General features: G+C 39.4%; 2 protein-coding genes across 4 annotated transcripts; one reads left to right on the top strand and one right to left on the bottom strand.

Moving 5' to 3' along the window:
• The first annotated feature begins 40974 nt into the window (after window positions 1–40974).
• brd7 (bromodomain containing 7) lies at window positions 40975–81996 on the top strand. Of its 2 annotated transcripts, XM_051932066.1 has the most exons (18): window positions 40975–41117; window positions 59706–59929; window positions 70221–70350; window positions 70427–70484; window positions 73443–73587; window positions 73749–73859; window positions 74280–74473; window positions 74698–74821; window positions 78800–78875; window positions 79021–79128; window positions 79299–79434; window positions 79535–79646; window positions 79849–79887; window positions 80003–80059; window positions 80884–80977; window positions 81251–81394; window positions 81504–81647; window positions 81865–81996. In XM_051932066.1, exons 1-18 carry the CDS (start codon window positions 41060–41062, stop codon window positions 81897–81899), a joined length of 1989 nt encoding a protein of 662 aa, XP_051788026.1. In that variant the 5' UTR covers window positions 40975–41059; the 3' UTR covers window positions 81900–81996. The 2 variants fall into 2 exon arrangements, with proteins under 2 accessions (XP_051788026.1, XP_051788027.1); XM_051932067.1 differs by lacking the exon at window positions 79849–79887.
• A 190-nt stretch (window positions 81997–82186) lies between these two features.
• Window positions 82187–132529, bottom strand: adcy7 (adenylate cyclase 7). 2 transcript variants are annotated; one of them, XM_051932064.1, is made up of 28 exons: window positions 132178–132529; window positions 121704–121842; window positions 121444–121627; window positions 120942–121139; window positions 120515–120670; window positions 119782–119931; window positions 119188–119342; window positions 118558–118669; window positions 117264–117391; window positions 107198–107356; window positions 99063–99195; window positions 93479–93667; window positions 92588–92631; window positions 92421–92480; window positions 91139–91219; window positions 90993–91062; window positions 90732–90829; window positions 90545–90629; window positions 90254–90394; window positions 90069–90140; window positions 89611–89798; window positions 89441–89528; window positions 89028–89186; window positions 88392–88538; window positions 83883–83990; window positions 83560–83674; window positions 83314–83438; window positions 82187–83234 (listed from the first exon to the last, which is right to left on the bottom strand). In XM_051932064.1, exons 3-28 carry the CDS (start codon window positions 121606–121608, stop codon window positions 83088–83090), a joined length of 3273 nt encoding a protein of 1090 aa, XP_051788024.1. In that variant the 5' UTR covers window positions 121609–121627; window positions 121704–121842; window positions 132178–132529; the 3' UTR covers window positions 82187–83087. The 2 variants fall into 2 exon arrangements, with proteins under 2 accessions (XP_051788024.1, XP_028665103.1); XM_028809270.2 differs by lacking the exon at window positions 92421–92480 and having other exon boundaries at window positions 121444–121842; window positions 132178–132525.
• Between the last annotated feature and the right edge of the window lie 11650 nt (window positions 132530–144179).

Genomic DNA, 144179 nt, shown 5'->3' with positions numbered 1-144179 from the left:
ACTCTTTTTCTTCTTGTTCTTCCTATTATGGTCTTCTTTGTCATGTTATCAGCCTCTGAAATTTGCTGGACTCTTAGCAGAGGTCACTGGTCTTCTTTCTCTTTCTGCAATGTCATTTTGTTTGTCAATCGTTTTGCTGTAATAAACCCATGACCGCAAGTTAGTTTGCAAATGTTGATGCTACCTAAAAATTTTGAATTTCCAGAATGTATCAGGTCATAATCTTTCGATCAGGGCTCTATCTCCAGTAGTTACCCATGACTCTCAGTCACATATATTTCTCTGTCTTTGTCGTTCTTGCACTCTGTATCCCACATTTGATGCTCAGCAGGTGTCACCACTCTTTTTTTCTTATTCTGACTGTTGATGTTTATGATGATTATGATGTTTGTCATCAGTTTATTGGCCCATGCATCTTGCTTGACGTTCAGCAGATGTTTGCTGATGTTCTTTTATTCTTGGCAATCAGTTTTCCTGTAAGAAACCCACAAATGCAGCACAGTTTGCAGAGGTTGGTCTATATCAATTTTTTGGAATTTCCTAAACTTGTCTGGTCATAAGCTTTCCCCAGTAGTTTGTGAATAATTACGTGACAGACAGACAGACCTTAGAATTTTATATACTGTAGATAGGTAATACATTCCTCTGTGGACTTGTCTTATTGAGCCAGAGGTTTTAATGGTTCCTGTCTCTCATAAGGTATTTTTGAGTATTATGAACTTTAAAGCCAGCTCCCCATTTTGGGGCATGTGTAGGCCCCAGCCTGCAGGTAGCAGTTAGGAGCTGACTGACTTGCAGTGAGAATTTTCTGGACAGGTTAGGGGGGTTCCTGGCCTGCTTAGTGGAGCTTAATGTGGGCTTCGCACCATTTGGCCATTTCTGTGTCCTCATTCTTGTGCATCATGGTGCTGGAGAATGTCAACGGGTTACATGTTAGAAAGTTAGTCAGACTTACATGTAACAATTTCACTGTCCTCCATGCACATACCAGTACCATTAGAGTTTAACGACAACTTGCATGATGCATCGATATCATGTCTGTCATTAGGGGACAGTAGTAGACCAAATCCTAAACATAAACAATGTCTTTCCTCATCACTAGAAAAGGTGTCATGAGCTCGGTCAGGGTGAGTGGCTTTTTGGAGACAGGGACTGAAGGATGTTTCCACTGACATCTGAAAGGAACCAGCACCCATATCCCAATAATTAATCTAAAAGATGGACGTTTCTAACTAATGTCAGTCACCAGGAGGCGGTAGCCCCTATTCTAAATGAGAATGCTGTCTTGTAGGAATCATGCAACGAATACACTGATGTTGGGTATCAGAGCTAAAAATGTGTTTCTTCACACAGAGAACTGTAAACATGTGGAATAAATGATCAAGTAGTTTGGTGGAGAGAAGGACTTTAGGGGCCCTTCAAAACATGAAATTTATGTTATTTTGGAGAAATTAGGTGGACAGAATTGGTAAGCCTCTTGGGCTGAATGGCTCATACTCATCAAAATTGTTCCAAAGCCCTAATGAAACGCCAGTGTAGGGTTCTGCCAGAGAATGACAGTCAACCACTGCCTCTCATCTCCCAAACATGGGATGGGCAGAGTGGCAAAGGCATCTCTGGAGCGAGGGTTTGATCAAGTGGCTTTTAAGGAGTTTTAACTCTGGGCCCAAAGAAAGATGAATAAAGTAACAAACAGAGAGTTCCTCTTTAGCTACCGAGAATTGAAAGCCACAACCCAACAAAAAGGGATCACTAGAACTTAAGGAAATAGAATTGGTGAGCTGTGTTGGGCTGAATGGCCTGTTCTTATCCATTTTTTTTAATGTGTTAATGTTGTAAATCTTCCTGGTTCATAGTGCACTGCTGTAGTGTGTCCACCAGGTGGCAGTAGCTAGTATGGGACATCTGAATGGTGACTACTCTGAATTGAGTTATGAAGGAACTTTCTCAGAGAGATGAGCTCCATCATATAGTGATGAGCAATAGCACAGGGGTCTCTGGGGAGGTGGGTTGAGTGGGGGGGGGGAATTGCTGAAGTTGCTTTTAAAGAGTGCTGCCAATATCACCCCCCCCCCCCCTCACAAGACCATCAGCAGCCAACTCCACATGAGAGGGTTCAATAGAAACCTGCATGTCGGATGCATTCTTGTACAGCTGGCCACCAGGAGGCAGTAGTCCTTATCCTAAGGAGAGATGCTTGTCTCTTTTAAAGATTCCACGAAGCGCACAGTGCAGGAGTTTCCATCAGGGGTTAACGTCGGCCCTCTTCTCCTTGTGCAAAACAACCTGCCCCTCTCGGCTCTGTCACATGTGGGGTGGAGTATTTCTTCACAGCATTCATATGCAGAAACAGTGGGGCAAACCATCAAAGCGTATGTGTCCAGTCAATGAGCACTGGGGGAGGAGGAGGTGGGGGGGTGGGGATGTTGAACAAAAAGAAAGGAAGATCCATTAAAGAGGAATTTCACTTCAATCAGCCTTCAAAGGAGCTCATTATTTCAGGCGCGATTTGGCCAAAAAGAGAACTTCGTCACGCCAACTTATCCGCTAAGGTCCTGCACACAGGATTAGCAGATCAAAGGAGGCTTTGGGTTCGAATCCCTGCGAGTGGAGGAGGTTTAGAGAGGCACTTCAGACTGGGGGTCCGCTGCCTCTTTGTTTCATGCACCATGATCCCGAGAGAAATTAACAAGGGGGCCCCAGACTCTGACTTTCAAGCGTGGCATGGGACTTCAGGAAGAGAGGGTGCAGAGAACAAATTAAAACCAAGCAGCTAGTCAAGTATTTGCTCTCTTGGCCGGCTCCTCCAGCTCATCTACCCTCACCTGCCTTTGTTTTGGGGAAGGGAAGACGTGAACCCCCCCAAGTGCCTGAAATACTTATACTGTAGCTTTGGACATGCCAGACTGCATGCATATGTCACTAAACCTGGAAAGAGTCTGCTCAGGTCCCTACCTGTTTGTGGCCCAGCAGGATATGTCACTCAAGCACAGGTACAAATGTCCTGCAAATCAAGGCCACCAGGCCCATGTGATAAAGATGTGTGCCAGGGTGCCCGGGAACAGCTTTGCTTGATTTTAGAGAAAGAATCGGGAATCGTACTTCTTGAAGGAAGCAACCCCCAAAGCATACTTGTGTGATGAGGAGTGTGCCTTGGGTCAAATGTCAGCACTAGTATGAAAATGGGGGGGGGGATTTTTGGGAAGAAATAACGTGCTGTGAGGGTCAAGAGTTCTGTCCTAAAAGAGAGCAGAGCTAATAGGGCCACTTAGAGGGGCCATTTAGAAATCATGCTGGAGTGATGCTTGTTGGGTGGGGGGGGGGGGGGGGTTCAGTGTCTGGAGATGTCCTTAAATGGAACGTCAGTGATCACTCCTGCCCAGCCGTCACCACCCAAACTTGTTTCTGAACACTTTGATCCACACAAGAGTCAGGTTGATGAATTTACACTGGAACAACAGTCAGGAGCCAAGAGATTTAAATGAGGTGCACTGAGCTTGACCCAGGATTAGTGCCGCTGATCCATGAGGAACCAGCATCTTGGATTGAGGTCCCATGTTCGAACGTTGATTGTGTGGAGTTTGCATGTTCTCCCCAGGTCTGTGTGTGTTTTCCTCCCACATCCCCAAAGACCTATTTGTTAGGTTCAATGCATGTGTGTGTGGAGTCTGTGACGACCTGAATTAAGTGGGTCCAAGAATGTTGCGTATTATGAGTGTACCCTTAAACACCTGGGAATGAAAACCCAGAGGCCCCAATATTCTTTCATCTCCAAGAGTTGTCCAACTTGATCAGACCCAAAAACAACACGAAGAACTCCACCAGCCTCATGTCTTGATTTTTTCTCCACCTCAGCCTGAGCCAACATCGCAGCTTACTGCCTGTCTCCAGACTAAGGCAACAGACCACCTTTAGGATTCATTAACTTGGTTTAGGGGGCTCCACCACACCTGCAGTGATACCAGACTACTGCCCTCCCTGGAGGACACTGATGGCTTAGTTGTTATAAATTTTATTTTGCTTTTTGTTAACATTATTACTATTGATTACCATTTATGTATTTAGCAGATGTCATTATTCAAGGTGACTTACTATTTGTGATACAATTGGTTCCATTTCTTTTGCTTTTCCAATTGGAGCCCAGGTGGGCGACGTGACTTGCTCAGGGTCACACAGTGTCAGTAGTGGGATTTGAACCCACAGCCTCAGGGTTTGAAGTCCAAAGCCTTAACCACAATGCCATATATTTTGTTTTTCTAGTTTTGTATGTTAGTACCTTTTTGTTTTATTAAATACTAGCCGTCCCCCGCGGCTCCACCCGCATAGCAGTGAAACAGGACAGTGAGGAGGGTGCTGCCCGGCTCCCCACTCCTGACATCATGCTTCCCCCTCCCCTCGGCCCGCAACCTCTGTCTTGGATTAGCGTGAATATATTGCTCCTGCAAGCAAACTGTGATACTCAAAGTCGCAAAATCAACCGGAATGTTCATGCAAATTATAGAAAAAGACCCGACTTAAATCCGTGAAGTAGTTCTCTCGTGAAAAGCAGACAGACAGACGTTTAATTTTATATATATATATATATATATATAGATATAGATAGATAGATAGATACAGTGGTGTGAAAAACTATTTGCCCCCTTCCTGATTTCTGTTTGTCACACAAAATGTTTCTGATCATCAAACACATTTAACCATTAGTCAAATATAACACAAGTAAACACAAAATGCAGTTTGTAAATGGTGGTTTTTATTATTTAGGGAGAAAAAAAAATCCAAACCTACATGGCCCTGTGTGAAAAAGTAATTGCCCCCTGAACCTAATAACTGGTTGGGCCACCCTTAGCAGCAATAACTGCAATCAAGCGTTTGCGATAACTTGCAATGAGTCTTTTACAGCGCTCTGGAGGAATTTTGGCCCACTCATCTTTGCAAAATTGTTGTAATTCAGCTTTATTTGAGGGTTTTCTAGCATGAACCGCCTTTTTAAGGTCATGCCATAGCATCTCAATTGGATTCAGGTCAGGACTTTGACTAGGCCACTCCAAAGTCTTCATTTTGTTTTTCTTCAGCCATTCAGAGGTGGATTTGCTGGTGTGTTTTGGGTCATTGTCCTGTTGCAGCACCCAAGATCGCTTCAGCTTGAGTTGACGAACAGATGGCCGGACATTCTCCTTCAGGATTTTTTGGTAGACAGTAGAATTCATGGTTCCATCTATCACAGCAAGCCTTCCAGGTCCTGAAGCAGCAAAACAACCCCAGACCATCACACTACCACCACCATATTTTACTGTTGGTATGATGTTCTTTTTCTGAAATGCTGTGTTCCTTTTACGCCAGATGTAACGGGACATTTGCCTTCCAAAAAGTTCAATTTTTGTCTCATCAGTCCACAAGGTATTTTCCCAAAAGTCTTGGCAATCATTGAGATGTTTCTTAGCAAAATTGAGACGAGCCCTAATGTTCTTTTTGCTTAATAGTGGTTTGCGTCTTGGACATCTGCCATGCAGGCCGTTTTTGCCCAGTCTCTTTCTTATGGTGGAGTCGTGAACACTGACCTTAATTGAGGCAAGTGAGGCCTGCAGTTCTTTAGACGTTGTCCTGGGGTCTTTTGTGACCTCTCAGATGAGTCGTCTCTGCGCTCTTGGGGTAATTTTGGTCGGCCGGCCACTCCTGGGAAGGTTCACCACTGTTCCATGTTTTTGCCATTTGTGGATAATGGCTCTCACTGTGGTTCGCTGGAGTCCCAAAGCTTTAGAAATGGCTTTATAACCTTTACCAGACTGATAGATCTCAATTACTTCTGTTCTCATTTGTTCCTGAATTTCTTTGGATCTTGGCATGATGTCCAGTTTTTGAGGTGCTTTTGGTCTACTTCTCTGTGTCAGGCAGCTCCTATTTAAGTGATTTCTTGATTGAAACAGGTGTGGCAGTAATCAGGCCTGGGGGTGGCTACGGAAATTGAACTCAGGTGTGATACACCACAGTTAGGTTATTTTTTAACAAGGGGGCAATTACTTTTTCACACAGGGCCATGTAGGTTTGGATTTTTTTTCTCCCTAAATAATAAAAACCATCATTTAAAAACTGCATTTTGTGTTTATTTGTGTTATATTTGACTAATGGTTAAATGTGTTTGATGATCAGAAACATTTTGTGTGACAAACATGCAAAAGAATAAGAAATCAGGAAGGGGGCAAATAGTTTTTCACACCACTGTAGATAGATAGATAGATAGATAGATAGATAGATAGATAGATAGATAGATAGATAGATAGATAGATAGATAGATAGATAGATAGATTATTTTTTTCTGTGTTGCAGTTGTGTTTGTGTGTTTTAATGGCTGTGGTCAGTTGCTCTTGTTTCTTCTCTTATGATTTATTTATTTTGTTGTCTTTTTGGGTTGTTGTTTTCTTTTATTTTGCATTACATCATTCTTTATTTAATAGTGTAGCACTCCCTGGGTCCAAACCTGGTCTTCTTTTTCAGAAGACCACCGACTGTCAGAGGGGACAGGAATAGCTGGAGGAACTGTCTATAAAAGTAAACCTGCAAGCAATGCAGCTGACGCAGCACTTAGAGAGCACTTGGTATGCATCTCCCAGCTGACAAAATCCAATGGGCTGTGATGCATGGCTACTGGCAAGCCTCTGATGTGGGGACAACCCACAAAGCCAGGTCAAAGAGTGGCATACAGGTTGCCTCTGACCTCGGGTGAGCTAAGTGAGGTAGAGCTGGGTGGCGTCTTTGAGCAAACAAAGGCATAAAGTGGTGGGGAGTGCGTGCAGCCAATGAAGGCATAAGTGGCCACTGAGGATGCCAATAGTCCTTTTTTAGGGCCACTTACCCCAAGTGTGGCGTGAAGTGGCTGATTCCATTTCTCTGCCCTTCTCCCTTTTGTTTTGTAATCATTTGAAAGTTTATGTTCATTCTGTCAGTTATTGTACCTTTGAGATTCCGTGACCCTTGTATGTTGAACCTAAGGGTGCAGGGCCCCTGGCAGGGCTGTTCTTAGGTTTTTGGGGGCCCTAGGCATGGAGTGTAGGTAGGGGGCCCTGGAAGGGAGGGGTCCACCCAAACCCCCCCCCCCCCCAACCAACACCAGTGTTATGGTTAAAACCTTCATCTTTGCGAGCGACAAAGTTCAACAGAGCTCCTCTTTGCGAAGCAATAAAAGCCTGTTCAGCGGCTTTTTTCTTATGTTTAGCAGCACCAGACTGATGAGCCCGCTTCATTTTCAAACAGGGAGGACAAAATCAAGTTGCGTTATTAGCTAATGATTAATCACTTGGACATACATAAATACTGATGGTACAGTAGACCATAGACCAGTGTTCTTGATTATATTAGTGCCAGATAGAACTCGTGAACATGTATACACAGACTAATGATAATGCGACTAGTCGATGGAAAAGATGTATAATTATAGCAGAGCAGACGGAGGGACGGAGCAAACCACCCACTGTCGAGTCGCTTTGTGGAATGGTTTTTATCTTACCAGCTTCCGCTATTTATAGCGTGATCGATTTGTTGTGCAGACACTTGGAGGCCGGCGAGGTGGATGATCAGTGCCCTCCCACTGGGGCCCCACCCACCACTCCATCACCTCGATTCTGCCTGTCGTTGTCACCATGTCCTCTTTGCTCGCGCGTAACCATATTGATAATTCCACCACCAGAGAAAATTTGTACTTCTGAAATATATGGAATTGTAAGTTGTAGGCTATTTGGTTAAAAAAAAGCACCTGGCGGGGATCCCTTGGCAGTGGGGGCCCTAGGCGGTCGCCTAGTTTGCCTATGCCTAAGAATGGTCCTGCCCCTGGATGCTGCAGCTCTACAAGTAGAACCCCTACATATAAGCTTGTAGAAAACTTAATGCCAGTGTCTAGGCCATTCACATTTGCTCATATTTGCTCAGCTCTGGCAGCATGGTGGTGAAGTGGTAGTGCTGCTGCGTCACAATAAGGAGTTCAGGGTTTGTACCCAGGGTCCTGCCAGCGTGGAATTTGCATGTTCTCCACTTGTGTAAATGGATTTCCTCCCACAGTCCAAAGAAATGCAGGTTAGGTGGATTTGTGGCACTACATTGGCCCTTGTGTGTGTGTGTGTGTGTGTGTGTTCACCATCAGATGGACTGGTGCCTTGTCCAGTGTTTGTTTCTGTCTTGCAACCTATGCTGACTGGGACAGGCTTCAGCACATCCCCCGTGACCTTGTTAAGGACTGAGTGGGTTAGAAAATAACTGACTGTTCACCTCTGTTCTGATTTGGGATTTTGTCTTTGAATTTAGTTTGGCCCTGTTTATGGTTTATAAACTTGGCTCTGGACTTTGTCTTCTAATTGCAAACCTGCTTTTGTTAATTGTTATCTTACCCTGGAAGCAAACCTTTCTAACAATTTTTATTTTCAATTGGTTCTTCCCAAATTTGTGATAAAATGTTTTAAATCTATTTAGGCAGGAGTCTGCATTCCTTTAATGTGGGTAGTGACATTCATGTTCTGTAACTCTGGATTTGCCAGCATGATTTTCTACACTGTGGTGTGCTGGGTCAGTAACATCATTCTAAGAGAGATGATGAAGAAGGATTCTGTTATGGAGCTGCTGGAGGCTGTGGCGGAGATGAGAATGACAAAACTGATGGCCACTATGAACAAGCTGCACATCCTCTCTCTGACACACTGGCAGTGATGACTTTCAAACCTCAAATTATTAAATTGATATTATAGGGGCCTATGGGGAATGATTTCTTATCTTTAGCAAAGTCAGATGTTTTCTTCTTTTTTGTAATACTTGTGTATGTTTGGGGGGGGGGTGTTGTTTTTTACATCCCCCCCTTGGACAAATAATATGCTATCTATCTATCTATCTATCTATCTATCTATCTATCTATCTATCTATCTATCTATCTATCTATCTATCTATCTATCTATCTATCTATCTATCTATATCTATATAGTACCTTAACTAAATATCTAGTATATAGTGCCTTAACTAACTATCTATCTATCTAGTATATAGTGCCCTAACTATCTATCTATATAGTACCTTAACTAACTATCTAGTATATAGTGCCTTAACTAACTAACTATCTATCTATCTATCTATCTATCTATCTATCTATCTATCTATCTATCTATCTATCTATCTATCTATCTATCTATCTATCGTGCCTTAACTAACTATCTATCTATCTAGTATATAGTCCCTTAACTAACTACCTATCTGTCTATCTATCTAGTATATAGTGCCTTATCTATCTATCTATCTATCTATCTATCTAGTATATAGTGCCTTAACTAACTATCTAGCTAGCTATCAATCTAGTATATAGTGCCTTAACTAACTATCTATCTAGCTATCAATCTAGTATATAGTGCCTTAACTAACTATCCATCTATCTATGTTTCTCTTTTCATTATAGAGTGCCTTTCCTGTCTATCTGTCTATATAATAAGAATTCAGTTTTGGTTCCTTTTGGCCTGTGCAGGCCTCAAAGCCTGCATCTCAAGTTTGGGGCCATGCTGATTCTGTACTGACTGCTCGAGGCAGCAGCAGTAAGAAGAGAGACATGGAATCAGAAGATGGTGATGACAAAATAAACTAGCTAAGTTCAAAACTAGGAGAGCATGAACTAAGCAAGAAAGCCCAGAATGTGCAACATAAATCATAGTAAAAAATCAGTCAGTCAGTCAGTCATTTTCCAACCCGCTATATCCTAACACAGGGTCACGGGGGTCTGCTGGAGCCAATCGCAGCCAGCACAGGGCAGGAACAAATCCCAGGCAGGGCGCCAGCCCACAGCAGGTAAAAAATCAAAAACCAAGAATTTACATAAACTGAATCAAAACATAAGTCGAAGATTGTGACCAAGGGAACAGAAAAATGTATTTTATCAATATTCAAACTAAGATTTAAAGAAAATAATGCTAGGCTTTTTTTGGGGTGAGGACTGCTGGTTTCCTGCCAGGGTGCCATAACTGGATTAAGGATTCTCTTCTAGCACACTGGTGATTATCATTCTTTGGCCATCTTGCAAAAGTGCTAGCATGTGGTTGTATCTCCTTTGGTGGATTCTTTTTGGGATTTTCCTCTGCCACCTGTCACCATTGTTCCTGACAACCCTTTGCCAATCAGGTGGTCTTCCACCACAAGCTGCATGTGGTCACAGGTGGTGTTCTCCTCTAAACTATTTCGGACTGATGCAAGGAAGCGGATAAGCATAAGAGGTGCAGGAAATGAACAGGAGGTCCTGTGCCAGGAAAGTGAGCCAGAAGAGATCACGCCTGGTGCAATTGTGGGGCACCCTTGGCTCTTTATTTAAATTGTTTTTATGTTGTGCTTCTTTTGAAGTTACTTCCTCTCTTTCCTTAAAGGGAAACCAGGTCATCAGGTGAGTGCTAGAGTTCCGCAACAATGTGTGTAGTGCGATTATCAGTGCCAGAGCACTTCCTTGGTAGTTTTAGGACTTTCTTTGTGTCACGTATGCATTGAAATAACTCCTCATAACAGGAAGGGTGTAAAGCAAGCCCCCCACTGAGGACCTGATGCTGAAGGACATCTATCAGGTTATAAACAATAATATTATGAACATAAGATGTGCACAAATAAAACGTACAGTCTCTGTTTTATATAGTGTCTTTCCATGGTGGACACAATGCCAAGTAACTTTACATTATAGAATTGTTTAATTGTTTAATCACTTCAGGTCAGTCAGAAAGTCAGGGTTGGCGGCTGAACTGGTGACCACATCCCATGGCTATCTCAGACACTTTGGCATGCCATAAGTTTATTACACAACAAATGTTATCATCATGCAGCACCTTTCTGTGACATTTTCCAGGTGTAATAAAATTGTTCCCATGCCCGTACACTCAGAGCACTGGCTGACAAATTGCATCTCTGTGGTTCCACAGTGAGTCAGGGTCAGTGACTGAACCAGTGGTCATCAAGCACCTAACTAAGATACCCTAGCTAGATACAGATGATTTATACATCAAACTTTATGACTAACTAGCAACCTTGTGTGTCACTTTACATTTGTAATACAATTACCACCACATATCTACAACTGCAGCACTGCCAGATGAAGGAGGTTGTTGAGGCCTGAACGGTGTGAGCTAATCCTGCACATTATCCACTAGGAGACCCAGGCTCTCCATAACTGTAACAAACCTTATGATCATTAAGCCCAGTTAGGTGGTTCTTTACATAAGCAGTACTATTGTGCAAATGAGGAATTGGTATGTGGCTTGTGTTGAGAAGAGCAGCACACAAAATAGTGAAAAGAGTGTGAAGCCTCTAAAAGACCCACAAACCAGGACACACACCAGGCCAGGACCCTCACTGATCTGCCTAATGTTAAAAGGCTGACATCATACTCCACAACTGGCTTCGACCTGAGTGAGCCAAAATGGACAGCTGACTTTCAAAGTCCAAAAAATATTAAATGTACCAAAATGTATTAAAAATGCCCCTCACAGGACACAAAAAACATAAAACATTTAAACTGAGAAACAAGTCCAACACAGAATCCTTACAAAAGAAGAAATGTATTTGATTTTAACAAAGGAACAACAAAAAAAAATAAAAGGCATAACTAGTCCAAATCTGTAAAATGAGATAGACAAAAAGGTAAAGGCAGAAGCAATGAATCCAGAGTCTAGAAAAAATCAATACTTACAATACAATGCACCCTTCAAACCCCAATGAACCCCTGAAGGACCTGCTCTGTAGCAGGAAGACTATAAAGGTGGAGGGCGGTCCTTTAGCAGTGATGTCAGGGTGACTCCGCCCACACAATACAACTCAATACAAACAAAAATCAGGACATTGCATATACTAAAAAAAAAAACCAAAGGAAACTATGAACATAATTCAGCAAGATATTTGAAAAATAACAAAACCATTAAACTTGAGCCAAGACTACAAACATGGCTAAATCACAACACATTGTCACAATTTGAGGTCATACAGAGAGTAAGGGTCAGTGATTCAACCAGTGACTTCATCCGACATGTTAACCTCCAAGACACCCTTGCTACTTACAGCCATTTTACATAACTTTATGAGTAATAATGTCTTTCCTACTTGTACAACCAGAGTATTCACCCCTTCAGGGTCGCACAGCAAGTCAGGAGTGTCAAAAATCACAAGCAACATTTGGGCAGCTCCACTATGGTGTTAGATTGGCCACCAGAGCCACCTACACTATGTTTATTGTTTCTCCTCAAGTTAGCACTAAACTCACAGATCCAGTGCCCTGGGTTCAAAACCAACTTAAGATCTCAGTTTGTATGAAGTTTGAAGCATCTTCCTGTATCTATGTGTTTTTCTCTTGATGCTCCAGCTTCCTCCTTCACCAAGATTAACCTGTGATTAGAAACTGGCCAATTTCAAGTGTGTGCATGAGTGTGCCCATGAGTGTGCCCTGCAATGAACTGGGGTCACATACCATATTAGTTCCTGCCTTGCATCAAATGCTGCCATGATAGCTCCAGCTCTCCAGGACCCTGAACAGGAATAAGCTGCTTGAGAATGTCAGATTACTTCTCCCAAAACTCCCTGTTTGGCGCTCCAGCAGGCTGCTGGTTCCTATGCATGAAAGGGGTCCTAAAAGGGCACGGCAACCGAGAGGGAGATTCCAGTCTCATTGGAAGAATGGCAACTTGGGCAAGACATACATTTCAACAACAAGGCTAATCCTATTTTAAGATGTATTCGATGAATGCCAGAGAAAGTGCAAGAGAAAATAAGATCTTCTCATTTTAGACTAGAGGAAAAAAAAAATCAGAGAAAACAGAAGCGGACAGCCTGCCTGGTTCACCAGCCCGCTAGATCAAAGTTAGCGATTTTTGTTTTGAAATGTGCCCAAGGAAGCCGCACAAACATTTTTAATGGGTGCTGTGTAGTTCTCTTTAAAAAGGAAGCAGCTTCAGTTCACCAAATCACGGTGACAGAGAGGAGTTTAAGCCATTCATGTTAGATAGATAGATAGATAGATAGATAGATAGATAGATAGATAGATAGATAGATAGATAGATAGATAGATAGATAGATAGATAGATAGATAGATTTAGCTTAATACAGAAGCTGAAGGAACATTCTAACAAACAACCAACAACAACTTCCCTCAAACTCTTACAAGAATTAGAAAAAAGAAGAAAACTTCTGACTTGATTGGGTATGAACACTACTTAATTCCATCAAAAAGAATTTAAGCAGCCCCCACATTACCCCAAATGCTGATTACCCTCCACATGATGAAGCTAAGATGCAGTGAGTGGCTATAAACCTTTTATTGAGGCCTGCACAGTTTACTTCAAAATGTCACCCCTTTGCCATTATATACTGTCGATGCATCATACAATTCACCATGTTGCCATGTTACTTGTCCAGCTTTCACTGTCCCTGCTAAAATGTCTTTAAAGCGACTTCAGCAGTTTCCCTCCACATCTGTTCCTCCTGTGCCAGTCTTTCACCTCTGGGCCATGATGGAGCTTAGAGGCAGGAGACAATCCTTGGGTCCTACGCTGTGCACTTCATGACGTGATTCCTAGTGATGAGCAATGACCACTGTTCTGTTCACGCTTAGCATGCAAGCTACTGCCCTCTGGTGGCTTATATTATGTTGATGTCTTCAGAAAATGGAAGGATGGGCCACACAGTTTGCCACTGTATCCTCTGAGTTAGGGAATGACTGCTTGACCCATTCAGTTCTCGTCCCCTTAGCTTCACCAAAGCCCTTAAGAATTTCTGAACATCACCCCTGAGCCTGAGATCCCAAATAATAATAATAATAATACATTTTATTTATATAGCGCCTTTCCCATGCTCAAGGCACTTACAGAATATAATAAAGAACGGCAGAATATACAGTATATAGCATTGTACAAACCAGATAAATAAATAAAGAAGATTAAGACAGTAAATTCTGAAAAAAAAAACAGACAACATAATTGATGGTCTAGCACACACATACAGGTTACATTGGCATCTTGACAGAGAAGTAAACTGAGAGAAGGGTAATAAAGTCAAGTAGAGCTAAAAGCCTTCCTAAACAGATGAGTTTTGAGTTGTTTTTTAAAAGAATTCATGGAGTCAGCTGACCTGATTAATTTTGGTAGGTCATTCCAGAGTCTGGGCGCTATACAGACTCTGTCCACCTCATCTGATGAAGGTGCCCTTCACGCACCCCTGTGTGTCTGCTTTTGACAGTAATTGATGACCACGGCCCAGGAGTAGGTAGCTGCAGCACTAACTCATGGACATACATCACTTCCTTCTGCTGTGCGCTTTTTTGGGTGGCATTTTGAGAATCAAGCGTATTTGCATGTTAATCCTGGTCACTTGGCTGCAATCACATTTGGCTCTTTGTCCAATGAAAGGCATCAATAAGATAGATAGATAGATAGATAGATAGATAGATAGATAGATAGATAGATAGATAGATAGATAGATAGATAGATAGATAGATAGATAGATAGATAGATAGATAGATAGATAGATAGATAAGGCACTATATAGACAGATTATCTATAAAAATGTTTTCCCTTACAAGTTTTAACATTTTATTGTTATCCATCCATTTTCTACACCCACTTCGTCCTGAGCAGGGTCACGGGGAAGCTGGATCCTATCCTGGCAAGCATAGGGGGCTAAAGAATCCCTGGAAAGGGCATATCTAAGAACTTTGCAGACCTGTTTACTGCTCAATCGCATGTGTCACTCATGTGTGAAAGGCCTCTCAGAATTTCGTTTTCTGAAGCACATGGCTGTAAATACAATCCCCTGATGTCTATCCACACCCCATCCTGTGGCCCACAGCAAGGACCTTATCCACAAATAGATGCAATTAGACCATGGGTGTTACAAAAATAGTTACATTTTTATAACAGCGGATAAGCAAATCCGCGGGAATGGAATTTGTGGATAGCGAAGATTTACTGTATATTAAAATCCCCTACAAGAGAAGAGATGGCATGTGGAGGAAAGGGAACAAAGAATCTTTATTAATTGATTTATTTATTCAAATAGAAAAATATAATGAGAATGTTCAAAAGAAAAAAGGAAGTTGCCTAAAAGGCAATCTTAAACAAACAAGTCCCAAAAAGCAATCCAAGAGCAAAATCCAAGAACGGGGCAAAATAATCAGAAAAAAAAGTAAATGCAAAGAAAAGAACATTACTTACAATACAAAACCAAGCAATTATAACACTCGATTACTGGGTCTCATTTCTGACTGGAAATAAAAAGCAAGAAGAAGGACCCAGCAGCTGTGATGTCAGGGTGGCTCCGCCTCCTGGGGCTCCACCCATAAAAGTCAAGGAATGGAAGCACATTTAAGGAGACACAAATAAGCAATGATAGTTGAAACTACTCAAAGTAACATAAAAACATGAAAAATAATAACTCAAAATTAACAACAACAATAATAAAACATCCATCCATTTTCCAACCCGCTGAATCCGAACACAGGGTCACGGGGGTCTGCTGGAGCCAATCCCAGCCAACACAGGGCACAAGCCAATCCTGGGCAGGGTGCCAACCCACCGCAGGACACACACAAACACACACTAGGGCCAATTTAGAATCGCCAATCCACCTAACCTGCATGTCTTTGGACTTTGGGAGGAAACCGGAGCGCCCAGAGGAAACCCACGCAGACACGGGGAGAACATGCAAACCCCACGCAGGGAGAACCCGGGAAGCGAACCCATGTCCCCAGGTCTCCCAACTGCGAGGCAGCAGCGCTACCCACTGCGCCACCGTGCCACCCATAACAAAACATAAAATACATATGAATTCAAACTGATACATAACATTCTGAAGGAGTTACGAGCGGATGGATAAGAGTCGCAGCTTTACTGGAGAGCAGTCACTATTAGAAAAAACCAGCCATGTCATCTCTGGAGAGGCACTTTGAAGACAGCCTAAATAAGGCTCTATGGTCTGACGAGACGCAAATTGAGTTTTTTGCCCATCAGACTACAGTAAATGCCATGTTATACCACAATGAGTATAAAATGGTGGTGACAGCATGACAATGTGGGGATGCCTTTCTGCAGCCAACCCTGGGAGGCTTGTGTGGGTAGAATGTAAAATGAATGCAGCAAAGTAAGGGAAATCCTGGAGGAAAACCTGATTCTGTCTGCAAGAAACCTGCACCTTGGGTGAAGATTTGCTTTCCAGCAAGACAACAACCCCAAGCATAAAGACAAAGCTACATAGGAATAGCGTCAAAAAAACAACATTAATGTCATGAAGTGGCCATTTCAGAGTTCAGATCTCAATTCAACTGAGAATTTGTGGCTGGACATGAAAAAGGCTGCTGACTCACAATCTCCATGACCTCTGACAGAGCTTGAGAAGCTTTGCAAAGAAGAATGAGGAAAAATGGCAGATGTGCAAAGCTAATAGAGACCTGTCAACACAGACTCAAGGCTGTCATGACTGCCAAAGGTGCATCTATTAATTAGTGAGCTGAAGGGGTAAACACTTATGTAATCAATTATCCTATGTTTTATCATTGTAATTCATTTAGACCACTTTGCAGAGTTCTGTTTTCACTTTGATATTAAAGAGTCTTTTTCTGTTAATCGGTGTCAAAAATTCAGATTAAATCCACTGTAATTCAATGTTGTATGATAATAAAATGTGAAAACTTCCAAAGGGTGAATACTTTTTATAGGCTCTATATCATCAGATGTCTGTAAGTGAATCCAGAGTCAGGCCCGTAACACAGATGGCCTACCTGACCTGATTATTCAGCCTAGACGGCCCTGTAAAGTCACTAATAACAGATACCAATGAGCTTATCAATTCAGCATTCTAATTACTTTAAGACCCCAAACTTCTAACATTTTGGCTTTGCACAGGCATTCCCCTGACTATGAGAGCTGAGAACATTAAAATGTCAGTCCTGCAGGTCCAGTTATGCTCATAGCAGTAGCTAAAGAGGCCAACATGCCAGGCCTGCATGACTGCTACTTGCACTACAACAACCTGAAATCTCAATTTCTCCATCCTACAGGTATAGCCGCTCACCCAGAGGAAGTTATGTCGTTTAACAGGCCTGAATCTAAGGTCCAGTTACCTATGCAACAAAAAGCATCAGGCTTAATATCTAAGAACTGAACAGAGTCTTTCCTAGACTGTAGAACATAAGGAGATCAACATCTCAAACCAGTATTACTGTCACTGAGACACAAGGACCTAGCACCTCAAACTTGGGATTGAAGGGGATTTCAAATATACCAAATTCTATAGGCCTTACATAGACTATATGAACTTATAACTGTAATAAACCTGCAAAAACATCACCCCAAACACAGCAGCATCTGTAGGTAAAACCATCTTACACTACGGACGTCAAGGGTCTTGATATGTTGCACTTTGGTGAACATTATCTACACTGTATGTACAAAGGATATTGATATTTCAGACCTATAAGGATGTTACCTTAACATTTTTGGCTTGTATTATCACTAACCACATTATATAGGAATCTAAGATCTTCACATTTGAGATCTGTAGGCACACTACAGGAACCAAGGGCTTACAGGTCCAGACTGTCAGATACGTTGTCCAGCAGTAATCTCAAGTCTTGCAAAACCTGTAAGGACATTACTTGGATTACAGGAGGCAAAGGGTTTATAAATGAGACCTACAAATGCAATCAACCAGACTCATGGGACCAGAGCTACAAGTTCTCACTGTAGGAGCGCTAAGCTGCTTAACATTGTTGTTGTAAATGAAAATCGTGTAAAGTACAAGAACCTTGAATCTTAATGACCCAGGACTCACACTGCTAGAGCCAATGAGCTTAATATCTCAGCCTTACCGTCGCCCACACAACAGGTACCAAGAAGCTTAACATTTCAAACTCATGTTCAGAGTCCAGTGAAGGTCTTACCTGAACTTCAGCAACTCACTCCCTTCTCAGACACCATGATCAGCAAGCAGATGAATATTGCCTGGTCTACAAGTCTCCTACATCACACTGTTTCACACCTGCAAGCGCAGGCATCCACATTACAGGAGCAGGAGATCATAACATCTCAGACCTAAGCAGACATTAGAAAGACTACAGGGACCAACAGCTCTGGAGGTTGACATCTCAGTCTCCAAAAATGCAAAGTCAGCGAAGCTTGGAGCTTAATTTATAATTAATGCATTAAACTTGAGCACACACCACAACCCATGTCACAAAATTCAAATGATCTCAAACTGGTTTCCTGAACATGACAATGAGTTCATTGGACTCAAATGGCCTCCACAGTAACCAGATCTCAATCCAATAGAGCACCTTTGGGTTGTGGTGGAACAGGACATTCACATCATGGATTGGCAGCTGACAAATCTGCAGCAACTGTGTGATGCTTTCATCTCAATATGGACCACAATCCCTGAGGAATGTTTCCAGCACCTTGTTGAATCTGTGCCATGAAGAATTACAGCATTTTGAAGGAAAAAGGGGGTCCAACCTGGTACTAGCAAGGTGTACCTAATAAAGTGGCTGGTGAGTGTGTGTGTGTGTGTGTGTGTGTGTGTGTATAGATAGATAGATAGATAGATAGATAGATAGATAGATAGATAGATAGATAGATAGATAGATAGATAGATAGATCAACCACAAGGGGGCGCCTTAAAGACACAAGTCTTCAGTTCAAATAAAGGATTTATTATAATCAAATATCTTTAAAAGAGGCTTCTTTCAAAGTAACACAAGCACAAGTGTTCTTTCTCCTCTCTTTTCTTTTCTCCACTCCTTCTAGGAGAGCTTTGTCCTCTTCCACATGACTCCAGCTCATCTGGGTGAGGCAGAGAGGTTCCTTTTATCTAAGGCCCAGGAGCAGTTCTGGTGGTAAAATGTGGTTCGTAGGAAGTACTTCTGGGTCATGCAGAAGTCCCACAAAGTAGGGATTGCTAATCCCTGGAGACACCCTGGTGGCACCAACAGAACCCAACAGGACTACAGTTCCCAGTATGCCATGCAGGTATCTCTACAGGTTCCAAGGACCACGATGCTGCCATCTAGCATCTTGAGGGTGTAAGTAGTCCAGACAGGTTGTCTACCTCATCTCTCTGTTATGCTGGCCTCCTGACTGGATAAGGTTCTTTGATCTATTCCTGTTGGAATGCCATTGTTCTCAGTTTTGAATTGGCATCTTCTTCCAACCTTGTCTACAGCAGTGAACATCCTGCCTTTTTACCTGCCCCCTCATTACTATGGCCTCCTGGCGCTGTAATGGACATGAACCCATTCCAAGGAGGATGCCAGCCCACGCGTGCTGTCCATCACGATAAATATTATAATAAACAAAAAACAACCCTTCCAAACTCACAGAAGAACTTCTGGCTTGGATAATTATGAGCTACTGCTATCAGTAACAGGCTTGTAGGTGGCACTAAGATGGTGAAACCTGTGCAGAGGTACCACAGGTTTACATTTAGACGCATTAACATTTGAATACAGCAGGTTAAGCATGCCATGTCTACAAAAGAAACATGTTGTTAGATGTCTGTTCCATCTAAAGTTGCCAGGTTGAAGACACCAGTGTTCATAATGACTCATCCTTAGAGTGTTCACAATGACACAAATCATTACTGTTGCCCAAGTTTTAAAATAAGAATCAACAGGATGATGCAGACTCTTCCTGGTAAGTAACATGGACACATTCAGACTGCATTTCAAAGTCTGGATCTCACATTTCATCTTCAATTGTAATGTGCTTGTTTTTATATTATATCACATACATAAGTATATAAGTCTCCAGACCCCCTCCTGCTTTTTCCACTCTGTCTGATCAGAACAAATGTAACTCATCCAGCATTAAACAGTATTTGAAATAGAAGGTTTAAGCTGTTTGCCCATAATACCCAAAATGCTTCCCATACAGCACTGTTACGCAAATTCAGTTGTCTATAACGATGACTCTCAATCTGTGTTCAATGACCATTTTGCTGACAACCTGTGCTCAGGGCACTGCCACTTAGTAGACTGCTGTAACTGGGTGTTCTGCTGAAGAGAAATAAAAGACGCATTGAACAAGCTTCCTCCTGCCTGGTTCCTGACTCAAAGAGGGCCTAGTTGAGGACAAGACTTCTTTCTTGATTATATTTCCAATTTAATTTTCTACCACAATAAGAAAGGCACTATATTAAATAGACAAACAAACAGAAAGTTATAAAAGATTCTACATTAGCCAGAGAAACACAGATAAGAAAGGCACTATATTACATGGACAGACAAACAGAAGGTTATAAAAGGTTCTGTAAGAGGCAGATATGGAAGACACTTTATTAAATAGGCAGGAAGACAGACAAAAAAGAGGTCAGAAAAACGCTGCATTAGGTAGACAGACATAAATGAAAGGCACTCTATTAAAAAGAGAAAGACTGACTTGAAAATAATTGAATTAGAGTAATATTTTTAGATAGTCCAACAGATATGAAAGGAACAATAGCAGTTAGTTAGCGGGTCACGGTGTCTCTTTGATAGACTGACACATGAGCAGTTATGAAAGGCACCACATTAGAAAGACAGAAAGATGGATATGAAAGTCACTGTAAAAGACAGTCGGACAGACAGATATGAAAAGCATTCTATTAAATGGACAGGCAGACAAAATGTTACAAAAGGCACTACATTAGATAATAAGAGGCAGATATGAAAGACTATATTTGACAGGCAAGAAGAAAGAGAAGAAAAATACTACTGGACATATATCTACTCTCTATATATAAAATCCTAAGCCTAAAAGTGCAACGATTTTATGTGACTTTTTATGTCATGTTTTCTGTCACACTTTAAATCGGGCTTATTTTAAAAACCTACATATATATGTTTAGTATCATTCTTTTCAGAATTTATCAAACTTTAATGTGATGTTGTTAGATTTTCAAATTCTTATTCCGTTTTTAAATTCTAAACTAAAATATCAAGAAAGTCGCGAGTTATTATGACCCATTGCATACCACTTTAGTTTTCACATGACTTTTCCTGTTATTTAAATGAATCATTTTTTTATCTATAAGAATGTCAGTTAAAACGAATGGATCATTTATTTAGTCTCTTATAAATACTCATCAAGCATAGTGGACCTCAGTTTAACGGAAATACTCCAATCGGTAAAAGAGTAAATATTTTATTCTCATATCTATCATTTCATAATTTTTATTCAGTTAAATAATAATTAATTTTTCTTTTACATATTTATAGAATTTTGTGATTTTGGCCGCTACCAGACCGCAACTGGGGGTTGGGAGCCGAAGGCTTGGCCCCCTAGTATGAAATAATAATAATAATAATTCATTACATTTATATAGCGCTTTCTCAGTACTCAAAGCGCTATCCACACAGGGAGGAACCGGGAAGCGAACCCACGATCTTCCACAGTCTCCTTACTGCAAAGCAGCAGTGTATAAAAGGCACTATATCAAACAGAAAGATACACTGTATTAGACTGATGCATGGCAGACAGAAATGAAAGACACTACATTAGACAGGCAGGCAGAAGGATATGAAAGTCAATGAGACAGACAGATATGAAAGGCACTATGTCACATAGTCATCAGACAGACAGACAGGTATTAGAGACACTTTATTTAATATATGGACAGATGTATATTTATGAAAGGCACTACATTAAGAAGATAGGCAAATGGATGTGCAAGTCACTCTAATACAGGGGTGCCCAACTCCGGTCCTGGAGGGCTGCAGTGGCTGCAGGTTTTCATTCTAACCCTTTTCTTAATTAGTGACCTGTTTTTGCTGCTAATGAACTTCTTTTGAATTCATTTTAATTGACCTGCTCTTGAAGACTCAGACCCCTCAATTGTTTCTTTTTCCTTAATTAGCAGCCAAACAATAACGAGATACAAAATGAGCCAAAACCTGACCAGCAAACCGTGACCATCATACAATATCTGAAAATAAAGAAAGGTGAAGGTCTCAGGAATGCTGATCTGCTCTTAGAAAAGAGAAAATCCACAATTTCGGAAATGTCTGCTATTGCACAATGAGAGCAGCAACAAGCCAAGGAATTAAAGAACGAGTTTAATTAACGACGAGACTCAGTGCCTCATTAAGCAGCTGGTTGGAGTGAAATTGGTTGGAGTTTGAGGCCCTGACTTAGTTGGTCTTCTGTTGGCTCACTCACTTCACATTTCAGTTCTGTTTGGGTGCCATTTAAGGAAAGAAATGAAGCAATTCAGAGGAACGATGAAGAAATTCAGGGAAACATTTATTAAAAAGCAATTCAATTAAAATGAATTCAAAAGAAGTTAATTAGCAGCAAAAACAGATCACTAATTAGGTAAAGGGTTAGAATGAAAACCTGCAGCCACTGCAGCCCTCCAGGACCGGACTTGGGCACCCTGCTCTAATAGACAGTGAGACTGACAGATATGAAATCAGTGTCTGTGTAACAGACAGGCATGAAGGACACTACTGTATATATGACAGACAGACAGACAGACAGACAGACAGACAGACAGACAGACAGACAGACAGACAGACAGAGAGAGAGAGAGAGAGCTGGAAGCCATTAGCCCTGGGATACCTTAAAGGTGCACAGTGTCATACGTTTTCAGTGTCACACCCCTGTGTGTCACATTGTGGTGGTCACAGCTCAGTATGCCAGGCTCCTATGCTCAGTGCTCCTGTTTTGAGTGCTGCTCCCCTGCATTGAATGCCAGTCCACTGTGCATTATACTCATCTCGCAGCTGCTCTTGGCATTGGCACATACTGAATCTCTGAGGTGTCTCTTTTAAGTAGTACACTTTTTTTTAGGTACCATATGGGCCCCATCCCTGGACTGAATGGCAGTTTCCTAAGCGTTAGACAGGATGTAAGGCAAATGGCCACTCTGAGTATTTCTATGGACTGAGTGCCACATCCCCAGTAGCTAAGTGCCCATCCTTTATGTGCCTGTATTGCCATTGGCATTGTCTATGTGCCACAGTGTGGCAAGCAAACACTTTTGTCAGCTTTTTTCCAAGTGCAAGATGCCCGTCTTGTGTCCTACACCACTGTACATTACATGAGTAGCCATTCTGACGGCCATGGTGGGTGTCACAAACATGATGGAATGAGATGGCTTTTTGCAGCGCTCTGGAAAGCAGTGCTCTCTGAGAAGTGTGCATTTCATTTCCTTGTCTGATGCATACATCAAAGAGTACGACACGCAGCGTTTCTAATCTCACCTAGGGGGTCCGAGCGGTGCCATCCAGCTGGTGTAAAACAGCACCACCTGCTGATCAAGCTGCCTACTTGAGATTTACAGCTTGCAGCATAAATTACACTTAGAATCGCCTCGTCTGTCGGTGTTTTTTCCTTTATATTTTATAAAATATACAAGTAATGATAATTATAATAAAAACATAGCATTCTTAAATCTGCTAAAATTAATTCAGGATCACAGTGCAGTGGAGTCAAACCTAGCAGCACTGGGCAGGGATGGGACACTAGCCAAATGCAAGGCACACTCACACTGGAACAATCAACAATTAACTTAACACACACACATCTTTGGGAAGAAAAGTGGAAAAATCCATGAAGACCCAGGAAGAACATGCAGACTGCACAGAGACAACAACCACGCTCAGGGTCCAAGCCTAGGACACCAAATCAATGAGGCAACCTTGTGCTAAACTGAATATTAAGTACTACTGATGAATTAACAGGAGTCATTAACCTTCACAGCCACGACATTAAGGGCTTATAATTTGAGAATTTAGACCTCCTTCAGGGTCTGATGCTGAAATCTTTGCTTTCCTCTTTATGTGATGTCATTAAAGAGATGTAATGCAGAACAGCAATCTTTAAGCTGATGGTCCTCAGTGGCATTTACTGTATTCAATAAAAAACAAACGCCAGCTCTTCAGTTCAGTTCTGTCTTTAACTGCTTTAGTGAATGAGTCGCTGATACATATCTGAAAAGTATTTTTTCTTTAATTCAAACAAAGCAGAGGACCCTTTAGTGGGAGTGGGCTCTGCAAATGCTGAGGCGATCCTGATGACTCCTAATGTTCATGGCCTCAGTTTTTTTTTTTAATTGTATTCACCTGATACTTAGCTGTTGTCTTTCACACTTATTTAAACTTTAATCCTGCTCTTGGGCTGTCCTGGAGACCGGAGAAACTCCAAAGAGACCCTATATACTGTAGGAGAACAAACTCTTTATGAATACAAAGTAAAGGACATAGGGCAGCGTTTCTTAACCTTTAAGTATTTGCGACCCGGGTTTTCATAACAGTTTTAATCGCGCCCCCCTAACGTTTTTTTGAAAGGAGCCCACTAATACCAATTTGTTCTTTTTTAATTAATGATATATCATAGATGCATATTTTATTATACTACTTAACTTTTGTCGACATTTATCTAACTCTATATTTATTTTTCTAGTATCAGAATGTAGTTTAAGTTAATTTGTTTTGGTTTCAATAGATGTATTTTTCATATTTTTGATTCTTGTTTTCTTTTTTTCACATCTTTGTGCCCCCTTTTTTTGTTACTTCGCGGGCGCGCCCCAAAGTTTGAGAACCGCTGACATAGGGGTAGGTAAGCATAGAAGGAGTCTTATGACACCAAATCTTTTTCTTCTTCGTGTATAGATTACAGATTATTATGATACAAATAAGAGATAATAAATCCTAGGGCCTCTAATGTAGTAAGATCCCCTTACTAACTCATAGGGTGGCTGCTCCACTTTCCCAAGACACTCTTTGCCTTCATTTTCCTGACTCCAAGTACAATGGCATCCTGTCCCAGTAGCCATTTCAAGCCTTATGTTCATCCTGTTTGAGTGCACTGCAAAGAGTGAAAACGCGTGAGCCGTTGAAAAAAACACCCATAAACCAGGCTAAGGCTTATCCAAAAATGATTCTGAATAAATTTAAAAAATTTTCAGAAAACATGTTTTCACTTTGTCGTTATGTGTAGATTGATGGGCAAAAATGGCCAATGTATCCATTTAAAATAAAATCTACAACACAATAAATTGTGCAGAAAGTAAAGGGTCTGAATGCTTTCTGAATCCACTGTATATTTTGTTAATCGTGATTTTTATCCATCCATCCATCCATTATCCAACCCACTGTATCCTAACTACAGGGTCACGGGGGTCTGCTGGAGCCAATCCCAGCCAACACAGGCGCAAGGCAGGAAACAAACCCCGGGCAGGGTGCCAGCCCACTGCAGGACACACACACACACACTCCCACACACCAAGGACAATTTAGAATCACCAATGCACCTAACCTGCATGTCTGTGGACTGTGGGAGGAAACCGGAGCACCCGAAGGAAACCCACGCAGACACGGGGAGAACATGCAAACTCCAAGCAAAGAAGGACAAGGGAAGCGAACCCAGGTCTCCTAACTGCGAGACAGCAGCACTACCACTGCGCCACTGTGCCGCCCTGTGATTTTTATTTTCTTCTTTATTTGTTTTGTTGATTTAATGTTCTGTTGTTTATTCGATTTTACATTACGTTAGGATCTTTTAGTTTTCTTTATTTATTGCCCTGTACGCCACCATTAAGGCGAATTAGGCATTCATCTAGTGAGCAGATCATAATAGTGTTAGCTACCACACTCTACTGGCACACTAATAAGCTTGGCCTAGGGCACAAAATAACCTAGCACTGGCAGTGGCCTCAAGGGGTGGGTCCTCCTAATAGATGTTGCAGCTGTGTGACCACCTCCAGCAGTACTAAGGACTTTGAAGCTGTAGATGGAGTAGCGGCTCCTGCACTGTGTTTTTGATCTTCATTTTTGCTCTGGTGATTTTTCTGCTTATCTGGATTTACTGCCTTTGCCCCTTTCTTTATTTAAGGTACTGTGTGAGAGAATAAAGGGAACCATCAAGGGAAAGAGAGTGAGGTTGGAAGCCTGTGCTGATAGCATGCTGCCGCACCCACCATACAACAAACCACATGGATTGGGACTCGAATGCAGTGGGTGACATCTCAACACCATAGTGTGAGGTTTTTTATGGTGGCTGGACTGCCAATCAGCAACCCCCAAGTTTTCCCTGTAAGTTGGAGGACCTGCTTGCAGAGCTGGATGCAGATTAACATCATACCCAGGACAGAGTAATTGAAGGTTAAGGGTCTTGCTCAAGGGCCCAATGGAATAGAGTCACTTCTGGCGTTTATGGGATTCTAAATTTCTGATTGCTGGCGCAGATCCCTAGCCTTAGAGCCACCACTCCGTGCAACCATCAAGGGGTAACAAAGATAATGTAAATGAAGTGTTTTGAATGCAGTACACTTTAAAAAGAAATATATAGCATTTGTCTTAGAAATAGCATGAAGGGACTGTTGAAAGGGTTAAGTAAAGAGACAGAGTGTTCTAGCCTGGTGGCTTAAGAAACTGGCCAATGACATGTGCCCAGTTCAGACCTGACAGTTGTCACGTACACAGTTTTTGTAAAAGAATAACAGCTGAACTTAAGAGATATTAAAGGACAGTGTAGTAGAATGAGACTTTTATTTTGGGTATGTAAGCTGGCTTTGCTCTCGGCAGAGAATACCTCATGTCTTTTAACCAATCAGAGTAACTATTCAGATGGTGTAAACAAATGAACCAATCAGAATAAATGTCAGGATTAATTCAGCACTGTTATGTAAATTCAGTTATCAATAACTATGAGCTTGTGTCTTTTTTCTGTGACCATCTGCTGACACCTCTGCTCAAGGCACTGTCCCTTAGAAGATCATTGTAATGGGGTCCTCCCTCTTCATGAGGAGAAATTAAAGAAACATTACTTCACACAAGTTTCCCCTTGCCTGGTTCTTGACTCAAAGAGGTCCTAGTTGAGGACTTTATTTCTTTAATATATTTCCAAATGAATTTCTTCCCCAGCTGTTTGTGGTTTAGTGATTTGTTTGGATTTATTTGCATTAGATTTTGCCTTTTCATGCAAAACCTATTTTTTCCTCCCTTTTTTTTTCTTGCCTTTTCGTGATTCCTTTCAGGAATTCTGTAATAAATATTAGGCATATATAAGCAAAATGCCTGTGTACGTATGGAGCAGTCTGCTCGGTTCACACTCAACCACAGCCACTAGATGGCGCACGCATGCACTTTTCAATTTTTTCGGCCCTGCATGCACCTCACTTCTCATTATGAAAGACCTGTGTGCAGCAAACACTGCTGCACAACTACAACATCGTGCGAATGACACAGATGAACAGACACAACATCGAAAGAAAGCAACCGCCGTGGCTCAACAACATGCAAGTGAAAAACCTCAGCACTGGGGGGCAAGGCTCGAAGTTTTCACTAAAAACATTGTCTATCTGTAGGAATTTCCTCTAGATAAAGATTAATAGGACTCATATGCCAGCGATACGGCTACGATATGGTGTCGTCAGTGTCTTCTTACGAGAGTCAATGGGGTAGCAAGCACAGGTGGCTCCACATCCTCTGCCCTGGGCCTTCAAGTTCACGAATATAGTAAAACTATAAGGCAGGCTTTGAGCTGTTATTTGTCTCGAAGACCACATAAAGGAACTTTGTCTTTGTCCAAAACCAAAGGGTTTTTGATATTTTGCTGTTTAAAAGTTCTATTTTTGAGCCGGTGCAGGCCAGAAGCCTGCCTTTGAGTTTGGGGCTAAGCTGCCTCATGTGAGACCTTCAAAGAAGACAAGTCTTGCCTTTTGTAACCTTTTGAAGCCTGTATTAGTCCTTTTACTATATTTGTGTGGCAGGAATCACAACAAAAGAAAAACAAGCAGCAACAAAGGGCCAATGAATAAATACAAAAATTGACTACAAGTGAAAAAAACAGCAAGACAGTACTGTGGAATAGTAGACCAGGGGCCTCATGTATAAATGGTGCGTACGCACAGAAATGTTGCGCAAGAACGTTTCCACGTTCAAAACGCGATGTATAAAACCTACACTTGGCGTAAAGCCACACACTTTTCCAAGGTACCTCATACCCTGTCGTACACAAGTTCTCCGTTAGGTTTTGCAGACTGGCGGCACCCAGCGTCAAAGCAGTGCTACTGTTCCTGTGTGGTTACCCTTTCTTAGATCCACATCCACGACGGCGGCAAGTGCTCCTTGTAGAACTGTTTGTACTTGCAAGTTACCGTGAGGTAATTGTACCTATGATACAGTTATAATATTGCACAACCTGAGACACTTTATAAAGCGCGTATTTACATATGATGACGATATCATTTTTAAGATGAAATGCAGCAAACTATGTTGATTATATTATACAGATAAAACTTTAACTGCACGGTGCCGCAGCGCTAGCGGTTTGTTCCTGCCTCGCGCTGTTTTCATGCTGTGGCTGGCGCGACACTGGAAGGATAGATGGATAGAATAATTAAACATTACGAAGATATTTCAATGTTCCTTAAAAGTTTTGAAGAATCGGCATTCTAAGCTTACAGATGGCTTAACGTCTATTACAGAGCTGATTGTGTGGCGATTGGGTATTTGGAGAAAGAAAAGTAAGGACAGGAATTGGGGTTAGTACGTTTGAAAAAGACAGTACTTCTGTAATAAAGCATTTCATTGAAGGTCGCGCATGGCGCAGTAAGCATCTTGCTGTAAGACATGAACAATCACTGCGCCACCGTGTTTCCATGTTTAATAACATGCTTTAACTCATATCATCATGAAAATGATATCACGTATACTTCTCAGTATTTTAATTACTCAGAGAGCTGTAATATTATGAACATAATGGATTCTGTATCCTGTTAGAGGAAGAGCACGTAGTGATTCAGGCACATAGAGCACATATAAGATCAAATACAAAACAAAGCATTTAACGTGCTACTTTAGTTACGATGGGATTTGAGAAACTAGTAAATTAAATGATTTTAAGATGAAGTTTATGATGTTCTACTTTAATGACAAAATAAACTACGTGATTAAAGTGGAAATTTCGAGATTAAAGTTGACATTTCGTGCTTTTTTCCCCCCACTGTGTGCCTATTTTTTTCTGTCTGTACCCTAATAAGCTTTCATATGACACTCAGACATTGGGCTACGACTTTCCTTTTCACGCCGACTTTGATATGTGACAACTTTTTTATTTCGGGCACTGTGCGACTTTGTGAACTTGAGCTTTCGAGTTTCTCCGACACGCTATGTTACTCGATCAACTTCCTTTTGTTGCTTATATAACTGTTTAAAACAACAAATAGTACGCTTTTCTTTGCCTCCATTTGGTATTCGCTGAAATTCTTCTATTTTTCCTCGTACTTTTGCCATTGCCTTTTCATAGAACGCTGGGCTTAAGGGCCATTTATATTGATTTGCATATTCAAAGAGGCGTAATTCTGGGAGGAGTTGGGGCGGGACAGCAAGCGCGTGCACGTGCGTTTATTTCCACGCTGAGCGGGATTCATGTAGCGGAAGAACGCAGAAGTTGGCGAATGCACAGATTCCTGCATCTGGATTTTTCTGTGCGTAAGCACATTTCGGCTTTTGTGCTTACGTCATGTTACAGTGCGAATTCTACGCACGGCGTTATGAATGAGGCCCCAGGAGATTGAAATTAAACGTAAAAAAGTGTGCACAGATTAACCAGAAATATAAAAGTGGGGTTCAGAGCCAGAAAGCGAGAATCAATCATCAAATCTTAATGTCTACATAAAAAGAGAGTCAAAAATAAAAGGCCCAAATATTGAACTGTTATTAAAATAACCTTTCCCTAACTAAACTACAGTACTGAAGATTTGTTGTGAGAGGTTTTAGTTAAGACTCTAAAATCTTGGATGCTAAACGTTGTACACCACTATCTTTTAGAAGCAAAGTGAGATGACACATGTCATGTTAGAAATAAGGAAATATTATCCATTTATTCTGCTCTGAACATATTCTTTTTTGGACAATTAAGGATTTTTTTGGATGTTTTGAATATGAGCCATTCTAGCTTTACAGTAATACTGGTAAATATATGTCTCTTGATCTGTTTAGAATTTTGTTAACGATGGGATTTGATGTTACCGTCTCACCATTTTGTTTTCTGTCAGCGCTGCCATCTTGTGGACTTGCTGTCACAATGCGATACATCGAGGCTAGAGCCATGGTTTCCAAAAGTCGCAACTTATGACATCACCTGTGTGTCACCATCCAATACTGTTGTTACCACTCCAATCTTCCACACTTCCTTCCATGGGGGTCCAATGATCTTCTTCCACTGCCTGAACATTCACACCTCCAACTTTGCCACACACCGTTCATTTGAGGCATCACAATCTGGACTCACATTTCATAACTCTGTGAGCCAATCCAAGCCAAGATCCTTCCTGAGATCACTGGCAGCCATGTACCCGAGTCAATGGATTTGGGTAGAGAAGTGGGTCTCACTATATACTATACTAAACTATAAATATTTGTTATTGTGTTACAAGTGGACATTGGCATTCACCTCTGATTTAGTATCACGGTCACTCTGCCACCTCACGTGCATGTATGTCTACGGATCTCACGCACTACATAACGTAAAAGCATAGATGTTAGCGTCATTTCAACTCAATTCTCTGCAAAGAAATTTTGCAAATGTTTGTGTTGAACACTTGATTAATAATAAATAATTCATAGTCATTTCATACTGTGCCATCTGTATGGTTTACCAATCAAGTATCATTTATATGTTGAAATTTGTGTGTTTTCAAGGCTCATGTTATATTATTCAAATGTTTGTGTTGATTAATCTTTGCTATACAGCATGTTTTTAATGTTTAAACACAGTGGAAGTACCAATACAATAAATATATGTTTAATTTTATCGACCATTTACATTTTTATTCCTGTGAGTGGTTGTGTAGGTAGGGACCCCAGTGTACTGCTTTGCCCGGGAGGGCCTGTAATGCTGTTAAGAAGTCCCTGATCATCTCTCTCTCTCTCTTCTCTTACTCACTCAAATACACACACGTGCACCCTCTGCATGGCTCTCAGGTTGTCTCCATCCCTCCTTACACTGTCTTTCTTCTATCATGATTTTGAAGCATCACTGAATGTCTGCTATTTACCATCTTTTCTTTCTGTACAGATGTCTTTTATATGTAAAACAAAAATCCTCAAAGTGAGCACAATAACCTTATGGTTACATCACATAGCTTCAGACACTAGAGATCAGGACAATGACCTGAAAATGATTGTTTTTTATTGCAAAATCCCATATTCAAAGATTAAAAAACTAAAGCCTTTCAAAGAAGACTTTGAAGATTTTAAATTGAAGAACTCCTGCCCCCTGGTGGTACTTTTATTCAGTACACTTACAATAATTTAAACTCCCTCTGACTTTACTGCAGCTATGCAGATTGTACAATTGCACATGAGAGGAGAATTTGGCATCTTCAGTCAACTTCTAAATTTAAAAAATTGCCATTACTTGCAAAACCTCTAATGTACATATCGGAGGCAACAGTGGTTTCTGGAAATCCCCATCTTATGGGGCAAACTGCATACTGGAGAGATAAGACTGTTGGGCCTAACATGAGAATATTCCAAGTTATTATTTTAAACAATTATTGTAAGACATTCTGATGCAGAGTGGAGAAAGGAGAAGTACTGATATCTCAAAAGACACTTGCCAGGTGTGCTACATTTGTGGGGTACTCAGGCTGGGGAACTTGCATGCTTATGAGGGCATAAACTAGGACCATCTGAATCCTCCCTCAGTCCTTCATTATGCTTTTTATGTTGAATGGTACCTGGAGAACTGGCCTCATGATAGCTTGTGTGTGTGTGACTGGTGTCAAACATCAGTCTGTACGTGCCAAACTACTGATAATCCTGGAGTGTAAGAAAGAGCTGAACGGAGAAGGAGATTTTTTGTAGTCTAATTAAAGTAAGATTGTAAGAGCCAGTCTTAGAAAGTAATGTTAATGTTAAATTCACATCTAATTTCAACAGAATATCAGTTTCTCATAGTTGCTTAGAATATGGTATAGTCCAGGGGTGGCAAACTCCAGTCCTGGAATGCCTCAGTGGCTGCAGGTTTTCATTCTAACCATCTTCTTCATTAGTTTTTGCTGCTAATTAACTTCTTTTGCCTTCATTTTAATTAACTTGATTCAGGCCCCTTAGTTGTTTCTTTTTCTTTAATTAGTCGAGACACAAAACAAGGTGCCACATGACCAGCTCACCTGTGCTCATCACACAATCTCTGAAAATAAAGAAAGGTGAAGGTCTCAGTAAGGTTGATCTCTCAGGTCCCCAAAACATTTTGACAATGTTCTTAGAAAAAACAGAAAATCAACAGTTATGGAAATGTTTGCTGTGTCAGAATGAGAGCAGCAACAAGCCATGGAATTAAATAACGAGTTTAATTAACAGCAAGAAATGGCTTCTCATTAAGAAACTGGTTGGAGTGAAATTAGTTGGAGTTTGAAGCCTCAATTTAGCTGGTCAACTGTTGACTTGTTTCACATTTGATTTCTGTTTGGCTATCATTTAATTAATACAGAGCACTGAATCCTTAAAAACAGGGTTATTAAAAGGAAGGGAAAAAGAAGATAATTAGCAGTGAAAACTGGTCGCTGATTAGGAAAAAGGGTTAGAATGAAAACCTGCAGCCACTGCGGCCCTCCAGGACTGGAGTTTGCCACCCCTGGTATAGTCCTTTAGCCCCTGTAAGTTATCATGAAGTAGAACTTACTTAGCTATATCTGTATAACAGAGTGTTAATCAAGCCAGTTTGGAAATAGTCTCATTGCTAACGTGAACTGTTAAAAAGGTTTGCAAATGGGAGATTGGCATACTGTTTTCGGACCGTTTCTAAAATGAACATTGTACAAGTAATATGACTGAATAATCAAACTTAGAAAGAAATGAAACAAGATAAGTGATTCTAATTCTAATCAACTAGGGGGCTCCGCCCCCTGCTCGCTTCGCTCGCCAACCCCTGGTGTTGGGAATGACAAAGAGCGTGATGTATGAATGAGATATAGAATAGTGTGACGGTGTAGATGATGCAAATAGAAAGCAAACAATAAAGTGTGTGGCACAGTGTAAAGGTTTATTTGAAAATTTCTTTGTACACGCCGTTTAAGTGTAAAAGGTAATTCCAGCTCAGAACTTGTAAGGTCATTTAAGATGGTTATTGTTGTGATCAGAGTCAAGTTTGTCAGAGCTTAGAAAGAGTTGTGTCTTTCCAGGAAGTAATGGAATGACTTGGGTATTTATGTTTTCCACATTAATATTTTTTGGACATAATATAGTGCATTGTGTTAAAAGGGGCATTTGGTCTAATGAGATTGCTGTTCCAAATCTCTCTGTAACTAAGTCGTCGCAGATAAAGGCTTGAGGAATTGTAATAATATGTGGGTGAAGTCCATCTGTATTCGTGAGTGTACCATCTCTCAGTTGTAATAAGCAATTGTTATGATCTGGTTCTGGACATCGTATCTTTTTTACTAACTGTATCTTTTGAAAGCAATGCCAATTGTCTGCGTATTTTAAGGTGCACTGAACAATAGCTGAGTGCATGGTATCTGGAAGAATAGCTAATCACTGTCTAAAATCTCCTCCTCATAAAAGTACCTTTCCTCCAAATCGAATATTATTATTCATAAACGTTTGTTCATGCCATTGAACATTCATCAATAAACATTTTTTCAAGACGGATGTCACGTGCAGTGCCACTGTTAATGTTCATAGTGGATTCCGATTTGTAGGATCTAATGTAGTTGATAAAGATTTCACTTTCAGGTACATCATCAGTTATAAGCCTCTGTAGATATTCAGTATATGAATGTAAAGAAGGCAGTCTAATTTGACCCTTTTGACAACAACGTGTAAATGTATTACTTGTATTGCCAGTTGTTTCTTCAGGGAAGTGAACTGAATGACAATGATTGCAAATGACATTCATTAATCCGAATGAATTTTCCTGGTGTATGTTTTGCTTGTGCTGTTTGAGAGGCGCGTTGTTGCATGTGTAGTATTTGGGACGTGTTGTTTTGGAGCTGTAATCGATTTGCCTGTGCTGTGTGAGAAGCCCGTTGTAGCCTTCACTGCCATCAACGTATGTCTGAGACGGGAGGTGTTTCGTTTTGAATCCGTGCCTGTTGCGATGCAGCACTTTGATTGATAGTTTGCGTCATGTGGATCTAGGATGTAGATTTGTGCATATTAAATGAAGTATTGTAGGATCTAATGCAGTTCATAAAGTTTTTACTTTTAGGTACATCGTTAGTTAGAAGCTTTAGTTGAGCTTTGCGTTTTTGGAGTCGAGTCATTTTTTCTTTTAGAAATATGGATAAGTAATAAGGAGTATTGCACTCACTGTTAATATGGAGCCTTTTCTGCGGTTGAACGGTTAATAGTGCCTTATTGTAATGAGATCCACCTATGCTGCATAGCCGTCTATTTTGTTGTTTCTTTCGTGTTTGTGTGTTTGTTCCTGTTATCCTTTCCTTTTCGTTTTGTACCCGTGACTGTGTATTCATGACTTGTTTCTTTCTCAGCATGCGAAATATGGATAAGTAATAAGGAGGATCGCAGTCACTGTTAATATGTTTCCTTTTCTGCAGTTGAACGGTTAATAGTGCTTTATTGTAAGGAGATCCACCAATGCTGACACCTATGCTGTCTAGTGTGAAGGTGTTGATGTTCACTTTAGAATATGTGGCTTTGGGTGTCACTTCTTATGGATGTGTGTGTGTGTGTTTGGGGGGGTTGAGGATTGTTGTCGCGCGAGCGTCTTCTTTCTTTTTGTGTTCCTGTGTCTTGTTGAATCCCCCTGTTTGTGTGTGTCCCGTCCCTTGCTTGTAGGGTCTGTGGGGTGGTTTTGTGTTCTTTTTTTTGTGTTCCATGGGCTTGTTGAATCCCCCTCTTGGTGTGTGTCCCGTCCGGTGCCTGTGGGGGGGGGGGGGGTGCCTTGCTGTTGTGCGCGAGCCTCTTTTTTTTTTTTTTTTTTTTTTTTGGGTCTAGTTTCGTGTGCAATGTGTTTCGTACTTTGCCTGCGTTTCCTCATTTCTCCATTTTTCCTGTGCTCACTCCTTTTTTCTGTGGTCTTGTCCGCCTCTCGCGGCCCCTCATCCGCCTCTCTCGCCCTCTTTTGTCCGCCTTTCTCGGCTCCTCAGCCGACTCTCGCGGACTCTTTTTGCGCCTGCGCAGTACGTCTTTTTGCAGCTACGGCCCATTGCCGGATGTGCCTGCGTCCATCATCCGGTTTAGCATTCTCGGTTAGTAATATGGTGCTGCCAAGAGTGGCAGCCTTTTCAGCAGCTCTGTGTATGACTGTATGTGTATGTGTACTTTTCTACTTTTATTTTTCTATTTTTATTTATTGATCACTCCTATTACTTTATTTTATGTGGATTTGTGAATTTCCCCTTGGGATTAATAAAGTATCTATCTATCTAAATAGAACTTTTCTTAAACAAGAATTTTTCTCTTGTATCAATTTTTTCTCTATATTTATGTGAACTGTTTTGTTTGAATTTTACTAAAACATTTAAAAAAGAAGATATTTGGTCTGTGGAATGATTTAATAATGCATCATACTATTGCCAGAAGTGTCCTATGGAGCAATCTCAAAGCTGCAGAACTTTGGTAATTCTGAACAAACGTAACTACAAAGATATTTTTAATTCACAGCACAATCAAGAAGGGCATTTAATGGTTAGTGCTCACCATGTGTTAGTGTCCTCATGGTGAGGACATGGTAGTGGATAAGAGAATTGACAGCCAACAGGGTCATTTTTAAGGAATTAATTTATATTAACTAGGGGGCTTTGCCCCCTGCTCGCTTCGCTCGGCAACCCCCCAGGCCTGCGCTACACACCAGCCACTTCACATCTCTGCCACTCGCATATGTGGATTTAATAATAATAATAATAATAATATTATTATTATTAAATCCACATATGCACATTATTATTAATAACAATACATTTTATTTATTTGTAGGCGCCTTTCTAAACACTCAAAGACACCAAACAATAGATGAAACACACATTATAAACAAAACTAAAATACAAAATTTCATTTTCATCAAACAACAAATTTTTAATTCTCGCAGATAGGCTTCTTCATTGGGAAGAAACACTACTTTTCCCTGATGGCAACACAAATTAGACGATCTACAAGTCTTCCACTTAAAGTTTAAAGCCAAACAATATCTACATACTTCTGTCATATCACCTATGTCCATATATTCTCTCTCTTTTTGCTTTTACCTTTTCATTAATATCGAACTGAATTTTGATTGTGTTTGGACTTACATCGTAAAACACATCGTATAACTGCCTGTGAGTGAATATCATTTCTTTCTCTCTACAAGAAATGTGTCTGACAATAGCATTCACACAAATGAGAAATGACTGAACTGTGTGCGTGGTTGTAAATGTTTTAGATGTGGACAGGATTTTTCCAAATCTCTTTGAATAAGCTCTTGTCTCGCGGGGTTTGAAATGTTCTCTCGTGGGATTTCACTTTCACCAAACAATATTTTAATTCTTGCAAATATGCCTCTTCATTGGGAAGAAGCATTACTTTTCCCTGATGGCAACACGAAGTCTCCGACTTAAAGTTTAAATCCGAACAATATATTCAGTCTCTTTTCGCTGTTCCATTATTTCACCAAGTAATAATTTCCGTTTGTTAGCACTAATGCAATCTTTACTATCATTTTTTTGAGACTTTCGAATTTTAGTACTTTCGTTATCCCTAACCTGCTCTGCATGTGTACCATGGCAACGTTTTTGAATTCTTTACGACGTTCTACTTGGTCATCTACTCTTTGTCTTTTATTTCCGGCCGCCGGGCGTAGTTAAATCTCTTAGCACAAAGTCTTGACTTGTGGGACGTTACAGTACTGTATCTTTCTGAAAAAGTCACGTCTCGTCCCAGGATTTTTTTATTATAATAGAGAGATGAGATTAAAGGTCAGAGGATGCACAGACATCACCAAAAACTGAAATAAAACATCAGTAAAAATGAACACAAGTAGCAGGTGCGGATGTAGTTGAAAATATGCACACTGTGGTGAGCATTCAAACATCAAATAACCAGTCCATTTTATAAAACCACTATATCCTGATCTAAGGAGGGTCATGTGGAAGCTGCAGCCTACTCCATCAAAGCACAGGGAACAAGGCAGGCGCCAGTCCATCACAGGGTGGGCACACAGACACACCAACGTATGCGTCTTTAACAAAAAGAAAACTGCTAGGCAAATAGTAGATGAAGAATGCAGAGAAGGTCAAAACACAAAGAAATAAGCACTAGAGGAAAGAGGCTCCCAGTGGGCGTGGCTGGAGGCACGGGCCAATGGCATGACACCACAGTAAACGTGCATACATCACACTACACTCCCAATATACAGTACAATGATTACTGAGTTTTTTGGGGTTTTTTTCATGAAGCACTCTGTCGCTAGTTGTGTCCTAAACCTTATGATGTACTGCTGCTACCTGTTCCATTACTGGACCCTGATTTACACATGATAACAGCAGGTTAGGATTTGGCACCACATAACCCTAAAACCGGATTAAATAGCTTCTGGAAATAGAGTGATGATGCTCTGTTATATTCATAGGACCTGTGGTAAAATGCATTTGGGGTCCATAGCACTTCAGGAGTTTTTTTTTTTTTATAAAAGCAGTGTGTTCAGGCTATGGGTGGCACGGTGGCGCAGTGAGTAGCACTGCTGCCTCGCAGTTATGAGACCTGGGTTCGCTTCCCGGGTCCTCCCTGCGTGGAGTTTGCATGTTCTCCCTGTGTCTGCGTGGGTTTCCTCCGGGTGCTCCGGTTTCCTCCCACAGTCCAAAGACATACAGGTTAGGTGCATTGCCGATTTTAAATTGTCCTTAGTGTGTGCTTGGTGTGTGTGTGCACACCCTACAGTGGGCTGTTTGTTTCCTGCCTTGCTCCTCCTGTGTTGGCTGAGATTGGCTCCAGCAGACCCCCATGACCCTGTAGTTAGGATATAGTGGGTAGGATAATGGATGGATGGATGTGTTCAGGCTCCAGAGAGACATATGTGCATGCAGTTACATGGACAAGTGACCCCGGGGTGTTGATGAAGGAATTGGCGGGGCCTACATTCGCACGTGGATGTGCACAGTTCAGCCAATTTCCTCATTGGCACTCCGGGGAGCGTAATTAATACAATTTATTTTTGTATAGCTCAAAATCACACAAAACGTACCGCAATGGGCTCTAACAGGCCCTGCATTTTGACAGCCCCCCAACCTTGACTCTCTAAGAAGACAAGAAAAAACTCCCAAAAAACCTAGTAGGGAAAAATGGAAGAAACCTTGGGAAAGGCAGTTCAAAAAGAGAGACCCCTTTCCAGGTAGGTTGGGCGTGCAGTGGGTGGGTCAAAGAGAAGGGGGTCAATACAATACACAGAACAAAACCCAATTAATCCTCAATACAGTATAACAGTAAAATAAAAATATTACAAGTACAGAGCAGATTAGGCATCTATGAGCACTGATTTATAAAAGAGTCTGAGTAGGACAAAGAACAGAAGGGATGAAGAGAAGAACAAAAGAGACCAGGGGGTTAAAAGAAGAGAAAAATAAAGAAAAGAAACAAGTCAGGAGAATCATGGGAGGTCTGGTGCAATAGTGTGGAGACAAGCAACCGGAAAGTGGTCCTAAGAGGAGCAAGCAGACGGCGCTCATGAAGCAGGGTCCCTCCTGCTGAGCACGCATTCTGTCTGAGTGGGCTTCCACTGAAGGCCAAGGGATTTCGGTTAGAGAAAGGAGCAGGGCTTGTGGTGTTTCCCACTGAAGGCCAGGGGATGATGGAGGAAGCACAAGTTTAATCTGAAGGATGACTGTGCCTGCTGGTGGATGCCTTCTCTTGCTGAGGAGACTTTAAAAGGGTGGGCACTTGTATGAGTCTAATAACATTTTAACCTTGAATTTTAACTTATTTATAGTTGATTTTAACCTCCAGAAAAAGACGCAGTTTATATTGAGAATTCTTTATTTATGAACATTTTGGAACTGCACCTTATTTATAGATTGAACATTGCTTGGAAAATAAAAGCATTTTGCAATTTTGAACCTTCCCTTGTTGTTGTAATGTGTCCTCACTTCCTGTAGCCCATCACAGTCTATGACTATTAATTTCCCAGGTTTGAGGATGTTATGCCATCTTCAGGCAACCCGGGCATCACAGGACCCAGTCAGGGGGCCGCACAACCCTCCTTTGAATGTTTAGCTATATGGAGAGACAAAAGATTTTCTGTGTGGCACTGGGTTGACACTAGAAAAGGGCAGCACTCACCTATCACCGAGGAGAGTATTTTAGTGAGATGGAACAGGGGAAGAGACATCAACAAAAACGAGCAAAGAGCATAGCCCAAATATCCATACACTATTTCACCAAACAAAACCCAAAACCTTGCATTCCAGAGAATCAAAGTAATCAGAATCATACACAAGTCTTTTAGAGGTTTGTCTGCAAACTCATATAACAGCAGAAGTGAACTTGCAGACCTTAATAGAGTCACTTCTCTGACATCATGCGCCAAACATTTGGATTCACTTAAAACTAATTTTGTACATTCTTGTTTATCATGGCACTCGTCGTAGTTGGACACAGAAGTAAGAGTTCCAATGTACTCCATACACCTGGCAATACTTCTAGCACTACTACTACAAGTACTAAAGACAAACGTTATGACTATGGCTACACTCATTATAATAAAGGTGCCAAAGGGGAACCATTTTTGGTTCCCTAAAGAACCATCAACAAGAAGGCTCTAGAAAGAATCTTTATGTATATTTAGATCTGTAGCAGGCTTCAAAAATAACCACAAATAAAGGATAGCAGATTTGTGAAACACCAGTGGGTTCATGATTTTAAAATGACTCTTAATTTACTTAAAAACACAGGCTAAATTCAGGTTTTCTTGATCTGTTCGTATCCTGCTAGGTAGGATGTGTTTTGTCCACATTCTACAACCTTTACCACACAACCCAGAAAGTGCCATTGAAGAGAAAGAATTTTTAACTGTGTAGTTTGGGGCAATAAATAACAAAGTTGTGTAAAGTCTTTTGTCTTCAATTGTTGGGTTGTCACTGCCTTTGTATCACAATATATGCACACGTTCTTATACTGCATTAGACACCACCATGCCTGTCTTTCTACCTCGGCCGTTTTCCTCGGTTTGGAGTCTTAAAAGTAGTCCCTTTTTCTTTGACCGCATATTGGGGACCTTCTGGGCGGATTGTTCTTTAGTAATCCATTGAATCGAATGGCATCCACTCCTTTTTATTTTAATTGGTTCACACGAAGGCTGTTTATCCATCCATCCATTTTCCAACCCGCTTAATCCGAACACAGGGTCACGGGAGTCTGCTGGTGCCAATCCCAGCCAACACAGGGCACAAGGCAGGAACCAATCCTGGGCAGGGTGCCAACCCACCAATCCACCTAACCTGCATGTCTTTGACCTGTGGGAGGAAACCCACGCAGACACGGGGAGAACATGCAAACTCCACACAGGGAGGACCCGGAAGCGAACCCGGGTCTCCTTTACCACTGCGCCACCCGAAGGCTGTTTAGTTAAAACAATTAATGTAAAATATGCCATCCAAAGTGACAGAAGTTAGGAGCACACACTGATACAGCGCATTGCCGTACCCACCACATGACAAACCAACTCAGGATCCCCACTGAAGTCACCAGCTTTGTCTATGAAAAGGTAACACAAGGCGTTGTCCGAATATGCCGCCTTTCTTGCTAACACTATACCATTTTCTAAACCCGCATATCCTGAGCATTGTCGCGGAGGGCTGGAGACTGTCCCAGCAAGCATGGGTTACAAGGAGGAACAATTCCTTGGACAGGACGCCAAGCGATCGCTGGGGAACTCTGGATAACACAACACGTTTAACCGTTACACGTCAAGCGCCGTTTGCAGCTAGATGCCGCTCTAATCGTATTATTGGCTCTAATCACAGGGTACGCAACCTAACCGTAGAAACAAGTCAGGCTATGGCGACCTCCCGCCTTCGCGTGCCGCTGTCTGTTCAGCGTGTGCAGGCGGGCCTGCCAGTCTCGAGTCTCAACAAAGGAATTACGAGGCGGCCTCTGTGAGAATCGGACATGGGGAAGAAACATAAGAAACACAAGGGTGACAAACACGGCTTCGAGGGAAAAACTGGTAAGACTGGGCGTGTTCAGTACACGATCGTGCGAGGGGCGTCCCGTGTAATCATATGTGATAACACAGAGGGGCACGGTAAGACAAGCAAGGCACCTGCAGTGTTTGCGAGACACGGGCCGATAATCATAAATTTACTTCACAAAAAAATGATTGTCTGTAAAGTGGGTCGATGCCTTAGGTGTCCCCAACACCCCGGATTTCTTTCATCGATAAGATGATCTGTTTACAAACCTCAGTCATTCATTCGTTTCTTCCTTGTTTCTTCACCGGTACAGCAAACTGGAACATTTCAACGGTAACTTAGACTATTTCCAGATGCAGATTGCGTTTTGCAGTTGTCAGCCGTCGCATATTTTTTACGTCAGATTGTGGAATCGTATACAAGAAGGATTAGGTGGCCAACTCGCGAATATCTTGTTAAAATTTGCTTAGTGTTCTTGGAAGACTTGGCTTTCGTAAACGTCAGTGAGTAAATTCAATCCCACATTTAAGACTGGTAGTCCTATTGCTGGCATCAACGTGTAGTTCACCAATGAATCGAAGTTTAAATCACACAAAGCTTCCAGTTCATTCCCGGAGACCGACTGGTCGGGTATCCCAGAACAAGACGAGTGCTTTAACTGTTAAAAATAAATGTAAACGTGTGTCTATAAGTATAAAATAATGGGAATGGCAATGGAAAGGTTGTCTGTTGGTTCGTTTTAATATAGCACCGTTCACAGAATGCATGGTCACAGTGGTTTAGAGTAATACAGTTTTAGACACACACATACTGAATAATATAAAGTGCGGCAGTGACCCTTTGAGGCAATGGATTTCCCTCTACACGTTTTAACAGTAAGTACTCAAAATATAAGGCGTTACAAAAATATCTTTTTAGAAAGGCAGGCGGAAAAAATGGAGAGGATATAGTTGTGGGAAAAATGTCAGAGCTGATGTGCTAAGTTGGTGAGTGGTGGCCTTGCTATCAAAATAAATAAAAGATTGGGACCATTAAATGCCCACGTGAGGGAAAGGTACTCCATTTGCACCATTAAGAGTCCAGAGTTTTTTTAACTTTTATTGGAATAGCTAATCTCTTAGTCGCAGTGGTAGTGCTGCTGCTTTGCAGTAAGGAGACTATGGAAGATTGTGGGTTCGCTTCCCGGTTCCTCCCTGTGTGGATAGTGCTTTGAGTACTGAGAAAAGCGCTATATAAATGTAATGAATTATTATTATGTAACAGATGGGTTTGTTATAAACGAGAATGTAGTAACAAAGGCATTGTCGATAACACTGAAAAGCCTCTCCATGTATCATGTAATTTTAATTTTGGTGACTTACTTTTCTTAAAGTTTCATGCCATTTCTCATCTGTTAGTCCTGTGTGCTAGTGCTTGGAGAAGCTTTTATCTGTAGTAAGACTCCTAATATTCTGTGCATTATTCTGTCCATTGCTTTTGATTTAACCCTAAAATCTGTCACTGCAGCCTTAGCCAATACATCCCAACACAGCACTGTTTATATGCAAATCTGTGCACAGTTGCATGATGTCTGTTTTACTTTAACATCTAGTTTTTCGAATGTGGAGAGAAGAGAGATCTGAACAAGGAATCGGAACTTAGCGTGCCAGCATTATAACACCTGTGTGAATGTATGTATATATCTTTATATAGTGAAAGACCAGCCACTGAGACCGCCAGAAGTCCACAGATACACATTTATTTTCTTCTTCTGCACACAACACCAAACAGTGCCCAAACCAACAACAATATTACTCACAGTCCTTCTCTTTCCTTCTGCCACCCGGCTCCGGCTCCCTGAATGGAGTGAGGCGGCCCATTTTATAATGCACCCGGATGTGCTCCCTGATGATCTCCCTGCAGCACTTCCTGGTGTGGCAGAAGTACTGCATGGGCACCTGGAAGCACTCTGGGTGTACCTGCTTCCTGGTTCAACAGGTCCAAGGCTCCATAGTCCTTCGGGCACCCCCTGGCAGTGGCCACGGATCCCCCACAGGGTTGAGCCTTCCAGTTCCATGGCCTTCCACATAATCCAGGATGGCTGTCCTCTTGTGTCCTGGGGAAGGAATTGCCCCTCTCCCAGTCCCCTGCTTCTCCAGGCCTCCCGGTAGGCAAAGTTCTCCGGCCAGGCAAAGTTCTCCGGCCATCCATCACATTATATATACACGTGGAAGTGTGTGTGTCTATCTGTGTGGCAAAGAAAGTGACAAAGTGAAACCGCCAACAAAAGAGAAATTTGCTTAGCTACTAATACACAAGCAAGGCGAGCGCATCGGCAAAACAAAACCGCCGAGGAAAGAGAACCTTGCTTAGCCGCTAATACACAACTGATGTGGTTGATTGATTGATTTGGTTTCTAGGAGCCCGGGCTTTTTACAGTACAGGCTTGCATGCTTACACAGCTAGTGTGTGTGTGTGTGTATATATATATATACAGTGGTGTGAAAAACTATTTGCCCCCTTCCTGATTTCTTATTCTTTTGCATGTTTGTCACACAAAATGTTTCTGATCATCAAACACATTTAACCATTAGTCAAATATAACACAAGTAAACACAAAATGCAGTTTGTAAATGGTGGTTTTTATTATTTAGGGAGAAAAAAAAATCCAAACCTACATGGCCCTGTGTGAAAAAGTAATTGCCCCCTGAACCTAATAACTGGTTGGGCCACCCTTAGCAGCAATAACTGCAATCAAGCGTTTGCGATAACTTGCAATGAGTCTATTACAGCGCTCTGGAGGAATTTTGGCCCACTCATCTTTGCAAAATTGTTGTAATTCAGCTTTATTTGAGGGTTTTCTAGCATGAACCGCCTTTTTAAGGTCATGCCATAGCATCTCAATTGGATTCAGGTCAGGACTTTGACTAGGCCACTCCAAAGTCTTCATTTTGTTTTTCTTCAGCCATTCAGAGGTGGATTTGCTGGTGTGTTTTGGGTCATTGTCCTGTTGCAGCACCCAAGATCGCTTCAGCTTGAGTTGACGAACAGATGGCCGGACATTCTCCTTCAGGATTTTTTGGTAGACAGTAGAATTCATGGTTCCATCTATCACAGCAAGCCTTCCAGGTCCTGAAGCAGCAAAACAACCCCAGACCATCACACTACCACCACCATATTTTACTGTTGGTATGATGTTCTTTTTCTGAAATGCTGTGTTCCTTTTACGCCAGATGTAACGGGACATTTGCCTTCCAAAAAGTTCAACTTTTGTCTCATCAGTCCACAAGGTATTTTCCCAAAAGTCTTGGCAATCATTGAGATGTTTCTTAGCAAAATTGAGACGAGCCCTAATGTTCTTTTAGCTTAACAGTGGTTTGCGTCTTGGAAATCTGCCATGCAGGCCGTTTTTGCCCAGTCTCTTTCTTATGGTGGAGTCGTGAACACTGACCTTAATTGAGGCAAGTGAGGCCTGCAGTTCTTTAGACGTTGTCCTGGGGTCTTTTGTGACCTCTCGGATGAGTCGTCTCTGCGCTCTTGGGGTAATTTTGGTCGGCCGGCCACTCCTGGGAAGGTTCACCACTGTTCCATGTTTTTGCCATTTGTGGATAATGGCTCTCACTGTGGTTCGCTGGAGTCCCAAAGCTTTAGAAATGGCTTTATAACCTTTACCAGACTGATAGATCTCAGTTACTTCTGTTCTCATTTGTTCCTGAATTTCTTTGGATCTTGGCATGATGTCTAGCTTTTGAGGTGCCTTTGGTCTACTTCTCTGTGTCAGGCAGCTCCTATTTAAGTGATTTCTTGATTGAAACAGGTGTGGCAGTAATCAGGCCTGGGGGTGGCTACGGAAATTGAACTCAGGTGTGATACACCACAGTTAGGTTATTTTTTAACAAGGGGGCAATTACTTTTTCACACAGGGCCATGTAGGTTTGGATTTTTTTTCTCCCTAAATAATAAAAACCATCATTTAAAAACTGCATTTTGTGTTTACTTGTGTTATATTTGACTAATGGTTAAATGTGTTTGATGATCAGAAACATTTTGTGTGACAAACATGCAAAAGAATAAGAAATCAGGAAGGGGGCAAATAGTTTTTCACACCACTGTATATATATATATATTTATTTCACTCTGAACTGTCTATCAAGTAATTAATTAATGGATTAGCAATTGTAGGAAATAATACAGTAGTAACCAGTAAGTGCCATACCATGTTATATAGTATGTTCAAATGGTTAAACTCTGTTTGTGATGTAAATTGTGGATTATAGCTGTTTCCTTTGAACAAGAAATTATTTGCTAGGTAATGATAATGTGAAAGAACAGGAACCCATGTAAATGAAACTTTGGTAATGGGGCCAAAATTTTCCTATCAAATTAATTTCAGATTCTGACTCTGTAATGTTCAAAATGTCAGGAAGAATTGATTTTATGTGGTATCTGTATTGGTGACTTGGGCCCCAGTCCAGATGGTTTGTCATGGGGTGGGTGCGGCAATGCACTATCAGCGCCTGCTCCCAACCTGTTTGGATGTGTCTGTGGAAACGTGTGCAACAGTAACTTCTGAAAAAAAAAAATTGGCCTTGTTACCGGCTCCAGGCCTTTTGTTTTTAGTGTAGATTGGTCCAGTACTTGTCTCCATATTCTTCAAAAACAGTTTGACCCTTGAACAATAACTTCCATAGAAACTGTTCAACTGAAGTTGGATTTTTTTGCAATCTGCTCCGTTGAGTCAAAGGACTTGGCCTATTGATTTGCAAGTTTTACACAATTAGTTTTTAAGATACATTATTTAAATATGCATGTACATACACTCGGAGAAACTTATAAGTGAAGATGTCTGACATGTTATTTGCCTTACCAGAGTACATGTTAGACCGGGGTAGGCAACGTCGGTCCTGGAGTGCCACAGTATGTGCAGGTTTTTGTTCCAACCCAGTTCCTTAACGAGAACTCAATTATTGCTGATGAAGCACATATTGCTTAAGTGACATTTTGATGCTTCATTTTAGTGGTCTCGCTTGTTAAGGTTGTCCAACCTTAATTGCTTATTTCAGTCTTAAACTGCTGCATTCAGTGTTTTAATTGCTCCTTATTAGCAATAAGATGTAAAACGGGTAGGCAATGTCGGTCCTGGTGAGCCGCAGTGGCTACAGGTTTTCATTCAACCCAATTGCTTAATTAGAAACCAATCATTGCCAATCTCAGACCTTATTTAATTTTATGGCTTGTTAGTCTGTGCAATGTAAGGCTTTTATATCGTAGATTTTTTTCCTTTCCAAGGATATCATCCAAATGATTTGAAGCCTAAAACAGATCATTTTCAGTCTGTCACATTTTTCTATTAAGTGTTTTATTAAATCAAACCGTGCATGATGAACACACACAGATGTAATTGGAAAAAAGCTAGCTGGAGAACTGCTGGCTGCTTTGTCTTTTACATCTTATTGCTAATAAGGAGCAATTAAAACACTGAATGCAGCAGTTTAAGATTGAAATAAGTAATTAAAGTTGGAGAACCTTAACAAGCGAGACCACTAAAATGAAGCATTAAAATGTCACTTAAGCAATATGTGCTTCATCAGCAATAATTGAGTTCTCGTTAAGGAACTGGGTTGGAACAAAAACCTGCACATACTGTGGCACTCCAGGACCGACGTTGCCTACCCCTGCGTTAGACGATGAAGAGAAAGAAATGACACACAGCTCTACCCCTAGACTGGCACAGGTCAATGTGGAAAGAGGCATTAAGTCACCGATGTACCAATCTGTTTGTCTGTCTGTGCTGCTTGTTTACTTCATTTGACTCAATGTGTTTAGTTTCATATGAAGTATTATTTAAGTTGCTCATTCAATTTCGTGTTTTTTTTTTTTTACTTTTATTTGTGTATGTAATAAATAGAAGGGAATGTGCTTAATGTACAGTGCAAACTATTGTTATTTTGTGAAATCTTCAGTTGAATGACTTCTTGAATTATTAGTTTAAGTGAAATTTACACACAAATACTCTCTGGACTATTCTATACTGCTTTTTATTATTTGAATGTGACCAGTTTAGTGTTTTTATTTTTTCAAACTTCTACTCAAATTAATTGCAATGATGCTTTTCTGTTTCCTTCCACTGAGAATTATAACAAACATCTTCAAACTTAAAAAAAGAAATCTGTAATCTTTATGCTGTTTTTACTAATCATCATTTCTCTCATCTGTCACTATGCTTCCCTCTCTAGTTGTCTCATATTTTTTTCACTGTATTCTCAATGCTCACATCTTCTCCCCACTGGTTTTCTTTGGTGTAGGAACATCTCCACATCTGCTTGGTCCAATAATAATATGAGGGATAATCACAAAAGTTTGTAGCGTGCCATATGAAGAGAAACACTAATAAAACCAAACGCATTTTATATTTGTAAATCACACTTCTATAGCTGACTTAATGTCTTTGTTGCCTTCATGGCCTTTTGTGATGGGCACGGGATTGGAAGTCCCTGTAGGCCAGGAATGGAGAATACAGTTGGTTTGTCATCTATTTGAATCTACAGTTCAGCAGAGCAGCTTTTGAAACCCCTGCAGTGTGAGGAGGGATATTGGCATGAAGCAAAAGAAGATGATGAACAACTTTCCTCCCTGCTTTTCTGTGATTGACTACCACAAATACAAAAGCATTTCATCACTGAGCAGTTATGTAGGCCTTTTGAGGTGTCTAATCAATAAGGACTGTACCCTTACCATCCAAAAAAAATTGTCTACATTTGCTTGCCAGTACTGTCTTGAACTTTGAATTTCTTTGGTATTAGAGAATCACCATTCTTCTATTGCTTTAATTGTCATATGGGCAATGGGGTCACAGTGATTTATCCAAATTTCATCCCCAGCTGTGAAAAACATCTTAAACCTCTCCTAGTTTGGGTTTTCCCTGGAACATTTGTACACTGATGCCTTACTTCTGGAGTTAACATTCTACGCCCTTAACAGATTATATAAATTCACCTGACCCTAGCTAATGCCTGCTGTGTGATACACTGTCACTCTTTCACTCTCGATTATAATTTGTCCTATAATGGCAACATTTTCTCCTGTGATGGCAGGTCTGACCTTGGATCATTTTAGAGTTACATCCTATTACAATGGAAATCTACACCCCATTTCCTGACCATGACATATACAAAAGACTGTGTGACTAGGGGAGAATGAATCGCCAAATTGGTATTGGTCTGTAGCATTAAAAAAAAAAAAAAATCAACTGTAGCTCAACATTTGATGTAGCAGTTTTCAATTCTGAAGCAAGATGCATACCCTATAAACCATAAATACTAGAAATTCATAATTTACATACTTTAGTGTACCAGGGCTCATCGTTGGCCTCTTGCAGAATCGGTTCCATAGAATTCTCCTTTCAGGTACAGGTTTCAAACTTTAATCACCCTTTATATTATCCCATATCCTAATATATTTAACTACTAAATATCCTGATAATTTAATAGTGGTCAAGTATGTACCCTCTGAATTAATCAATGATTTAATGAAAGCCTGTTGCTTAAACTTTGGTGGAATGCAGAAAAAATAATCAAATTTAACAGAAGTGTTGTAATGGTTGATGGTGGAGTACCTGTGTGAGCTACAGAGTGGAGGGTCCCTTTTCTGTATTTATTTACTGGTGCAGCTTTAAAATTAACTTGGTTATTTACTTTATCTTCTCCCTTTATACCTTATGATGTTCGGGTAGATAAAGTAAAGGTAAAACAGAGAAGCCCATAGTGAATAACAGGCAGCTCCCAATGTTTCTGACCCCAGGCCGACAGACGGAGAGCAAGAGAATCCCTTCAGATTGTACTTGGTCTCCCACTGATGGATATGTCCTGTTCATTTTCTATCAGAAATGACAGTGTAGCAGAATAAAATTTCAGCCAATAGTTCCACTTCATACCTAGAAGGATTGTTTCTGATTCTGTTGAGAAATGAAGCAGTAAACCAAGTTTTACCAACCATGCTTTCTCCCTTCCTTGGCAGTAACACACTGGTCTTGCCTATTAACATGGGATACTAATGGAAGTGAGTGATGTAGCAGCTTCCTTGTGTTTAGTAACATGAGCCTTATATGTGTAGACCACAGGACTCTACGCGTACTGAGTGACACAGGAAAGTAAGTCACGCAAACAGCTAATGTAGACTGACTTACTGCTGTTATTTACTAACTAGAATTAAGTTTGGCAGGCAGTCCAAAGACATGCAGGTTAGGTGGATTGGCGATTCTAAATTGGCCCTAGTGTGTGCTTGGTGTGTGGGTGTGTTTGTGTGTGTCCTGCGGTGGGTTGGCACCCTGCCCGGGATTGGTTCCTGCCTTGTGCCCTGTGTTGGTTGGGATTGGCTCCAGCAGACCCCCGTGACCCTGTGTTCGGATTCAGCGGGTTGGAAAATGGATGGATGGATGGACATTAGTTTCCTTGTGCATCCCAAAGATAATGCAGTTTAAAGGATAAGTTTAGTATTTTTCAAGTTAAAGTTATTTCTTCACAAAAGTGGTAAATACGCATTTTCCACATGAAATTGTGTTCTAAAGTTAAGCGCTTTCTATAAATTCAAAAAGGAAGACTAAGTGCTGAGCTTTTGCACACAGCTGGTCTTCTTTTAAAATAGCAGAATCTAATAATATCAGTGTATTTTGTTCAAACTATTTCACAATCACAAGAAGTGCTTCATACACTACAATGTAAAGTACCAGTGCAGGCAAGATATATATATTTTTTTTAATTTATAGAAGACGATTAACTTTAGAACACAATTTCATGTGACAAATGCATATACTATATAGCATATTTCTGAAGAAATAATTGACTAGAAAAATACCAAACTAACCCTTTAAGTTGATTTTTATTCTGATCATTCTGCACATTTCCAAACTTAAGTTGGAAGTGAATTATTGAAGGCAGCAAATTTGTATTGGATGAAAGAAGTTTCAGAAAATAGATGACTGACTGCACAGAATCACTGCCTTGAGGTTCGCCTACTACACAGCATTTACCTGCTTCAGTGTTGGTAAAAGTCGATGCTTTGGAAAGTACAAACTGTTAATTACACAGTGCTGAAAGCCTTTAAAATCGTTTTTAGCCTGAATTAAACCCCTTTAGTTTTATTTGTCCATATGATTTAGAACCTGAATTTGACAGATTTGTAAAAGGGAAACTTCCATGAAAGTGACTGGGAACCATCAAGCTTTAAAAAAAAAAAATCATTGACCCACTTCTACTAGAAACATACCCAGCTTTCTTTGCAATTTTTAAAGAATTGCTCAGTAAAGCAAATAAGACCATCCAGTTGTTTTAATACCACAAGGAAGCTTTTGGATGCATTTTTGGGGCATCATCTTTGTCATTAGAGTGGGGTTCCTTTTTTGAATGAAAGTCTGCTCCTCCAGACTTTGTTTTGATTAATAAATAAAATTCATATAAAACAATTTTTTGGGGGGCCATTGTAAGTGAGGCAGTCATCATTTTTCACAAAATTAAATCTTAGAAATGCCTATGATATTAGCAGATATTAAGGTGGGTGATGAGTGCAAAATGGCAATAGCGCCTTACAAGTACTTGGGCATGGTCAGAGGTCTAGCTGTGCTCTGTGGTACTTACAGTATTTGTTAAGCCCTTTCAATTATTATTATTATTTTTTGTCATTTATTTCATTCTGCATATTATTGCTATTGTGTTTTAATTTAAACTGGGAAACGGATAATCTTTCATGCCTGTGATTTGCTGACTCGCTTAAAAAGAACAGTTTATTTTTTATTAATTATTACTTGAGCTTTCGTACATGTTGTTTGAGTGGTGCGGTTTATATCTGGAGTACAGCTGATATTGAGCTCTCAGAAAATGTTCATGTTAGGAGGTGTTGCTGATTTCTGACAAGAGTCATCCAGCACAGGCTCCTTCATTCTTCTCTCTGCTGTTTTGTATCATACCTGGCACATCACAGCCTCGAGCAATGACGGTAAAAGGGTGATTAGTGTAATCATGTCCACAAAATGCCTTTGTGTTTTAATGAATACTTAAGGGGTATTAAGCTGTTGTTCAGAAAAGGTACAAGCTGAAACAGCACTGGTATTGCTGCGTGCCTTTTGGTGGCAAATCAAAAGCAGAAAAGGGTGTGCCTTGTAATAGGGATATAAAAATGGGTTTGTAGGCTTGGATCTTGTAGCACAGCTGGCACCACCCACCAGTAGAACTAAGCACAATATTATAAAGCATGTAAAACACTTTCACAATGCTGTCTGCCTCCATGTAGTAATGTGTATAATTTAGTTGTCGTGTATGAGTGACTGTGAACGTATTTTGTTTGCAAAGCATGTAGAATGTTCATATCTAGTATCTGGTGTATCAATTGATTAACTACTGACTGTTATGAGTTTTGAGAGTTTTGAACAGTTCTTTAATATATTTTAATACAATTTACCCTTGCTAATATTTTCTCCTCCTGTTAAAAATTGTTCATCCGCATATTCAGTAGCAAGCAACAAAATGAACATAATGCAGCTGCCAGCTCTGGACACGTGTCCAAAATAAAAGCACACTGCTATCACATAACTTCCCTTTTGATGTAATCACTTTTTATTACAGCGCCCGTGTGAAGGGTGGTAAACTGCATCAACAAAAACTTTTTTTTTTTTTTTTGTGTTAAATTCTCATTCAGTCCTTCACAAGGCAAGCCACTCATTTAACTCGTAACTCTATCTTGGGCATCTGAGAATTCATCATTTCATCATGTACTGATGACAAACAGGCAGACTGCTTTATCGGTTCTTTAATTTCCTGCCTGCTTTTGGATAGATATGTGTATCTCATTTACACCAATGGAAGGTCGCAGTATAGTTTTATGTGTTTATTTTTATATACTCTGTTAGAAAAAGTATTTAGCTTTTGGTCTGCAAGATGCACACATAAGATAAATGTTTTCCGAGATAAGAGTTTTGTATATGTTTAGTATATTTTTTTTAAAAATTGAAGTATAATGTGTTTCTTATACAGCTGTAATTGCTGTGCTGGTGTCAGCAGCATGTGAAAACTGAAGCTCAGATAATGATCATGTCAAGGATTTGCAGTGATGGCTGTCGTACAACACCCATGTGCTAATTTTGTACTTGTAAAGAAGGCTTTCATACTATTGTACAATTGCTTTCACCATCTGATATTTCTTTCGACTCTCTTCTTTAAACACATTAACCCAGATAAGTCTAAGTGTTTATATTTAATGAGCTTAGCACCCGTGCTTCTATCTGCATGCCCAGCTCAGACTTGTGCAGAACTAGCGCAAATCCTGGCAGCTTTGAGTCAGCATCACATACTCGGGATTTATGGTGAGCTTACGGTGGTAGGAAAAAACACTTTAAAACAAGCATTACGTGTACACAATTCACAAGTCAGACTTTCCAGCACATTTTCCTTACTGCCTGAATAATATTTGTAGTGCTTAGTAGGAAAAAAGTAGAAAAGACTCATGAATTCATTCAGGTTTGATGTTTCCTTTTTAGCAAATATGTCTTGTTTCTGCCTCGTGCTGATGCTGCCAGGAGACACTCCGGCACCCTCTAACCTTAAAACTGGATTAGGTGGGTTTAGTAAATAATGACTGGATAGGCTATAGTTAATTAATAGAGATTTACAATTTCTGCTATTGTAACAGTTTTCAAATCACCATTCTTTACTTAGCTACTGAAAAAGCAGCCAAATAGCATTTTTTTCCCATTTTCACACCTATTTCTGGACATTCTGCATAGTCACAAAAGTAATCCATCCATCATTCCACAGTGTGTTACTTCATGGAAATATATGAACTGAAAAATTATCTGGAACGTATTTAAGACTTTCAAGACTTCTACAAATGTTCAAGGACATTGTCATATTGAGAGAGGAACAACTAAAAGAATGAACATTATTGAAATTAATTTGTAAACATTCATACCACTTTGGTGTTATGCCAAAACAACACCCAAAGCAATAATGCAGTAAAATGTATTGTACTACTTTATATATTTAAGTACAGTAGAGTCTCGCTTATCCGACATAAACGGGCTGGCAGAACGTTGGATAAGCGAAAATGTCGGATAATGGGAGGTGTTGAGAAAAAGCCTATTAAACGTCAAACTATGTTATAATTTTCCCTATAAATCCCTTTCGGTTTGTGTGCGCCGATGATTTCCGCACGTGTTCAGTCTCTCCCTGTGCAGCGTTAGAGAGAGAGCACGAGAGAGAGACACAGACAAACACCTGCACACGCAAGAGAGAGAGACGCACGCACACACACACACACACACACGCACGCGAGACGCATGCACACGGACAGACGCACGCACGCACGCGCACAAGAGAGAGACACACACACGAGACGCATGCACACGGACAGACGCACACACTCGCACAAGAGAGACACACACACACACGCACGCATGCCAGAGAGGGCCAGCCACATAATCCACTGTAATCATGTTTTACAACAAAACAACAGAAAAATTTAACTGAAAAAATGAACTTAGCAACAAAAAATAGACTACGCTCACACTCGCAACTTGCAGTTCTTGTTGCCGATTGATGTGTTTTTTTTTTTTTGCGGTGGGACGTCGGATAATACAGAATGTTGGATAAGCGAGACTATATTGTAGTTAAAGGTTGTTTCATAATGACATGTCACTGAATCTCTCAGTGATAAAGCCAATATCCTCTGCAGAGTGCATATGTAAACATGACACATTTTTTTAACAAGTTGGAAAAACAAACAGTGACTAATGCATATTTTTAGGGTCCAGTATTTTACTTTATTCTTCATTTCCCCGGCTTTTCCTTTCTCCAAGGTGACCACGGAAGAGGTGTATATCTCTTTTCTGTTTATAATCTGCATTCTGTCATCTTCTTCATGTCCTTTTCTGCCATATCCACCCTCTGCTTTTTGGTCTCTCTCTCTCGCTCGCTTTCTCTTCTTCTTTCTCCTGGCAACTCCATCTCTAATACTGATCTTAGTACCTGGTTTTCCTCTTGTCTCCATATGTATCCAGCCCACTGAAGTCTTCTCTCTATAATCTTCTACCCTTTCACTTTTTTCTGCTTGATCAGTTTTAATTGTTGCTCTCCAGATCCATCTCAAGATTTTCATCTCTTGAACTCCCAAGTGTTCCCCAAGCCTCTGCACTATGCAGCATTGCTGGTCTCACAACCATTTTGTATTTTTTCTTTTTATCTTGTGTCATGCAGTATTCTGCTATACCTTCTCCTAATGTTTTTCCATTCTGTTCCAATATTATGCCTAATTCAAGACTAGCCTTCTGTGTCTCTTTGAATCATTGATCCCAGATAGTAAAAGCACTCGACTTCTTCTGATTCTTCTGCTGCCAGCTTCAATTGTGATACCAATGTTGACTTCTTAATGTAATCTTTTTGTTGTTTATGACCTTAAAACTTTTTTTTTGTTCTTTATTTCACATTATACAATTTCTTGTATTAGGAATTTGTTAGTTTTCGCATACCCCTTGGGGTCAGAGCACAGGGTCAGCCAATGTACAGCGCCCCTGGAGCAATTACAGGTTAAGGGCCTTGATCAAGGGCCCAGCAGAGTAGGATCTCTTTTGGCAGTGACGGGGATTCGAACAGGCTACCTTCTGGATACCAGCTCAGATCCTTAGCCTCAGAGCCACCACTCCGCCCTTAATGACAGTTCCACAATTGAATGAATGCTTTGACTTTTCTAATCTACCAGGAATGTTTTACTAGCTGTCATTGGCCACAGCCTTCTTTACACACCTCACTAAGGATTAAAATTCATTAAGAGAAGCTTAAAAAAAAAAAAAGTGCTATAAAATTTAACAGCTCGGAGTTTCCACTGTCAGAAACATCATTAGATAAAGGAAGTTAAGGAGAATTATTGATGTCAAGGCAAGGTCAAAGAGCTGCTCACACATGCAAACCAGAACCCACATATCACTACAGACTACCTTTAGATAGTTTAGCCAACACTGGGGTAGTGGTCTACAGTACACAAAAATGATCTGCCATTAAGAGTTATCAAAGGAAAACTGTTCTTACAACCTCATGACAAAAGTCAGTGTTTAATTATTCAAAGCAATACAAGGAGAAACCAGAATGTTTTTGAACAAAAGTGCTGCTTAAAAAAATAGATAAAAATCGAAGTTTGTGGCCTCAACTTAAAAGATTGCGTGATGAATTTCAATAAAAAAACACTTCCGGTTTTGAAGAAGAAGGTGGGATCTGGTAGAATACGTGAAAGCCACTTGAAAAGGAAACACTGTGCAGGTGAAAGATTAATGTATTCAACCAAAAATTAACGATGCCTCAGAGTTGGTAAAGAAAACCTGAAAAGATGATGTATTTTTCAGGGCAGCAACAACCCAAAATGTGCTTCAAAGTCAAGTATGAAATAAATGGAGGAATGAAACATGAAGTTGGACGGGCCTTCATATTTGAATATACAGTAATTTAGGAGCTACTGGGATATCTCAAACATTTAGTACATTCATGAAAACCAAGTAATATTTCTACAGTGGAAGAGTTCTGCAAAAAAGAATGGGGAAATCCTAAAGCAAGAACAGAAATACACTTAACTGCCTCCATAAAACATGTGGAAGCTGTCAGCTCCGCTAAAAATAAAAAAGTACTGACTAACTGGGTGAGCAAACCTTTGTGCATGTCACATTCACTATGTATTTTTGATCAATCCATTTGGCAATTACTTTGTAATTATGCATCACAGTAGGGCTGTTATGGCGTGTTGACATAATCGATTATTTAAATTTGTCAATTGGTGCATTATATGTCGACGTATAGTATTTTTTACCATCTTTCGGGAGTTCAGCATGGCAGGACCTAGTTCATCTGCAGGTCCTTCATGTAAAGGACTGCGGACTTTTACAGTAATGGAGTACTTTAAGTAAAAGCCAAATAATATTGTGTTCTATACTCTGTAAATGTGAAATGATGTATCATAGCAGCACCACAGCTATGCAGGAACATCAAGCATTCCGGAGTTTTCTATGAAGACAGTGCCGTAAGTTCTAATTACTTTTGTTAGTTCTGCCTGGAAAATTGCTTCATTCCTACAGTCATTTATTCTCCTGAGCACTGGACTTCATAAAGGACCCCTCAACCCAGCAACAATGTAGTAGTAGGCTGAGTAACAAGACCCCCTAACCCCCTCCCCCATCCAAAAAAAAAAAGAAAGATTAAAAGTAATGGACGGTGTGACAGAAATAGCAAATAAGCAGCAGCATAACATATTGTTAGCTAGTGATTATCATGAGCTTTATGATATGTTACTTTACTCTCACTTTATGTTACAGTAGAGTCTCGCTTATCCAACATTCTGTATTATCCGACGTCCCACCGCAAAAAAAAAAAAAAACAAAAAAAAAAACGCATCAATTGGCAACAAGAACTGCAAGTTGTGAGCGTAGTCTATTTTTTGTTGCTAAGTTCATTTTTTCAGTGAAATTTTTCTGTTTTGTTGTAAAACATGATTACAGTGGATTATGTGGCTGGCCCTCTCTGGCGCGCGTCTCTCTGACACGCGTGTGTGCGTGTGCGTCTCTCTCGTGAGCCTGTGTGCGTGCGTCTCTCTCGCGCGCGTGTGTGTCTTTCTCTCGTGCGCACGTGTGTGCGTCTCTCTCGCGTGTGTGTGTGTGTGTGCGTGCGTGCATGTGTCTCTCTCTCTCTCTCTCTTGCGCGTGCATGTGTCTATCTGTGTCTCTCTCTCGCGTTCTCTCTATAACGCTGCACAGGGAATCATCGTCGCGCACAAACCGAAAGGGAAACTGGCTTGTTCCTATACCGAGTGTGTGGTCGTGCACAGAGGCAAAAGTTTGGTGAACTTTTTAGTCATAACCCAATTTGTACGTGTTCAAAGATTTTCGTGAACTGAGATTCCACTGTATTAGGCTCGTAATGTGTAAAATTATAACATAGTTTGATGTTTAATAGGCTTTTTCTTAACACCTCCCATTATCCGACATTTTCGCTTATCTGACGTTCTGCCGGCCCGCTTATGTCGGATAAGCGAGACTCTACTGTACTTAAATATCTAAAGTAGTACAATACATTTTACTGCATTATTGCTTTGGGTGTTGTTTTGGCATAACACCAAAGTGGTATGAATGTTTACAAATTAATTTCAATAATGTTCATTCTTTTAGTTGTTCCTCTCTCAATATGACAATGTCCTTGAACATTTGTAGAAGTCTTGAAAGTCTTAAATACGTTCCAGATAATTTTTCAGTTCATATATTTCCATGAAGTAACACACTGTGGAATGATGGATGGATTACTTTTGTGAGTATGCAGAATGTCCAGAAATAGGTGTGAAAATGGGAAAAAAATGCTATTTGGCTGCTTATTCAGTAGCTAAGTAAAGAATGGTGATTTGTTAGGTTTTTTTCCCCCAAGTTTTTGTTATACAATCTGAAGTGTTACTTCAATTGATAGGTTATGTTCAAGTGTTAGTTAAACTGATCTTAGCACTAATGTTGGACTGCTAAACAGATATGTTTGTGTGCTACTGAAATCTGATTCAAACAAATCCCCCGTTAACTCATCTTGCGTTTTTGCACTTAAAAATGTTGTACCACTCAGCAGATCTGATCTGTAATATCTGATTCAAACTGCACTACTTTTGTTATCAAACCTTTATTCTGGAACTGAAATTATTTTGAGTTTGCATTCCTTTTTGCACCTTATTACACAATACAGTGTTGATATTCTAATGATAAAAGTTTTTCATATTTGCTTTTTGGTATTTATTAGATTTTTAATGGAATAATCCAAAATTATTACTGTTGCTCGACATGTTTTGTTATGTTCTGCAGCTCTATTCTGTGCCGTTTACTTCCTTCATCTATATCCCGTAATATACAGACCATGTCATAATATGTAGGTAATCCCATCAGCCATGCATTTAAAATACCAGGTGTCTAGCTATTCCCATATTCAGTCTTTGCCTAGAAGCCATAGCTTAGTCACGAACTGTTCAAACGATTCGGCAGGTGCCTGCGTCTTTTCATTAAATTTGTAGCACAAATATCAGGTTTGCTTTTGGCATTACATAAGCCTCAAAACAGTTATAATATGACTGCAATTCCTTACTGCCATCTTTGGATAATGCCCATGTAGACGTCCCGGCCTTTGTCATCATTCCAGAGCAGCAAGTAACTACACTTTTCCTTTCCCCCTTTCATTTTGAAGTTGGGCTCATGAACATTAGCTATACATTCCATTTGAATATTTTGCCACAAGTCTGGCAAATTGACTGAATCCGAGTCCATTTGAGGTGAAGGAACTCCGGCGAGATCCATAACTGATTATATTAAAGTATTTAGTTTTTCACTCTGACGCCATGTTGTGTGTTCTATCGCTTTATTCTATTAAAAGGTCTCAGAATCACAGGATGGCTTGTCACATGTGCCAGTTACTTCCTTCATCTTTAGCCCATAATATACATACAGTCCCATAATATGCCGTTAATCCCATCAGCCTTACCTTTAAAGTAACTGATGTTTTTGTAGATGCTACAAGTTACTTATTAGATTAGTCATCTAATTGATAAAAAATAGTCGTTAGGTGCAGCTCTACATCACAGTGTGTACAAATGTCATGTTTTTATCAGTGTGTACTGTGCTGAGATTGTGTTAATGTTTATTTCAGTTTGACAATGATTGAAATGTACTGTTCAGCAGACGTTTACCTTCAGATGTATGTTGGACTGGCAGAGACCTGGTGGTTTGTTGTACTCTTCTGTTGTATTTATACGTTCTTTTAAATTCTGTTTACCATGATACTTTAATTAGAATGTGCTTGCATGCTGTTGTACCAGCTGCTGCATTTCTAATGTTGTTCTTGTCCAACCTGAAGTAGGAATAGCTGGTATTTATTATTTAGAGTATACATGGTAGTATGAAGGAGTAGTGTTTATGTGAGAGATGTGAACTGCTTTATGGATGACAAATGCATGTGTTTGATGGTAACAATCGAATGTGGCAAATTTGTTTCAGATCAGTGGATTCATGACAGGAAAGAGTGGAGAAGAACATGCCAGAGGGCTCCCAGACTAAGTCACGTTTTAATTAATAGAACAAGTATGGTGGAGGACCTCAGATGTTAGCGCCACATGTAACAGTGTACGCATCCCAGTAATTACGCTGGACAGTGCTTTGGTCATTGTTTGAGCTCTTTTCCAGAGCCAAACTGACAGATTATTTTATTTATATATATATATATATATATATATATATATATATATATATATATATATATATATATATATATCAGAGCAGTGCTAATGTTTGCCCTCTTCAGAGTGTCCTTTACATTCTCTTGGCCTGGATCTGTTGCAAATTGCCAAATGGACATAAGGTTATATTACAGTAAATGTTTCTTGTTGTCATCCCTACATCTAAGTAGTTACTACTATAGGTTACAGTAAAAAAAAGTGAACAATTAAATATTGTGAATAAAGCAAACATGGCTGGAGCAAAAAATGTCCCTATGAGTGATTCTCTCTGCATGTTTATCATTTGTTTGCTTTCTTCCATATTCCTTATTGATCCGATTGTCTTTCCAGACTAAATTAGAATGTATTTTGTTTCTGTTGAACAGAGTATGTGGAGAAGCCCTTGAAACTGGTTCTCAAAGTGGGAGGCAATGAAGTGACTGAACTGTCCACAGGGAGTTCTGGGCATGATTCTGGTACTTTTGAAACCTTTGAAGACAAGTCTGATCATGAAAAGCATAAGGACAAGAAAAAAAAGAAGAAGAAGAAAGGAGAAAAGGAGAAGCACAGCCCTGAACCAGAAGTAGTGGAGGAGAAAAAGAAAAAGAAGGTATGTCATCATCATTGGCTTCACATGCAGTACTTTGGAACTTTCAGCAGTCTTTAATGCCATAGAACAGTACATCGCTTTGGACATTTTTATATGAATGAGAGATTTCAGTTTTTAATTTTGAATAAATTTACAAACCTTTTTTAAAATGTTTTCACTTTGCCATTATGGGTTATTGAGTGTAGATTGATAGGCAACAATGGCAAATTTATTAATTTTATATGAAATCTATAACACAATAAAACTATGCAGAAAGTGAAGGAGGCTGAATAGTTTCTGAATCCTCTGAAAATCCAAGGCTAAATGACGACTCCATTTTGTCATAGCAATGATGTACAGGGAGATTCACACGAAAGAGGCCCAGAATATTCTGTTGTAACTCCCGTTAGGATGAAACGATCTGAACCAAAAAAATAAGCTATATACCTTGACGAATGTGTAATTGATTGCATTACATGCAGTGCTGGAAGTGATTTCCGTTTTCTGCCAGACACATTTTGAAGCAGCGCTCCATGTTCCTGAACGTATCGGCAAGCGTCTCAGGGGGGAATAGCAGCAATTTTACATGGATGTTTTCTTTCAAATCTTCCACAGTGCGATTTTTGTGCTGATAGACTTTTCCTTTGAGCAGACCCCAAAGGAAGAAGTGTGGTAATGACAGATCCTGCGACCATGGTGGCCAAAGCCCCTTTGAAATTACCCTGTTGCCAAAGAAGAACTCAATTGCTGCCATGCTCCTTGCCGATGTGTGACATGTTGTTGCTGGAAGTAACCTTCTGTTAATTCACGATCATCCAGTTGATTCTGACATCGCTTAAATTAATTGGTGACCTGGTAGGTTCACACCATTAAGAAGCAAGTGACTGAGTGAATGGGGTACAGGCAATATGCACCCTGAAGTTGCAAACGGAGGTTAAACGTCTGATGGCGCCTACCTCATCACTCTAACGCAGGGGCATCCCGGATAGTTTGAAGCTCCATATACTGAGGAGCATGTTGTTTTGTTCAGATTGCTTCATCCTAGCGAGAATTATTACGGAATATTTGGGGCCTCATTCGAGTGAACCTCCCTGTACTAGTATCACTCAGTGTTGAAGTGGCAATGCCATACAAGTGCTATAGACTCTCTCTGCAAAAAGGGTGAGCTGTACTAAACTGTTTTGTGAAGGAGACCTGCAGTATTGTGAGTAACAGTTTAGGAGTCCACAGCAGGAAGACAGACCTGCTTCATTTCACTATATTTGCCCTGTTTTTCATGTGGCTGTATTGTCTTTTATTTGATGTTGTCTAACCTTTATACTTTTTTCTTAAGTAAGTTGTCCCATTTGTTAAGGAAACCAATATTTCATAGTTGTGGCTACATTATCAGACTGAGCCCTGTTTCAATGTAATCTTGATCTGATTATATTGGTGGATATTCCCTGATATGTTGTGTTACTCCTGTCACATCCCCACATTATATGCACTATATTTATTGTATAGACGGCTTAGTGTTATTGAATTGCCTGCACTTCTGTGAAATGCTACAAAGATCTCATAATATGAAAAGTTCCACAATTCAGTATTCCCCTAATAATCATTATGTCTGTTTCTTGCAAAGAAATAGAATGCATTAACCAATTTGATTTTTTAAAACTTTAATTTTAAACAGCAATATGTCAGCTTCCATTATATAGGGTTCCCATGGTCATGGAAATCCTGGAAAAGTTATGGAAAATTATAAAGTTTTGGAAAAGACATGTTTTTTTTAATATACAGAAAATAAGATTTATGTCATGCAATTTTGTAAATTAGCAAAATCTTGAAAAGATTGTCTCAGTGATTAATGTTATGAGATCTCGCGACAAATGTGTAGTGAGCCGTAACACATATGCCATAATTATGGATAAATGTGTGTTTATCAATGCTGTGCTTAACAAACTCCCGAAAGATTTTGGGTGAGGCTGTAATAGCAAGTCACTTAAAGGGTAAAAAACATTGACAATAAGCAGGCTACAAGAAGAATGATTTGAACTGACACCTTTTTCAGTTCTTCTGCTGGCACAGCAAAGGTTAATGCAATTCTCTTACACAGTGAAGTAGCCAGGCAAACAAAACCATCCGAGTCCAACACTGATTTCCTGTCTGCTGAAGTTTTATGGGTGGTGTAAGTAATTGATCCACACTATTCTTAGAAATCCTGCACCATTCTTAGAAAGCTGTTTAAAACAATGTTCACCAACAGTGAAATTGCAGTTAAATTTTCATGTAGTGAAAAAAATGTGCATATCTTAATTACACTCAGTATTGCTCCTTATGGTAATACATTGTCAGAAACGTGTCTTAGTAAGCTGGGTATGCTCTTTATTTTGATGAGACCCTTAATCACGCCTTGCAGCTCAAACAAATGGATATACATGTGAGGATTTGGAATGGCGGATAAGTGAAAACTAGGGACATAGGCCTGGATTTTATGCAGCATGCAACTGCTAGGGATATTATGGAAAGATAGAAATTGCACCGCACTATAACAGAGATTGGGCTAAAAAATATTGTCCAATTATCCATAGACGGGCCCAGTATTAACTGCAAAGCGTTTGACTTGTTACAGTCAGAGGTTTTGCACGATGTGAACAAGACCTTGATGAACGCAGGATCAAGTGGATTTCTCGTTTTCTGTAATGCATTTCACGATAAATGTAGATCAAGTGGATGGGAGCTGGACCATAATCTTTCCAGCCTCTACTGGCTATTCAAAGACAGTTCTGACCGCAGAGAGAGCTTTGTTAAAATCACAGGTCACAACATGTTTATGCTGGATATAAAATGTGGTCTTATGAAAAGAGCATTAATGCTTTGGCCTCCTATGTCATGAATAATATTGCTATTCATTAATTCATGTGGTGCTACCATAATAATATTTGAACTCAAATATTGATTTTAAGCAGTATTTCTTTTGTAGTTGCTGGACCAAAAATGTCAGTGAATATATTTGTTATGTGCACACGGTTTGATAAATCTGGTAGCCCATGAGGATAATTTCATTCTTTATAAGCCCTTTACTGAAATCCCCACATCTGGCACAAATAAAATTCAGATCTTAGATTTAATTAGATTACAATTTAAACATGAGTAAAGTATTACCAATAATTGAATTATGGGTGAAATCAATTTATTCATACAGTATGTGATGAAATTCACTGTTAAATACATTTATAAGAAAAAAAAGTAGTTGGAGTCAATTGCTTGCGAGCAACTTTTATGTGTGGCCTGTCTATTGGGCTCGTGGCATGTTTTATTAAGGAAAAGACACTGAAAGACACAACTTCAACATTGAAGGTCCTCCATGTCCCTCTTCAGGAAACCAGTGAGGATAAGGATGCCACAATGGTGGATGCTGGATTTGAGGCAGAGGAGGTCCTCAGTCAACTTAAGGCTGATAAGAGAGGCAGCTTGTTGTAACAGAGTATAAACATTTTCTGATTGGCCAAGCTTCTTAGGAAGGCACCACTATCTGATTTTCAGGAATTTCCAGTGTCTTGACCCAAGAGCAGTGGTCTCAAACAAGGAACTGAGTGCTCTGAAAATAAATTGGGTCCTGCACACTCTTTGTCAGAGCAAATCAAGTGAATGACTTTGTGTATGATGATGTGCTGAGGGAGAGAGGAGAGGAGAGGAGAGGTTGGGAGCATGCGCTGATTACAGCAAGTTGTCGCACCCACCACACGGCAAAACACCCGGATTGAGATCTGAGTGCAGCTATGCAACGGGTGACACCTTAGCACCACACTGAACTGTGAGAGGTTTTTTTTTATAGTGGCTGGAGTGCCAATCCTGTGCTGAAGGAGTTGAATACGTTTTAAGATTTTACTGTAACCACAGCAGACTTCCGTGAATTTCACCCCAAGTCAGAAAGGTGAGATGATGCTCTGTTGAATGGAACTATGGGTTCCAAAGCAGAGTTCAGAAAGCTGTGCTGCTGGTTATGCCTCATGGACAGGCAAGCGTGGAGAGACGGTTCTCTGTAAGAAGATAGTAATGGAGAATCTGAAGGACCAGTCAGTACTTGCACATCACTGACCACATCAGGGCTGTTGGGGGAGTATGTAATGTTCAGATTATAAAAAAGCTGCTTATGTCAGCTGCAGGAGCTAAACAAAAGTACCATGTGTACCATGATGCAACAGAAAAGACAGAGAAAAGGACAGGGAATTAGCTTAATGAGGAGGAGACTCATGGATGAGGTTGACAAGTTGGGGGGCAAAAAAGAGGGCCCAAGTGGAGGGTGATGCAAAAGCACTTGAGCATGCAGCAGATGATTATGCTGTCAAAGCAGAAACTGCAAGCAAACTGACTTTAACTGCACAATCAAACAATCTCTGTCACACTGCAAAAGACAAACAGGCAGATTTGATGGACATCAGCAAGCATATTGTGGAGAGATGAAGTTAAATAAAGCAGTAATCATTGAAGAGACTGATCTGATTCACAAATAACACCTCAATATTAATATTCCACTTACCATGTTCAGTTTTTCAGGATGTCAGTTTTACAGAAAACAGTTTGTTTGTATGAAGAGAAACATTTCATTAATGAGGAAAGTCATGTTACAAGTGAGCTACCTGTTTTTTGGCTAACCATTCAGAAATGTTGCTGATTTTTGTAGGAATTAACAAATTGATGAGATTAAAGAGTAATGCCACAAAGAAGTGTATTTCTAATAAAAGTTTAAAGTCTATGGGAACTATAGGCCATTTTATTTATTATTTAGATTTTTATTTTTCAAAGTTTAATAAATTGTACGTTTGAACCAATCACTATTCAAGTTTTAGTCAGTACTTCTGAACTATTGCACACTTTTAAGAATTAATAATCAAATCACTGTTGGGGGCTTAAAGATATTATTAATTTAGTAACATTATTCTACATCCCACAAACCTGTCACATCTGTATGATTATTGTGGCAGTTGTAAGGGCAAATGTATTCACAAAAGTACAAAAATTAACTCTTGCTTTGGAAAGGTTTTGGAATTTTGCTGATAAAAAGGGTGGAAACTCTAATGTAAGGTGATTGATAATAAAAGCTGGTTTGAAGGAGTGAGTGTAAATAATTAAAGCCCTATTACTAATTATACTATATGTATTTATATAGCACATTTAATACAATGGATGCTTTACAGTATACAGTATAAAAACTGATACTATTTAAATACACATCTGAAATTATGCATAACCAGAAACAGCACATTGCACAATAACGTGCAGTGAATCCACTTGACTTGAGCATTCCTAATTTTCATCCTCTTTCTCTGTATGTTTAGCATTCGTTTGCTCAGAGGTTCCTGAGCAGCTCTTCTTTTCTCCACCCTAGCGGCCCGCTTCTTCTCTTCTTCCGTCTGCATCTTTTCGCATTAAAACTGATTAAGTCAGTGTTTGTGTTGCAATTACTTAAATGAAAAATTAAGGAAAATGTATTAAGCTGGCACTTAAGTCTTCAATCTGCTTCAAGAATGATTAAAGATATGAAAAGTTAGAGGAAGTGACGGCGAAGGAGGTAGGGATGAGAACTGCGCCCTTCGCATGTGCCACATGGCCGTACTGCTGGCCGCTGCCAAGAGTTGATTCTATAATAAAACAGTTTATGAGCTATAGGTGATTTAAACTCCTGGACAGACAGACAGCCACTGTAGTGTATTATATAAGAAGATGATAAAAATAACTAGAAAACAAACATCCATAAAAGTTGTTATAATCACTACCTAATAATCCTATAAACATCATTTATAAGAGTCAGTGGTTAATTATTTTATATCATCTCTGGCCAGATGGCAATAAAAGGCACCAAAACACACACACTGCAAGAGACCAGATCCTGGAGAAAATAAACCTCTTGAGGCCCAAAACAGTGCAAGAAAACAAAGAATTGCTGATTTCGACCAATTAGCTCCTCTGGGAAATCCTATATTACAGCATCTGTTGTGAAATCATGGAGGTCTGAAAGAAAAAATGTCATCTTTTCAAAATTTTTGACATTTCAAATTACATACTGCATCTTTTGAACTCTGATGTTCAGTTTCAGATGTTAAGCCCTGCAAAAACAGTGATGTCCCAGAAGACTAGTGTGTTGCAAAAAGCAAGGTAAATGAGACTTCATCTTTCTTTCTTCCCTGCTGTTCATCCTGCCTCCCAAAGCAACGCTATGATTGAACACTTCAGAATCCCTGTCTCTCGGAATGCACACATTCCCCCTGACAACAGTAAACTGTAGAGATGCTGAAATGTCAATATTGTGGCTACTTTTTCAGACCACACAGGGAGCTCTCACTAAACCATAATGAAATATTCTGGCAGTTCAGATTTGTTGATTACTACTAACTCCTAACAATCATTTTAATGAATGGTCAGCCTAAAATACCAACGTATGCTGTATTCATTCACATTAAAAAATTGCAAAAATAAAGAAGTATTATTATTTTTACTATTTATTTAGAATTTATCTTGGTTTTAAAGGGCAGAGTGGGGCTCTGAAGCCAGGGATCTGCGCCAGTTCAAATCCTGTAAATCCCAGAAGTGACTGTACTCCACTGGGCCCTTGAGCAGGGCCCTTAACCCAGGGGTTCTCAATGTCGGTCCTGGGGACCCCCTGTTGCTGCAGGTTTTTGTTCCAACCAGCTTCTGTTTTTAATTGAACTTCTGGGCTAATTAAGTGAACTGATATTTCCCAAGTTCTGTGTTTAGGGAACAATATATTAATTAGAAAACTAAGTTTGGCACCCTGCCCGGGACTGGTTCCTGCCTTGTGCCCTGTGTTGGCTGGGATTGGCTCCAGCAGACCCCCGTGACCCTGTGTTCGGATTCAGCGGGTTGGAAAATGGATGGATGGAAAAAAAAAAATATTAAAATGTACCAAGTAGTTATATAGGAATAATGTATTTTTTTTTCTTTTTAACAGTATTTTCATCTTGATTTTCATTCTACTTTTCAAGGTGTTCTAATTGTTTAATTAATCCATTATTTACTAATTAGTGGGTCTGACGCTAAAGTAGTTGCAGCCTTTGATTATTCAGTGTGTTGTTTGCCAGTGTGTCTGATCTGCTCGTTTTAAGTTGTCATTATTAAGATACAATGAAGGGGGAAAAACTACACAGAGAAGGCAAAGTATAATGAAATCAACAAAAGAAAGTTAAGCATTTAAATCTATAGCAAAAGCAGAAATTTTATAAATGTAAAAATCATGCTGCTGTGTTTTTCTGAATGTCGAATAAAAGAAAAAAAAAAAACCAGCTAATTAAATGAGCTCAGTGTTATCAGGTGTTGCCACTGAATGGGAATCTGGTTGGAACAAAAACCTGCAGCCACAGGGGGTCCCCAGGACCGAGTTTGAGAAACACTGCGGCTTAACCTGCAATTGCTTCATTCTGGGTATGACATTAATCTGCATCCAGCCCAGCAAGCAGGTCCTCCAACTTACAGGGAAAACTTGGGGGTTGGTGGTAGGATTGGCACTCCAGCCACCAAAAAAAAAAAACAACGTTCCAGTGTGGTGCTGAGGTGTCACCACTGCACTTGGTCACAATCCAGGAGGTTCATCTTGTGGTGTGTGTGTGGTAATGAGCTTATCAGCGCATGCTCCCAACCTCTCTCTCGCCTCTTTTGGTTTCAGGCAGAAAAATGACAATAAAGTACAAAAAATGTAATACAAAATAAAAAGAATACACTATAACATAAAAATGATAGTAATGCTAGTAACAAGGAAATTAAGTAAAAGAAATAATAGTAGTAAAAAAAGAGGTGGAAAAAGAGAAATTGATGGAAATCTGACATAGAAAGAATAAACAGAAATAAATTAAACACAAACGGATATAACCAAAATAGACAGGCAAGTAAGTCAAATAGATGGTATAGATGACATTATATACAATGCATATTTACTTCTTCATTAACAGACTGGGCTAGATTGGGTATTACCTATTGTTGATACTACATATATGTCAATACACTTCTTCATTAGACCTTACTATTTGGAAGACTTGTTTTCAAAACTTTGGTGTCCTCGGGTGAATTAAAAGTTTAGACGTACTGTAAGCTCCATTTATACACTTTAGTTTAGCTGGACTTTAATAACTTCTATGGGATGCATAATAAGCAGTGTCACTACTTAATGTTATTAATTGCAGCCATCGTTCCAGCAGTTGAAACGGAAAAATCTAGATCTTTTTGTTCTCAAGCAAGGTCTGTTTCCTTTCTCTAGCACTGCATGAAACATTTTTTGTGTATTGCTTGATGTCTTCCCTCACAGTTCTAGTGAAGAATGAGAGGGAAGAGAGCTAGACTTTTCAGGGCTCATGTGAAATAACAATATCCCAGATACTTGGGTCACAATATGGAGGTGTTGTGATTTTATTTTATTTTTTGTTTTTAAGATATTAAACATGATGATTTCAGTTCTGTACTCTATCTCGATGTATTCTATTAATACATTATAAAATATTGTACAGGCAAAAATGTATCAGTCCACTATTCCTAGTAAGAAGTTGTTCCTCTTAAATATTTAATTGTGAAAATGGATCAAGAGTATCTTGACAGTCTCCACAGTAGGGCTGTCAGATCAAACATCACTATTCAAATATAATTTGAATTTATTTTAAAAAGTTTTTATTCAAATGCAACAGCCAATATTCGATGTTAAAAGAGAGGTGGTTTTTTCACTTGCACTAGTTTTGGCATCAAGTTACTCCAGACATTCTATGCAAAGCTAAAGAATTTTTACTGGTCTGTTCTTGCACTTCCACAATTAGCGTTTTTGCAATTTTCAACGGTTAGCTTGTTATTTTTATTAGTAAAATTTACAGTCCGACCCCTTCACAGTGTAGTTTTTTTTTTTCCTCAATCTCACTGCTCTGCATTTTAATCCATAAATTCATTCTGAGCAGTTTTTCTAAACAATTCTTCGGTGATCTAAAAGTATCATTTTGCGTCTGAGTCTGCCCCATTTACTCTTAAACCTGAGATCCCTGACTGTTGTTTAATACTGAGATATTCTCATTAAAGCAAATGGAAAATAACTGTCATAATTTTGATTTTCCTTTTATTACATCACTTTAAAGAGATTCCTGTCAGCCAACATGCTGTGACCCACAGTTAGCCTCTGTCTTATGTGGCTGTGTGTTTGATATACAGTATTATGCCTAAAACAATGAGGTGCAATTGGAAATGTTTAGGCCACCTTTATTAAAATATTGCTGCATCTGAAAGAAGAAAAAAGGCAAATGGACCCTGACTTGATACTGTGATGATCGCACTTTTCCAAGTGAGTCCAACTGTACCCAAGTGGCTTTTTTTTTTTTCCAGAATGCCATGATATAAATGGCATCCTGTTGCTGCTGCCCATTGGACACCTCCAAAATAAAAAAACATTTCAGCCTTTGACCTTCCTGCCTCTTGCCTGCTCTTTTATTTTGCTCGCTATTCTCACCCTGACTTCAGGAACCAAAATTTAAATACTGCATATTCAAGTATTTAGTTATTTTTAATTTGAACTTTCAGACCTTATTTTTTGAGTAATTTGACAGCCCTTCTCCAGAGTAAGACTTGGAGTACTGTATTACAGGACTTGACACACAACTAACTATTGGTGCGTCATGTAAATTAAGCTCTGGAAGAGTCCTTGTGAGATGAGGCCATAATGTTAGTAGTACAGCCATCAGTTGATAACTAAGACTAGAATGTTCCACATTTAAAAGGGTGTTACAGTTCTTTGACTCTGTAAATACACACTGCTATCAGGTGCATGTAGGCTATTGACATACTATTTTCACAATAAATTAAACTTTCACAAACAAGCAAAAAGTGCTGAATGCTAACCTTTTAAATATTGGTAAATGTATAATTGTAATTAACCAAAAAATGTTTCAAAAATCCTTTTTTTTTTTTAATTATAAGAACATTATGCTACCTTTCCCTTGCTTGTGAATTTTCATAGCAGCTTAGACCAGATTTATACTTAACGCAGAGCTGAAATTAGGCCAGCCAATGTAAGAGCCAAGTGGCTCGTTCCATTCTCTAATGTTTATGGTCATCAGACTACCAATGCAACTTCTCATTGTACCCGTGTTTGCCCCAGCCCGTTTATAAATATAGTGGCATAGGGACGAAATTTCCTTAGACACACTAGACATGTACATTGGGGGCCTCCATCTGTGAAAATGGGCATACAAGTTGCAGAATTCAGCAAATATTTTCAAATTTTAATGAAGTGGCATGAAAAATTAATCTATTTGTAATGTTAGAAAATCTTGCTTTGCTCTGAAAGACAGAGAAGAAGAAGAAGAGTGAAGACAGTATGGACACTGACCTGTTTGACCAGGAAAGGAGCCAGACCCCATTAAGAGCAGATCTGCTACCTGAAAAGTCTATCAGCACATCGCTAGCAAAACCAGAGGGTGAGGTCTTTTTTATATACTCATCATGTTGCTCAGGCGCCATCCTCTTTATAACTCTTCATTTCCTTTTTTTCAGAAAAGGAGCTGACACCTCTCCAAGAAGCTTTAACACAGTTAGTTCGTCAGCTTCAGAGGTGAGCTGCATAAAATACCTCTTGCTGGGTGCCGCAACACACTGTATCAGTGCATGCTCCCAACCTTTCTCTATCTCTTTTGAACATGCTGAAAGCATGCTCTACTATATTTGTACTTATTTTGTGTCTGTCAAAGATATCTTAAGAATTGATGCATAAGATTTGCATCACCATGCCCAGCTCCTAGTCTGCCGGTGTGTCCAGCAAGGAGAATTCACTCCATGAATGGACAAGGTTAAACAATGGAAAATGCAATGAAGAAAGGTTCCAGTCCTCAAAACCACAACAGTGGCTAAATAACACAAACAATTTTATACTTGGGTTGTGTTAAATAATCATTCAGCATACAATCTATGTCAGGTTCTGACAAAAATTACTTGCTCCCCTTCTCTATCACTCCCTGTCTGCTCGTAGCTGACCTGCTAATAGCGCTGTGGCTGTTGTCTAGGCACTATTGGAAAATACAAAAGTTTGAAGGGTAGAAGATTATGGTGTCCCAGTTTAAAAGTAACAGTGTTGACCAGTTTGGTCGTGGTGCTCAAGAACGTCTGGAATCCAGTTGTGAAGTTGTAGAATACCAGGGTGCATTAACACTTTTTAACATTAAGATAGATATTGTTTTGCTATAATAAACCAATCGGTATTTAACTAGAAACTTTCATACATTTTGCTAGAAATCTCTGAGAACAAACTTTTTCTTGACATTTCTCCTGGCAGAGCCGAAGAAATACTTTACTTACTGACTGACAGCACAATAATGAGCATAAAGCAAAGCTGTATGATAAAATGAAAAGGCAAGCAGTGTATCATAATAAGTAGAAATAAGCAATCTACTGTATATGAAAGAATATTTTAGAAGCAGGTTATGTACAGTATATGAGTGCAAAGCTAAATAAATACGCAGTCTCACTGCTGCTTATAGCTGGTGTAAATTCTGACTTTAGGTACTCCGTTGTGGATGAGCATCAGCCTCTTTCACACTCACAGGTTAGCTGAGTTCTGGTTTCATGCAAGGCCACATAATTCAGGTGTAAATGTTCCTGGTGGCCTTGGGGACATCCTAATTTTAGTCCAGTTTGCCTAACATAAGTGTAATATCTCATTTGCCATTTTGTGACCTGATAATAATCTGTCCTCAAATTTAGAAGAAACAAAGAAAACCACATATTAAAAAACAACTCTTCCGCAGTCTACCAAAAAAAGCTTAACTTCAGCCCAGCAAACTGTTATGCAAAAATACAACATTGAGCTCCTTCTAATCTTAGCTGCGGGTTGCTGTACATTTTCTTGAGTGTTGTTGCACTCTGCCCATCTCTGCAGTTTGAACATGGCTAGATGAAGACTGGACACCACATCACATTCATTTTACACCAAGGAGCAGCCTTTGACGTGCACTGGCACAAAATCCCTCTACTTCAGCAGGCAGCGGCACATGCATTTTCAATTGTGCTTCTTCACTCAACAACCCAAAGGGGCTTGGTACTTAGACATTATTTGGAAGGATATTTAAAAGTTCCCTGAAAGTTTGCAAAAGAGACTGATGGCTAAGAACCTACGAACTCTGAACTTTCTAATTGGGTGAAGTTTCAAAACATATGCATTTGACCAAATAAGAATCCACTACTCGGCAGGAATTTTCCCCCCCACATATTCAGTGTTAGATATGAACAAAGAGAAACACCAATGGAACGTGTAAGGTAACAACTGCAGGCACCTATAAAGAAAGGTAGCCATTCAGGATTGACAATATATATGACTTACATTTTATGAGTAATTTAGGTTCACTTAATGTGCATATCCTTAAGTTTTCCTAAATACATGCATATCAGCTTTTGTGTCTTAATGTTGCAGGAGGTTGGTCATTACCCCAGCAGCACTGGGCAAGAAACAACCCTTGAGAATGGTTGGCACTGTAGTCTAACAAACCCAGTATCCTGAAACTCCTAATCCTGTGGGCTATCTTTGCCTATACAGAGGTTGCTCATTCTTCCTATACCTGCAGTGGGTTTCCATTCACATTCCAAAAGATTTATGTGTTTAATCAATTGGCGACTAGAAACGTTTGGGAGCACGTGTTTAAATAGGCCTTGCAAGGGACCAGTACCCTGTCCAGAGATGGCTCCTGCTTTGCACCCAGCACTGCTGGGAGATGCCCTGGTGCCATGTGACACCAAACTAGATTTTCTGAGCATGTTGTATTATCTTCTCCACATATTATAACATAACCTGTTTGCTTATGATTGTGACATCATCACTCAACAACAAAGATATACAGTACTACATATAATTTGGAAAGCATATGTTTTACAGTGCATATACTGTACATCCTGATTGACAACTTTTGTGATTTATTATTGTTGCCTTTAAAATCCACAAGATTGTTATTTACATCTTCATTTTTAAAAACACATTGCTTATTTACACTCCCAACATCCATCCATCCATCCATTATCCAGCCTGCTATATCCTAACTACAGGATCACGCGGGTCTGCTGGAGCAACACAGGGCGCAAGGCAGGAAACAAACCCCAGGCAGGGCACCAGCCCACCGCAGGGCACACACACACCCAGCACACACTAGGGACAGTTTAGGATTGCCAATGTACCTAACCTGCATGTCTTTGGGCTGTGGGAGGAAACCCACGCAGACACGGGGAGAACATGCAAACTCCACGCAGGGAGGACTCGGGAAGTGAACCCGGGTCTCCTAACTGGGAGGCAGCAGCGCTACCCACTGCGCCACCATGCACTCCCAACATGCATTTCATTTATACTGTCTTTTCAGTTTGATCAAAAACTGAAAAAATAAGCAAAACTGCCCTCACTTGTAAAAGGCAGCACAAAGGTGTGGATAACCCATTAGCTTTTTCCTTGACGGTGACTTGATGGCTGTAGAGTAGCAGTAGTTGAGGTGTTTGTCCTTGTTGCTTTTTCTTTCCTTTTTGTCTTTTTTTTTAGGAAAGACCCCAGCGCCTTCTTTTCATTCCCTGTGACTGACTTGATCGCACCCGGATACTCTTTGATCATAAAACACCCAATGGACTTCAGTGCTATGAAGGAGAAAGTGAAGAAGGAGGAGTACCAGTGTCTGGAAGAGCTGAAGGTCTTTATTGTCCTCAAGTCAATCCCCTTAGAGTGCAAAAATTGTTAATCAGGCTTGAGATGAAAAGATGAATATGCAGCCACCATTCTGTTTTGGATATTGTAACCTACATATGCTTGAACAATTTAAACTTAGAGCTTGTGTTTTTGTGATTATTATAGGCAGATTTTAGAACTATGTGTGAAAATGCAATGGCGTACAACAAGCCAGACACCATTTATTTTAAGGCTGCCAAGAAGCTTCTTCATTCTGGAATGAAAATACTCAGCCAGGTAAGGCATTTGGTACGTTTTGAAATTGAATTGTGCATTTAAAGTTATAACCTGCACCTGCTAATTATGAGGGCTATCAAATCACCTTTACATAATGTTGCACATCACAGTGGCCTCATAAAATGAAACATGGAACTTTTCTGTTCACTTGATAAATTTTTCCACAAGGGACTGATTTTATGAAGTGCTGTCCACATGTTGTGTTTGGAATATTCTGGTGTGACGACTGAAATGTACAAAGCTGTACATGGAACAAGCTGTTCTTGGGCTGTTGCAGGCTTTTGTTAATTTTGGGTACCCCCAGTGTGGCTGTCCAGCAAATTGGAGAAACAATTTCCAAAAAAAAAGTTACACATCTCTGCTAAGTAAAAAGAAAAGTAGGTCACGTCTGTTGTCAGTCATGTCTATATTCCCTTTTAGGAGCGGATTCAGAGTTTAAAGCAGAGTATCGACTTCATGATTGATTTAGAAACCACAAATAGTCTCAGATGCAAGGAAGAATTTTCTGGAACACTGGGAGAATCCAGCCGTCACTCTTTTCAGGAACAGGAAGAATCCATGGATCTCTACGATGGAGCAAAGTCCCCCAGCAAAGCCAGCAAGGAATACAAAAGGTATCCAGTCACATGTGGTTTGGCATTTATGATTTCTTTTTATTCCGTACATTGACAGAAATCTTCCAAACTACTTTTTTTTTTTTTTTAATGGTACCCCCTTTTTATTTTGATTGCAAACCCACCTGCCATAGCTGGCCTGGTACGGTGGTACTGGTACAATTATTATTAAGGCCTACGGCTTGGCCTATTCCATCCAGGTAAATGTTGTCTTATCTCCACAGCCAGGAAAACCAGGAGTTTTTGAAAAACAGCAGTACTGCTGTGTCTGAGCAAGAGCTGCAGCAAATTGAGCAGCTCATTGAAGAATCAGGGGGCAAGTTAACACGGAGGGGAGTAGAAAGTCAGGTGAGTGCAAACCAGAAAAAGGAGACCAGTTGCTGGAGAGATCCATTCTTCTATGTATAGACATCCATGGAATATTAAAACATGGAGTCTAAAAATTATATTTACATTGCCTATCTTGGCGCTTTTGCTTGAAAAAATGCAGATATTACACTTGTTCAGTAATGTCTGGTTAAGTGACAGGATCAAACTGGACATCATTATTGGGGACTGAGCTGTCTGTCTTCTATTTTATAATCCAGCACTTTAGCCCCAAGGACGCACAGTCTGTGCTGACTGTGCACTGTACACGTTCAAATACGTTTCATCGAATTCAGAGTTTTGGGGGCTGGAACCTATCCCAGAATCCCTGGGGGAAAGTCACTGCTCAACTACTGTAATCAGCGAATTGAAATTTGGGGTGTCAACAAAAGTCACTGTGTGTTTCTTAGGCCACAACATTTTCATTTAAAGGCTTTTTTAAACAAAAATGGGCTTAATCCACAGTAGCATTTTCACATCATTTATAAAATTACCTGCACCCACACTAAAATGTCTGAAAACTTTCATGCTGTAGATGTTCCCCTACACTGGGCGGGCACACATCGGCTGGAAAATCCCTAAAGGGATAGTAGCACCACCAGCCAGGGGATTTATTGTAAAACCAGTAATGGCGCACTGCACAATAACATGCAGTGAATCCACTTGACTTGAGCGTTCACAGTTTTCTCTGTACATTTCGCTTTGTTTGCTCAGAGGTTGATGCGCTCGCTCCTTCCTGAGCAGCTCTTCTTTTCCCCAGCCTAGTGGTCCGCTTCTTCTCTTCTTCCGTCGGCATCTTTTCGCATTAAAACTGATGAAGTCAGTGTTTGTGTTGCAATTACTTAATACGTTTTCTTTAATTTTTCACTTAAGTCTTCAATCTGCCTCAAGAATGATTTAAGAGGTAGGGGAAGTGACGGCAAAGGTGGCAGGGATGAGAATAGCGCCCATACACATGTGTCACACAGCCACCCTGCTGGCCGCTGCCGAGAGTTGATTCTACAATAAAATAAAAAGAGGAATAACCTTGGAGGTCAATCACCACCCCGAGAGCGGATAGTAGACGTCACATTGTACATGTGTACCAAATTTCAAGTCAATAGGTGAAACGGTTTGTGAGCTACAAGTGATTGAAAATCCTGGACCAACAAACGGACAGCCACCGTAGCGTATTATAGAAGAAGACTATAGCAACTGGCACATTTATTTGCTTTTTGTTTTGTGTATGCAGCATTCAGACTATAAAAACAAACAAACATGCATGCAACAGGCCCTGTGGGAATATGATATACTTCCATAAAGGCTGACAGTTCTAGAAATAAGACATTGTAATGAGTAAGATCTGGTGTAGGGAAGGACTACGTCATAACCAGGAACAATTCGGCATGGGATTCAAGTTTGCACTTCTAACAGTCTGTATTTTCACCCATCCAAGCTGCAATAGCGAGCCAATGTTTTCACTGTTGTACAGCTCTAGAGAGCACTTTTAGCCCCCTTAAAGAGTTACTTTTGAAAACACTGGGCTAGTGTGGACAAAAGAAGAAGAAATAATGGGGATTGTCTGCATTTTTAATGGAATGTAGCCATGCGGAGCGTGAAAACGTTCCTCGAGTGTGTCACGGTATGAACGCCTGGCCAAATGGGGCTCGAGAATGATGACAGACACATGTGGCCAATAACAGGTTATGCTTCTTTCCCAGAGGATCCTGGATTTGGGGAGTTGGACGCAGACCTGTAGCCACAGGTGACATATTGTGTTGTCCCTGGACCTGTGCATCTTCACATCGGTTACTTATACACCACCACATCTTTCATTCATCCATATTGGGGTTACCTGTTTTACTTTATCCTCCCTCCATATACAGAGAAGGAAGAAAATACAATTTGAAATCCTATGTTTTAAACATGTTTAAAAAGATGCGTCTGTTTATCTATGGTAAAAAAAATCTGTGGACTGCTTCTTGTGAAAATTTGTGGACAACTTGTGCTGGTTAGTTCGGTGAATTCCAGCTGTCAAGCGTTTTCAGTACAGAATTTTTAAAGTCAATCCCAACAAGTACCAAACCATTGCTCAGAAGTATACAGAATATGACTTACCGTATATACTCACGTAAAATCGATCATAAAATCAGAGCCTGACTTATACGCTCGTTCATAAAATGCGACACTTAATTTTTTTTTTTTTTTTTTTTTTTACATCTTCTTGCCTCCTCCAATCTCACACCAGTTTCTCAGACACATTGAATTCTGTCGCAGCAGCGTAGTTACCAGTTTCTTTCGCTACTTCAACGACTTTTAATTTAAAACCAGCTTCATATTTTCTGATCGAACGCTCCATCATAGATAAGGGATGCTCTTACGATAAAGGTGTATGAGGGTGTGAGATACGAAAAACACAAATCAGTGCAAACATCACTTTGGAATAGTTCGGTATCACCGCGTGGTCATGTAGGCACAATAGAGAGGTTAGGAGCACACGCTGATACAGCGCATTGCTGCACCCACATACGTAGAAACAAAAGGCCGTGTGCTTCATGGTTACTCTGTCAGGTGGGCGTTAGCATATCATAATGCCTTGGACCAATAGTGTGAGTTTTCCATATTCGACTTTTACGACTGACATTATCAATTATACGGTAAAATCAATGCCCGACTTATGCTCTATAACTTCTTTTAAAACATACACATTTTATTTTATATGGCTTGTCTATTTTTAACTTGTAATCTTTTTTAAGCTTTATTGGATCTAGGCTGAGTGACTTGTTTTTCTCGTCATACACATTTCATTGTATGTTGACCCTACGTTAACCTATATATGACAAATAAACCTAAACCTATCCGCGGGAGAATTTAAACGCGAGTATATACGGTAAATATTTAGGAGTTCAGGCTCAGACTTTTAATACACAGTAGTCACAACAGCAAAACTAATTACAAAAAAAAAAAACACTGATCACATTTTATACTTTAAACTCCTAAGATGTGTTTGCAGTAGATACTTGAATATTGCTTTGTTTAAAATAAATGACTTACTTTTTTGCTATTTTGAGTTCATTTTACGTTGGAGGTGTTAGCCACAAGCTGTTTGACAGGAGATGTCGGTTTCTGCTGCTCCTCCTCTATTTTTAATACCTTTAAATGAAACAAACCATGTGTTAAGGCATTCATACAAAATTCACATAGTTTCAGCTGAATTGGTTCATTAATTTAAATCAATTTTCAAGTTTAAGCTTTTTAAAAATTTAGTTCAAACTTTTCATTTTTTTAGTGACAGTTTTTAAAAAACAAATTAAAATGTGAACAATAAACTTTATGGCATCGCATTTTTCATATATTTTGACAAACTCGCATTGAACACCGTAGTCCCGTTTATACATAGAGAGGAAGTCGTGTGTTAGATGTGGCTCCGACTGCCTTGCCATGTAGCTGTTTGTCAAAGAGTATTTAGAAAGATGGCCTTGACATTTTTGTTGGGGCTTGCAGCCTCGTCCATAACAGACTTGAGAAGAAGCTCCAGTATATTTTCAGTGGTGCTGTTGGGTAATGGTGAAGCTATTCTAGCCATCCTTTAGTGAGTGGTTGTAAGCACTTGTGACGTCTGCAGTCGCACTGTAATTAAACCTCCACACGTCATGTTTTGTGACAGACAAACATGCTGCAAAACCCATAATGCCACGTCCCCCTTGCTGTTCTTATGGTTGCACCCAGTTTTACTCGAGCGTCTCAAAGGGAATCCAAATGTGAAATGCTGAAAACAATGTCATTCTAAACGGCACAAAAAAACTCTTGCACACAGACGACCAAATGTTATAGCATCAGACATTTTAGGTTACTGCAAACAAGTTCTTACAAACTACAAATGGAGTACAGGGTTTGTTTTATTTTTTTTTTATATGTGCCTGTGTGCAATGCATTTATAAAAACAGGCAGAGGAAGTCACTGTCTCGCTTCTGTGGTTAGTTTCAGTTCGAGCGAAGACGAGCAGATGGTACCACATCACTAGGCTTTCTTAATCCGTCAGAACTGTCTGTGGGGGGTAAGTCACTGTTCTCTTGCATCAAAACGTATGCTTTCTCATTTTAGAATGAACTAAGACCTCATTGTTTCCATAAACCAAAGTGTTTTCTTTTTTTCTTGTTTCCCCAAACCAACACTCCACAACCCCATCTACTCTTTTCAAGACCCTGGGTATTGCCCTGTGAAACTTGGGATGTTGAGTGGGCGACTCCAAAGTGGCGTTAATACCCTTCAAGGCTTTAAAGAAGATAAACGAAACAAAATAACCCCAGGTGAGAAAACTTCCAGGATAGGCAAAATTATGGGGTCTCGAGTTGTGCTTACATATATTGTTCAGGCTGCTGTTTGTGGCGCCTCAGTTTCAAATAGAAGTGGTGGTGGATGAGGCCCTCATAAAAAAAACTAGAAAATTACCCTCTAAACTAGGGTCTGCTTTCTGCAGTGTCCTATGTGAATTATGGACCTTACAGCTCCTACGCCCCAGTCTATGACTCCAGCTTTGCCAACATAAGCAAAGAAGATTCTGATCTTGTCTACTCCTTCTTTGGAGACGAGTCCAGCCTGCAGGGCTCAGACAGGTATGTGTCCATAAACCAGTCTTTCAGGGATATCTGGGTAGCTTGCTGTTGAAAGGATGGTTTCCCAAGTAAGGAGGTCTCCACTCATGTTTCTCCACAGCATTCAGGAGTTTCTGACAAAATCTGAGGACCATATATACCGACATGCTGACAACATACTGGATGCTGTGACCAATGGGGAGCATTCCAGAAGGTTGAGAGAAATGAACATGGTAAGATGATCCTTGTGACACATTATTCTCATTATGGCACTGTATTATTCAGCTGGAAGTGGCACACCCTCTCTGTTCAGAAGAGCCTTTCGCCAGCTAAGGAAAGTGGGGAGTAGTCATCAGTTAATGCATACAAGAAGAAGGTAAAGATTAACAGGGCAGGATTATTGAAAATTGTCAGTGCTTTCTCTTATCCATGCAGTTTCAGATGCAAGCACGGCACACCTGCTTCAGTGTCCTGGTGAGAACAGTTTATCTGGGTAAACAGCAATGCCAGGGAATTACTTTCATGAAGCTACAATTCACATAAGTCAAATATTAGTTTAAGATGAGTTAATATCCTGTACATCTTTCAGACAGTTGACGAAAACGAAGAGTTTGCAAACCAGCTTGAACTGGCCAGCGACGCTGAGGTAATTAATACCTTTTGGTGAGACTAACTTCAATGCCATGCTTCTCGTTTTTGGTTTCCTACCCATTATAGGACAACTTTATGGGGGTTTATTTTTCTTCCCCCTGGAGCTGGAGCTCCTTTAGCAGGTTCTCTCATAGTTATGACATCTCAGCTAAGGTTAAGTTGTTCAAATAGAGCAGGGGTGGGCAATGTTGGTCCTAGAGAGTCACAGTGGCTGGAGGTTTTTGTTCCAACCCCGTTTCTTAATGAGAAGTCAATTATTGCTGATGAAGCATTTATTACTTAAGTGATTTTGATGCTTCATTTTAGTGGTCTCACTTGTTAAAGTTCCCCACCCTTCATTACTTATTTCAGTCTTAAATAGCTGCATTCACTGTTTTAATGGCTTCTTATTAACAATAAGATGTAAATGAAAAAGAAGCCAATAGTTCTCCATCGAGCTGGTTTCCATTTATATGTTTGTGTTTATCATACACGGTTTGATTTAATAAAATAGAAAATGTGATAGACTGAAAATTATCCTTTTTATGCTTCAAATCATTTGGATGATATCCCACGATATAAGACCTTACATTGCAGAGTAACAAGCCATAAAATTAGATAAGGTCTGAGATTGACAAGGATTGGTTTCTAATTAAGAAATTGGGTTGCAATGAAAACCTGCAGCTACTGTGGCTCTTCAGGACTGACATTGCCCACCCCTGAAATAGATGATGGAGTGTAAGACTGAGTGAACTTTGATAAGTTTGTGTGGCAGGAGTATGCTGTGAAAGAAAGGTTGATTAATGTTACTTGAACCCCTTCGCTCTTCCTCCTTCACAGGTTATGGAAGCAGATGCTGGCAGCAGGGTTAACTTTGCTTCTCTGAGTGCTGTGATGGGTCTGGACACTGAATCGCCTGCCTTTGACTCAAAAGGTACGCTTTCAGGATACCCTACGTGTCTCATCTTTTGAGTTCATGAAGTCTAATGCCCATAACAAAAATGGGGAATACTAGGCTTTGATGCAAATTGCCAGCCTTGCTGGATCACCAAAATTTCAGGTCTAATTTTTGCCCTTTACGTTGTAAGTAATGGTTAAGAACATGGTATCTAAAGAGATTTGTTGAGGGGAAGAAAAAAAATCGACCAGTCACTGTACAGTACAGCAGATCTAATGATACCAATCACAATTATTTTGTCTACGCCAGAGGTACAAATGTTCCAGCAGAAACTGGATGAAACGACTCAGCTACTGCGAGAGCTGCAGGGTGCCCAAAATGAAAGGCTTGGTGTGAAGCCTCCACCGAGTATCATCTGTTTGCTTGCACCTTCGTCCAGAGAAATCCAGCTGGGTAGGTTGGTCCCACTAGGCATGTGCAAGGCCCCTTTTCTGTTGTATACTAGACATCATCTGCCATTGTAACAATGTTGTTTTTTTTCCCCCCGCCCCATGATTAAAAGCTGAGAAGGTAACTGAAAATTTAAAGTTAATGGCAAGTCAAGTGGCACCAGGGGACATCACAAGTATACACGGAATTCGAAAGGCCTTAGCTATCACAGTGCCACTCGGCATGCAGATGGAGCCCAACCTAGACCTTACTACAGGTGAGTCTGGAAGTGATACCTAGCCATGTACTCTGTGTCCTTAACCTTATGCAGTAATTGAAAGTCATAGTTGGAATGTCAAGCATCGTGTATGTCATTTATTGCTGTTAATATTTTAAGCCTAGCTGGATCAAGCACTCAAAGTCACTGACAAATTCAGTCATTTGATCTTCATTCCCATTTTTGAGATTTACTTTTTTTTTTCTTCCCCTTTTAGATTCATCAGCCATCAACACTGAGAATCAACTGTAATTGTCATCTAATCGTGCCAAGGTTTATTTTGTAAATTTGCATTGTTTGTGGTTTTTGTATTGTACAGATTTTTTACACAATAAATCTCATTTGCTAATTGTGTACTTTATCAGTGAAATACTACCTTTGAACTCAAATTTTCATCTTGTGCAAACAGGAAGACGATGGCCACACCATTTAATTAAAAATACTTACCATTTTGTATTTTGGTAAAATATAGCTCTCGTAGGCTGCGCTTCCAAATAAACTGCACACTGCATTTGAAGTAACGCACATACTGATACACATTTTAGAAATCTTTATTATATACATTGTCTAAAATCTTCCAGTGGAAGGTTAGTCTCTGTCCTGTATCACTCTTTGCATGTCATTTAAATTAAAAAATAAGGTTTAAAAAGTGATTGCACCATAGAGGAAAGTGAGGAGGTATTTTTTACTCACCCACCCCAGCAGAAGCCTACATGCAGACCCACAAGCTGCACAAGTGTGAATAATTCCATTTAATGCAGAGGCTCATCCAAATGCCACAAAATAAACAATTAGTGCTGTTAAAAATAGAATAAAGGGCAGAAAAATACAGCCTCATGAAAATATGGTGCCATATAGCCCCAGCCACAGCTTTTTTAACAGGAAGGGGAGAAGATTTTAGGTGCATTACACACATATTCACAGCTGCATTTATAAATGGAGTATTAAAGATGCCACTGTTAAATGATAAATTCTTTTTAAAATTGTAATTTGTCTATTGGTTTGCAACAGAATATTCAGAAAATACCATAGTGCAAATGGAGAAAACCAGGCAATTGTTGCTCAAGTTCAATAGCCATATCGATTTTCTCCATTGTCAAAGCATCTTTGGGTTCTTGTTGGTGTAGAAATAACTCCATTGTCTCTTCGCTTACTAAGCCACAGCATTCTGTATCAGTCTTTCTCCAAAAAGCTGATGCAATGTCGCCATGTTTTGGTCACAAGAATGTACGTATGAGGTTTATCCGACCAACTGTAGCAAGACCAGAGCAGTTGTTTAGATCTTGATCACATTGTTAAAGATATGAGACAGTTGTACCCAAGTAATTTACTGATAAAACCATATACTTTGTCTTGATCACAAGTGCAAACAGGATCCATGTCCAGTCAAAGTGATTCAGCCCTCCATCAATTCCTCATGTGGAGATGGAGAAGGGTACATCAGTTCAGAGAAATGCCCTGTGATTTAGTCATATCAGTACAGACAAAGTATGTGCGCAGCTCGCCTTTTCCCTTTACACTGATCAACCCCCGACATTCACAGACATATCCAAGTTTTTGCAAAATATTGGTTGTTTCTTCAGTAACCTGCAAACACAATACAATGGTTAGCCGAGGGCTAAAATAGTCATCATGATTAGTAGTAGAGTCAGAAAATACAAGTAACCTGAATTTTTCCAAGCTCCCCTGTGCTCTCCATTCTGCTGGCAACATTCACAGTGTTGCCCCAGATATCATATTGAGGTTTACGTGCACCAATGACTCCAGCAATCACAGGACCATGATTCATTCCTAATTTAAGAAATAGTGGATTCTGAGTATGAAATAAACTTTGGGCAACATGCTCTTTATTTCCCTATATCCAAGACCCAAACAGCAGTAGTGGGTGGCTCTCATGAAGTGTTCCTCTTACCAATGCGCAAACGAAAGTTGTTAAATGAATGTCTGTTAATCCCATCAAGTTTTCCCATCATAGCGATAGCAAATTCCACCATGATGCCAATTTGCATATGCTGTCTGTCAGAGTCCTGGGGTAGAAGCAAGGTATAAACAAGTTAAAATGCAAGATGTACTGTATAAAATCACCCACCCTTGCCAGGTTTACTGCTGGCATGAGCAATGTAATCCAGGGCCATGACTAACGGTGGCAATTAAGAACTCCAGATCCCTCAACTCACTCTATTCCATAACATACCAATCAAGACATCTAAAATATTAAAAGATTTTTGTTGGTACCTGATTATTATCCATGTGTTGATTCCCACTGAGGCCTGTAGCTGCCATGTAGGTGCTCCCAATTGTTTTAATTTTCTCCACTCCACTAAACTTAGGTTTTGATAGAAGCTGTGATTAAAAAGAAAAAAATGTATAAAGTAGGGCAAAATTACACTTAAATTTACAATATAATCCACAACCATGAAGTCAAATAAATGTTTCTATCACAAACAATTCGAGTTACTGTTTTAGAATGCCAATTCTTTTTTCAAGCCACCATTTCCGAAAACAGCAATTTTGACTTCACTATCCTAAATAGATAAAATTATAAAAGTCTGAGTAACTTTGCATCAATATCTCAAACAAAGCACAAATCCTATAATCCTATCACTAAAATGTTAGTATTGATGGATAAAGTAACTCACTCTCAAGCACTCTGAGTTAGTAACATTGCAATCTAAACCAGCTATCTTTTGTTTTACAGGTTAGTGAGAGACTTTTATATTCTTCTTCTCTAAATGACATTCAATACACTTTGAGCTCAAAAGTGCATGAACCGTTAATCACAAGTGACACAGGGTAAAAATTGAAGCATCAGCATCCATGACCATATAAGAGTGAGCTGGAGCCAAATAGGCTGCCTATCTTCTACAACAAGAAGCTCTTTTCTTCCTCTTATGATCAGTCTTGCCTAAAAATATTTATGCGTACCCACATTAAGTTCTCTGTTACAAGAAGAATTCCAAGAACTTGAATGGTCAATTTTCCTCTACTTGAAGAATCTCTAAGTAATGAGAGACTGAATACACTTCATGCAGTATCGCGCATGCACACATGTATCATGCCTGACCAAGACTGTTTAGCTATCAAACTACAAAGAAAAATACAGCAAATCTGATATTAGTTTAACCTGCTCTTAACTTCCATATTTCTACAGAAGAAACACATTATTACAATATTAATGGTTTGTTTTCTTAAGATAACCAGTGTGTGTTTTGAGGCAACTGTAATTGATTTGAGAAGTTGTCAAATTTCTGATAGTATAGTTCATTTTTACAAACACAATTTCATAAAGTTTCTAACAGACATACCAATAATACAGAAATATAAGTATTACACAAACTAAACTTGTAATCTTTAGTCATTAGGCCATATAGTCACGTTACTTGAACAAAAAAAGCTGAAATACAGACCTATTTGGATACATTTAGAATGACAGTCTCGGAGAAAACTGAAGTGCAATGTCACAGTCATGACCAGATACTGTAAGTCATGAAAAAAATTCAGAGTAACAAAAACTGTTGCTGATGAATGGAGACCATCTGTCCTCCAAATAAAATCAATGAGCTTTATGCTTGAATTGAGAATATTTGTAGAACATCACCACACCTGTTACTCTTCAATCCAAAGAGCCAAGCCCAGTTTTAGAAAATAAAACAAATGGTCCAGTCCAGAAAAATGTTAAGTTGCTGCTCTAAAGCTACTATGCTGGCCAGTTGGCTCTCCTCCCTGTTTCTGCAGAAGTAGTTCCACAAAACTTTAAATTCCACATTAACTTTAAATTTACCTGATGAGAAAAACCTTATACCACCTGTAATGCAGGACGGTGGAAATGTTGTGGTCTAAGGCTGCATTGCTGTAAGAGGGTCTGGGAAGCTTAACCATCATAGAATCTATTATGAAATTCCTAATTTTACCAGAGGGTAGTTGAAGATAATGTGAGACCACATGTCAGAACATCGCATGGTCTACTTTTGGTTGAGCTTGAACATGATAATGACTCTAAACATATCAGCAAATGCATCAAAATGGCTAAAAAGAAACTAATAGAAGGTTCTGGATTGGCAAATCAAAGTGTGGATCTTAATCCTATCAAGATGGGGTGAGTGTGTGGGTTAGAGGCCCACCCCTTAAAACACTGCACAGCTAAAAGAATTCTGCATGGAGAAATGGGAGATAGAGTGGAAAGGCACCATATGATTGATAGATAGATAGATAGATAGATAGATAGATAGATAGATAGATAGATAGATAAAAAGCCTACTTGGGGTTGTTTCTGCCAGAGGGGACAGTACCAGCTATTAGAGCTTTTTCCATCCACAAACAGAGCTGGCGTATCTGTTCATTTTTTTGTTGAATAAATTATTACAAAGTCATTGCAAATTTTTATTTTTCTACAAATACATCTATTATATAAAGTAATCTTGGGTTGAGACATAAACATCTCGTAGAGACATTTTGAAGTTCCGCAAGACTTCTTGCACATCACGCCCTACTTACAAACAATTTCTTGGAGACACTTTAATGTCCCAGAAGACAAAGAAGCGAGACAAAAGTACAGCTGCTGTACAGGCTTTTAAATGATCATTGTGCAGCACAACATGCAGATCACTACAGCACTGCACCCCTGGGTTGTTGGGTGGGCGAGTGAAGCGATTAGGGGGCACAGCCCCTAGTGTATGTGTATACATATGTATATATATCACGCTTTAAATCAGGCTTATTTTAAAACCTACATACAGTATATATATACCGGCAGGCCAAGCACAATGCAGCCTTGGTGGTTGCTGAGGCAAAAACTCGGGCATGGGAGGAGTTTGGGGAGTCCATGGAGAACGATGTCCAGATGGCTTTGAGGAGATTCTGGTCCATCATCTGGCGTCTCAGGAGGGGGAAGCGGTGCAGTGTCAACACTGTGTATGGTGGGGATCGTGCGCTGCTGACCTCAACTCGGGACATTATGGGTCGGTGAGAGGAGTACTTCGAAGACCTCCTCAATCCCACTAACATGCCTTCCAATGAAGAAGCAGAGGCTGAGGACTCGGGGGTGGGCTGTCCCATCTCTGGGACTGAGGTCACCAAGGTGTTCAAAAAAACTCCTTGGTGGCAGTGCCGTGGAGGTATATGATATACGCCCGGAGTTCCCCAAGGCTCTGGATGTTGTAGCACTGTCTTTGTTGACATACCTCTGCAACATGGCATGGACATCGGGGGCAGTGCCTCTGGATTGGCAGACCGGGGTGGTGGTCCCCCTCTTTAAAAAGGGGGACCGGAGGGTGTGTTCCAACTACAGAGGGATCACACTTCTCAGCCTCCCTGGAAAAGTCTATTCGGGGGTCCTGGACAGGAGGGTCCGTCAGATAGTCAAACCTCGGATTCAGGAGAAACAGTGTGGTTTTCGTCCTAGTCGCAGAACAGTGGACCAGATCTACACCCTTGGCAGGGTCCTGGAGGGTGTATGGGAGTTTGCCCAACCAGTCTACATTTGTTTTGTGGACTTGGAAAAGGCGTTCGACCGTGTCCCTCGGGGAATCCTGTGGGGGTTGCTCCGGGAGTATGGGGTACCGGACCTCCTGTTAAGGGCTGTTCGGTCCCTGTACAATTGGTGTCAGAGCTTGGTCCGCATTGCTGGCAGTAAGTCGAACCCGTTTCCGGTGAGAGTTGGACTCTACCAGGACTGCCTTCTGTCTCCAAAGTTATGAACAGAATTTCTAGGCACAGCCAGGGCGTTGAGGGGGTCCGATTTGGTGGGCTCAGGATTGGGTCACTGCTTTTTGCAGATGATGTTGTCCTGTTTGCTTCATCAGGCCGTGATCTTCAGCTCTCACTGGATCGGTTCGCAGCCGAGTGCGAAGCGGCTGGGATGGGAATCAGCACCTCTAAATCCAAGTCCATGGTCCTCAGCCAGAAAAGGGTGGATTGCCTTCTCAGGGTTGGGAGCGAGATCCTGCCCCAAGTGCAGGAGTTCAAGTATCTTGGGGTCTTGTTCACGAGTGAGGGAAATGGAGCAGGAGATCGAGAGGCGGGTCGGTGTGGCGTCCGCAGTGATGCGGGCTCTGCATCAGTCTGTCGTGGTGAAAAAGGAGCTGAGCCGAAAGGCAAAGCTCTCAAATTTACCTGTCGATCTATGTTCCTACCCTCACCTATGGTCATGGACTGTGGGCAGTGACCGAAAGAACGAGATTGCGAATACAAGCGGCTGAAATGAGTTTCCTCCGCAGGCTTTCCCTTAAAGATAGGGTGAGAAGCTTGGTCATCCGGGAGGAGCTCAGAGTAGAGCCACTGCTCCTCCGCATTGAGAGGAGTCAGATGAGTTGGCTCGGGCATCCGATCAGGATGCCTCCTGGACGCCTCCCTGGTGAGGTGTTCTGGGCATGTCTAACCAGGGGGCGGCCCCAGGGAAGACCCAGGACACGCTGGAGGGACTATATTTCTCGGCTGGCCTGGGAATGCCTTGGGATGCCCCCGGAAGAGCTAGCAGAAGTGGCCAGGGAGAGGGAAGTCTGGGCATCTCTGCTCAAGCTGCTGCCCCCGCGACCCGATCTCGGATAAGCAGAAATAGATGGATGGATGGATCGATCGATCATTCAACACCTAAAGCCCATGATCAATAATACATTACGGCTAGTTAAGAAGTTTAGACAGCCTACTTGCATACTCTTCATCATCCCAACAGATTGAATTTCTGTATGCAAATCAGAAAATGCTATAGGTGAAACAAGATGTTGTGAGCTGAAAACCCCACCTCACCTCATCAAAGTCAGCAATTATCTCATTAAGCAGCCGCAGACATTCCAGACCCTCCTTATTAATGTCACATTCAGTGTAGAATTCCTTGAAGTCAGGAACGGAGGCAAACAGGACACAGACACAGTTATAGGAGTTGTAGTAGAATTCCTGTAGATGGAAGAGAATGGTGAATTCAGTACTACAACTGGCAACATAACATACCAGAAAAATGGGGAGGACTTAGAAAGTGTCTAATGGAATATAGCCTAATAGGATGTGTTCTGTTTGTACACCAGCATTGTAGTACACTGTATTAATCCCCTAGGAGGAACTGTCTTTTTGCACGGCCTTTGGAGGTGACAGCACAGGTCAGCCGTTGTATGGCACTCCAGAGCAATTTTCAGGTTAAGGGTCTTGCTCAAGTGCCCAGTGGAGTAGAATCTCTTATGGCAGTAATGGGATTTGAACCAGCAACCTTCCAGATAGTGCAATGATGCATGAAATGACGTTGTAGGGCAGTCAGGATTCTGAAGAATCCTGACAGATGTCTCTCCTCACCAGCTATCTATGCAATTCTGTGATGTCAGATACCTTGAGTCTTTTCTTCTGTTGGACAAGGTGTGGAAGTGTTTGGCACTCCTCATCTCAGACCACTACCTCATTTTTCTTGTTGTCCTCAATGAACTGGGCAGCTACATGAGCTGGAAGCACATTTTCAAGCAATAGTCTGTTCAAATTCTCCATGGTCTCAATCTCTTCTTGTTTCTGCTGATTTTTGTTCTTCAACAGAAAGTCTTTCCTGTAGCAGTACTCATTCTGCAGAGTGAGAAGCAAAGAGAAAAAATGGGCCAAAGAAAGGTGGGCTTCTAATAAACAGCCAAAGCAATGACCTCAGTCCCTACTAGATAGAATTTGGCAGCCAAAGCAACATGTCTTTGAATGTGTTATGTGTGACTAAGAAATCACTGAAGACACATTTCACCTCAAATATTTATGCTCCATGAAGTTTCAAACAATCCTCATTCTGTAACATAAGAAATGAGATTTAGAAATGCACATTGAACAAGTACCTGCCAGGTAAGGATTAACAAGGTGAGCACAAACAATAGGGTGTAGATGCAGCTCATCGTTGTTGGGTCTTCAAGTATAAAAGGAAGGCTGAAAAGATACGTTTGTTATTAGCATAAACACTTTTCCCTGTAAAAGAAGGTCAAAAGCAATAATAGAAAAGGCAACTCACTGGTTTAACAATTCAGTACAGTTTGAGCCACATGGCTGGTTTGGGTAGTTGTTGGATGACTGTGTCTTTAGGATGAAAGTAAAGTAAATGCAGCAGGACAACACCAGGAAGGATAACTTCAGTTCAAAGTTCACTCTCAGGAATACACAGCCAGCCATGAGTCCCAGAAGGCAGCAGTATACATAGTACTAGGTAAGGACAGTTCAGAGTAGTAATGTACGATTTTGTTCTCTAGTTAGCACTAGGCATTTACATTTCATCCTCTCTTTACTGAGCCTCCACATTCCTATTTAACTATAGTCAAACATGTATAACCTCAATAGCAGGAGCCAGGAAAGGGTATAGGGTATAGTTTTTATTTTCTCAAATTATAGACACTGTGGATACGGCTAGAGTACCGATTCTAAATAAGCAGACTCACAGAGTAAATCCATCTAAGCAAATACTCTGATGCTTACCGGTAAGTAAGAAGGCTCTGGCTCAAGTACAGTATTGTTTGCCGAATCAGTTGGATTTTTTTCCACATAAACCTACCATTAAAAAAAAATGAAGTTATGTGAACATCAAACTAGAATTTACTGAAAAAAATTAAAACCTGTCCTCAATTTCAGTTAAACAAACATGGCATTATTCTATGTCTTACCAGAGCCAAGATTGCCGGCACCAGGATGATGCTTATGACTAGGATGGTCACTGGAAGTCGTACATAGGGCTTCTTTTGTATGGATTTCGAGATGACTGAAAGCATTCTTATCAGCCTAGGAGGCTTGGGGCAAAATTTGCGCTAATCACAAAGAGACAGGGAGGATAGATTCAATAAAATGAATGTACATTTAAGTGAGAAGTCAGTCACCACATAACCCCAGTTCCAAAAAGTCAGCTCAAATTATTCTGGTCCAAAAGTTTGTCGCACCTGCCAAAGTTGTATACTCACCACTATGTCACTGGTAAAACACAGCAAGTTAGTACAGAGAAGCATCACAGTTATCACTCCAAAGAAAACCCCCATTTCATGAAACCTAAATAGAACGGCAAAGAGTACACTCTGGTAAAAACATAACTATTCAATGACTCAGGGTCACATCCTGTGAAGAGAACTATTTAGTAATTAGAAGACATACCTTTGAGAGACAAGCAACTGCACAGAGAGAATACACAGGAACACAAAGGTTGCACAAGCCAGGTAGTACTGAAATCCAGGAAGGTCTGTATTTCGATACTATGTGAAAACAAGAAAGCAGTCAGAAGCTACAAATATGGGTAAACGCATTGGTCTTAACCACCATCAAAAAAAGAGACAACTTGGGGCAAGAGGTAGGATATGGGCCGACAGTCTTGCGTTAATGTTTAATATTTTGGAAAATACAATTAATTCTACTCACTGGTTTCTCCAACCCCATCTCTTTAAAGTACAGTGAGATGCTATAAAACTCCTCTAGTTTGATCCACTGCCTGCACAAGAAGAGAACAGCACATTTTAGTGCAGAAAAAGCTTGGAGGAAAAAACAATGAGAAAAAGCGAAGTTACCTCAGTGAGTTTAGCTCATCAATTGTTGTCACCATCTTGTTGTGAAGTTCCTCATTAAACTTATTCTTCTGGGATTTGTTTCTGTTGACACACATACAGTATTCATTTTAGGTATTACTTCTGAGCACTTACAAAACAAACAATCGAAGCCACCATATTCTCGCCACAAAAACATGATGGCTTTTGTTGTATTATAATGTTCTACTCTGTGACCTACACTGACAAATACTGAGGGCAATTCTTCATATTTAATAACTACCAAGTTTCTATTGGCTGCCGCTACTCTCATCAGTAGTGCTTGTTTAAAAAAAAAAAATCAGAAAATTCATTGATTTCTGTTTTTGAACCCAAACACATACAGCTGTTAGTGAACCACTTATTGGAAAGCATATACCAAAAGGAAAACATTCTCCTAATTGTGTTTCTGTTTTGCAATGGCAAACAAAAAGCAGCAAAAGATATGGCAAAGAAAGTAAAAGAAGTTCCACACTCTAGTGAAATGAATGCCATGTAACTCCTGTTTGCTCAGATGATCCATACGAGGCCCTCCTGATGGATCGGTTCATCTGACATTCTTCTTATTGACAGCATCATTTTGACATTTAAGGGTAGTATAATGAGAAGTAAGGGTATCACAGTGCCAAAAAAAAAACGTTCTGGTATATCAAAAGTTTCTAATGAAAGTAATGTTTTTTAGCCAATGTATGCAATACAGAAAATAAGGATAGGTGCCTTGCAGTAACTTGGGTAAGACTGTGGTTCACATTTTAGTGTCTGTACATTAAAAACACTACAAACTCAAAAGTGTTGTTTTTTTTGGGTATGCCGAAAGTGTACTATGCTCCGTTTGAGAGAGTTTTCATGAATTTCTAGTTAGTATAAAACAAAGGCAGTATTATGCAAACTTTTCTGTGCAGTGCTGTGAAGGTGAGATTTGTTAGTAAACCTCATAGTGCATAGTTGAAACCAACTAAACTTCATAGCGCAGAGGACTGAGAGGCAGGCTAGCAACCTCTGATCAGTATTCAGGGATACCGCAGAACTAAAGGCATGGTAAATGTTTCCATGCAGCACAACCAAGTAAAAGACCATCCCGCCACCTAGTTAGTGTTAAATGAGTATTGTTGGAATCATGCAATATTCTGCTGTGCAGAACACTTGAGGTGACACTCCAATCACTAGTCTGCATTCAGTGAGTATAGTACGAATCAGACATGCAGGCCCTGCAAAGCCCTGCCCAGCAGTACTAGTGCTGTGCATGGCATATGCAGCACACACTCACTTAGGGGTCAAATGTGATGACACAGTTGGAGAGCGCAGTTCCTGCGTAGTTTCATCAAAGCTGTCAGATTGACAGAAGGACAGTAAATTGGTATCACTGAAGATCAGCAGAAGTTTTAATTACATCACACCCTAAGAGACCATGTTTTTACTTTTCCCACAGCTTACCTGTCTAGTTTTTTATGGAAAGGAATGGGCCGCATAGGAATGTCCTAAAAAAAAATAAATAAATAAAAATAAAAAGATTATATAAGAAAAACACAAAAACAGGAGCAAGAAGTGCCATCATTAAAGAATTCAAGTCAAAAAGTCAAAGCAAACTTTATTGTCATCTTAACCATATACAAGTATACAGACAGATGAAATTGCGAAGCTCAGGGTCCACAGTGTAACAACTTGAAGTACAATAATAAATTAAAAATAGAATGGTATTTGCAATCTAGATACATAAATATAGTCAATAGATATGTAATAACATAAAATAAATAAATAATAGACATAAATAATACAGAAATTATCAGTGTATGATAATAGTTGTTTAAGACATGTGTAAACAAGATGGGACAGACTGCATAGTCTTAAAAGTAAACAGTCTGCCCTCAGCTGTTAGTAATTTAAGTGCAATAGAGCCTGCAACTGTATACAAATTTGGTATCCTGCATGTGATATTTAAGACAACTACCAGCTATTGATAGAGTCTCCATCTTTTAATAATAGTAACAATAATAGTAACAACAACAACAACAAAAACAACAGCAACAACAACAAAAACAAACTCCAATGTTTATAAAAAGCAACAGTCTTACTAGTTTTCTTTATGAAATAGATTTCATAAGTTTCTATCAAGGAGTGTTTAAAATACAACAGTTAAGGTAATTAAATAATCTAAAGAAATACAGCAAGCGAGTAAAGTGAAATATAAATATGATTATGCCACATTATGCATAGAATTCAACTACCGCTTGTACTATGAGTCTTGGTAGGAAACCACAGGATCTTGACATTAATGAAATTCTGGCATGTATCATCCATTATGAAGAACTCTGAGATGATTCTCACCTTGCAGAACTTGCTATTACCAGCTAATGCTTCACTGGCTAGTGCCTCACGATTCTGGAGATGAGCAAAGGGTTTGGCAGCACCCCATGACTCCAGGTACCTGGTCATCCTCACCGATGCACGTCCCTTGAGACCATCATTTACCTTAGGCCTTGGCAGATGTTTGTTGTGTACTTGGGTATCCTTTGACTGACAAAGATACAATCAAATTTATACACAGTATATATAATGCAAAGTTGACTGACTCATTCACTCAATCACTTATCAACAAAAATACTATTTCTAGTTTAATAAAATGCGGAATTTGGCAGGATTGTACATCTAGTCCAGCAGGTATCCACTAAGAAAAGACAATATTTGGGGGTAAAAACCAAACACCCCTACAACAGAAAAACTAAATAACCCAAAAACTTTAAAAATGCCTTGACTGATTTGACTGAAATTCAGTGATGTTATATAAAAAACGTATTGGCCAACTTACTTTTATTTGTCAATATTTTCTGAAACTTATGTTAACTTACAAGCCATGCGCTGCACTTAGAGATGCCCTTTATACAAATGAAGGACACAGCAGAAGTGATTGACAGCAGCACCAACCAACAGGGTGGGAGGACGACTGAAGAAGAGGTGATGTAATCACTTTTGCCATGTACAGTTAGGTGTGAAATAGACAGAGATAGTTCAATGGAGATGCAAAGCTGAATGCCAGACACTGTGGCTATGAGCATTGGTGTTGCTTCGCTAGTATCAAAAAGGCAGGGAGAGAGAAGTAGAAGCAGAAGTGGCATCCTTGGATCCAAGACAAGTGGAGACAGATGGTTTAAGTGTAAACTTAGCTGGTCCCCCACAAGCTATTACAATGTAATAAACATTTGCATCTAACAAAATTTGAAACAGGATACCCCACCTTGCCCTCCGAAATCCTTTACATTTATTTATATGCACATCTGCTTACTTTGTACTTCTCCAGCACTACACAAAATATTTTACATATATATTTGCATCTGCAGACTTTAAATGGGAACCCCCGATCGTTTAAGCAGCCTCCAAGATATAATATAGTCATTTATTTTTTCCGCTTCAAGTACTAGATTAAACAACCCCAAAAGTAAAAATATTCAGTTCATTATAAGAGCCACCTAAATGTCATTGTTGTTTGCAATAAGTTAAAGTAAACCGTGAGTCAGTGTTAGACACTTTATTTTCTGCTGGGCTATGGCAAAAAAAAAAAAAATACAAGTTTGAACATACATATGATGAAAAACACAAAAAGAATTACCTAACAACATAATCAAGTGAAAATCGTAAAAATCTAGTAATGATAATAGTATGTATTCAAATTTCTCATTATTCCTACTGATTACCCATTTCAATTCAACAATCAACAAAAGTCAAGTCACTGGGAAAAGCATAAGTTAATGTAATGCAGGAATGGATGTTTTACTCATGGGAAATTGTATGTAGCAAGTTCAAAAGTAAGCAGCTCCAATGACCTAATAATATTATTATTACTTATTATTTGACCGATGCTTTTATCCAAGACACCTTACAGAATTTTAGATACAATTGGTTACATTTCATTTTTTTTCACTGGGAGGACAGGCAGGTGAAGTGTCATACAGTGCCACCAGAAGGATTTTAACACACAACCTCAAGGTTTGAAGCCACCAAATCACACCACACTGCCTTCCAATAATATTAGCTTTTTAATAAAAAACTGTACAAATATTGTACACATAAAAGCACTTAGTTACATGGTACTTCTGATACATCCGATTAACTGATGGCACTATAACTGAAGCCCACTATCTTATGAAATTTCGCTAATAATCTATGAGCCTGGAGATAGTTGCATAATACTACAACAGCACTAAGTGGGGACAAAACTAATAAACCTGCTACAACTTTTACCTTTTTACCTTTTACTTTACAAACTTAAAATTCTTGTTCTGTTGTTACTATAACAATAAAGAGATCAGAACATTAGAACATCAGAAAAATTGTGAAGGTAACAGGCCATTCAGTCTAACAAGCCGGTCCATCCAATTCACCTAGATTGTCCAAAATAACATCAAGTTGAGATTGTCCTTCTCTCCACCACAAATTTATTTATTGTATCTATGGTTCTTTGCATACAAATTTTCTAACATCTGTGTGAAATATGGTCTTAACAAATTTTAACTGCATCTCTATGTTCCTATTGCAGAATTTATTTTAAATTAACAGCTGGGGTCATAATTATAAAAACTTTAATCACATCCCCTCTTAATTTCCTCAAACTCCTTCAATCTCTCCCGATAGTTTATAGGTTTTAGTCTCAGTATCAACCTAGTCACTGTTCTCTTGACTTTAACTAGTGCTGCTGTGTTTTTTGTTATACTGTATAGGGACCAAAAGAGAACACAGTACTGCAGGTGAGGCCTCACTAGTGTGTTGCATAAATTAAGCACAACCTTCCTTGATTTACACTCCACACAGTGTGATATATAATTTAACAATCTATTATCTTTTCAGATAGCGATGAGTCCACTATGGGTGTTTCACAGACTATCTAAAGTTAAACCCATGGTCAAGAAAAATAATCTGGACTCCACTGTCTTTGACAACTTTAGGCCCATTTCTAACCTGCCTTTCTTAAGTAAAATTTTACAAAAAAAAAGTAGCTTTAAAGCAGTTAAATGATTACTTGAATAAACATTCTAGATAAGTTTCATTCAGGTTTTAGAACAAATTAGAATTCAGAAACTGCACTGGTTAACACTAGAATTACCAAAGCCTACGAAAAAAGGTGTAAATCCGGCCAACCTTAAATCCCTTCACACCTCTCCATCAGTGTGTTTTGTCCTGTAAATGTGCAGATAAAGACAAGCAGCAAGCAGCCTGCTGTTCCATCCCCCCACCGCCACAGAACGTGCACAAAGTTCTCCCAGCTCATGCCTTGATTATCTGGGAGTGAAGAGCTGGAGTTTTAGAGTGGAAATAATAGATTGTTATTTGGAACACATATATTTCATGTGTGTTCTGTTTCTACAATAATCTGTGTAAACACATTGTTAAAACAGAAACGTTTTTCATGTTTTAGTAATAATGACAAAATGTAGGCATAAACTATATAATGTGTGAAGCCTGAAGTCCAAAGATCAAATAAACACTTTCACAAAAGTTTCAATGACGATACAACAGCTTCCATGGCGTAGCGTTAAGAATTGCCGACTTGTAATCAAGAGTCCCTGGTTCGACCCTGACTGCCTCCTATATTTACCGTTTTCAGTAATGAGCTACTCTTATTGTTAATATTATACAATAAACACATACATTTGGGCATCTCTCTGTATTAGCAGTTAAGCTACTGTTTAGTTTTGCCAACATGCTCACCTCGCTTCTGTATTAGCAGTGAGAGGAAAAGTAAAAGGGATACCATTTTGCCAATGTGCTTGCCTCGCTTCTGAACATATATACATACACACTCACACACACACATTTTATTATTATTATTTATTTTATATATATTATTATATTAATTATATATATATATTAGATATGCCTGGAGAGCCCTGGACCTCAGCACTTCCGCCACACCAGGAAGTGCTGGAGGGGGAAGAGGAACAGGAACACTGAGTGCTTCCGGGGATGCAGCCGGCACTTCCGCCACACTGGGGCATGTCGGTAGAAGATTGCAGGAGCACATCCGGGGGAACATATAAGGGGCCGCCTCCCTTTATTCAGGGCTGGAGTCGGGTGGAAGAGGAAAGGCATTGTGTGTTGGCTTGGACTTGTGGGGTGATTGGTGCTGCGGCACTGGGTTGTGCACTTTAATATTTGTAAATAAACGTGTGTTGGGTGACAAAATGATGTCCGCCTGTCTGTGTCCGGGCTAGCAAATGGAGTAACTTTATTAATTGTATTTACCTCTTTTTGGGCTGATCACTGACTAAAAGGTCAATCTATTAGATGTATTCCCATCAACTCTTTACTGGCACTGTTTTAATGATTAAAATATTTTTAAATGCTGTATTTTTAACAACACAGTTATTTTTATCCAGTAAAAATATGTTTGATAATGTACTTTCCACAGGGAATAAGCACAAATGTAACAATCTGCAACTTTAAAACACTAACGTTTCGTCCACATTTTAGTGCAAGCTTATAATGTATTTCTATTTACACAGGTTAAATGCATATATAAAATTAAATGCTTTTATTTTGTATATGCTGTATGATTTCCTTATTAGGCATGTTTACTCATTAGAGGGACAGGCTGTATGCATTAAACATCCAATTATGTGGCTGCAACTTAAAACAGGTATTATATTTATGTCCTAGCATGTACACACAGTCAAGAGGTTTTGTTGTTGTTTAAATAACCATCAGAATGAGCAACACGAGTGACTGTAGACAATCACAATGGCATGATTGTTGTATCTAGTTGTTATTGTTCTAGCATCTCAGAAATATATATGCTCCTAGGATTATCATTCACTTAATTCTCTAGAGTTTACACAGAATGGTGCAATTATTGGGTAAAAAGCACATGCAAAAAGTGGTAATTCTCTGAGCAAAAAGATAGAAGACTCGTTCATGCTAAGAGAGGTGGCCAGAATAGCATCTTCAGATGCACAATGTATCAAAACATAAAGCACAAAACCAGACAAGGTCATCTTCTTGTCACCAATGAACAGGAGGTTGAGCATACAGTCAGCAAATGATCCACAAAAACTGAATAACTAAGGAATGGAAAAATGTTGCCTGGTCTGACAAATCTCTATTTCTGATTCAACATAGTGATGGCAGATTCAGAATCTGGCATAAACAGCTTGAATTCATGCGTTCAACCTGCCGTGTGTCAATAGTACAGGAGGGTGTTGGTAATATAGTGGTGTGGGGAATTGTATATTGGCACCCATTAAGTCTCTTAATACTAGCGGAGCATAATCTTCTATTTCACTTCAGGGCCACATACAAGTAAATCACACAAATACTACAGCAATATAAAAATCACTATTTTATCTCACAGTATGTCACTGAATTATAGGAACAAACCAAAAAACAATATAAATGTTAACCAGGGAAGAATGAAGGAGGTCACAGATGCAAAGTCGCCCAGGGGACAATGTGGGTAGCAACAGAGACACAGAAATGGCAAAAAGTAAACTCATTGTTGACATCACATCTCTCAGAAAAAAACACAAAATTGGTCATCTTCCTGTCATGGTAGAGGATCAGCAAGCAGCAAAATCTGCACGTCTCCATGTGGCATTACATACAAGACTGAACAAATTCCAACAGTAATAATAAATGTGATACAGCATCACATCTGTAATACATCCTGCCAACAAATGGGGATTCAAAAAAATATTCATTGGTCATCATTGCACTGTGTATTGGTTTTACTAGATTTGTTTACACCTTGCCAATGAAGACTTTGGGGGTTGGAGGTTTAAAGAACGAAGTCAGAGACGATATGTCACCCAGGAGAAAAAAAAGAATAGGGTCTGAAGTACCAAGTCAGCATACCCTATAATCACAATAGTCAATCGGAGACACAAAGTAATCAAACCATTAAGCCACATAGAATGATTGTTACCCTGGGATCAATGACAAGGTAGGTCTGTATATGCTGCTCCTTCAGGTATGGGTCTCTCAGGTGACCATTCCCTTCTTCCACCTCATAGGCATCATTTAGATGTTTCAGGGTGGCATCAGTGATATGCACTCGGCTAAAAAGACAGACAGTTAAAACAGATCATGTAATCTTTGCTTTTTTTTTTTACTGTATATTAAGAAAAGGGTAGAATTCAGATTTGCATGTGTTGTAATCACTTAAATACATTGTTGTTACACAATTGATTAAGTCATAAATGGTAAGATATAATGAGGTGGAGAGGAAAGCAAACAATAAAAATTCATCGAAATAGGAGGCACATTTTCTCATTAGGAACTGTATGCTAAAAATAAAAGCATTGTAGTTACTTAAACAGATTAGAAACAAGCTTTCACAAATGTCTCTAATTATTTCAACCATCAAGAAATATGAGTCAAGAAATGATGTCATATAATATCAGGTAAATACCAATTTGTTTAATTATGCCAATTACTTGTGTTTTTTTATATGTAATTAAAATGTTTATCCACAATATACTAAAGCAAACAAAATACAGAAGTCTATTTGGCTATTTTGATATAGTGGTGAAAGGTCACATATTGTTCACATCAATTTTAAATGTTCTGGTTTATTCTAGTGGAAGATTTTTTTCTTCACCCTGGAAGAACATTTTAAAATTGTAGCACTTTATCATAAACAATATGTTTATTTAAGTATAATATCTATCAAAATTGTTTGTGCACCTCTGTCATTGTTTGTAAAACCAGACACAAATGTATGCATTCTTTTGTTTCCTACTCTAGTTCATACTACTTATATTGTCCCGAAACAGTTTCAAGTTTCTCCTTCAAACATTTTAATTTTCACTGTGAGCATGATTCATCCTAATTACTAAGACTGATTTAACTAGAAACTGTACCCTTTTAAAACTGAATGGAAATCCTGCATGTTTTGTCTAGGAGTTTCATCAATATAAAAAAAGGAGATATTTCATATTTAACTTAACCACTTAGCTTGTGCTATTATAAACTAATGAGTGATTAATTTTTAAGACAACATACAGTATATTAAATTATCACATTTTCAGCTTAATGAATATAGTATCTACCTTGAAATAAAGAGTAAAACAATATATGTGGGATAGTGAATGTGTATTCTTGATCTCACCAGCATCAATAATCTGTATTGAATCCCAACGGACTTTTCCCAAGATCAACACTGATGATTTTTGCTATATTTAAGAGACTGTCATCAGAACAAATTTACATACATGAGGACTGCATAATCATAATATAAAAACAAATAAGCATAAAAAAATGTATATTCTTACTTGGTATTGGTATTTCAGTAAGAATAGATATCATTTTTATATTCTGTAAATATTGATAATTCTCCTTCCTTACATACATATTTAAAGAAGTAAACAACCCAAAACCTTAAAGTTACATATGTTACTTATTTTCCTCCTTCTTTTAATTACAGACGAGAAATTTGGTGTTGCTCAGATTCATTAAAAGCAATCTAGTTCTGTTATTATTCACATGGATAGATGCGTTTAGATAGTCCCATTTTAACCTGTCTAGCTCACACAACTTTTAACAACACTAATACTTTTTTGAAAAAATTCACATTTGACCAACATAGGGATATCCCAATAGAAGCAAACACTGCCAAGGTTTATAGTGCATCTCTCACTTTCCCTGAAACAGTTGCAAAATTCTAAATTGGAGTATTCAGAAGTGGGTTATTGTTGCCGTTAATACATACTAACACACATACCCATAGTCTCTCTCTTACTTATAACAGACGATTGATCTGTGAGTCACAAAGATTAAAATTTTTGGTACTTAAAATGAATTTATTAAGTCTTCATTCATCAATGCAAATATTGTGAACTTTACAATGCCATAATTAGAAACTGATGCCAAATCAGTGTGCATGTGCACGGTTTGTGAAGATTTTCTGGTGACGTCATTAATAATGACTTGTGTAGCTGCGTTTTTCCAAAGTTACCAAAGTTCAGCAGCTCTAACGTAAAAAAATGGGATTCAACCAAAGCCTGACGCTCAGAAATGATTCCACAGACAAAATATCCTCGTTTTTAAAAGTTTAGTTAAGTTTCAAAGTAAAACAGTTCACACAAAAAATAAAATTAAAATAGCAAAAAAATGGAAAAATTTATAATAAGAAAAGTTCAGTTCTAAGCTTAATCTTGTTACATCTTAAATTGTTATTATTTACTTAACATTTCTGGACCATTTCAAGACATTATTGAAACCTTTCAAAACGGTCTGAAAACCGTATGCTTATCCCATTTCTAAGTTAAAATGGGTCTTTCAAGTCCCTGTTTACTGGGACCTGTTCTAAACACAACAACTAAGCTATTACCACACTGTTTCTCAGTTATAGCAAGAAGGTTATATCTCTTACTAACTTATAGAGGGAAAAGACCATACCATTGTCTATGACTATGGAAGAAATTATATTCTATTCAAATTAAGCAAACATTAATTAATATGAGTTTAACTCAGAACTTTATCTTTCTAAGATTGGCTCTTACAACTTGAACTTCTACCATACTATCAATATTCTTTAAAGCAAACATTGCTCCTTTGCACCATGAGCACTGCAAGACTAAAAGTGACCCATTATGGCAAACACATACACACACATACACCAGTTTTTAGAGTGAAATCAATCATGATGCATGCAATTTGACGGTGGGAGGAGATGATTAATATCAATATGCAATTGCTAGGCAACACATTTTTATTCAAGTTAAATAAAAAAAAAAACAGACTCAACTGGGAAAAACACAGAGGTTAGTCAGGGGTGTGTTCTTGCTCCTACTCTGTTCAATGCTTGCATGGACTGGGTGTTGGGCAAGGTCGTGGGGTCCGGTGGCTGTGGGGCATCTGTTGGTGAAGAAAGGTTCACGGATCTTGACTTTGCTGATGATGCTGTGATCTTCACGGAGTCAATGGAGGCTCTGATCGGGGCGCTCGAGAGACTGAGCAAGGAGTCCGAGTATCTGGGCTTGCGAGTGTCCTGGATAAAAACCAAGATCCAGGCCTTTAATGACCTCTTGGGCATAGCCATCAGCAGTGTGTCTGTTTGCGGAGAGAGTGTTGACCTTGTTGAGAGGTTTACTTACCTAGGCAGTGACATTCATGTCTCTGGTGACTCTTCCTATGAAGTCAGTAGACGGATTGGGAGAGCATGGGGGGTCATGAGGTCGCTGGAAAGGGGTGTGTGGCACTCCCGATATCTTTAGAAAAGGATGAAGGTCCAAGTCTATAGAGTCCTGGTGCTTCCGGTCTTGCTATATGGTTGTCAGACATGGACGCTAACCAGTGACCTGAGACAAAGACTGGACTCCTTTGGTACTGTGTCTCTCCGAAAAATCCTTGGGTACCGTTGGTTTGACTTTGTCTCGAATGAGCAGTTGCTCATGGAGTCCTGAATGAGGCACATTACCTGCATTGTGAGGGTGCGTCAGTTACGGCACTACGGCCATGTGGCGCGTTTCCCCGAGGGTGATCCAGCTCGTAAGATCCTCATTGTTGGGGACCAGAGTGGCTGTACCAGACCAAGGGGTCACCCATGTAACACCTGGCTGCGGCAGATAGAGGGTCATTTCCGGAGGGTGGGACTGGACCGTGTGTCTGCCTGGGGGGTTGCAAACTGGGAACCTGATTTGTTTCGTTATGTAGTGGGTGCGGAAACACACTGTACCAGTGCATGCTCCCCAACTTGACTTGACTAAATAAGAAAAAAAGCCATGAAAATTGATTTAAGTATATATAAAAAAAAAAAACTCCTTACAATGATTATCTTCTACTCATCCCATTAAAACTACCCTGTAAAAGAGGTTCCTAAATTTATCAAAGTTAATTAGTGCCCCCTACTCACTGGACACAACCGACACAGAGAGGCCAGATACAGAGAAGAGACACAGCAAGATGGATAAAAGACATTAAAACAAAACATGATGCTGACCACCAGTCAATCAGCTCCCAATCAAACATAAAGCAAACTGCTACTTCACAAAATTGAGCCAGATAATCCATCAATCCATGCTTCTGAAAGTTTAAGTAAGAGTAAGATAAATAAACAGATTTCCACAAATTTATGAAGAGAGAATCAAGAGATTTTTACTGAGAGACTACAATTAGCTTGGTACTGAATGTACCCTGAGAAAACAGCCTTTACTGGATAAAGGTAAGGGTAAAAGTGGAGAGGTCCAGGAGAAGGAATGTGAAAAAACAGGAAGAAAATATTAAGAGACAGACAGTTTGAGATGGCAGATCAAAAAAAAAAACAAAAACAAAACAGGTGGACAATCCCAAAAAATTAAGAAATGTGCCAGATACATTTAAGGGATATAACTGACAAATGGGGTTAGGATACAAATGCATAGAATAAAGTAGGTGAACGGTAAGGTATAGGCAATGCATAAATATAAACTGAAAATTATCATATTTTGTGTTTTTAAAGGAATGTACAAGTGCTATTAAATAGAGATTTCCATGAAAAGGTCAAAAAGAAAAAAACTCACACTGCCAGACTGAAGACACATGTAGATATCTAGCAGACACTTCACATTAACTTGCATATAATGACTGGCTTCAAGTTTGTAAACAGTAAACATGGAAAATGGGTGGAAAGGACCAGAAATGATCTTGAAAAACTTAAAGGACTGCTCTGAATTTCAGATGAAAAATAATAACTATACAAGAAGAAAGGGGGGGGGGGGGAGAAAGTCTGGATAAGTAGTTACAATTTTTCATGCCAAGAGTTTTCATTAATATCACCAGGTACAGTAATATGATGTCATATCCAGAGTGGAACAAAGGTGAGTTTGCCACCAATACAAAGAACAGCAATATGGAGGAAGGGAGTGTATTTGTAAGAAACTGGAGAATAGCTAGGAAGTTTCTGAACTTTCACCAAATCCAGAGACCAAACTAAGGGCCTTAAGTCCTGCATAAGATAGCATTCTATATTCAAATTAGAAGCTTAAGCGCCAGTTGCAGGGACACCTATAAAAAGGGTAAGCCTACTATAGTCCCACATTCACCATTGTAGTGAATCTAAAGCAACATGGGTCGTAAGGGTACAAAGCTGCCTAAGAGAGCAACGAAATGAGCAAAAATCCACTGGGTCAGCACTTGGGCCAGTGCTAGAAAAATATTGAAAAAACAACATTTTTAAAATAGTACGTCATTTCGGGATTTTCAGTACTGGAAGTAAACACCAGCTTCCTTTCAATCCCTCCCAGGCCATTCCCTTGACGCTTGGTAGTGTATATGGGTAAAAATATCCATTTTGTAGACTTTACAAAAGAAACCATAGGCTTTGATGCAGTTGAGAGTTCACATGGGGACGCCTACCTCTATTTTTTTCAGAGTGATCAGGAACTTTAGGAATCTGAAAGTGCTAAGAAATAGCTGGGGATGAAAAGAAATAATGACATGGTGGTGGAGTATAACATCTTCATATAAAACCTTCATAAAATCCATGGAGCACAAAACCTCCAGACAAAGTTCCAAATCATGCAGTGAAAAGCAATTTGAGCATCAAGCATCAGAACAACTACAGGCTGGGGTAAAGTAGACGCTACATCAATATGCATAAGAAAACATTATTTACTGCCTGATGACAGCAGATAACACTAGCCTTGTTTGGGGAAATTACTTGAAAAAACTAGTTGCAGATGGTATGTACAGTGCATCCGGAAAGTATTCACAGCGCATCACTTTTTCCACATTTTGTTATGTTACAGCCTTATTCCAAAATGGATTAAATTCATTTTTTTCCTCAGAAATCTACACACAACACCTCATAATGACAACGTGAAAAAAGTTTACTTGAGATTTTTGCAAATTTATTAAAAATAAAAAAAAACTGAGAAATCACATGTACATAAGTATTCACAGCCTTTGCTCAATACTTTGTTGATGCACCTTTGGCAGCAATTACAGCCTCAAGTCTTTTTGAATATTATGCCACAAGCTTGGCACATCCTTGGCCAGTTTCGCCCATTCCTCTTTGCAGCACCTCTCAAGCTCCATCAGGTTGGATGGGAAGCGTCGGTGCACAGCCATTTTAAGATCTCTCCAGAGATGTTCAATCGGATTCAAGTCTTGGCTCTGGCTGGGCCACTCAAGGACATTCAATGAGTTGTCCTGAAGCCACTCCTTTGCTATCTTGGCTGTGTGCTTAGGGTCGTTGTCCTGCTGAAAGATGAACCGTCGCCCCAGTCTGAGGTCAAGAGCGCTCTGGAGCAGGTTTTCATCCAGGATGTCTCTGTACATTGCTGCAGTCATCTTTCCCTTTATCCTGACTAGTCTCCCAGTCCCTGCCGCTGAAAAACATCCCCACAGCATGATGCTGCCACCGCCATGCTTCACTGTAGGGATGGTATTGGCCTGGTGATGAGCAGTGCCTGGTTTCCTCCAAACGTGACGCCTGGCATTCACACCAAAGAGTTCAATCTTTGTCTCATCAGACCAGAGAATTTTCTTTCTCATGGTCTGAGAGTCCGTCAGGTGCCTTTTGGCAAACTCCAGGCGGGCTGCCATGTGCTTTTTACTAAGGAGTGGCTTCCGTCTGGCCACTCTACCATACAGGCCTGATTGGTGGATTGCTGCAGAGATGGTTGTCCTTCTGGAAGGTTCTCCTGTCTCCACAGAGGACGTCTGGAGCTTTGACAGAGTGACCATCGGGTTCTTGGTCACTTCTCTGACTAAGGCCCTTCTCCCCCGATCGCTCAGTTTAGATGGCCAGCCAGCTCTAGGAACAGTCCTGGTGGTTTCGAACTTCTTCCACTTACGGATGATGGAGGCCACTGTGCTCATTGGGACCTTCAAAGCAGCAGACATTTTTCTGTAACCTTCCCCAGATTTGTCCCTCTAGACAATCCTGTCTTGGAGGTCTACAGATAATTCCTTTGACTTCATGCTTGGTTTGTGCTCTGACAGGAACTGTCAACTGTGGGACCTTATATAGACAGGTGTGTGCCTTTCCAAATCATGTCCAATCAACTGAATTTACCACAGGTGGACTCCAATTAAGCTGCAGAAACATCTCAAAGATGATCAGGGGAAACAGGTTGCAACTGAGCTCAATTTTGAGCTTCATGGCAAAGGCTGTGAATACTTATGTACATGTGCTTTCTCAATTTTTTTATTTTTAATAAATTTGCAAAAACCTCAAGTAAACTTTTTTCATGTTGTCATTATGGGGTGTTGTGTGTAGAATTCTGAGGAAAAAAATGAATTTAATCCATTTTGGAATAAGGCTGTAACATAACAAAATGTGGAAAAAGTGATGCACTGTGAATACTTTCCGGATGCACTGTAAGTTGGTTTGCCAGCAGGTTTGCATCAGAATTCATTAAACAGACTGGGTAATAGTTAGAGCAGTCAGGTCACTCTTTGCATTATCTTAATGAGGGATGAGGGCACAAATGGCTAAATTAAACAAGGGGTTCATTTAGCAGAAGGAGATAGCAGATTCTAGCTCAGGAGGAAAGACATCAGCTCTGCAAGATTTTCCAGATCTCAAACAGACCCTCCCCTTGGCAGCAAAGTTTTCCAAAAAATTAATTTCTTAAGGACAAAAGTTACAAGTTTTTAAAGACTAATTTGCAATAAAAATCAAAGCATAATTATTGTTAATCAAACAGTTATAATACAGATTATTTATTTTTAATGGATATAATAATAGGAAAAAGTTTACATGTCTGTAATCTTAACACAAAGTAGCAAATGAGCAACATAAATGGCCATACATAAGTGGATTTTGAGTTTGCTCTAAGTTCTATTTCTCAGAGACAGCCAATACAGAATACAAAATTACATTGTATACCATCTAGGTTAGTGAACAGAAAGGCCAATGTAAGCTTTAGAATACACCACACATACAGTGCCTTAAACATTAATGTTTGCTAGATTTCCTGCACTTAGGAGATATGTTGGATGTTAGCAAATTATTTCTCAGATTATTTCCTGACCTTCTAAGAACAGATTTTTAAATTATGGATATAATGAGCCAAAAACATAGACAAAAGTACAAAATTTGGCCCTTCAATACTTTATGGACCCATTACTAACCCAGGTAAGCCTCCAGACTCCATGTGATTGGCCAAGGTGACATCATGTGACCATACATCATACTGCCATTTTCGAAGTCCAATAACACCACAGAGAACATTTCCAGAATGTACTCCAACTCTCATGTTGATATCAACCCCAGTGGCTTCCCTCACCTGCCTAGAAAAGAGAAAGTAGTGAGACAAAACCATCATGACAGTAAAATAAAGCATAAATTCAAGAGGAAAATTTACAGGTTTATAAACATCTATTTATATTTACACTTTTATTTAGTAATAGACTAGCTGTCCCCCACGGCTTCACCCACGTAGTAGTGAAACAGGACAGCGAGGTGAACCCTGCCCGGCCCCCTACTCCTGACGTCACGCTTCCTCCTCCCGACGTCACGCTTCCTCCTCCCCTCGGCCCACAGCCTCTGTCTTGGATTAGTGAGAATATATCACTCCAGCAAGCGAACTATGATTCTTAGTGCAATGAGAGGAGTCGCAAATTCAACCGGAATGTTAAAGCAAATGCTAGAAAAAAAGCCCAATCTAAATCCTTTAAGTGGTTCTCTTGTTCACTAGCTAAGCGGATGTAAGACACGCCCCAAGGCTGGCCTGTGAGTGAGGAGGGGTACGCCACCCTCCCCTCAGTCCACTATGTGTCTCTCGGATTCAAAAAAAGTAGTTTTTTTATTCCTGAGCTTTCAGGCCCTGTCAGGGGCCTTCATCAGAGGATAATGCTTAGACTTACAAGAATCAAAGGCAATACACTAAAAAATTACGTGGGGGGGGCTAAGTCAGTGTGATCGGGGGGGGTATTGGGTGTACAGTTTATTTATTATGAACATGTTCTTCTTAAGTTTGCATATGCTGGATTTATGTCCAAGGGTCTGTTGATGGCGTTCTCATTTGATAGCCAAGATTCGGCCAGGTCTCTGGCACTTTTAGTAAGTCTAAGCATTGTCCTCTGATGAAGGGGCTGAAAGCTCAGGAATAAAAAACTACATTTCATACGTGATTCATTTTCTCCCTTTGTGGATCTCCAGCTCCAAATATGCAAACCGTATCACAGACCTTCTCTTCCACACATATATTATATTATTACTAGCCAACCCGCGTCGTAGCATACGCCGCATAATTATGTATTGATGGGTGAACACTTCCTGAAAGACACAGTTGTCCAAATGGGGTGGGTTTGAGGATATGACTGTGAGTGAATGAAAAGATGGAACTCTGGAGAGAGCAACATACAATTGTCAGTGACTGAAAACTGGTTTTGGCAGATACAGGCATATCGTTTTGAAAGTTTGTCCCTGTGCCTTATTAATTGTCATTGCAAAGGCCAATCTAACAGGAAATTGTCTGCGTGTAAACGTAAAAGGCAAATTTGAATCTGATGGGGTCAGGGATTCTCTCCCGTGTGTGTGTCTCTCTCTCTCTCTCTCTCTCATGCGTGTGCGTGCGTGCGTGCGTGCGTGCGTGTCTCTCTCACGCGCGCCTGTGTGCTGTAAGTGAATGAAAAGATCTAACAGGAAATTGTCTGCGTGTAAAAGTAAAAGGCAAATTTGAATCTGATGGGGTCAGGGAAATCTGGGGAATAAGGACAGTTTGTGAGGTAGCAGCTGCGATTGTTTTACACTCTAGTACATTGCGGTGAATGCTGAGAACAGTCAGTCTAGTGCCTTTACAGAGACTTCTTGCTGGCATGAGGTTTCTGAGAAGCATGACGACTGAACCAATTTTAAGTTTGACTTTATGCGGAGACATGCCAGTGGGAGTAATGGCTGCCTAGTGGGTCATGGGAATAACGCCGCCGGATCGCCAGTCGGCATCGTTTATGGTCGGAACTACAACGGTATGTAATCTTCTTCGAACCTCCAAATTTCGTTCTTTATTAATGAAAACATTCTTGGCAAAAGCTTTCGCTCTCGCACGAATTGTTGGCTCTGTAGTGCGTGTGCCATGGTCGGCTGCTTAGTGAATTGTTGGTGGGCAGGGTTCGGTCTTGCGTGCGTCATGCTTGCCATGGACTTAGTGAGTTATATATATATATATATATATATATATATATATATATATATATATATATATATATATATATATATATATATAGAGAGAGAGAGAGAGAGAGAGAGAGAGAGAGAGAGAGAGAGAGAGAGAGAGAGAGAGAGAGAGAGAGAGAGAGAGAGAGAGAGAGAGAGAGAGAGAGAGAGAGATGGATGTACTAAGATGTACTTTATATAAAAGTGTATTTAAAGCTGATTAGGACATCTGGAGGCTTGCACAGTAGTTATGGAGATACCAGTCAGGGAGTTGTACAACAGGAAAGGAGAAGTCAGAATCTCCTTTTCTCGTTCTCTCTGTATTAAACCCAACGGAAATCCAGGAAGATGTTTCAGACCAATCCACTTCAAGACCTAGGGCTTCTCTAGTCAGAATAGAGGAAAATGACTATATATTGTAAGAAGAGAACCAGAAGCAGTCATTTTCAACAGCAGGCCTTGCCAGGAAGCCCCAATTACAATAACTAGCCAACATCAGAAGTCATAGATTCTACACAAAGTTACGAGACAAATAAGTTAAGAGGATAAACAAGATTCAGAAATGAGTCTCAGACTGGGAGAGTGGTCTCGAGTCATGTGCTTCACAATTTTTTAAAAAATGACAGTGAGGCTGGGAGACCACAGACTGCTTTCCCATGCTCTTCAGAAAGAAATCCAATACAAAAAAACAAATGGAAACTTGATCGGGGCTATTTTCTGTGCCCATAAGTCACTATTACTCAGAGTACAAGAAATATCCAAGTTAAGTCCCCCAAGAGCTACAAGAAGTAAAACTGAATGAGATGTTGTACTAAAACAGCTTTCTTTAAGATAAAGTACAATATGTCATGTTAGATTCTGTGGCTGCAACAAACAGGTACTATGAACCAAAGATATTTCCAAAAAAGGTTGAAAAGAAATACCAAACAGTATAAATTAAAGAATGCCTCCAAAAATTTACATGGGTGAAATGCATGGTGGTCACAGAAACTTTACTGAAATCCAAGATAAAGATCCCAAAAACCTGATTTTCCAACAACACCATATAACAAAGTCCTAGATACCAGATTTTCTGTTGCTGTTCATATTGCAATCTGGAGGAGTGGTTAATGAAACCATCCAACATAATTAATATTCTTAGTTTGAGAAAACTAGCAGTTACTGCCTGTGTTGAGTTTGCATGTTTGTACCTAATGCATTGGGATTGGCTTTGCCACTACCTGAATCTGATGTTATTTTAATTCACACTGGACAATAGGAGTACCCATAATCACAACAATATTCTTTCAAGTCTACTTATGAATTGACTACTTTTTTTATTGACAATAACTTACTACTTGTGCTCTCTATAACATAAATTAGGACCATTAATGTTAGTAATGTCCTGTGACCCATCAATCACTTCTGCTGCATCCTTCATTTGCATAATGCCCTCTGTCAGTGCAGCACATGTACATTATCATAATATTAACACATATCAACAAAAAACATGGGTCTGTTAAACTTCTTTTTTCTATAATGCCACCAAATTTCAATCTATTCACTCTAAGCATTTTTGAGATTTTGTAGTATTTACTTCTATGGGGGAGGTTACACAATATATACTGATATATCAAAATGTCCTTTCTTAGCAGATGCCTACTCTCTTAGATGTACAATCCTGTGAAATTTAAGCTTTTTAATTAAAAGGGAAACAGTACTTTTATTGATGACTGAGTCAGTCAACTTTTGACTCATATATACTGTATACAAGCTAGCAGTGTTACCTGGCTTTGCTCGGGAAATTTTTTTAAGTAAAGGAGCCTCAGTTATAGTAGTGTTGGTCAACCGGATGTATCAGAAGTACTATGTAATTAAGTACTTTCTATATGCAATATTTTTTTATACCTGGGGCTAATATTATTGAGTAATTTGAGCTGGTTACATGAAAATGCTATATTTAGTTCTTGGTGGTGTTGGTGCGAAAGAAATTACAGCAGAAACCTAATATTAAAGGTTATCACCAAAATGAGTAATGTAATTTTAGTAAACTTAATGACGACATGCAAGTGGACAACAGAGTTGCCTTTTTCAAAACCGCTAAAACTAAAAGAAAATGTAGTCTAATCAGTTTATTTCAGATTTATTGTTATATATGCTGGACACCTTAAACTTAAAGTATATGTATGGACAAGTATATCACACAGCCATTGTCCAGCTGCCCGAATCTTGCTTCAAACATTATATCAAATATAGCATCACAGCAGGCTATGCCAAGTGAAACAGCTAAGTTTCCATTTGACTTTCCCAATTTTTCGAGTCACAGGAAACTAATCTAAAACTGATAACAACTGGGACCACGATGTGGCTGGTTTATACTCTTCCCAGCCTAAACAACTGTCTGTAGTCAGCAATTTACACTATACTCTTCATCATCACTGAGCTGAAGCACCTTACACGCAAGCACTACCACCCAGGCTGGTTTCTAATATATTAGTTTGCAAAGAAAGCCTCCACCCTCTTTCTCAAACCCTTGTGATGTAGTTACTTTTCATTTAGATTCCAAGCAGTAAATAAGGACAGCAGTTTAAAACAAAAATTGCAAACAATATGATATAAGGACTGCTGACACTGTTTGGTGATACCATTTCATGCTAACAACCAATACTGGAAAAATGTTTACTATATGCTAGGAAGTCCTCTTTCATGTTACATTAATAAATACTAGCATCTGAGTTGGTGTTACATCAAAACAAGTTTGACAATATGTTTATATTCCAGTAAAACCATGTTGTTTTAGAGTAAAAAATGTTATGACATGTTTTGTAAACTACTGATAAGTTAATAGAAAAAGCAGTAGGACAAGGACACCAATTCACATTAAGGAGAAAATGTCTTCATTCGACAGAACACAATAAAGATTTAAAAAAACAGTGTGTTTCAAAATAGCAAAATGTGCCTTCTGGATGATGAGATTTTTCTACCCAAGTGAGAATAGTTGTACAAAACAGTTGTAAGAATATGTGTCTATTATTTTGCACAGCTTTTCTATTTATTGACAATGATATGAAGCTCGCTTTTACACTTCCCTGACACTTATAAACAAAGCAATTCTTCTTTTAGCTACAAGGCTAAGAAATAAAAATTACCTTATTCTGCAAGTAAGTTAAAAGAGAAAGTATGAAAATATGCAGACTGCTGTAAGCCAAACTTTACATAGTTATACATAGACACAAACAGAGTGCAGAGCCAGCTTGCAGCTTAAAGGATATTTTTGGTATTTTTCAAGACTTTTTTTTTTTCAAAACCACAGTATACATTAATTTGCCATGTAAAATTGCATTCTTAAGTGAAGAATTTTTTAATAATATTTTTTATAAAAAATGTACAGTCTATTGTTGCATTTTAAAATTGGGCTTATAGGGAACCAGTCTAAACATGAAAACAAAAGCCTTAAAACCTGCCAAAATAAATTCTCTGAAGCAGCAAAAGTTTTGATTCGAGAAAACCATGACTTCTGCATTTCTAAGGTATGTTTCTGACAACAAAAGGAAATTGGAAGTAATATAGTTTATCATATTTTGGCACAATATTTCCTAATGTAAGGATATGTTCCTCTTCACGTGTCTATTCAAAGCAACCATTGTAGGTGGTGTTTCCATATAAATAAGAACTCAAATAGCACAAAATCACACAAATGTCTGAAATTATTTAGAGTGACATTGCCTTCCTACTTCATCACAGTTGGACACACAGTATAATTAGTAAAAGATGAAAGTTATTTATCTATATCCTTAACCTTTAGCACTTGAAACTCATAAGAACAGCAGCAACTGCAACATTCAGACCTCTGAGAGTGAAAGGATGCCATAGAGTGAGACTGACAATGCAGTAAGGAGCACTTTAAAATGTCAGACTCTCATAAAAATGGCATGCAAACACACTGATAAAATGCGTCCAAATGGAAAATGAAAAATCCAGATCAGTAGTCAAGAACATTCTTGCCTTGAAAATGGACATATTCCTTAAGTTTTACATCTTTTGGTTCATGTTTAGAGTAGTTTTCCCTTGCAGATACCATATTGAAAGCACAGGCATGATAACTTTTAAAGGACAGCAGTTTCAAACAAATAATTCACTTAACACAATTTCCCATGGCAAATTCATGTATACCACAATTAGGAAAAAAATAACTTTGGCCTTAGAAAAATACCACATTTATCCTTTCACGGGATACTAAATCATCTGCTATATAACGTTTTCCATACATGAGAAAGAATGAGGGAGGAATTGGTTGTCTTTTAGAAACATTACATCAGCTTTTCTCAACTGGTGGGTTGTGGTGGCACTGCAGATGAGCCACAGCACCCCAGGACAAAACCCAGCTCACCCAACCACTCATACAATTGAATCCAATTCACAATGGCAGCATTGCTGGTGGATCATGGCCTACCCTAGACAAGACCCGTCCACTGGTTCAACGATGGCTCTCGGTATTGCTGGTGGATCATGACCGATCCAGGACTACATCTCCAACCTCCATTCTGACAATCGTGTTCAATTCACCAAGGAGGAAAAGCATTGACAATTGCACTTGATTCATCAAACACTTTAGTGATTGCGCAGGACAACACTTCACAACATGCCTTCACACCCACACTGACAATCAAATTTAATTCACTGTGAGGGACTACCCCACTGCCCTTACTCAGACGATTGCACTAAATTCATGGAGGGGCAACAGTGGGTCGTGAACACACTGCCATGTGAAAAATTGGGTTGTGACACAATGTGGTGAACGGAGGAGGTAGCTAAAGGTGCATCAGGATCGCATGTTACAGAGAGGATGGGCAACATTTGATATTATAACTTCTACCTTTGATATTATCTTCTTTTCTGCTACTGTCTCCAGCGAGTCTAAGGTCAGTCCTATAGTGCAGTCCCTATAGCAGACACATCATAGAGCAGAACACATGCAACTATGGACTGACTGCATATAAATACTAGGAAAAAATGCATATATATTCAGAACATAAAATTCAGGATTTTTTTCCACTATCTCATCTGTTACATCTGTATGGAAATGCTTTTTAGAATGCTACAATAAGCCTAGTTAGGAAGCATCTGAAAGCAGAAATATCTATTAAAAAACACACACAGTGGTTCCAGGAGAAAAAGGAGCAGAAACCGCTTATTCTAAAATTTTCTCGCTTTGCTGGGATGTAGTTGTCCTGGAGTTCTACACAATGCAAAGCCATATGATATTCCAAAGAAAACTGATTTTAAGACATTAAAATCCATTTTGATTTTCCACAGAAACAATTTTCTTGATGTTTTCAATATCATAGAATCAGAATCTGAACTTACCTTTATAACAAAATTTGATCTCATTAACAAACCTCCATTTACATGGAAGTATAAAAAAAAAAAAAAAAAAAAAAAAAATAAAAAAAAAAAAAGTATATAGTCCAGATGCTCATGTAATTTTTAAAAAAAATTACAGTCATTAAGCAACATACACCATATCTGTTCACCTTCACAAATGAAATAATAAACTAATATATCAATGTATTAAATTGCAAGTATTTGAATAGTTAAATTAAAGTTAATTAAAATGCCAAATAATACATTTTCAAAACAATTATATGATGCATAAAAATTATAACATATGAATATGTAGTTATGTTGCAAAATATTAAGTAGTCCTCTCAAGGTAATAGGACTGAAAATGTTTGCTTGCATCAACTCAATCCTTAGATGGAATACTGTGTCAAATATCCATAAAAACAATTCACAGCCCTTTAGGAAAGGCACAACACAGGAGACACTAATAAGATTGCAACAAGTACTAATATAGAGAGTGGTTCTGTAAGTAATGTTGAAAATGTGTTGTGGAAAATATTCTACTAACCACACTAGGCAGCTTCACAGCAAAAGACAATATATGAAATAGCACACCACTCATTAGTGAAGAATACCATATAACACGTAAAGAGGTACATCGAGAAGTAGCTGAATGAGAAGGGATTATGTAATAACACTGGTTGATATAAACCAAACCAAGCTAGCTGCTGTTTCTAAAAAGAGAAAGCTGCAAAAGAATTGCAGACAAGAACAGTTAAAGCAGCAGATCCAATTGGATTGCTGGTAGAAGAGAAAATGAAAAAAATCTTACACTTGAACAGCAGCAGACCCAGGCAACTCAAAAAAGGGAAGGGAGTATTCTAGCAGATTGGAAAAGATGTAAGCTCATTCCTTTTTAAAAAATAAAAGGCCAATCCACTGCAATGTGTTCTTGTCATGCTATTTGGAACAAGTGCGTGAAAGAGTAGGAGGCAAATGAATAAAAGATTAGGCAATTTAGTAAAAAGCAGTTTGGATTCAAAATTGGGAAAGGACAAAGAACAAGATCTCAATTATGAGACAAATGCAGAAAAGCATCAGGCTAAGAGAAAAAAGTTACATTATGCATTTGTTAAAAGGCAGGGTGCCACAAGTGGCAGTGAAGACGTGTGGATTAGCAGTTAGTGTCTGCAGTGACTTCAATGTAAGTGTAAGCATAGGCAACGGCCAGGGTGGCATATGGGAAAAAACAAAAAATTTAAACTTGGGGCTTCACCAGGAATTCTTGAAGTACAAAACAAATATTCAAAACTGTTCGAGGTGTTAACCAGAGAGATATGCAAAGGACTGCCAATGGAGAACTAAGAAAATACTGAATTAGAAACTTGCATGGCAGTGACAAACCTGAATTAGGAATGCAGGCAAAATGAATCTGACAATTAGAGTTAAGGGTGTAGGAGGCATCGAACAGGTGGAAGCATTATCTGTGCAGGGTGGGTGGTAAATGTGTTGAGAGAAATTCTTTTTGCTGCACCAGCTACTTGCAGTGGTTTCATTAAAGATGTGATGGAGGGACAGGCCTTTTGCACAAAGCAACCATTATCTTTTGCATTTACGATGCATATTCAATTGTTGTAAGCATAAATAGAGAGTGACAGATAACTTGGTTTGTAGAAAAAAAATAAGTTCTGCTGTATACTATATGTGATTTAGTGTTGAAGTAGCTGCAGAGTCAGTGATGTCTTCTAGAGTATGATATTCCAGAATGTTTCCTCAGATTTGTTTTCAGTAAAATCTTCTAAATTACTATGATGTGAAGATCAGGTGGGTATACTGACTTTCTTTAAGAGTGAGGAAGAGGAGTGCAAGCCTAAGAAAAGGATAAGCATGGAGACTACAACTTGTTGGGAGCAGGTTAATGTGGTTAAAGACAGACAATGGAGGGGATGAATACAAGAGATATGATAAAAGAAATATGAATAAAAGTGGTGGCAAGTAACATGAGAAATATTGGACTCATCCCTTTGGATACCCAACACTGAGGAAAATGGAAGACCCGAATTAGAGAGACAATGCATGGAGGTATTTGTTTGTGAATAAAAATGTTAATTATTGCTTGGAAAGCCCTTCTAACACAAACATTTCATTCAATTAATCCCCCCACCCCCCGAAACAATGCCCCAGAATGTTACCATATGTTTTTCTTATTATTAGCAGAGTATTTCATTGATTTGACTTTATTTCCTACACAAGATCCCATTCTAAGAAATATATATTGAGTTTATTACAATCACATCAAGCTTCTTTCAATTTCACTGAAGGTACAGTAAATGTACAGTAATTAAGAATGCAAAGTTAAAAATTGAAGCAGAGAGCCTGATGTTAAGTCTGTACTATGCCTTGGGAGTATTGAACATGAGTAAAGAGAGCATAATTAATAGAAAATAAACATAATCCTTTTCTCAACTGGTAAACAGAATTACAAAATGAGGATAAGAGGTAGCCAAATTGGTTCAAATTTTGTAGTACATGATTGCTTGGTTGGAAGATTTTATTGTAAAATTTAGTACGTTTTATTTAAATTTATAAATAAATCAGATTTGCTTTTCACGACATTCTACCAGAGTAGCACTCTTCATAAGATACAACTGATCTCCAATTATTCCATGCAAATATTCTAGAGTAAAAGGAGCAAATAAGAGCACATATTCCACCTACTTTATAGCTTCACACATGTCCAGGCCCATTTTGACACAGTTCTTGGCATGATTGGGCAATGAGACTGGCAGCCCTGACACACAGTAGTAGCAATCACCCAAAATCTTAATTCTCATGCATTCATTCTCCTGGGGAAGAAAAAACAAAAAAGAAGCTTAGATTTTGGGATATTTTCTAGCAGGAAGAAGTTTTAACCAAGGACACCAAATTCTGGAAATAGTCCAGTATGAAACTACATCTCATGAGCCATCAGCATCTGGAATTTATTTTGAAATATTTATATTTTGTTGACTAATGTATAAAAAACTTTCTTCATCTGGGATGTCACCTAGTTGCACTCAAAAAAAATTAAAAAAAATGTAATTCTTCCCTTGTCTTTTTCAAGAAGTGCTCTCTCTCTCTTTCAGACAGTTCAAGACAATAAAGTCAAAACAAGGTGCCTTAATGTTGTTTAACAGGAATCCCTACAACAGTTTATCCAGCTAAAAAACTTTAAAGATCAGTTTCTCTTTAAACTCTGTTTTCTACAGTATAATCAAGAAAACAAGAAGAGAGTTTTTCCTTATTTATAACTTCTCTTTCAGGACATGGCTAAAGTTCTCATGAGGAGCAGTGCAGGATTGATGTGACCATTCAAGAGCCATATGTATTTTGTTGATTTCTTTTAAAATTTCAATGAAAGTGAAAAGTATATACTGTACATACTGTATATAGTATATAAAAATATAATTATCAATAATCACTTATTATATAAATCATTAGGTAAAAGGACCAATAATATCCATGAATGCAAACATCTAACAACCTGTGTGTTGTCTATGCATCTGTGTAGACAGATTTATGCTAACTATATACACATTTATCTATATAGCTTTCATATTTGCAGTAAAACTTTTTTGCAAATACCATGTAATACACAGTGTCAAAATTTTCCTTTAACAGCAGTTTCACCACAAAATTTAAAAGACATTATGGGTGTTCTGGTTCATTGTTTAATTTAGTGGTTTCAACCATAAAAGTCACAGATCAGTGCAGAAAATGGTTGTTAATCTGCCAAACAGCACTTACTGTAAAGATCTGTGAGCAAAGTATGTTTGGCACACAATCAGCTGCAACCCCCCAAATTCTTGTGGCACTCATTGACAGGACAAATGATAGTTTTTGGTAGCTCATCATTCATTTCCCCAGTCTAATCTTTACTTACAAATTGTAGGTATAAACACACAATGAGAGTAAGGTAGAAAGAAACCACAAGCTTCTAAGGGTCAAAAGACAGACTTCTGAGTTAACTTGCCTTTGCAATCTGGTCAAATTTCCCAAATAATTCATTTAACATGATAACAAGATCTTTGGGAGTACAGTCGCTGGCCAGACGAGTGAAGCCCACAATGTCTGCATACAGGATGCTGCCAATAAAACAGAGCAGAAATCACACACCCATTCTGGTCTTTTATGACAGCTTAGCAGATAAGGTTAGAACTGCATAGCATTTTGTTAACTGTGGACACAAACAATATCAGAAGAATGGCAAAAAGAACAGGAGGCTCATGGTGAGTGCTTTCCAGGTGTAAGTGGCCAAAGGTGTTGTATATCAGCAGCACAGAGTAAATATGGATAGAATCTGATCAAGCGTACAGCATGAGCTTTCAATGACCTGCTTTATGGCTGCCTGGCAAAGGGAGATAAGAACTTAGCCTACCAGACACATGCAGAAAACGGGAATCATTGCAGTCCAAGGGGTCAGAAAACCTTTGAACAGCTTCCCGTGGCAATTTGTTAACCCATAAAATGAATGCACAAATACAGAAATAAAAAATGTGAGGAGAGTAAATACCAGCTAGCAGAAACTTAACAATTCAACATGCAATTAAAGTTTACTAAGACAAGATAAAACAGAACAGCAGGAGTAGTTTACCAAGCCTACCTGACATTCTGATGCCTCTTGACGTAAAGACTGTGGAAGTTGTTGTCCTTCACCTGCCTCTGCTGAGCATCTTTGCTTTCTTTTAGTCGTTCAATAATGGCCAGTTTCATTTCCATGGAGATGTGGGCCGGCAACACAGACAACAGTAGCTTCTCCTAGAAAAGAAATATCATTCTCAAATCCTAACAGGGTGCAATGACTCAGGCAGAAACAAAAAAGCTGACCAAAGATAAAAAAAAAAATAAGACATTTAATTAAAAGGCCCTGATCCAGGGGTATGAAATAAGTCAATAACCAAATTTAAAGACTTTTGTTTCATGTCATTTAGCAGTTAGGTTATATGGCCACCTCCACTGCAAAGGGAAACATGAGATGGCCGAGTCTAGAAACATAAAAGGGAATCTGTCAGCACATGTAATGGGAGACATAATTTTTAAAACGAGTTACCAAGTGGATCATGTCAGGGGAAAAAAAAAGGACAGGAGGTGAGTTCAGTCCAGATCTAGAAAAGCAGATTAATGGCAAAATATGATGTTCAACCACAGGACCAAACGGTCTACTCCGAATGACATAAAACTTTCTCTCAGCTCACACCTGTTGCCGTTTTTCAATTTCTAACTTCATTCGGATTTTAAGGCTGTTCAGGGTGTCTTTAAAGGTCTGTTGCAAGGCACTCTCCATAAAGACCTTGTGGAATGCACCCACCACAGTTCCACACAGGAAAATGATGATGTTGGATACCAGCTGGAATATAAACAGATAAAGTGAGCTGCACATATTGAACTGTACTCCAGAATATGTCTTAAAGTCTGGATTAGAGAGGGGAAAAAAGACAAACTAAAAAGTACATTTTAAACACAACATTGGACACTAGTCACCAAGAAGGCCTTTTACACCTTCCCCCAAAGAAAGATTACTATTTGAATATAGCACTAATCCATCAGATAACCTTGAAAGTATCCCATATTCCAAAACTGAAACAACCCCTGTAGTCTCCAAAAAACTATTCCTGGTCAAACTTTGAGTCCCATAGTGTACCTAAACTTTATGCACTGCCATTACCTGCTGTAAAAACTCTTACAGACATATGCAACACCTTCCTTAAAACTACAGTATAACTTACTATGCATCACTCCTCCAGTGAACATGTTCCAAGGAGTAAAGATATGCATTGTATTTATGGCACCTTTTCCTTTTAATTTATTTCACTTATAATGGGATCACTGAGCCATAAATATATTTAAACACAATGTTATGCTATTTTACAGCCACCAAAATTTTATGCAATGCATGATATTGTAGTTTAAGGGTAACGTCTTTGGCTTACCTGACACAACACAATGGACCATTTCTGCCAGTCAGTCACACTGACACTAACAATTATATGAGACACTGAAGACAGGAGGCTAAAAATGACTGCATCCTTCATCCGAAATGGAAGCATGCTGTACACAGTGAAAATTATAAAGAGGAAAAATGGCACCTGAAACAGAAGCACAGGATGAAATTATATAAAAAAAACACTACGGTCTTTAAAAAGACTCCCAACAATACTCATGTTCTTAGCATTCTTTTCAATGGCAAGGAAATTAACATTTTTATCAGAATATACCCAATGAAAGCAGTGATGCCACTTTCACCAAAGATAAATATTAAAGAATAAGAAATAGTGCTAATAGACTTCAGCTGTCTAGAGAAGCACCCAAGTAGGGCTCAGTCAAACGTGAAGGAGTTTATATTAATACATGTCATACCTGGTCCCAGGTGTGAACCATATCGCCACTGAAGATAAAGGCATAGCCCATACCAAGAAGACAGATCCAGACCACAATGCCAAAGGTGCGCATCCATTTCTGAAAGAGCGACTCAGTGCAAACAAAAGCAAAGACAATGCCAAACAGGACAAGACCCCCAAACACAGAGATGAGGAAGGCTTGGTATTCTGAAGCAGCCTGACCAAGAGAAAAAAGAAAGCTGGGACAAACAAAGTAAAGGGAACAGTGAACTTCTCATCATCCCATTCTATTCATTCCTAAAAACAAAGAAATATATGTTGTCTAATGCTGACCTGCAAGAGAAGAAGTTCTAATCCTGAACTGAAAGAGAAGAATAGTTGTACAAACACATTCTCTCCTCTTAAATTTAAAGAGGTGCTCAGCAGCAAGCAGGTGAAATACCACTGCTAGTCAGGCTTTGGGGCCATACAGTCAACTCCCACAAGGCAGTTTAAGTCTAGAGTGTCAAGCCAATACTTACCAGTTTTGAACTAAAAAAGGTGGAGATAAGAGCTATACAGAAAATGATCATGATGCCCAACAAAAGAACAAGAAGTTGGTACTGGTAGATGCAGCGGTATTGCTTATAAAGGGCAAGGCGGTCAGGTTCCAGATTGTTCAGCAAGTACTTCCTTTTGGCCAACATGGTGGATAGGCTGCTCACACTGTAACAAAGACAGAGTGAAGGACAGACAGAGACAACCTCTACCTCTGTTTACTTCCTCCTCCCCACCACTCTGCCTTGCCACGTTCTCTCAGCTGCTTCCCATTTCAGGCACCCATCTAATTTCTCCAAACAACCAAGGCCACATGTTCAGCGCTTCCACTGGCTGCCCGTTTCCTTGTACTACTTCATTCGTTGGCAGCAGTAGCAACAATCCTGGAAACCGAGAGAGAGACAAAGATAGTCAGTCCACAATTTAAGTTTGTGACAAACATGCCCAGTGTAAGATGTTATATACTGTAGTTGCATATAGTCGTAAGCATAAGTACTGTATAGGCACCACAGACAAAGTGTGTATTTCATTTAATCATTACATAAAAATAAATTAACCTGGCCTGTAAAGGGAACATTTTATGCACATTTTAATGCACTATTAAAAATAAAACAAAAAAAAACTGTAGAATGTAGGATTTTAGAGGCTATTAGCACATGATGGAATAAAAGGCTGTTGTACTTTTATATTTACACAAACATTGGTTCAGGAGGCAACAGCAAATTCTGCTAATCTTTAATCAAATTTATCTTTATTAATTATATTAATTAATCTTTAATCAAATGTGAATTTCCCCTTGGGATTAATAAAGTATCTATCTATCTATCTATCTATCTATCTAATCAGATAAAACTGTTGTACTTAGTAAAAGCAAAGGTGGGGTTTCGTGTAATGACAAAATTTAGTATACAAACACACTATATACAACACGCTGTTGCATCTAATTTGAATTTTTAATTGTAAAATGTCAACCCTTACTGCCCCGAGAATTCTCTATAATTTTATTTGCCATTGACTACATTCCACCTCAAGAATGCCAAGGATACACTCAAACAGCTGTCCTAAGCAATCTACAAGCAAGAATGTGCACATCATGATGGTGTCATTGTCATCATAAGCAATTTATGTATATAAAAAAAATAAATAAATAAATAAAAAAAAAAATATCTTTTTCCCAACAGGATGGGACAGCAATTTAGATCAGATTTATACATCTGTGACACAAGGCTGAGCCCAACCCCATTTTTGTGAGTCAGACTATCACTTTGTTTCTGCTTTCTGTATATAGATAACTGATGAGAGAAGTTAAACAGTAAGAACAGTAAGAACAATGAAAGTATGGCAAGGAGTGGCAGAATCAGAACATGTGCTGATCAGCTGGTAAGCATTTTCTTATATATCCTCAATAAATCTCTGAATCAGGCTAGTCTCCACCTAGTTTAGGGTGATACTTTGAAATAAATGCCATACTTCAAGCAACAGGAAAATCCACATCAGATATCTAAATGACTTATCACAATGAAGGGTTTTAAAGCACTGTTTATGGCACACATCAAGTCCACTATAGCAGATGCACTGTACATATACTTATTTATCGATCTCATTAAGAGACATCTGCAGGACTAACATACCTTGAAAGAATGATCACTTAAAGTGAAAATGCTGCATTGATTTTACCTTGCATTCAAAACCATCACTTTCTTAAAGCCAGCCATGAAGTTTACAACACTCAGTCTAAATAACACCCTGTGTAATTGGCACCGATACAACTAATTGGTAGTAACTCATTGGAACTCTTATCAGACCGATACTGACCCCTAAGTACTCATAAAGCATATAAAGCATATAAAGACTTTGTTTCTCAATTTATAGATAGAAAGACCTTATTTGTCCACAAGAGGAAATTAAACAATTATATTACAATAAATATAAGAGTATACTTAGTCAAAATGGCCTACTCTCAATGTCTTTCCATGTCCAAAACTACTGATGTATGCACAATTAATACTATTTCATGATAAAAAATTATTCTTGTCAGGGTAAATCTAACCGTTTCTAACAGAAGGATGAGTCTATTAAATATGATAAAATGTCAGAAAACTGTCTCTTTGATTAAGTCACTTTGTGCACACAGATTCATATTTTTTTGAAGGGCTACAGTTTCCATGTGTATGCTTTACAGATTAAGTCCAAGCAAAAAAATAAAAGAAAAAAGTACAATTTACAAACTATTGAAAGTAATAAAAGTACATACAGTATAAATGTTTGGGTGTACTGTAAGTCTTTTGTTAGTGTTGTATCTGCAAAACTATTCTGCAGAGACACAGAAGCAATAATTTCATTGTGCTATGCACATGACAATAAACTTGAACATGAAGTGCAGACATGCCTTTGTGAACCTAATAACCCGAGATCAGACAGCGTTCTGCATTACTGGGTCAGAAATATAGTCTTGATTCCCTTACTTGGCTACTTTAACATAAAAGCTTAGAACTGTGTACCAGTGTAGTTAGTGAAGAACTGTTTAGCACAGCTTCAAGAGCTGCAGACAAGAGAAGAAACAGATAGATCTATAATGGAGTTGAAGTGTTATTGCTTTGTAAAAATAACCTGTGTCAAGCTTCATTATGTTAAATATTTATTTCAATGGTCAAGAATTACAATTAGGCTGCAGAGTTATTTTTTTTACCAAAATTACATTTTGATAAAAGTTTGTGTAGGTTCATTCACTGGCTCATTAAAATAATACTCCACCCAAAAATGAAATTTTCTTATGTTACTTACCCCATGTGGTTTGTAGAGATGAAAAAGAAAAATTTGTAATTATATTTTTATGGAGAATGGAGATATCAACATCCATCCATCCATTATCCAACCTGCTACATCCTAACTACAGGGACACAGGGGTCTGCTAGAGCCAATCCCAGCCAACACAGGGCGCAAGGCAGGAAACAATCCCCAGGCAGGGTGCCAGCCCACAGCAGAGCACGCAAGCACACACACACACACACCGACACACCAAGCACACACTAGGGACAATTTAGAATCGCCAATGCACCTAACCTGCATGTCTTTGGACTGTGGGAGGAAACCAGAGTACCCACAGAAAACCCACACAGACACAGGAAGAACATGCAAACTCCATGCAGGGAGGACCCAGGAAGTGAACCCAAGTCTCCTAACTGCAAGGCAGCTGCGCTACCCACTACGCCACCGTGCCGCCCAGATATCAACATTTCTGATAAAATGGAAGCCTATGGTAACCAACACTGAGCAACAGCAAACAATATAAAAAATGACAACTAAAAAAAAAAAAAAACCTTGTGCTCACAACATGCAAAATGCATGCATTTTATGCTAAAATAATGTTAAATATATACCTCTGGAAAATTGAAAGTATAACACAAGCACTAAGTCTCTTCACACGGGTTTGCACTTTTGAATTGAAGGTCCAATTCTTTCACACATTCATTGGTCTAGAGTCTTGTCTTCAATTTCAATACACCATCCCTTGTAAAAGGGCTTCTGGTTTGTGGCCTACTTTCATTTGCTGGCGGTATTTACTTAAAATATTTTATCAAAACTCAAATATGTATCTCCATTATCCATGGAGATATCAAATTAAATTGTTTTGTCAGCCATCACTACAAACCACAACAGGTAACAAAAAAAAAATCATTTTTTGGTGGAGTCTTCCTTTATACATAATTGTATTGTTCTCATATACAGTGTGAGTCAAAATTATGTTAACATTTGAATGGTGGAAACCATTTATTCACAAAACATGCTTCATATGTGCAAGACAATTTACAGGAACGTCTCAACCTGTTCGCCATCATGTTCAACACACAAAAACCAACGAGCAACAGTACCATTTAAAGCCCAGACACACATTTCACGGGAATAGATGAATATGGCATAGACATTCTGTATTCTGTCCTTCAGGTCATTGCTATCACAAACTTTCTTGCTATACCTGTACATGCACTCCTTCACCATACCCCATAACCAGAAATCACAAGGTGTATCAAATCGGGGGAGTGTGGAGGCCATGGCAATGGTCCACCACAACCTATTCATCGACCTGGAAAGGTGTGGTCAAGATTAAAATAATCCATTAGTGTTAACATAATTTTGACTCACCCTGTATAGTATGTGTTGTTAAAAATGTAGCATCATTTTTTCCTTTTTAATAAAAGTACTGTTACAGAATGTATTACTGGCCTATAATGTTCATTACATAGGTTTAAGTCCATAAAGATCCACAAAACTGAGAACCTCTCATGGTCCCTCAATGCCACTTATTTCTTAAGAAGCCTCACCAGAGGCTTCACCACTGTTTGAGAAGGTTGAAGGCAACTAGCCCGTTTACCTGTATCCTACTAACATCCAGAGATGCATAGTGGAGACCATTAAGAGTAGATTGCAACTGAAGTGTGGTAGATCACAAGTTTCTATAGCAGTCAGCTAAAATGGGAAACTGAATCACTAGGGCTACACTGCTACTCATACACATACAGTACAAGACAAGAGAAGCATGAAAAAAAAAACAACTTTTTGATCATCTCAGACTTCACACAAATAGAACAAGACTATTTGATGATGTTTCATCAAGTAAGCGATGGCATACCTTTTGATGCCACATCCCCAGACCCTCAAACAGCTTCCACCCAAAGGCCTTTAAACTATTATATCTACTTGACCTGTGATGTGTTGTCCACTGTGTAAGCATCCACACTTCTCATCAGTTTTCACAACCAATTTATTGCTATTGACAATTCTGCAGCTGAGCTACAGAACTTGTCTAACTGCTATTGCTATAAGATGTATGTTTAAATGAGATACATTTCTTGTTTGATATTGTTAAAAATATGTATTGTTTTTGCAGTTGCCTAGTATAGTGTTGTGTCTGTTTTCTATAAACACATGATATTTATTTATGCTGCTGAACCAAATAGGACTAATAATATATATGTTTATTGTACATTAAGGTATAATGACTAATAATACATATGTTTATTGTACATTAAGGTATAATGACAATACACAGATTTTTTTAAGATCACAGTCAGTCATTCATTCATTCACTCACTCACTCACTTCAAGGCCCTACAAAAAGATGTATCAATACATCAACTGGAAAAGCACACAATGTTTTGCACATGCCACAATTTTTTTTTAAATCTTTTAGAATATAAATAGCCTTATTTAAGTCTATACTTTGCAGAAGCTGTGTTATCATTTTACAATTCCACATCAAATTTGAACAGAATCTCTTAACCTTTTGCATACAGCTGTAATAGATAAAACCTGATCAATTCGTTGAACTCACTGGACTTTGGACACATAAACGTGGAATAAATTTAAGTCCTGATGTTCATATTGGGTCTTTACCAGCGTGTGTTACCAGACAGAGTCTCCATTAACAAGTCCTTTTAACAAAACATTTTATTAGTTCATATAAATCCATGGGCTTTCAAATCTGCACCTATGAGTAGATGCAATAATAATGGAAGGTAAAGAAAGGTAATCCTCACATGATTCACACTGAACATCACCAGTGCTCCGACATCAATCTGCAATGGGCAACATGCCCTGAATGGAACAGCACACAGCTTATCATGATGAGTGGAAAGAGTTTAAAGACGGACATTCACCCTATGTGGTTGCATTACACCAATTTGAGGACACAAGGGCTAAAACCAGTACCTTTTCATATTGAAAAGCAGGGTGCATTTCTCTGGATACTGTGCTACCTCATTGAACATGCATATGACAGGAGACAATAGGCATTGACACATCACAGTCAGCTGGTACTGGACTGAATCCACAATCCACTTAACTAGTCGCTGTTGCCCTGGAGACGTACGCACAAGGACATATTCCTGTTTTGTTTTTTTGGTAATTTTTTTTTTTTTTTTTGCACAACATTCTACAAGTGAGTAATCCTCCACTTACAACTGTGTGTTACTTTAGCAAGCAGAGCAACTGAAGTGGCCAGCACCCAATACCACCATGCTGACAGACTCAATAACTGACTTACAATCAGTCCTCCCGATTCTATAGTCTTGCATTTTTTTTTTTTTTTCTCTGAATTTTCTACCCCTCGATACCACCACAACTAACTCTCATCAGTTCTTATGTTCCCTGTAACTAATATGGCATTCAGTTCAGCACCAGACCAATATACTCAGTTATGTTCCCCTTTACAATTTGCCTACTAGGGAAGAGTTAGGGACATGCCCCACAGCTCTCTAACTTAATCACCAGCTAGTTCAGCACTGTACATTGGACAGCCAACAAAACACAAGACTCTCTGCTCAGGTGTGCCTCACTCATGGCCTTGTAGTCTCCCAAGAATGAGTGACCATCAACACAAAAGAATACTTCACACAGCCTCTAAACAAAAGCACAAACAACAAAAGGGAAAGACAAGGCGCGCCTCTCTTTCTCATTCACCAGCCAAGAGAGGCCCCTCGTAGTTGCAATTGCAAGTTGCCATGGTAAACGGCAGCCCTCCAAGAGCTGCACTGCATTGGAGCTTTAGGTTGGGGGCCAAGCTAAAATAAACCCAAAAAGAAAACAGTACTAAAACTAGTCAAAGACAGAGAGAGCGACAGAAAGGGGTCACAGCAGCCTTATGCTGGGGCAATAATGCACAGGCAGAGTTTAATTCATCAAATGACAATATGGAATGGTCAGTGAGCAAATGAGGCATCCTCCTATATTGTTTAGTTTTTGTAGCATTTCAGTACAGACCAGAAATTACCTTATTATAATCTAATGGAAACCATTCTGAACACTAACAAGCAGGAAAGAAAAAGCACATTCAACAGAGAAGCAATAAACCAAGGCTATACAGGAAATCTTGAGCTTATCCAAAATGGGAGTAACTCCAAGAAAAGAGAAAGTGAGAGGCGTGAGCTGCTTGAGAACTTCAGGAAGTCAATTAACTGCAGTGCCACAGAAACAAAATTTTATTATTATTACAGGGAAATGGACACAATTGTGGGGAAATGGCGCCTACACACTGCTGTTAAGGAACAGGCCGGTCACTCCATGCCTGATGCCTATCAAGTTGTCCTGAAAGAATATTAAGTATGGCTGTCTGCACATCTGTGGATCATTCTTGTAGACAAACTGAGGCTGAAATTTCCATCATAGAGGGTGCTGCTAACCACATGCACTAGACCATACAAGCACTTGCACTTACCATCAGAAGCATTGTGAAATGTACCTGACACATTGGCCAACATAATGACTTGAGAAAGCCTTGTCAGACAATGTCAAGAGGGACAACCCAGGACACTTTTGAAACTGGAGTCAGACAACAAACAGTCTAGCTTAGCCACGCTAGATAACTTTCACCTCCCAAGTCCCGGATACCCAAAGTTTCTTGTAGCTATTATGCTTATTTTCTGAAACATTCTCACAAAAACTGCCTCCAGGCTTTCTCATTGCTATCAGTGAAGCTCATCCTATAACAGTGGCTCTTTCTCTCTTAATTTTGTTCTCCTAATTGGTTCTCTTTAATCCCTATAAAGGACTGCACAATAGCTGAAATAAGACATAAGAAAGAAAGGATGAGAGCTCAATCACAGAAGGTTACAACTTGTAGAGAAACCACATTACAGACCCAAGAGGAGCAAAGCCCTAAATGGGATTTCACTGAAAACTGAGGGGGGTCTGTACCCAACATCAAAACAAGACAAAGTTTTCTCACCTTCCTCAAAGAAAATAAGCTTTTTATCTAACAAAAAAGTGATTATACACTATATGCATGGCAACATGATAACCGCAATCAAAGAATATTACTCAAAGAGACCGGTCCTTTTACATAGATAGATACACTGTGTCAGTGACTTTGTATCTATCTTTTATATATATATATATATATATATATATATATATATATATATACACACACACACATACACACAGGAACTTTGACCTCATTCCTCTATGATGCTTTGGCCATGCTACTAATTCGGCTTGGTTTATTCAGATTCAAAAAAAAAAAAAAAGACTCAAATCTACTGTCTACCAATGACAAAAAAAATTTAACCTAAAAGAAGCTGAATAAGGCAGATGAAGAGGGGCTCATGCTTCCGGATTCTCTTGCAGTTCAGTCGTATGTTTAGAGGAAGCAACTTATTTCTTCATAGCATTTACCGCAATGAAATGAGGAAAAGAAAGTGGCAGCCTTGTCTGTGCACAGTAGGCTGCAGCACAGATGAGAAGAGCAACAGAGGCATTGCATGGAGTTCCCCTTGAGGGTGGTGGCTGACTGACAGACTAATAAACATCATCATCTGTCAATTGCTCCTCCTGCCAAGTAAGCAGCCCAGGAGAGCTACACTCTTAATTTTGTCTATGGCAGCCAAAGCCTGAAAGTGCTCCGTCCAGGGGTAGCACAGCCAGATGGCTCACTTTCTCCACAACCAATGAGGCCTGATGGATGACTACGGAGGGAACAATGTGACAAAGCAAGGCATGTCACTCTCTGCAGCTGGATCGCTCTCTCCCAGGTCACAAAAGCAAAATAATGCACTTTATCCAGTGCTGAGTTGGATAAAATAATTGCTCTGTCCAAGGTCAGCAAATAGGAACCTCACTTTGTTCAGTCTATAGTATGAAGCTCACTAATGTCAAGGTCAATGTGGACTAATGAGACACAAAGGGAAGCAAATTCTTGCCAAGATAAACCTGATTTGAGTGGTCTGCTTCACGTAGATGCAGAAAGTCTATGGTAGGTGGCTCTCTTGGTACAATATCATCAAACCCAAATATGCTAGAGAGTTATAGACAGCTCACTACTATCAAGATCAACCAGTATATGCGACTTGAAGGTGCTACACTAGGTAGCTAAACATCCTTAGGATCACCAGCACCAGGCAGATTACTTTGCTTAGGTTCCATGAATTTGGTGACTCACTTTGACCAACACATAGGTTACATTTTCTTTGTTGGTGTGCTTCTTGATAAATCACCACACTGGACCACATAACCTTGGATCCCAGCATCCAAACAGCACAGAGAACATTCTTATGAAGCACTACAGAATGGAAACATCATCGTGCACTGAGAGACCCGCACACTCTAAAATGAAGCACCTCATAAGGGATGCTCCATGAGCGAACTAGGAAATGAATATGTGGGAAAGAGACATGAGCGCATGCCTGTGCAGCCCATTGAGAAGGCACTTCAGAGAGGCATTATACAACATCATCATCGAAGCATTGGCCACTTCACAGGGGATACACACAAAAGCTGAACCAATCATTGTACAGAATGCACGTAGCCCTCTACGTGAAGGTGGTGGGTGTTCAGCCATGCTTGCACCAGCACCTGGCCTGCATTGAGTCTGTCAGACAGAGCACAATTTCAATAAGTAACCACACGTTAGACTGCAGCTAAATCTGAAGACATGCAGATGTTATGTGAACCTGGCAAATGCAAGTTACAGTACTAAGACGTGCTTGCCATTGTGGAGCATCATTAGACTAACATCAATGTCCCTCAGCCTACGTTGCCCGCCTCCCCCTACCACAGCCAACACCACCTCCTCCTCCTCCGCCCGCGCTACCACCATTTTCATTTCCTGATCTCAACAGACTCAAAAAAGAGCTAAAGTTCAAGCACAGGCAAGGACTCAAATGAGGCCTTGAGAGGGGAAACAACCATTCATAGAAGGCACTTCTTGATCTCAAAGGGTAGAACCAACTACGCGGTGTTGTCCACCACTTGCGCTGAAAAGCCACTTTGTCATAATGGCATCCTTTTTAAAGCCTTTTGTACCTTTTCAAGTAACAGTCTCTCCTAGATGGCGAGGACGTCAAGAATCTCAGTGTAAAGGGGAGCAATCAGAACACAGAGGCCATCCTGAAACCAATGAAAAAAGAAAAAAAAATTCAGGAAGGACAGTGAGCTCCTCCCGGCTATATGGCGGGCACAGCTTTCCATTTCCCCTGGATTTTCATGGGAAGCAGCTGTGTGCCTCTCCTGCTCATAAATCAGCAGAATGTCTAGATAGCCCAGTTGGGGCCACAGACCACACCTGTAGTGATAAAATATTTCAGTAAAGATGGCCAAATGCAAGGATTTAAAATACTAATAAGCCAATCTTTTCCCCTAAACAAATCACGATGCCCAGGTGAAGAATCAGACACTAAAGATACAATGCTGACAGGCTGTATCCAACTAGTAAGGCCAACTCAGGAAGGAGATGGATGCTTTTTTTTTTTTTTTTCCCCCAAACCGGGAGGACCACCTCACGTCTACATGGGACAATAAAAAGTGCTCAACCACACAATACCCTCACTACTCCAAAAAAGAAAATCACGTACTTTAGATTAAAATGAAGGGCAGCCATCCTGAGCAACACAATTCGCCTCAGACTACTTGACCCCGGAATCGGGTGGGTCTAGGCTTCACGCTCACCTGCTGCCTGGACTTCTTGTGTTCGTCGGTCGGGCATGAAAATGAACAAACAAAAAGAAAAAAGAAAAGAAAGAAAAAACGAGGGTCCACATGTGACGTTTACCGGCTTGCGGGTGTGCGCCCTGAAGCCCCACCTGTTCGCCGGGACCGTCTCAGTCATCAAGCAGCTCTCGCACGACATTTCGGGCGCCTTTCTCTTTAGTGAACTTTGTCCCCTAATTTAGCGGCCACAATGCCCGAAGTCCCCGTCCCGCCCTCCTATCCAACTTCCCCCTCACCTGTCGCTCCGCTCCCGGTGCTGCCGACGCTTTCCTTGTCGACTCTCCAGTGGACGACGACGACGTTTCTGAGAGGCGCGCAAATCCTCCGCTCGTGGGCTGAGCGGCGCGTTCTGTCCTACAGATGAGGCGGCAGACTGCCGAATGCACGGGAATCGCAGCGTGTGCGCCGCGCAGAGAGGAAACGAGACGCTGCGCTCTGTGCAGAGAGGAAGCGACGTTACGCGCGCTGCGCGCCCTACTCAGTGGAAGCGGAGAGAGAAAACGAGGCATTGTGACCAGAAGGTGGAAATGTGACCATACTGCTCTAAGAGGTAGAGGCAAAGCATCATACGGGGAAGATTACGCTTCATTCCGTATGGAGGGGACGACAGTTGCCATACAAGGAAATTAAGCAGTAGCTGGTTTAGAGAATAATCGAGGCAGACATGAGGCAGTGCGCCTTAGACACTAAGTGATACTCCATTTATTGAGGAAGAAAGCCGCTCGACTTACTGAGAACATGAATCACTACTCCCTAAAAAGTGGAAGACGAAGCATCACTTCATGCGGAGGAAGTATGGCACTTTACAGAGTACGAATGAACGCCTCTATTAGACAGGAGACACTGCGTAAAGTAAACGAGAACGCCGATCCGCAAAGAAAAAGGCAAAACTGGCAGAGAAAATAAGGAAGCGGTTAACTTTATTGAGATAATTCTAAGGTATATAGGGTCATTCACTGCTCTTTATATAGAAAAGACCTTACATAAAATAACAATAAGGCCATTAGTCCAGAAAGTATGAATGAAACTATTAAAGAGGAGGAAAGTAACACCATTTTATTAAAATGAAGCACTACTGATTCCAAGGAATATGAACCATCTTACTAAATTAATGAATCACTTCTCATTATAGAGGATGCATGATGGAATTCCAAGGAGTATGAACCATTTTAATAAGTGAATTAATCACTTCTCATTATAGGGGATGCATGGTGGCACAGTGGATAGTGCTGCTGTCTCATGGATCCCACATCCTGGAATAGAATTCTGTACCTTGGCATCATCCTTCCTCCCCATCCCAAATGATGGGAAGATTAGGCTATTTGGCAGTTCCAAACTACCTGAGTTTTTAATTTAGTTTATTTTAGTGTACCTGTATTGCCCACAAGTGCAAATTTGCTTTGATCCAGTCAGCAACATACAGTAATGCCTTGCTAAATTCAAATCATGCAATAAAATACAAATGTATGACATTTAAATACAAGAAAAGACAATTCCACAATAGTAATGGAATTCTAGAATAGTGGTTTATTTCAACAAAATTGAATTTGTCCTTTTTAAAAATGTTACTACCATCAGAATGAAGGTATTTCGGTTTGCATAGTGCTGCTGCCTCATGGATCCTACATCCTGGAATAGAATTCTGTACCTGGGCATCATCTTTGTGGAGTCTCCCTGTGCCTAAATGAATGTTCATCCCCATCCCAAAAGATGAGAAGGTTAGGCTATTTGGCAGTTCCAAACTAGCTGAGGTTTTAATTTAGTTTACCTGTATTGCCCACAAGTGCAAATTTGCTTTGATCCAGTCAGCAACGTACAGTAACACCTTGCTAAATAAAAAGCAGGCAATAAAATACAAATTTATAGCATATTTAAATACAAGAGAACACAATTCTACAATAGTAATGGAATTCTAGAATAGTTATTTATTTCAACAAAATTGAATTTGTCATTTTTAAAAAAATTATTACCATCAGCTATTTGTTTATTTTAAATTTTGACAGTTTACCTAGAAGGTACCATTTGGAAACAGTATTTTAAATAGCATGTCTGTTATCTTATCAGCTTTTCCTTTTGCTCTTTTATTACACAGTTCTTGAAGTGTTAAGTGTGATTGTCCACAGATAGCAGACCCCAACTGGATTATTATCCTAAATTTATTTTTACTAGTCACAGACAGTCCTTCAAACCAGACCAGGAATGAAAAAGTCAATACACTCACAATATGACATGTGTAAATAGTTCTTAGAATGTTAGTTGAAATGTTTGTTTCATTCAGCCTTCTTAATAAATGGCTGAGCTGTTGACATTTCTTGTTCATGTTTTGCATGTTTTCATTAAAGTTCAAGTTATTATCCAATATGGTTCCCAGATACTTAAAGTTTCAAATTCTATCAAGTTGTTCTCCACTGAGGACCAGTGATTGTATTGGCATCTCATTCTTCCTAAAGCTCTTTTGTCTTCCTCAGATTTAGTTAGAGGTTCTGCTCCTGGCCCCAGCTCGGCATCCTGTTGTTCTCTTTCTCAAAAGTTGCCATATTGTCAGAGGTGTCGATTGGTGTTGTATCATCTGCAAACTTGACAGGTAAACAATTGCTGTCAGAGCCTCCCAAGCTATTAGTATAGTTAGAGAAGAATGTAAGAGTAATCACCTGTGCCTTGTGCAGCTGCAGTTGATTTTTAAAAAAACTGTAGAATATAATGTAATTATCAACCATAACAAACTGCTCTCTGTTAAGGAGAAAAGTCCATAATCCATAGGGTGAAAATGAGGTGCACCTGTAAATCCTGTAATTTGCTGTAAAGGATCAGGCTTCAAGTGGTTAAAGGCTGAATTAAAGTCAATAAACAGTTTTCCCACAAATAAGTGTGGTTTTTTCAAATGAGTGTAACTGGTACAAACTACAGTCATGACCGCATCCACCACTGAACAGTTCTGTCTGTATGCACACTGCACTGGATCCACAGAGGAGTCGACCTGTAGGCAAGCAAGAATCATCCGCTCCAGATATTTTGCCAAGAGAGATGTAAGGGCCACTAGATGATAATCATTTAAACCATCTGCAGTTATTTGTTGGGATTGGACAGATTTCTTTGCTTTTGCGAGGCTTTGGCACTTTGTGCTTTTTAACGGAGGGATTGATAATCTGAGACAAGATTCCTGAGAGCTGTGCATAGCATTCTTTAAAGACCCTGTCCTTAGCATTTGAGTGCGTAAATGTGCTCGGCAATGGACTGATGTTCTGTCCAGGAGCTGATTCCTGTCATGTTTCAGCCAGGGTCTTTCCCCTTGCTTATGTTTAAATTCTCTTATTATGTCTTTTTTTGTTCATTTTTTTAATCTTTTGTTCATGTCAATATTGTTACTTATGTTTATTATTTTATAACTACGTATTTATCAGTTTTGTGTATTTTTTAGCTTCTACAGTATGTGCTTCTGCTTGTCCTGCTAAATTCCTTGTGTTTTGTAGGTGTTTTACCTAAGATGCAGGGCCACCTGCCTATCATTGCATAGGGACTGCCTCCCAGCCTGATAAAGACTGGGGAAGCAAGCAGTCCCTGTGCCTTGTGGTGTTGTTGAGTTCTGCCTTACCATGTGATTTTATTTATTGTGTTCCTGGATTTGTTGACCTTTTTTGCTCTGTTATTGACCATTCTTTCAAATTCTGTATTGAACTTATTTGCTACTGGATTGCCAATTTCAGACAACACATTCTGTGCTCCTTGTAGATCCCTTTGTTTCAGAGTACCTTTGCAAAAAAAAAAAAAAAACTTATTTATAAGATTCTTTGTTTGACATTTTTCCTTAGCTGAAGGTTGACAGATCCTTCTTTTTATGGGGCTTTTTACAACATTTTTTGGGAGTTCCTAATTCGTGACAATTTTTGCATTGTGCCCTTTGCTGCTAGGACAGGTTTCAGATTTGGATTAAGTGGGTTTCAGAGTTTATATACTCATTATAGAGACAAGATGAAACACTTCAGTAAAACATGGTGAGGAATCAAAGTAGTTTGAGAAAATAAAGCACCACTAATTCATAGAGAAGATAGACACAGTGGATTCAGTAAGTATTCAAACTCCTTCACCTTTTCAGATTTTGCTATTATGCAGCCATGTGCTAAAATCATTTAAATTAAAATTTTCCCCACATCAAGCAGCACCTAATATCTTAAATTGAAAAAGCAAAAACACGTTTTTTGAAAATTTGTAAATGTATTAAAAATATACTGAAATATTTCCTTGACACAATTATTCAGACCCTTTGCAATGACTCAGGTGCTTCCCATTGTTTTAATCATTATTAAGATGTTTCTGCACCTTGTCTGGAGTCCACCTGTTGTCTGTCTAATTGACTTGACATGATTAGTAAAAGCACACACCTGTCTATAGAAGGTCCACAGCTGACAGTCTGTGTCAGAGCAAAAACCAAGGCCAAAGAAATCAACTGCAGAGCATAGAGACAGGATTGTATTGAGGCACAGATCTAGGGAAGGCTACAAAAAATGGGCACTAAATGGAAGAGGTTTGCCAGAACTCCTCCTGGAGCTGGCCATCCTGCTAAACTGAGCAATCATAGGAAAAGGGCCTTGGTAACAGAGGTGACCAAGACCCAATGGTTACTCTGTCTGAGCTCCAGACAATCTTTGTGAAGATGAGAGAAACTTCCAGAAGGACAACCATCACTGTAACACTGCACTGATGTAGGTGTTATTAAAAAGCGGCTAGACAGAAGCCCGTCTTCAGTAAAAGACGTGGAAGCCTATTTGGAGTTTGCAAAAAAGGTACTCTCAGAATGTGAGAAACAAGATTCTTTGGTATGATAAAACCAAGATTGAACTGTTTGACCTCAAACGTAATTGTCATGTTTAGAGGAAAACGGCATTGCTCATCACCTGTGCAACACCAGTCCAAAGGTGAACTATGGTGCTGGCAGCATCATACTGTGGTGTTGGGGACTGGGAGACTAGTCAAGGTCAAAGGAAAGGTAAACAGAGCAAAGTACAGAGATATCCTTAATGAAAACATGCTCCAGATTGCTCAGGACTGGACTGAAGGTTCACCTTTCAACAGGACAATGACCCTATGAACACAATTCTAGGAATGTCTTTGAGTTGCTCTGCCAGAGCCCAGAGTAGATTCCAATCAAACATCTCTGGAGAGACCTCCAAATTAAGTGGCCACCAACAAAAGCCTGACAGATTTCGAGAGGATCTGCAGAGAAGGATAGCAGGAAGCTGTGTGAAGCTTGTTGCAATATACCCAAGAAGACTATGGGCTGGAATTATTGCCATAGTGGCTTCAACTATACTGTACTGAGTAAAGGATCTGAAGACTTATGACAATGTGATAGTTCAGTTTTTTATTTTTAATAATTTTGCAAAAATGTCTAAAATCCTATTCTCACTTTGTCATTCTTGAATTTTGAGAGTTACTTAAATTATTTTTGTGGAAAAAGTGAATTTAAATTATTTTTGCACAAGACTGCAGCATAGCAACATGTGAGAAAAGGGATGGGGTTTACTTTCTGAATCCATTATAGACAGGTAGAGTACTATATTTGTCCAAAAGAACACTTGCCACAGAAGATGAGGTACTATTTCAGAGGCAGGAAGAGTAGAAATTTAGAGAAAATGTAACTCGTTTTTTTTTTTTATAGGAAGGAGTCATGGCACCTTACAAGTAAAATGAAGACCACTTACTGTAGATAACAAGGGATTCCCCTCACTGAGTATATGAACAACTACTTCTGATACAGCCAAGATAAGATAAGCAAGAAAACATAAGGAACACTCCTCACAAAAAGGAGGTAAGATGCTCTACAGTAAGTTAACACATCATTCATTATAGACAGGAGGTAATGAAGCACTGCTTCTTACAGACTGAACTTGATAGATAGATAGATAGATAGATAGATAGATAGATAGATAGATAGATAGATAGATAGATACTTTATTAATCCCCAAGGGGAAATTCATATACTCCAGCAGCAGCATACTGATAAAAACAATATTAATTAAAGAGCAATAAAAACGCAGTGCAAGTTAAAAAAAAAAAAGCAAGGTGGAAAGTGCAAGGCAGGTATAATAGACAATAATCTTGTGTAGTGTTAACATTTACCTCCCCCGGGTGGAATTCTAGAGTCGCATAGTGTGGGGGAGGAACGATCTCCTCAGTCTGTCAGTGGAGCAGGACATTGACAGCAGTCTGTCGCTGAAGCTGCTCCTCTGTCTGGAGATGATACTGTTCAGTGGATGCAGTGGATTCTCCATGATTGACAGGAGTCTGCTCAGCGCCCGTCACTCTGCCACAGATGTCAAACTGTCCAGCTCCATGCCTACGATAGAGCCTGCCTTCCTCACCAGTTTGTCCAGGCGTGAGGTGTCCCTATTCTTTATGCTGCCTCCCCAGCACACCACCGCATAGAAGAGGGCACTCGCCACAACCGTCTGATAGAACATCTGCAGCATCTTATTGCAAATGTTGAAGGACACCAACCTTCTAAGGAATTTATTAATTTTAACTTTATACATCATACTGAGTAGATAAGACACATTCCCTTTTCAGAAAGAGGTTAAATCAACATAGAGATAAATTAAAGGTCCTCAATATACTGTAGAAAGGAAGTTATGGTATGTCATCATGGCAATGAGGTGCCAAATGCTTCTATATTTGTGTAATACCTGTGTTATATGTATGTATGCTCCCTCTGCAAACATACTTTCTCTCTAGATTAGTAAAGTATACATACTGTAGAGCGAAAGCAAGTGAAGGCAAGGCACCCAATAAAGAAAGTAAGGCACTAATGATCATTAACAAGAAGAGGGAAGACAACATACAAAGAAATAAGGCCCCTTACATTGAACATGAGGTATATTTCAGTATCTGTTGTAACAAGAGGCAGAGACAATAGATACCTGTATATAAATGGAGTGCCCAATATGGTAACCCTATTTAATCAAGTACTTTTTCTTGCAATAAAGAAAAAAATAAAATAAAACAAATATGGTAGGAGCAATGGTCCAAAAACATTGTCTTATTAAGATAAGGTCTATTCTCATTTAGAGCAGGGTCCAAACTAAACAGTGACTCGTGGCAGATGCTTTCTTTAAATAGGGTCTGGAGCAAAAGGGACTGGACCCAGGGAAGGGACTCAAGTGATGTCATGGATCACCTGTGTTTTCTTGGTCTGTTCTAAGAAAAAAAAGGAACAGACGGTTATCGACTGTTTCACCCTTACCAATCTCCATATCTTATACCTTACTGTGGTCTGTGAAGCAGTCCTGTCATTTGTGTTTACGACAATGTGTTGTGTGGCAGCACTTGAAGCTATGAAGAGGGGAATAAGCAAGTGCACCTAATTTCACTGCATTGTTTTGACATGAGGTGTCCAAATGTCATGTCTCCATGATAGGTGCAAAAATAGAAAACACTTTTGTGAATCTGTTGCCCTGTTAGAATTTAAACACACTGTACATTTATGCCATTATTTAGACTTGATCCAACAAAAGAAAATATTCTAGGAACATACAACACAGGACTTAAGGACATGTCCACCTCAGACAGTTTCAGAGAATTATACTTGTTTAGTTTCAAGCAGAGGGGAATGTGTGGGAACATAACCGAGGTCTTGAAATTTCTAAAAGACATGCAACTTAAAACTTCAACTTAAAAGTGAATCACATAGTCGAAGACACCAATGGAAACTAAGGGGAAATGCATTTAGGAGTGAAGCCAGGAAGGACTTTTTTACTCAAGAAACCTTGACAACATTTAAGAAGCGTCTGGATGAGATATTGGGTTAGCTTAGGTATTAACAAAACAAACAAGCCTGATGGAATGAATGGCCTCCTCTTGTTTGTCAAATTTCTTATGTATGTGCTCTTCATATGCACCTTCTGCAAACACATTTTCCTTTAGGATAATAAAGTGCACCTATCATCTTTATATTGATTATAGAGTGAAAGCATGGCATAGTACCCAACAAAGAAACCAAGAGATTGATGGTCGTGAACAAGAAGGGGAAAGAAGACATACAAAGGAACAAGGCACTTTGCAGTGAACATGAGGTATCACTATTTGTGAGAAGAAGGTATCTTAAAGGTAATATCATGTCATTAGGCATACTGAGTAAGGATTAAGGGACAAACAAGAGAGAAAACAAGAAAATGCTCCTCAGAAAAAAAGAGAGAAAATAGAGGCATGCAAGTATGAATTTCATTGTACTGTGTACACATGTCAATAACTAACTTAAACACAGTGAAACATCACTCGCAGATAAAAGGCCAATCACCTTATAGAAAATGAAGCACAGCATCTCATGCAGACAAAAATTAGACATATTTAAGATAAAATCAGAGATTTCTGTTTGCAGAAAGAGCGTGAAGTAAATTACAAACAAAATGAGGCATCATTTGTTAAGAGGGAAGAAGCAAGCAACTATACCATATACAGTATATAGTAGAAGAGGTGAGACAAAAGGAAAACAAGACATTGTCCTTTACTGAAAGGAGGCGAGGCAATGCACCTGACCAATATCTGTCTTATTTTGGGAAATATTAAAATGAGTTTCACATATCTTAAACTCATTAGGAGACATTCCCAAATATTAATGCTGATTGAAATAGTCCATAACCTGTGTTTCATTTTAAAGTAAGTTGTTACTGTACTTTTTCCTAAAGGCACAAGACTTGTATTGTTTTTCTGTTGCTAGTACTGTGCTGTTCATCTTTTATTTTTCTTTTTTGGGGGAAGCCAGTGCTAACCTCACTTTCTTTCCAACAAATAAATCTATCCGTTTTTTAAATCTTTTTCCAGTAAAAGGTCAAGGAGTGCTGGATGTTATCCCAGTGGCATTTGTCACATCACTTGCAAGTTCACTCCATCCCAAGTCAGGTGTTTATCTCATCTTGCCCACTCTTATCTATCTTTCAGTTGGGTATCCAAAAGTGAACACCAAGGACTCCAACGAGCCTGAAGAGATGAAAGCTGTAAGTGGCAAAGTTGAAATGTAGTTTCAATAATATGAGCTAGACGGCTGGAGGACGTGAAGGCATAATCAGCTATTAAAAGGTCAGTGGACGGGCTGGTTAAAAACAGTAACACGCACAAGCATCAGCGATTCAGGTTTCAGAGCCAAGGTCAATACATGAGAAATCTCAGAGACTAGAAAGTAAAAAAAAAAAAAAAGATTAGTAAAGAAAGCCAGTTTAAATTCTGCACAAGGACTAAAATGAACTCAGGTTATTGAGGTATAATTACTGGTAGCTCAAAGTGTGACTAAGAGCATGGTTAGGCATGAGTATCACGGAAACATGGCAGGAACTAAATGGGACAACAGCCCAACACAGAATGCACTCACACATCCAAACTTTTTCATGCTGGGTCTATGTTAGTCTCCCCAATTAGCCAAATAAAATTTTGTGGAACTGCAGGAGGACACTGTGGTCCCTTCGCAAATACAGGAGTTGCATGCAAATTCCACATCTGTGAATTGAAGCATAGCCTCTGAAGCAACATCACTGTGCTCCCTATCAGTAAACCCTGGTATCTGCTGCTTTTTCTACTTCATGACTGCACCAATGAAGAATGGGAGAAAAGTGCTACATGTTTTATCAAAACCCATTTAAGTGTACTGAATGGGTTTCTTTTGATGTATTTTCAACACTGAAGCAAAGTCTGTCAGTGCCATTAAGATTAAGGCCTTGACCTAAAAAACATTTGCAGTCAAACTCAGTTCTTGCACCTCCCTGCATTTGCTCATTTACATTCCAATCAATGTATTAATCATGCTCCAGCACCTGCCTGTGATTGGACGCTACCGTAACTGAACATGCTGGCATTGCCATATTTGTACTGTTTAGAGTGCAACCAGAACAATGCCACTAAGCAGAATAAAAACAGGTAATGCAGAGTGCAACAAAACCTCACTAGGAAGTTCACAATTTTGTCTGATTCCTCCTTGGTGACATATTTTTCCAATTTGGAAGTGGACCTTGACCAAGTCATGAAACTGCATTCCCATGTTTTTGATCCCTGTAAAGTTGTTATTGTGCTTGATGAATTATGTAGTACCATAGGACAGGGGTCGCCAAGTTTGGTGCTGGAGGACCTGGTTGCAGGTTTTCATTCTAACCCTTTTTTTAACGAGTGCCCTGTTTGTGCCACTAATTAACTTTTTGTGAATTCATTTTAATTGAATTGCCTTTTTAATATTTGCTCCCCTGAATATCTTCATCGTTCCTCTGAATTGTTTCATTTCTTTCCTTAAATGGCACCCAAACAGAAATTAAATGTGAAGCGAGGGAGCCAACAGAAGACCAACTAAGTGAGGGCCCCAAACTCCAACCAATTTCACTCCAACTAGCTGCTTAATGAGGTGTCAATTCTTGTCGTTAATTAAACCCGTTCTTTAATTTCATGGCTTTGTTGCTGCTTTCATGGTGCATTAGTAGATATTTCCAAAGTTGTTGAATTTCGTTAAAGCATCATTCAGCTTTCTTCAGAACAGGCCGTATGCCTGTTCCAATATGGCTGCTAAACTGTGGTCTCCATTGTGTTGTCCTTTCAGTTCATGGTGTGATGGTCTTCATCAGTTGTTGGTTAGTAAGAGAGAGAAAATGTGGTTGAGCAAACAGATTTATAGATTCTCTGTCCAACCCCTAGAGCCAATAGTGCATCATAGTACTTAAAGGCCTGTGAGACAAGCCAATTCCAAACAAGCATACCTCAGACCAATGAGGAAATAGAACATCTTAATACCTGCCATCCCCCAAAACCATTTATTGAGCTAAAGTTTCCTTGCGGGGGTTGAAAGACTTTAGCAGAGAAACACTCGCCAAACTGGTTTAAAGCACACCCCCCAAATCCTGTCGGAAAATTCAAAGAGATCCATAACTTGGATTGTAAACATGAATGCTCCTCACTAATATTACATTGCTTTGCCTAAATTACAAATAAAGACATACAAAATATTTATCAAGTTATATGCAAAATCTCACATCACAACACTCTCACTGCACTTCTTCTTCTTCTTTCAGCTGCTCCCGTTAGGGGTTTCCACAGCCGATCATCTTTTTCCATATTACTCTCACTGCATCACTCGGAGTATTTATATCACTGTAACTGAGTGGGGAATCACAGATCTACAGCAGCTGATCAGAAAGAGAATTACCGGTATACTGTATATATTGGTATATTGTCCTCACAGGTGGCGCAGTGGTAGTAAGGAGACTGTGGAAGATTGTGGGTTCGCTTCCCGGTTCCTCCCTGTGTGGACAGCGCTTTGAGTACTGAGAAAAGCGCTATATAAATGTAATGTATTATTATTATACAGCATCAAGCACATGCTGCCTCAGCCATGCTGTCTATTGAACTGCTCTCATATGGCAAATGCTTCAGAGCCTTTCCTGTACGGACCTTGCGGTTCAGAAACAGTTTCATCCCAAGAACTATAAACGCACTCAATCAGTCCATCAAGTGCTCCTTGTAAAACTGTTTGTACTTATTAGTACAATCACCTCACTGTAAAGCTGCAATACAGTTATAACATTGCACAACCTGAGCCACTTCATAAAGCGCGTATATACATATGATGACGATATCTTTTTTAAGATGAAATGCAGCAAAATATGTTTATTATATTATACAGATAAAACTTTAACTTAATTTAAATAATCTATATTGTTAATAAATAAACATGTGAGGACACGGTGTTGCAGCGCTAGCAAGGAGCTGGTGCCCATTCAGGGATTGTTCCTGCCTCGTGCTGTATTCTTGCTGGGACTGGTGCGACACCAGAAGGATAGAATAATTTAACATGTACTACGAAGATATTTCAATGTTCCTTAAAAGTTTTGAAGAATCAGCGTTCAAAGCTTACAGATGGCTTAACGTCTATTACAGAGCTGATTGTGTGGCAATTGGGTATTTGGAGAAATAAAAGTAAGGACAGGAATTGGAGGTTAGTACGTTTGAAAGAGACAGCACTGCTACATTAAATTATTTCATCGAAGGTCGCGTACGGTGCAGCAAGCATCTTGCGTGAGACATGAACGAATCACTGCGGCACTGTGTTCCCATGTTTAATAACACGCTTTAACTCCTATCATCATGAAAATTATATCAAGTATACATCTCAGTATTTTAATTATTCAGAGAGCTGTAATATCACAAATGCAATGGATTCAGAGTCCTGTCAGAGGAAGAGAAAGCCCGTTTAAGAAGCACATAGTGATTCACA

This window comes from Erpetoichthys calabaricus, chromosome 9 (genome assembly GCF_900747795.2).
Source record: "Erpetoichthys calabaricus chromosome 9, fErpCal1.3, whole genome shotgun sequence".
Classification (NCBI taxonomy): domain Eukaryota; kingdom Metazoa; phylum Chordata; class Cladistia; order Polypteriformes; family Polypteridae; genus Erpetoichthys; species Erpetoichthys calabaricus.
The sequence above is the reverse complement of the archived record's forward strand: the minus strand, read 5'-3'. Positions and strand labels throughout refer to the sequence as shown.

Excerpts from the sequence above, each read along its gene's own strand:
- brd7 (XM_051932066.1), top strand. The coding sequence starts at position 41,060 with ATGGGGAAGAAACATAAGAAACACAAGGGTGACAAACACGGCTTCGAG. Across the intron at positions 73,588-73,748 it reads AGTGTCTGGAAGAGCTGAAG|GCAGATTTTAGAACTATGTG; the intron begins GTCTTTATTGTC and ends TGATTATTATAG. Across the intron at positions 81,648-81,864 it reads CAACCTAGACCTTACTACAG|ATTCATCAGCCATCAACACT; the intron begins GTGAGTCTGGAA and ends TTCCCCTTTTAG.
- adcy7 (XM_051932064.1), bottom strand. The coding sequence starts at position 121,608 with ATGTTGGCCAAAAGGAAGTACTTGCTGAACAATCTGGAACCTGACCGC. Across the intron at positions 93,668-99,062 it reads ACCTTGTCATTGATCCCAGG|TCAAAGGATACCCAAGTACA; the intron begins GTAACAATCATT and ends TATCTTTGTCAG. Across the intron at positions 91,220-92,420 it reads TCATCACATTTGACCCCTAA|AAACAAATCCCAGAAGAATA; the intron begins GTGAGTGTGTGC and ends GTGTGTCAACAG.